General features: G+C 43.0%; 5 protein-coding genes across 27 annotated transcripts; 2 read left to right on the top strand and 3 right to left on the bottom strand.

Moving 5' to 3' along the window:
- Positions 1-42,445: 42,445 nt before the first annotated feature.
- UBTF (upstream binding transcription factor) lies at positions 42,446-67,102 on the top strand. 16 transcript variants are annotated; one of them, XM_056816921.1, is made up of 22 exons: positions 42,446-42,546; positions 43,259-43,544; positions 46,581-46,703; positions 49,053-49,228; positions 49,613-49,696; positions 49,801-49,956; positions 52,563-52,627; positions 52,833-52,953; positions 53,313-53,423; positions 53,901-54,034; positions 54,158-54,299; positions 55,545-55,586; positions 57,447-57,560; positions 57,678-57,833; positions 58,725-58,880; positions 59,070-59,180; positions 59,695-59,783; positions 59,881-60,070; positions 63,583-63,630; positions 63,715-63,783; positions 63,875-64,018; positions 64,491-67,102. In XM_056816921.1, exons 3-22 carry the CDS (start codon positions 46,646-46,648, stop codon positions 64,614-64,616), a joined length of 2,292 nt encoding a protein of 763 aa, XP_056672899.1. In that variant the 5' UTR covers positions 42,446-42,546; positions 43,259-43,544; positions 46,581-46,645; the 3' UTR covers positions 64,617-67,102. The 16 variants fall into 16 exon arrangements, with proteins under 16 accessions (XP_056672899.1, XP_056672908.1, XP_056672900.1 ...); XM_056816922.1 differs by lacking the exon at positions 42,446-42,546 and adding an exon at positions 42,596-42,728; XM_056816920.1 differs by lacking the exon at positions 42,446-42,546 and adding an exon at positions 42,599-42,725.
- A 16,863-nt stretch (positions 67,103-83,965) lies between these two features.
- ATXN7L3 (ataxin 7 like 3) lies at positions 83,966-92,023 on the top strand. Of its 3 annotated transcripts, none has more exons than XM_007482415.3 (13): positions 83,966-84,107; positions 85,600-85,710; positions 86,165-86,297; positions 86,868-87,039; positions 87,148-87,245; positions 87,366-87,388; positions 87,675-87,720; positions 87,884-87,915; positions 88,252-88,320; positions 88,519-88,562; positions 88,908-88,979; positions 89,084-89,217; positions 89,415-92,023. In XM_007482415.3, the coding sequence occupies exons 2-13, from the start codon at positions 85,660-85,662 to the stop codon at positions 89,561-89,563; spliced, it is 1,023 nt and encodes a 340-aa protein (XP_007482477.1). In that variant the 5' UTR covers positions 83,966-84,107; positions 85,600-85,659; the 3' UTR covers positions 89,564-92,023. The 3 variants fall into 3 exon arrangements, with proteins under 3 accessions (XP_007482477.1, XP_056672897.1, XP_007482478.1); XM_056816919.1 differs by having other exon boundaries at positions 89,350-92,023; XM_007482416.3 differs by lacking the exon at positions 83,966-84,107 and adding an exon at positions 84,188-85,160.
- Positions 92,024-92,114: 91 nt separating this feature from the next.
- On the bottom strand, positions 92,115-95,724 carry TMUB2 (transmembrane and ubiquitin like domain containing 2). 4 transcript variants are annotated; one of them, XM_007482419.3, is made up of 3 exons: positions 95,540-95,724; positions 93,646-94,206; positions 92,115-93,488 (listed from the first exon to the last, which is right to left on the bottom strand). In XM_007482419.3, the coding sequence occupies exons 2-3, from the start codon at positions 94,179-94,181 to the stop codon at positions 93,125-93,127; spliced, it is 900 nt and encodes a 299-aa protein (XP_007482481.1). In that variant the 5' UTR covers positions 94,182-94,206; positions 95,540-95,724; the 3' UTR covers positions 92,115-93,124. The 4 variants fall into 4 exon arrangements, with proteins under 4 accessions (XP_007482481.1, XP_007482482.1, XP_007482480.1 ...); XM_007482420.3 differs by having other exon boundaries at positions 95,496-95,628; XM_007482418.3 differs by lacking the exon at positions 95,540-95,724 and adding an exon at positions 95,198-95,483.
- Positions 95,495-101,447, bottom strand: ASB16 (ankyrin repeat and SOCS box containing 16). The gene is made up of 5 exons (XM_001367969.4): positions 101,059-101,447; positions 100,395-100,662; positions 99,447-99,933; positions 98,784-98,897; positions 95,495-97,667 (listed from the first exon to the last, which is right to left on the bottom strand). Exons 1-5 carry the CDS (start codon positions 101,357-101,359, stop codon positions 97,482-97,484), a joined length of 1,356 nt encoding a protein of 451 aa, XP_001368006.2. The 5' UTR covers positions 101,360-101,447; the 3' UTR covers positions 95,495-97,481.
- Positions 101,448-104,799: 3,352 nt separating this feature from the next.
- Positions 104,800-135,933, bottom strand: HROB (homologous recombination factor with OB-fold). 3 transcript variants are annotated; one of them, XR_008916387.1, is made up of 11 exons: positions 135,674-135,933; positions 134,619-134,669; positions 130,499-131,638; positions 129,545-129,628; positions 128,274-128,411; positions 127,647-127,755; positions 110,187-110,272; positions 109,298-109,423; positions 106,685-106,835; positions 105,349-105,469; positions 104,800-105,085 (listed from the first exon to the last, which is right to left on the bottom strand). XR_008916387.1 is itself a non-coding variant. In XM_056816918.1 (11 exons), the coding sequence occupies exons 1-10, from the start codon at positions 135,701-135,703 to the stop codon at positions 105,408-105,410; spliced, it is 1,977 nt and encodes a 658-aa protein (XP_056672896.1). In that variant the 5' UTR covers positions 135,704-135,933; the 3' UTR covers positions 104,800-105,085; positions 105,393-105,407. The 3 variants fall into 3 exon arrangements, 2 of the variants coding, with proteins under 2 accessions (XP_056672896.1, XP_056672895.1); XM_056816918.1 differs by having other exon boundaries at positions 105,393-105,469; XM_056816917.1 differs by having other exon boundaries at positions 104,800-105,469.
- Positions 135,934-141,821: the final 5,888 nt, after the last annotated feature.

The following is a 141,821-nucleotide window of genomic DNA, read 5'->3' as shown; positions in this document are numbered from 1 at the left end:
CATTCTTATAAATTTGACAATTCTCTATATTTTTGAGAAATAAAACCTTTGTCAGAGACACTTGCTACAAATGTGTCTTCCTGGTTGTCATTTCCCTTCTAATCTTGATTTCATTGGTTTTGTTTGTACAAAAAACACAAATGTTTGTGTGTTGGTTTGTTTTGAACTTAATGTAGTCCAAGTAATCTTTTTTATATCTCAAGATGTTCTTTATGTCTTGTTTGAACATAAATTCTTCCCTAATCCATAGATCTGATTTGAAAACTATTCCATGCTCCTCTAATTTCTTTGTGGCTTCATTATTTTTTCTAACTTATGTATTCATCTTGACTTTATTTTGGTATATGGCATACGGTGTTAGTTTGCGCCTAGTTTCTGCCATACTTTTTTTAAAAATTTTAAACATTATTTTATTTCTTCCATACATTATTCACTGGAAACAAAGATCATTTTCTTTTCCTCCCCTCCCCCCCTCCCACCACATTTCCCTCTCCCATAGCCGACGCACGATTCCACTGGTTATCACATGTGTTCTTGACTCAAACCCATTTCCCTGTTGTTGGAATTTGCATTAGAGTGTTCATTTAGAGTCTCTCCTCAGTCATATCCCCTCCAACCCTGTAGTCAAGTAGTTGCTTTTCATCAGTGTTTTTACTCCCACAGTTTATCTTCTGCTTGTGGATAGTGTTTCTTAGATCCCTGCAGATTGTTCAGGGACATTGCATTGCCACTAATGGAGAAGTCCATCACCTTCGATTGTACCACAGTGTATCGGTCTCTGTGTACAATGTTTTCTTGGTTCTGTTCCTTTCGCTCTGCATCATTTCCTGGAGGTTGTTCCAGTCCCCATGGAATTCCTCCACTTTATTATTCCTTTTAGCACAATAGTATTCCATCACCAACATATACCACAATTTGTTCAGCCATTCCCCAATTGAAGGGCATCCCCTCATTTTCCAATTTTTGGCCACCACAAAGAGTGCAGCTATGAATATTCTTGTACAAGTCTTTTTCCTTATTATCTCTTTGGGGTACAAACCCAGCAGTGCTATAGCTGGATCAAAGGGCAGACAGTCTTTTATCACCCTTTGGGCATAGTTCCAAATTGTCCTCCAGAATGGTTGGATCAATTCACAACTCCACCAGCAATGAATTAGTGTCCCCACTTTGCCACATCCCCTCCAGCATTCATTACTTTCCATAGCTGTCATGTTAGCCAATCTGCTAGGTGTGAGGTGATACCTCAGAGTTGTTTTTATTTGCATCTCTCTGATTATAAGAGATGTAGAGCACTTTTTCATGTGCTTATTAATAGTTTTGATTTCTTTGGCTGAGAACTGCCTGTTCATGTCCCTTGCCCATTTGTCAATTGGAGAATGGCTTGATTTTTTGTACAATTGATTTAGTTCTTTATAAATTTGAGTAATTAAACCTTTGTCAGAGGTTTTTATGAAGATTGTTTCCCAATTTGTTGCTACCCTTCTGATTTTGGTTACATTGGTTTTGTTTGTACAAAAACTTTTTAATTTGATGTAATCCAGATTATTTATTTTGCATTTTGTAACTCTTTCTAATTCTTGCTTGGTTTTGAAGTCTTTCCCTTCCCAAAGGTCTGACATGTATACTATTCTGTGTTCACCTAATTTTCTTATAGTTTCCTTCTTTATGTTCAAGTCATTCACCCATTTTGAATTTATCTTGGTGTAGGGTGTGAGGTATTGATCTAAACCTAATCTTTCCCACACTGTCCTCCAATTTTCCCAGCAGTTTTTATGAAATAGTGGATTTTTATCCCAAAAGCTGGGATCTTTGGGTTTATCATATACTGTCTTGCTGAGGTTGCTTGCCCCCAGTCTATTCCACTGATCCTCCTTTCTGTCTCTTAGCCAGTACCAAATTGTTTTGATGACCGCTGCTTTATAATATAGTCTGAGATCTGGGACTGCAAGACCCCCTTCCTTTGTATTTTTTTTTTCATTATTTTCCTGGACATCCTTGATCTTTTGTTCTTCCAAATTAACTTTGTTATGGTTTTTTCTAAATCAGTAAAAAAATTTTTTGGAAGTTCCATGGGTATGGCACTAAATAGATAGATGAATTTGGATAGGATGGTCATTTTTATTATATTGGCTCGTCCTACCCATGAGCAGTTAATGTTCTTCCAATTGTTCAAGTCTAGTTTTAGTTGTGTGGAAAGTGTTTTGTAGTTGTGTTCATATAGATCCTGTGTTTGTCTCGGGAGATAGATTCCTAAGTATTTTATTTTGTCTTGGGTAATTTTGAATGGGATTTCTCTTTCTAGTTCTTGCTGCTGAGCTGTGTTGGAATTATATAGAAATGCTGATGACTTATGTGGGTTTATTTTGTATCCTGCAACTTTGCTAAAGTTGTTGATTATTTCAATTAGCTTTTTGGTTGAATCTCTAGGATTCTTTAAGTAGACCATCATGTCATCTGCAAAGAGTGATAATTTGGTCTCCTCCTTGCCTATTTTAATGCCTTCAATTTCTTTTTTCTTCTCTAATTGCTACTGCTAGTGTTTCTAATACAATGTCAAATAATAGAGGTGATAATGGGCATCCTTGTTTCACTCCTGATCTTAATGGGAATGGATTTAGTTTATCCCCATTGCAGATGATATTAGTTGATGGTTTCAGATATATACTGTTTATTATTTTTAGGAATGACCTTTCTATTCCTATGCTTTCTAGTGTTTTTAGTAGGAATGGGTGTTGTATTTTATCAAAGGCTTTTTCTGCATCTATTGAGATAATCATGTGGTTCTTGTTGGTTTGCTTGTTGATGTGGTCAATTATGTGGATAGTTTTCCTAATGTTGAACCAGCCCTGCATCCCTGGTATAAATCCTACTTGATCATGGTGGATGACCCTTCTGATCACTTGCTGGAGTCTTTTTGCTAGTATCCTATTTAAGATTTTTGCATCTATATTCATTAGGGAGATTGGTCTATAATTTTCTTTCTCTGTTTTTGACCTGCCTGGCTTTGGGATAAGTACCATATTTGTGTCATAAAAGGAGTTTGGTAGAACTCCCTCTTTGCTTATTATGTCAAATAGTTTGTATAGTATTGGGATTAACTGTTCTCTGAATGTTTGATAGAATTCACTGGTGAATCCCTCAGGCCCTGGGGATTTTTTCTTAGGAAGTTCTTTGATGGCCTGTTGGATTTCTTTTTCTGATATGGGATTATTTAAGAAAACTATTTCTTATTCTGTTATTCTAGGCAATTTATATTTTTATAAATATTCATCCATATCACCTAGGTTGGTATATTTATTGCCATATAGTTGGGCAAAGTAGTTTTTAATCATACTTTTTTTTTTAAATCAGTTTTCCCAGTAGTTTTTGTGAGATAGTGAGTTCTTCCAAAAACTTGGTCTTTGGGTTTGTCAAACACTAGGTTACTACAGTCATTTATTGCTGCATATTGAGTGCCTAATCTATTCTATTGATCTATTATACTATTTCTTAACCAGTATTAGATTGCTTTGATGGTTGCCACTTTATAATTTGGCACAACTAAGTACCTTCTTTCATACTTTTTTCACCAGTTTCCTTGATATTCTTAATCTTTTGTTATTCCAGATATATTTTTTCCTAGTGCTTTAAAATAATTTTGGGATAGTTTGATATGGCACTGAATTGATATTTTAGGTAAAATTGTGAAGTGGTGCACTTCATAAAGGGAGGCCAGACACCCAGAAGTTCGAATTAATGGAACCAAAATTTATTTATTACTGGCCAGGGCAAACCCTTCATAATGAAAGCTGCCCCAGATTGAAGTTACAGTGAAGTTTTTATAGGGTGCAAGATAAAAGCAAACAATGTTCATTATGAGACATAACCTTGATGGAGCAAGCAACCCTTATCATCTAGAAGCTATATATAGGACAGTGGCGTGGGGTACAGGACATTCCATAAAGTATGAATATGAAGATTTGTAGAGAGAGAGGGAGTGGGAGTGGGGGGGGGGAGGGAGGTGAAATCGTGAAAGCCAACAGATAGATGTTCTGCTAACAGATAGATGTTCTGCTATTATAATTGGATCCCTGACCTAGGGATAATTTCTAAAATTAATGAATGTGGTGTTGGTAAGTCACAAATGATTCTGGAATTTCTCTGGAAAGTTATCCCGAAGAGATTCCTGTATGGCCTTTTCTTAGTCCTTCAGGTGGCCTAGGTCCAGTAGATGATCCAGCCCTGATTTATATTTACTGTGGTGCTATTCAATTCAGCACTCCTATTCCTTATTGCCAAAATCACTCAGAATAACTGAGTGATCAGCCTTTGTTTGAGAGTATGTACATTTGTTTCTGGAATGCTGATAAGCAGAATTTCTCTGAGCTATAATGGGTAAGACTTGTCTTTTAAGGAAAAAGAAGGCTTCTGGGATTCAATGGTGACCAAGTATGCAAAGGACAGAGAATGTCCTGGGATGGTTACAGAGGGCATATTCAGGGCTCACCTTGGAATGGACCTTTTCTGACCATCTAGGCTGTTAATCCTTCAGTGACACAATGATGGCATGAGCCCGAGTCTGCTTTGGCCTGTATGTGAAGCCCCTCACTATGTGTCCCTTGGGATGTGAGGAAATGTTTTCCCTGTCTGCCTTCTCTCTGGTGACAAGTTCCCATAATCAGCACATAATGCAAATTATAGAAATAAAAGTTTCCATTTCCCCAAACTACCTATTAGTTTAATAATTGAAAATTATCAAATTGTTAGGGAGCACACTTTGAGATAGGTAGAGTTATTAGTAAATGCTGGTATATATAGCCTTGATTTACCACGATTAAAGTTTGGATTTTGTGCTTGGAAAAGAAATAACCCAAAAGAGAGTAATTTTAGGATAAGAAACTTGCTATTTCCCTGAATCAAGAAAGTGAACTGTTTGGAGAAAACATCATGAAGATGCCTGCACATACCACATGCTGCACCAAAAGATCCAGAGTGAACTTTGGGATGTGGTGATTTGAACTGGAGGGGGGGGGGGTTGAACACATTTGTTTTGAATGTATACTCATGCCAAAGAGGACTGCCCCCAAATTGATTTTTGTCAATGCACCTAGCAATTATCGTTTTTCTTCTTTTTTCTCTTTTATTTCCCTCTTATCCCCAATTTATTGTAATTTCCCCATAGAAAGTGTAATATTGTATGTACTTCTAGTGGAAGATCTTTTAAGTTGGTTATGTGTACTGCTTCCATGGGGAAACTAAGCATGTAAATCTGGGAGATTTCTACCTGCTTGTTTCTGGTTGGGAAAAACTGCTCTTTACTCAGGCTTTACATTTCTTCTACTTCAAGTGATTATTAATAAATCTTATAAAATATAATACTTAGAGGTTTTGGATATTAATTTTAATCTTACACCATCATAGCATCTGTAGAGTGATAGCTTTATTTCTTCATTACCTATTCTAATTCCTTCAATTTCTTCTCTTCTATCTCTAGCTAGCATTTCTAGTACAAGATTGAATAGAAGTGGTGATAATGGACACTCTTGCTTCATCCCTAATCTTATTGGGAAGATATGAATTTTGTCATAAGCATTTTATGCATCTATTAAAATAATCATATGGTTTCTGTTGGTTTTGCTATTGATGTAGTCAATTATGCTAATGGTTTTCCTAATATTGAACCATCCCTGCATTCCTAGTATAAAACTCACCTGGTCACAGTGTATGATCTTGTTATTTCCTTGCTAGTGTTTTATTTAAAATTTTTATAGGGGCAGCTGGGTGGCTCAGTGGATTGAGAGTCAGGCCTAGAGATGGGAGGTCCTAGGTTAAAATCTGGCCTCAGACACTTCCCAGCTGTGTGACCCTGGGCAAGTCACTTGACCCCCATTGCCTAGCCCTTACCACTCTTCTGCCTTGGAGCCAATACACAGTATTGACTTCAAGATGGAAGGTAAGGGTTTAAAAAATTATATCAATATTCTTTTTTTATTAAAATTTTAATTGTAATAATAAATTTCCACATAAGCTTTCCAAAGTCATATGATCCATGTTGTCTCCTTCCTTTCTTCCCTCCCCCTCCCAGAGATGATAAGCAATTAAATCTGGGTTATATATGTGTTATCACACAAAACATATTTCCATATTATTCATTTTTGTCAGCAAATAATTTTATAGAACCAAAACCCCAAAACATATACCCAAATAAACAAGGAATAAGTCATATTATATCAATATTCTTAAGGGAGATTGATCTATAATTGGTTTTTTCTCTGTTTTTGCTCTTTCTGGTTTAGGTGTCAACATCATATTTGTGTCATAAAAATAATTTGGTAGAGTTCCTTGCTTAGTTCCTTTTCCAAATAGTTCATATGGTATTGGAATTAATTGATCTTTAAATGTTTGATAGAATTCACTTGTCTGGCCCTGGAGCTTTTTTCTTAGGGAGTTCATTGATGGCCTATTCAATTTCTTTTTCTGATTTAGTTTTATTTAAATATTTCATTGACTTTTCTGTTATTCTCAGAAATGTGCATATTTTTAAAATATTCATCTATTTTGCTTAGATTGTCAGATTTGTTAGCATATAATTGAGCAAAATAACTTCTAATAATTGCTTCACTTCCCTCTTAATTGGTTGTTTCCTTTTCCTTTTTAATATTGGTAATTTGGTTTTCTTTTTTCTTTCTTTTATTTTAATTAAATTAACCAATAATATATCTTGGGGGGGGTCATAAAACCGATAAAAACCAGCTCCTTGTTTTATTTATTAGTTCAATGGTTTTCTTACTTTCAAGTTTATTAATCACTCTTTTGATTTTTCAGGATTTCCAATTTGGTGTTTAATGGAGGATTTTTAACTTGTTCTTTTTTAGTTGTTTAAATTGCATGCCCAATCCATTCATCTGCTTTTTCCTCTCTTAAATTGACATAAGCATTTAGAAATATTCATTTTTCTCTAACTATTGCTTTGATTGCATCACAAGAATTTTGGTGTGTTGCCTCTATTGTCATTCTCTTTAATGAAACTGTTGATTTTTCAATGATTTGTTCTTTGACCCACTCATTCTTTAGGATAAGGTTATTTACTTTCCAATTAATTTTTAGTCTTTTCACTACAGCCCTTTGTTGAGTTTGATTTCTATAGCATTATGGTCTGAAGAGGATGCATTTAATATTTCTGCTTTTCTTCATTTGATTGTGTATTTTCTATGTCCTATTCTATGATCAATTTTTTTGAAGATACTATGTATTGCTGAGAAATATTCCTTTCTATTACCATTCAGTTTTCTCCAGAAGTCTATCAAATCTAACTTTTATAAAATTCTATTTACTGTCTAATTTCTTTCTTGTTTATTTTTTTGGCTGAATTGATCTAATTCTGAGAGAGGGAGGTTAATGTCCCCTATGAATATAGTTTTGTTGTCTATTCCCTCTTATACTTTATGTAATAGCTGATTTTGGAATGTATGCCATTTGATGCATACCTTTTCAATATTGATATTACTTCATTGTCTATCATAGCTTTTATCGATATGTAATTTCCTTTCTTATCTCTTTTAATTAGACCAATTTTCACTTTTGCTTTACCTGAGATCATAATTGCTACCCCTGTTTTGTTTTGTTTTTAACTTTGGCTGAATCATAATAGGTTTTCCTCCTGCCCTTTATCTTTAAAATTTTTTTAAATGTGTTTCTGCTTTAAATGTGTTTCTGATAGATAGAATATGGAATATTCTATAGATAGAATGTGGAATTCTGGTTTTGATCCATTCTGCTCTCTGCTTGTTTTATGGTTGAGTTCATCCCATTCATATTCCCAATTATGATTATTGTGTTTTCCTCCATTTTATTTTTCTTGTTTATCCACCTTTTCCTCTCCTTTTATCCTTTCCTTCTTCACAAATGTTTTTGTTTCTAAGACCTCCCAGAATTCACCCTCTCTTTTGTCCAGCTTACCTTTTCTTGTCCTCCCTCAACTTTTTTCTTCCTAAAGGGAAAGATGGATTTCTATAGCTAATTGAGTGTGGAAGATATTCCCACTTTGTGCCAAGTCTAATGAGAGTAAGGTTAAAATATTGTCTATTACCCTTGTTAGTAGAGTTTTATTAATTTCTCCTTTTTTATATTTTATATTTAAGAGGAAAAAGATCAATAATAGTTTTCAGTAAGAAAACTGCTGTGCAGTTTGGCAGTTAGAGACCCCTTGTTGTGCCCCTTGGCAGTTGGTGACAGTTTGAAGGGTGTGGCTGAGTGTGATTTGTAAGTTGCAGACCATTGAAAAGGGATTTTTGTTTCTGGGTCTATTGGGGAGAGGTTGTACTGCTAGCAATCTCTCTGGTTGGAGACAGAGAACTGAATTAGGACCTTAATAACCTTATTGCATTTAAATTAACTTGGGTAGATAAGGTAGAGAGATAGTGGTTATATTATCAGATAGAGAGAATAGTGAGAGTAGGCTGAGGGCTTCAGCCTAGCAGAAGATACTGCCCTCTGAGGAAGATAGATGTGGAGTTTTCTAGAGAAATATAGTTAGGATTGGGATCTGGGGTATAGTTATAATCTATTATAAGATTACTTTTACTTTCCTCCTTCCTATTTCCTATCCATATTTCCTAATAATAAACTGCTTTGCATTTGCTAAACTGTGAACTGGCTTTTGGTCAAACTCCTGTGCCCCCAAATTTAACCCTTCACACACACCCTTATCTTTCTATCCACTGTATTGATTCTTACATACCTCCTCATGTGAGATAATTTACTGTAGCATACCAGGCATGGAAGTATGGTTGATGTATTAAATACTTGATCAGAGCAGTTAATGATCAATGTATAGGCAGTTCTAAGGGCAAGAGAATTCCTGGACCTAAGCCACAAAGGCTTTGCCCTTACCTTGTCAAACCTCATTCCTCTGAAAAGTACATGTCAGTTGTATCCCCACCTACTCTGATCTTGTCATTATCTATGCTACCAATGAGAATCAACTATGCTTTGTTACGTATTCATTCATCTTCACTATCCACAATAAAGCCTGGGGTGAGTGAGTGGTTCTCCCTCTTGTTTCCTGCAACCTTGAAGTTCTCACTACTGTCTTTCTCTTTCTCTTTCCTAAGGCCACTCTTGGCCACCTGCTTTCTATCTCGGAATTTTTACTTCCACGTGTCAGTATATTTCTCACATTCTCCTTCAATTATCTTTCCAAGGAGAATGTCATCAGGGATTCACGCCTTCCCTTGCTAAAGGTTGACTTGTCTGTGTTTCTTATTTATCACCCATTTTCTCAGACTCCTTGCTCCTTCTCGAGCCCAAACCCACAAAGGAAAATTCTTTTTATAACAGCCACTAGACGTCTGTTATATTTACCTCAACTTTCTCTCTTTTTATTTTTTTCTAGTGTATTCCTCTTTCTTGTCTCTTGATTTTGTTTTGCTTTGTTTTTTTAAGTATCATCTCATCATATTCAACTTACTCCCTGTGTATGTATATTCCTATCACTGACTTAATAGTGATAAAATTCTTAAGTATCTTTCATACCTTAAGTATACTAAGCAATTTAGGTACTTTAGGTACTTCAAGTATCATAGATACCTTAAGTATCATCACCTTATATAATAATGCAGAAATTTAATCCCATTGTTTCCTTTGAGTAAGTATCTTAAGTACCATAAGTAGCTCATATCCTATATCAACTTATGTAGTAATACAAGCAATTTAACCCCATTGTTTCCCTTGATTACTTTAAGTATTTTAAGTATTTCTTTTTATCACAAAGTATCCTAGTTAATACCTTTCCATGTAATGTGATTAGTTTAACTCCACTGAGTCCCTTGAGGTTTTTTCTTTTTGCCTTTTTATGTTTGTCTTGTGTGTCAAATTTGATCATTGAATTTTTAGCTCTGGTCTTTTAAAAGGAATGCATGGAATTCCTTTATTTCTTTTCTTTTCTTTTTTGTAAGTGACCTATTTTTTATTTTTAATATATTTTAAAGTATTTTTCCATGATTACATGATTCATGTTTTTTCCCTCCTCTTTCCCTCCCCCCTCCCAGAGCCAACAAGCAATTCCATGGAGTTATATATACATTATCACTTAATACCTATTTCCATACTATTCATTTTTGTAATAGAATACTCTTTTAAAAAACAAAACCCTATGTCCTATATTCATATAAACAAGTGATAAATCATATGTTTTTCTTCTGTGTTTCCACTCCCATAGTTCTTTCTCTCATTGTGGATATCTTTCTCATAAGTCCCTCAGGGTTGTCCTGGATCATTGCATTGCTATTAGTAGCAAAGTTGATTACATTTGATCATTCTACAATGTTTCATTTTTTGTATACAATGTTCTCCTGGTTCTTCATTTCACTCTGCATCAGTTCATGAAGGTCTTTTCCGTTCATCATTCCTTACAGCACAATAGTATTCCATCACCATCATATACCACAATTTGTTCAGCCATTCCCCAATCAAGGAACATCTCCTCATTTGGAAGTTCTTTATTTCATTAAATCTGTATTTCTTCCCCTAGAACATTGTGCTCAGTTTTACCGGATAGATGATTCTTAGTTGTAGTCCTAGATCATTTCCACATATTCCACATATTCCACACCTTTTGGTTTTAATGTATAAGCTATAAGTCCTGTGTAATACTGACTGTCACTCCATGATATTTGAATTTTTTTCTGACTGTTTGTAGTATTTTCTCCTTGGCCTGGGAGTTCTGGAATTCAGCCATAATAGTCCTGAAATTATTAAATTTGGGGTCTCTTTCAGGAGATGATTGGTATATTCTTACAATTTCTATTTTCTTCTTTTGTTCAGAAGCATTAAGGCAATTCTCCCTGATAATTTCTTGAAATATGCTGTCCAGTATCTTTTTTCAGTTATGGCTTTCAGGCAGTCCAGTGACTCTTAGGTTATCTTTCCTGGTTATATTTTCCAGATTAGTGGTATTTCCAGTGAAATATTTCAGAATTTCTTCTTTTTTTTCATTCTTTTGAATTTATTTTATTGTTTCCTGCTCTCTTATGGAGTCATTAGCTTCCATTTTTCCAGTTTTAATTTTCAGGGAGCCATTTTATTTTTTAAGGGTTTGTAATTATTTTTTTAAAAGAATTATATTCCTGTTGGAGTTGTGTATTTCCTTTTTTAGGAAGTGGTTTTCTTTAGTGAGTTTTTGGTCTAAGCTATTGACTTTTCCTAGGATTTTCTTTTCCAAGTTTTCTTTTAAGTCTCTTATTATTTATTGTTTTTTTTAAATCCACTTTTGTAACTCTTTTAGGAGTATGTTTTGGCATTGCTGTTCTCTTCTGAATTTGTGCCTTAGTCTTCCTGCTGCTAAAATAGCTTTCTTCTGCGAGTTCAGGGCCAACCTTGCTCACGGCTTCAAGGGTCCTCAGTTAGGTATGGCAGCAAAGGCATAAATGAGAGATGGAAGACAGCTATGTGTGTCAGTCTGAGGCCAAGCTTTGCATGGAACTGCTTCACCAGGCCCAGGATTAGCTTTTATTTTTATACCCCAATGAATACATATTTTCTTGGCACACAGCTACATTATTCAACATACATGTTCAAGGCATATAATTGGATAAGTAATACATTAACTTTTAACAAATTGTTTGATTAACATTCTGTGATCATTCTATATACTTATATTGTTACTATTGATTCTGACAGCATACACAAAACTTTTACAAAAGGGAAATGATCTCATCACAGGTGGTATAGTTAGAGGTCAGTTTTTTCATTAACCTGTGAGATGCTTGGACTTGTGTACAATCAAAGAAAATCATGTTACTTTTAATAAAAATAGATAATCAGAAATTCTAGAAGATAATCAACAAACATTATGGCCAAGTTGAGGAACCAAAGGGGTAATAGAAACACAATTCAGTTTTAATATTAGGCTAATCTTGTCTTAGTGTTTCATGGGGAGTTTCCAAGATGAATTTTGGTTGGTAAATCAAGTCACTGAGGCATGGTATACTAAGGCATGGTGTACAAGCCTCTCCCTAGGATGATTGATGTACTGGCTTAGGAGAATTTGTTCGGTAGGGAATTTCTGAGCACAGCTTTGTTAGAAGTTATATACATAAATAGAAGTTAATCCATGATAGTCTTTTGGGTTTGGTTTTGTAAGTATGATATTTTTGGTAGTATTCTAGGGAATAATGTGCAAATATTTTGTTCTCATATTATTTTCCCTGAAGCTAGGGAGAGAACAATAATAATAGCAATTCCATTAGTAAGGGATGTTCATGAAAGTCACAGAGAGGGGCCTGAGTGGGTGTCACCATCCTGCCAAGGAGCCACTTTTTGATTTCCTGGCCTCCATGTATGACTGTGTCAAGACATTGTGGCTTGATGGCCCCCAGCAGCTTTTCCAAGATCAGGCCTTTTTTTTTGTATTTTGCTCATTAGGGGAGGTTTTTTTCATGGCCTTGACTATATGTTGATTCTAATATATGTCAGCTGCACTTCTGAATTGGAGGGAGTACTTTCCCTGGGTCCTCCCAGGGATCCATGTGCAGTGGATTTAGCTGGATTCTGCTCCTCATTTGGCAGCTCTCCCTGGTGTTGCAAATGCTGGGGTTCTTCCTTTTGCTGAGGGTTCCCCAAGGTGTGCTTGCAGTGGGCCACTCCTCATACAACCAATTCCATTGCTTTCTCCTTTTACTCTAGAGAGATGGGTCCTTCCTATTGTCCCTTTGCATTTTCTTTGGCTAAAACCCTGCTTCATTCTATCTTCTGTTGGTTCTGGCACTCTAAACATTGTTTAAAAAAATTTTTTTTCTTTTGAAGTTATTTGGAATTGGATTTGGGCAAACTCAGAATGTTCTTCACTCTGCCATCTTGGCTACCAAAAGCAGCAGTCTCAAAAAGGACTGAATCTGAAAGCAGAAGATGAGAGTTCAAAACCTGGTTCTGCTTCTTACTACCTGTGCAAACTTTAATCTTAAAGGACTTCATCTGTAAAAGAAGAGAGTTAAGATTTTGTTGTTCTTTAGTCACATTTTTAGTCATGTCTGACTTTTCCTAATGCCATTTAGGATTTTCTTGGCAAAAATACTCTAGTGGTTTGCCTTTTCCTTCTCCAGCTCATTTTCCAGATGAGGGAACTGAGGCAATTCATGCAAAAGTCAAGACATCACCCTACGACATCATTGGTCCTTTTCAAAAACAAAGGACAAACAACAACAACAATAATAGTTAACATCAATTAGCCTTTACAAAGGGTTATTTACTGAAAAAAAATAGAAATGGACAAACTGGGAAGTAAACCTTTTGGTCTACATATGTGAATTGATCATTCACATGACCAATATGGAAATATGTTTTGCATGACCACATATGTATAAGCTAGATCAACTTGCTTACCATCTCAGGGAGGGAGAAAGGGAGAGAGTCAGGGAGAAAATTTGAAACTCAAAATTTTATAAAACAACATTAAAAATTGTTACTTTATACTCATTCAGTCCCTGGGGGAGAGTAGCCAAACTCATACTTAAAGTAATTGCTACAAAACAATTTTCTATTGAATAAGTGGAATTTCGAACCATTGGACTTCATCCCCCAGAAGTCCTTCAATATTTCCCAGAATTCCTTTCCTCTTCCCACCACATTGCATGGTCACATTTGTATTTAAGTTTGCTGTGACTCCCCCCTTATTCTCTCTTTTCCACTTGGAAACCTGGTGAGCTCTCTCCATTTCTCTAGCCTTTTACTTTCCCTTTGCTTCAAGTTAAATATTGATAAATATTATTAAATATTTATATTTATATTGGAGTATTGAATGTTAATTTTTAAAATTGACATTATCCCCAACCTGGGGGTACATTTTGGCCCTGCAAGTCCTTATCTCCTTTCATAGAGTCCTTACCAAGTTTGTTTCTGAGTGTCCTGTAATCACTGGATAAGTCACCTCCTTGCTCACAGGACATGGGGGTCATGGCTGCCAGATTGATTCAGGAATGGCTTGTCACAAAACATGTCTTCTACCAATTCTAACTGCAGAACTTCTGATGGTTCTTCCAGCTTTTTGACACTCATATGGTCGGTTTTGACTCATTCACTTAAGGTAAGGAAAAGATAAAATAAAAGGAGAGAGGTGCCAGGCCTCTCTCTTAGGAATATCACTTTGATTTTACTCAATAACTGGAGAGGGGTGGAGGTGAGGAAGTAGCATAAGACCGATCCTACAAAGTACATAGAACAGGAATTGCATTGAAGTACCTGCACCAGAGCTCCAGGGGAAGTTTCTGAAGATGCCAGGGATGTGTACACCTCAGCACTGAAAAGATGCTTTGAGATGATTAAGCAATTCTCTTCTTGGATGCTGAACAAGAAGAGTCAATAATTCAACAGATTTTTTTAAAAAGGGATGATCTAATATTCTAAATCAATAAAAATGTTCAATTCTAAAAATATATATTAATAGCATATTGGGAAATAGGTCATGTGTAAAACCCAGAGGAATTATTCATTGGCTACAGGGTGGGAAGGGAGGAGGGGAGGGAAAGGACCTGAATCTTGTAACCATGGAAAAATATTCTAAATCAATTAATTAAATAAAAATTTCCAAGAAAAAGAAATGATTTGTCTTTCTTCCTATCCACAGTTCATGCCAGTACTATTCAAGGCTATACTGGGAGGAGTAGGGAGGAGAAGGCTGCCACCCTTATGCCCACCCCAGCAGCTTGGCATCCATAGAACAGAACTCTACTAGGCAAGCTTGAACCTAGGCCTCTGGATGCATGCTGTGCATTATCTTTGACTGATCATATATGATAGTCATTAGGCATATTGTTTTCTTGGTTCTATTTCATTCTGCATATTTCATATTTAAACGCTGACTCTCCAGTTGTTTAAGTCTTTCTTTAGTTTTGTAAAGAGTGTTTTGGAGTTGTATTTCTATAAGTCCTATATTTGTCTTGTTGGACTAGTTCCCAGATACTTTCTGCAATTTGCACTTATATTTAAAACAAAAATTTTTCCCCCAATCAATTCTACCTGGATTTTGTTAGTACCATATAGAAACATTCATGATTCTCATGGACTTATTTTGTATCCTGCTACTTTATTCAAGCTATTAATCCTCATGATGAATTTCTTCACTGATTCAAGAGATTTCTAAATAAACAAGCTTTATGTATGTCGATAGGGATCATTTTGCTTCCTCTTTACTGACGGTTATTCCTTTGAGCATTTCTGACACTGTCAAGTAATTGTACAGAACTGTAGTTCAGTTATTTCAGTCATATCTGGCCCTTTGTGACCTCATCTGGGGTTTTCTTGGCAAAGATGCTGAAGTGGTTTGCCATTTCCTCCTCTAGCCCATTTTACAGATGAGGAAACTAAGGCTAAGCATGTTAAAACTGAATTAAACTCCAATCCTGAATTTCCATAGAATTTATTAATATGTACTCAAATAAGAGAATATGCATAGATAGAGAGAGATTGAAGCCTATTCTTAAACTAGCCATGTGGGTGCTCTTCTCATGGCCCTCTCTCTCTCTCAGCCCACATCCTTTCATTGCCACGTGCAAGGGAATAGAGAGAGCCTTCTTTCTGGAACCCCCTCTTTTATATCTTCTCCTTTACCCCCAGATCCTAACCTGATCCTTTCTGGGTCACTGTCCCGGGACCCACACTAGAGCGCAGGGAAACAGCTCAGACCCAAATGCATGATCCTTCGAGGGGGTTCCCTTTATGCAGACAATAGTGTGGTTAAGTGACTAGTGTAGGATCACACGACTATAAGTGTCTGAGAATAGATTTAAACTCAGGGCTTCATGACTACAGGCCCAGTGCTTTATCCACTGTACCACCTAGTTTCCCTGTAGTGTAGTTTTTTGTAATTAAATTAAATTTTTTTTTTATTTTTTGTAGTGTAAGTTTGATCTACCCCTAAACTTACTGGGACACCTTTACATTGCTTCTTATTGTAAATAATGCTAGTTCTTATTTTAGATATGTACTTTGGATTAAATTAAAGAAGGATCCTTCCATGCTTGTTTTTGAGGATATTTTTCATAGAAGAGGGTTGTATTTTTGTCTAAGGCATTTTAATCATGAGTTTTCTTGAATTCATTATTCATATGATTAATTATGTCAATTGTTTTCTTAATATTGAATCTTGATTCCTGATTGATCCCCAACTTGTTCATAATGTAATCATTTAAAAAATATATTGCTATAATCTCTATCCTAAAATTTCATGTAAAATTGCTACTTCAAAATTAATTAGTGATATTGGTCTCATTATCTGCTTTGTTCTTCCATTGTTTGGAAATCAGGACCATATATATCTCATAAAAGGAATATGAAAGCTGGGTGAGCTTGAAGGTATCCTCTGATTATTTCCTGTAATCTCACTGCATGGTGCCGAAAAGGTTTTTATTTGGCTCCTGAACCAGAATCAAGAGTGTCTATAAAGGATCCAAACAGACTGTCTCTCTCCCTTCTTGTAGCAATAAACAAAACAAGAATTGTAGTGAGATTCCACATTAAGCGATTTCTGTTCCAATTGACCACCACATGGTCATGAACGCATGGTATCTGCTTCCTTTTTTGTGTGTGTTTATTTTTTCCTAAAATATAGGGTAGGTGAGGTCCACAGAGAACCAAGAGTTTTGTGAATTGGATTTTTAAAAATTTTATAACTATTTTAATATGATCAGTTTCCTTTATAATCCTATATATTTATTCTTATGCATTTAAAAACATTATTTTGAAAATGCATCCATAGGCTTTATCAGACTACCAAAGGGGACCATAATACAAAAAAGTTATATTCATTCACAATGTTTTAGGTAAATGAGTGTCTGAAGAGAAAACAAAGGTATGACCTTGTGAGCTTTGAAAGGTTGGAAGAACCATCAAAAGTCCAGTTAATAGAGTCTTGTGAGAAAATTAAGGAGAGGATTAGGACAGCAAGTAGTTAACTGGGAGAATTGAGTAAACCATATTTACCACTTTATGACTTAATTCTGGAACTAATTTAATTCCTTTTCTTTTCAATTATGGACCTATTCCAAATTCTGTCCTGTGAGGAAAGTTTATTCAGTTATGGGAATTAGGAGAAAACCGTATTGTTTTATTTGAACCTAGCCCTGCCTGGCTAGAAAACTGGACTCTCTGTACCTGCTGTTTGGAGACCCTTAACCAAGGACCCAGGTTATGGGGGTTTAGGGACAGATTTGTTTATTCTTTTAGTTGTACTAGATTTTTTTCTTTTTCTTTTTCTCTTTCTTCCTTTCTCTCTCTCTCTCTCTCTCTCTCTCTCTCTCTCTCTCTCTCTCTCTCTCTCTCTCTTTCTTTCTTTCTTTCTTTCTTTCTTTCTTTGTTTAAACCCCTCACCTTCCATCTTGGAATTAATACTATGTATTGGTTCCAAGTCAGAAGAGCAGTAAGGGCTAGGCAATGGGGGTTAAGTGACTTGCCCAGGGTCACACAGCTAGGAAGTATCTGAGGCCAGATTTAAACCTATCTTCTTCTTTTAAATAGTATTTTATTTTTCCCCCTATTGCATATAAAAACAAATTTTAACATTCTTTTTTTTTTAAGTTTTGACTTCCAGATTCTATCCCTTCTTCTGATCCTCCATTCCTCCCTGCTGCCCTCCCTGCTCCCTGAAATGGTAAGCAATCTGATATAGACTTTACATGTATAATTATGCAATACATTTTTCCACATTAGTCATTTTGTGGAAGAGATCTCAAATTTAAAAAAAAAAAAGAAAGAATATGAAATACATTATGTTTCAGACTGCATTCAGACTTCATCAGTTCTTTCTCTGAGGGAAGATGGCATTTTTCATCACGACTCCTTGAGATTATCTTGGATCACTGCATTGCCGAGAATAACTAGGTCATTCACAATTGTTTATCAAGAAATATTGCTGCCACTGTGTACAATTTTCTTCTGGTTCTGCTCACTTCACTTTGCATCAGTTCATGTAAGTCTTCCCAGATTTTTGTGAAATCATCCTGCTTGTCATTTCTTATATGACAATAGTATTCCCTCACTAACATATACCACAATTTGTTCAGTCATTCCCCAATTGATGGACAACTCTTTAGTTTCTAATTCTTTGCTATGACAAAAAGAACAGCTATAAATATTTTTGTACAAGTAGGTCCTTTTCCTTTTTTAAAAAATTTCTTTGGGATACAGACTTAGTAATGGTATTAATGCATCAAAGGGTACGTATAGTTTTAGACTCCTTTGAGTATAGTTCCAAATTGCTCTACAGAATGGTAGCCTTAGGTTATGTTCACCAGAAATGCAGTCAGATATTAAGATTGATATGAGATATTTTCTCATAATTATACATCTCAAGAAACCCACGTGTCTTATCTGAAAACTGGCCCCACACTGATCAGTCAGCTATTATTTCCATGTTCCTTTGATTGTTTACAGGTATTTGGGGAAGAGAGGGAAACCTCTTTTCCTGAATTCGGGGAATCTTGCCTATTCGTTCTCCCCCTCTCAGCTTGGAAAGTTCCTAATCTTTCTTCCAGTTAGAAATCAGATTACCTAATGTTGTATTGTTTCCTTTTAATTAATTGGTCTTGTTTGATGAATTATTGTTAATGTGTAAAAGTCTGTCTTTGTATTTGAGATCTAGCCCTAAATTGAGGAGGGGGTTTGGTCTTAATTTGTTAGGTAATTGGTCTGCATTGATTAATTAATAGACACCCAGAAAACCAAACCTTTCTTTCCTCAGTCATTTCTTCTTTTGCTGGTAATATAATCTGCTGATAGCCACAGCAGCTGAGTTTGGTGAGTAGACAGCCTAAAGAGCAACCTGATGGACCTAGCCCAGCAAGGAACCAGCTCAGCTAAGGAAGGAAGTGACTTATCTGACCATTAACTCTGCCACATCCAGAACTGAACTTGATGAGGACATAACTTATCGGAGTTTACATTTAGGGGTTTTGATTTACCAAACCGAGCAGCAATGTTAATGCCACACACTCGGGGAAAATCTCTTCTCAAAACCAACTACTCCATCTAAAGAGGCTCCTTTCACTGCAGTCAGTGATAAAGAAAGGGTTCTTTCTCTTAATGAGATTAATTTAATTTTGAAAGTATTTATATCTTTTTTCATATTTAATATGGTGCTTTCAACACTGCATTGCTTGTCTGTACCCTGAACTTTCTTCTCTCTTCTCTGTATGCTTAATGACTCATTCATTCTCTATAATCTGTTCAACCATTCTTCAATGGACAGGCACGCCCTTAGTTTCTGGTTTTTTGCCTGTATAAAAAAGCTGCTATAAATATTATTGTATTAGGGGGGTCATTTTCTTTGAATACTGGGTCAAATGAGATGCATAGTTTAGTATGACAATTTATTAATCTGTTTAAAGAAGTTATGCAATATAGAATTATGTGAATATTTAATACAAGTCACTTGTAATCTGGTCCTGAATTGTTTTTTTTTCTTTCTTTCTTTCTTTTTTGCAGGCAGAAGTTTCTTTATGGTCTGTTGAATTTATTTTTCTGTCATTGGGTTATTAAAAATCTCTATTTCTTGTTCCATTAATCTGAGTATTTTATAATTTTATAAATATTCATTCACATATACTTGAGCAGAATAGTTTCTAATCATTTCCATTCTTCATTTATTGTGAATTCTCTCTTTTCATTTTTGGTATGGTAATTTGGTTTTCTCCCTTTTTTAAAATAAAAATTAGATTAGTTAACAGTTTACTTTATTAGTTTATTTTTTAAAATAGCACCTAATTTCATTAATAAATTCTATTATTTTGTGTTTTCAATTGTGTATATCATTTCCTTGATTTTCAGAATTTCAATTTTTTGTTTGGATGAAATTTTTTTATTGATGGATTTTCTAATCTTTTTTTAGCTATATAACCAATTTGTTGTCTTTTTCTTTCTCTCTTTTCTGTAGAGGAAAGTGTTTAGAGAGATAACATTCCCCTAAGTACTGGTTTCTAAACCTCTATTCTAAAAACTTTGATATATTGTCTCATTGTTGTTATTTTCTTTATGAAATTATCTATTTTCTCCTATTATGTGTCCATTGACCCATTAATTCTTTAAAATTAAATTATTTAGTGCTCATCTAATTTTGAATCTTTTCTTCAAAGACCTTTATTGACTGTGGGTGTTATTTCATTGAGATTAATAAAGGGTGTATTTAATAGTTCTGTTTTTCTGCATTTGTTTATAAGGCTTTTTGCATTGACACATGGTCAATTTTTGTAAACATGTCATTACATCTGAGAATACATGTATTCCTTTCTATCCCCATTCATTAATTGCCAGTGTCATTTGCAACTTTTCTAAAATTATATCCATGTCCTTAACTTCTCTTGTATTTCTTTTTATTATTGTCTAGATCTAGATGGAACACACTGAGGTCCCCCAACTATGATAGTTTTGCTGTCAATTTCTGTCTATAAAATAATTTTTTTCTTTAAGTATTTAGATTAAATGCCATTTGATATAGGTAGATAGATATAATATATAATATTAATATTATTTCATTAGCTATGGTGCCTTTAATCAAAATGTAGTTTCCCTGTTTATCTCTTTAAACTATGTTTATTTTTATTGTTGCTTTGCCTGAGATCATTATTATAGCTGTTCTTTACTTTTAAAAAATCATCTGAAGCATAATAAATTTCATCATGGTTCTTCATTTTAATTCTCTATGAATCTTTATGCTTTGATTACCTTTCTTGTAAACAACATAGGATGAGGGGAAAGAAAAGGAATCTGACTAAAACAAGCTATCTATAATTGTGAAATAAGCTGGAGAAGGAATTGGCAAACTATTCCAGTATCTTTGCCAAGAAAATCTAAAATGAGGTCACAAAGAATCAGACAAGACTGAACAACAACAATAAGCACTGGGAATATAAACACAAGAAAAAAAAAGACAGTGTCTGCTCTCATGGAGCTTAATCTCTAATGAGGGAAGAGAATGCACAAATGAAAACTGAAAAACAGAAACAAATGACCTTTTAGATTGGGACAGGTGGAAAAGTAATCCAGAGAGTCATGAGCCAGGCAGGGTTTGAAATAAGCATGGCTGGCATGAATGACTCTTCAGATGGAGGATCCAGGGATAAATCATAGGAGGAGGCCTTATGGCAGAGGTTGAGAAGTCTTCCAGAGTGGGCTGGATATGAAGCCCAGAAAAAAGGCAGCTTCTGGGTACTGTCATTTCCCCCTAACCAGGCAAAGGTCTAATATAGTTTGAGGCAGTTCTGGTTACTTTCCATAGTAATTCTCCAGGGGTAAATGCAGACTTGGTCATACTCCACATCAACTTTCTCTGAGTCATTCCTTCCAATCACTTATCTAGCTACAACTGGGCTATCAGAGATTCCTCCATTTTCCCATACCTTTTCATGGGGGAAATTTAACTCTCTCCCTGGTGGATAATAAATGTAACCCCCATTATAAAGCCGCTACAGTATTGATTCTAAAACAAAAGAAGAAAGAAAGAAAGAAAGAAAGAAAGAAAGAAAGAAAGAAAGAAAGAAAGAAAGAAAGGAAAGAAAGAAAGAAAGAAGAAAGAAAGAAAGAAAGAAAGAAAGAAAGAAAGAAAGAAAGAAAGAAAGAAAGAAAGAAAGAAGAAAGAAAGAAAGAAAGAAAGAAAGAAAGAAGAAAGAAGGAAGGAAGGAAGGAAGGAAGGAAGGAAGGAAGGAAGGAAGGAAGGAAGGAAGGAAGAAAGAAAGAAAGAAAGAAAGAAAGAAAGAAAGAAAGAAAGAAAGAAAGAAGAAAGAAAGAAAGAAAGAAAGAAAGAAAGAAAGAAAGAAAGAAAGAAAGAAAGAAGAAAGAAAGAAAGAAAGAGAAAGAAAGAGAGAGAGAAAGAAAGAAAGAGAGAGAGAAAGAAAGAAAGAGAGAGAGAAAGAGAGAGAAAGAGAGAGAAAGAGAGAAAGAAAGAAAGCCATCACTCTCCAGACAAAGGGGCCCTTCACTGGGCTGTGGCAAACATCTCTTTCTCCCATGACTCAAATGGGCCTTTATTCTTCTTGCCTAGGTTGGCTCATGTTGATTCTGCACCTCTTTGCCTCTTTCCTCTTCGTGTTCTTAGGATGCCATTCACAGCACCAGCACCTCCCACCTATGGCAGATGAAGGATGAAATGACTGAGGAAACAGCTTCACATTTCACCCACTACACATTGGGGAGGCTTTGGGAGTTCAGAGAGGTGCTCCCTCAAGGGAGACTGGGAGGGAGTATTCAAATTACCCTGGGCTGATGCCCAGCAATTGGGGAATGGCTGAACAAATTGTGGTATATGATTGTGATGGAATACTATTGTGCTAGAAGAAATGACAAGCAGAATGCCTTCAGAAAAATCTGGGAAGATGTGGAATGGATGCCAAGTGAAGTGAGCAGAACCAGGGGAACCCAGTACACAGTATTAGCAATATGGTGATGATAATCAGCTATGAAAAGATTTCTTTACTCTAATGAAGACAAAGATCCAAGTCAATTCCAAAGGACTCATAGATAAAAACAACCAAAAAACCCATTCTATCCACCTTCAGAGAACTGATGAACTTTGAGTGTAGATTGAAGCCTACTTTTTATTAAATTTCATTTTTCTTAGAATTGGGTGGTATGTGAACTTCACATAAATCTGTACTCCTTTTTCCTTTTTATTTTTTTTTCCAGAACACAAAGAATAGTGATTTTTATTTTTTATTTTTATTTTTTTTACTTTTAAACATTAGTTTATTTGGTCATTTTAAAACATTATTCATTGGAAACAAAGATCATTTTCTTTCCCTCCCCCTCATCCCGCGCACGATTCCACTGGGTATCACATGTGTCCTTGATCCTTTTTCCTTTTTAAAAGGAGTTTTGAAAATCCATTTTGGTCTCACCCCCATCCTTTGAGTTAAGAACAAGGCCTGAAACTTTTCTGTATAAGAACAATACTTGCCTCTTGTGCCTCACTCCTCCTGACCTCTGGAAGACTGGCCTCTGACCTGGACAGAGGTCACGTTTGTTCAACCAGGGAGACCAAAAAAAAGTGGCATCACCAGAATTATAAGTTAGGGATCCAGGAAGCACCAAGGTCTCTCTTCGGCTTTCCAGGATGGGTATTGAGTGGTCTCTTTGCTAGTGAACAGAACTGGCAAACTCAGATTAGCTAGGCCACCGTTATGTTTTCTTTTGCAATAAGGCTAATATGGAAATATGTTTTGCATGACTTCACATATCTAATTGACATCCTATTGCCTGCCTTCTTAAGGGATGGGTAGGAGGGAAGGAGAGAATTTAGAAGTCAGAATTTTTTTATGAATGTTAAAATTTTTTACATAAAACTAGAAAATAATTAACAAAAAATGCATATTTTTTTATCTTTTTAAAAAATTAACCTGTGTTGTTTATTTGACAATTTCAGAAGGGATGGGAGAGAGTAAAAGGGGAAGAAAGAGCTAGAAGCTCCTGGCATCTGTTCCTAGCACAAATGTCTGTGGTTGAGAGGGGAAATGTGATATTTGGTATTTGAACCCATTATCTCCACATAATATTTCTAGGAGCATTGAGTCTAAGACTGCATAAGCTTTTTCTTTTCTTTAATTAGAAATATTTATTTGTTGCTGATTTTTTCAGATGTCTTTATCACCCATGTTATATACATTTAGGTGACACAGTGAATAGAGCACCAGACTTAGAGTAAGGAAGACCTGAGTTCAAATCTGACCTCCAATACTAGCTCTGTAACCGCTGGGCATATCACTTCACTTTGTTTTCCTTAGTTTCCTCATCTGGAAAATGAGCTGTGGAAGGAAGTGACAAAACAATTCAGAATCTTTGCTAATAAATTCCTAAAATAGGTCTCAAAGAGTTAGGAATGATGCAAAATGACTAAACTCCTTAAAACATGACTCACATAGAAATAATCCCTTCCTTTTTAGTTCTGCTCCTCCATATCCCTCAAAACACTTCCTGCCTCAGGTGGCCTAAGCACCACCTGGACAATCTTTTTAGTTTTATCTTTGTTTTATTTTAATAAAATATCGTCACACAAGTTTTCCAAAGTTATAGGATTCACGTTGTCTCCCTTTCTTCTTCCCTCCCTGCTCCCAGAGTTAACAAGCAATTCAATCTGGGTTATATATGTATTATCTGCCTAAACTTTCTATGGCATATAAAGGCTAAAACACTGGACCTGGAGTCAAGGAGACCTGAATTCAAATTCAACCTCGGCCACTCACTAAGGATAGAAATTTGGGCAAGTCAATTAACCTCTGCCAGCCTCACTCCTTGAATCAGCAAAATGAGGATAATTATCATATTATAGGGATAATATGAGATTTGTAAGTGCTTTGTAAACCTAATGATGCTATATAAATGCTAGCTAGTATTATTCTAAAAAATATATGAATTTTCCTAGTTAATTTTTGTAACTCATATATAGAACTTTACATTTCTTCTTTTTTAAACCCTCACCTTCCATCTTAAAATCAATACTGTGCATTGGTTCCAAGGCAGAAGAGTGGTAAGGACTAGGCAATGGGGCTTAAATGACTTGCCCAGGGTCATACAGCTAAGAAGTGTCTGAGGCTAGATTTGAACCCAGGACCTCCTATCTTTAGTCCTGACTCTCAATCCACTGAGCCACCCAGTTTGTCCCTACATTTATTTCTATTAAGGTTTTTTTAATTATTATTAGATTTTTCTCCATTGTGATATCTCTTTCTTCCTTACATGGCTAGATCTTTTGAGTTGTGACTCCATCTATCTAGCTACCCCTCCCATGCTTTGTGCCATCTGCATTTACACAAACCACTTCCCATACTCCCTCCTCATCTGCAGCTCTTAGAATACTTCAAGGGTCCCTCCCACATACACACTTTGCCAGCGTTCTCTCTTTCCCCGAATTATGTCATTTTATACCTGCCTATGCACAAGGTGCATCTTCCCAGCAGAATGTAAGATCCTGGAAGACAGGCATGGTTTCTTTTCTGGGTTCTGTGTTTAGTAGGTACTCAGGGAATGTGTAGGAAACTGAATTTGCAAATTTAATAAACATGACTCTTATGCTCCTATCTGGGAACTGGACTAGAAAACCTCCCCATTCCTTTACAGCTCCAGATCCCTGATGCAATGCTGCAAAGTAAATAATAGAAATGGCAGCTAGGTGGCTTAGTGGACAGAGTACTGGACCTGGAGTCAAGAAGACTCTTCTTCCTGAGCTCAAATCTAGCCTCAAGTAGTGGCTGTGGGACCCTGGGCAAGTCACGTCACCCTGTTGGCCTCAGTTTCCTCATCTGGAAAATGGACTGGAAAAGGAAATGGCAAATTCTTCCAGGATCTTTGCCAAGAAAACCCCAAATGGGACTGCAAAGAGCCAGACACAACTGAAAAACAACTAAACAACGAATGATAGAAGTATTCTGCAGCATAGAACTAGGCATTAATCTTTATGGCACCCCAAGAGAGACTCTTTCCCTTCCAAACTGACGTCCAGCAACAAAGGAGGAGGAAGCCGATCTCTACTCGAGGTTACTTATTGGCTCTGCTAAGAAGACCTAGAAAAAAAAGTTGTTTTGGTCATATGGTGGGAACAGAAATCAAATTCCAAGAAACCAAAGGAAGAAAGAATGAGTGGTGAGGAAATATTCCTAAACCTCTTCTTTACAGAGTTTATCAGTGGATAGAAGATGGGAGAATAACAGTAAGTGATACATGCAATGCCTTGGGTAGTTGGTGGCCAGACTAGTCCACTAGCTGATTCCCCAACTCATCATGCCTCTCTCTTTGACTCCCTACCATCTGCCCCCCACATGTGAAATGTATTCCCTCCTCATCGCTGCCTTTAGCCCCTTTCTGAAAGGTTCACCTAGGGGCTGCCTGCTTCATCCAGAAAATCTCTGAGGTGGAAGGGATATCACAGACCATTTGATCAATAAGTGAACAAAAATCCTTTTTTTTTTTTAATTAAAAAAAATTTTAAGCCCTGACCTTCCACCTTGAAATCAATGCTGTGTATCAGTTGCAAGACAGAAGAGCAGTAAGGAATAGACAATGGAGGTTAAGTGACTTGCCCAGGGTCATCCAGCTAGGAAATATCTGAGGTCAAATTAGAATCTAAGGGAGGTAGCTGGGTAGCAAAGTGGATTGAGAGCCAGGCCTAGAGATGGGAGATCCTAGGTCTGTGATGGTGAACCTATGACAAATGTGTCAGCACTGACACATGTAGTCATTTTTGATGACACACAGCTGCATGGGGGCTCAGCACCCCTTGGGCCTGGGAGCTGCCCAGGGAGCTGGGTGCCTACAGCCTTGGCCATGGCCATGCCCCAGCCCTGCTGGCAGTGGGGGTGGGGGGCAAGTGGGGGGCGGCACAGGCAGATGGGGTTTGTGGGACTCCCACAGGAGTTGGGAGGAGGAGTGCATGTGCCAGGCAGGCTGGCAGGCAGCAGCCACTGCTCTCACAACACCCCTAGGGGAGGGGGAGGGCCAGGCCTGTAGAAGACTGGGTGGGGTTCCATTCCACATACAGTGGAGTACCTAGAACCCTTTACCAGACACTTTTAGCACCCTGAAAAATATAGCAATGGCTTTACTCACAATTTTTCCCTCTATATACTTTTGTGAGATCTTATTCTCAGCATTAATCAAAACCAACAACAACAAAAAAAAACCAGATTGACAGATGAAGTTAGTAGCACTTGCTTGGGCTTGAAGTGTACAAAATATCAACCTATAATTGAAGATTTAGCCAATGAAATTCAGCAACAAAAAAGTCACTAATAGGAGGTTAAAGAATTCCCTCTCCCCCTCACTTATCTTAGTTCATGGCACCCCACACAAGTTAAATAATATCAAGACCAACAAAAGAAACCGACTGACAGATGAACAAAGAAGACACTAAGCAGATAAGATAAATAATTAGTTTTTAGCTTATAAAATACAGTTATATATTACTACTGTACATTTTTGTGATATAACTATTACAAAATTATGTTTTTTTCTTAAAGTGACACACCACCTGAGTTATGCTCAGTTTTTTTATGAATTTTGACACACCAAGTTCAAAAGGTTGCCCATCACTGTCCTAGGTTCAAATCTGGTCTCAGGCACCCCATTGCCTAGCCCTTATTGCTCTTCTGCCTTGGAACCAATATACTGTATTGATTCTAAGACGGAAGATAAGAGTTTAAAAAAGAAAAAAAAATTGAACCCAAGACCTCCGACCTCCCATCTCTATGCCTGGCTCTCAATCCACAAAGTCACTCAGCTGCCCCCAAAGGCCTTCATTTTTTAAAAATGACAGAACATTTGGTTATCAATTGCCATTATTACGGAAAGTGCTGGTTACCCCTATATATTTCAAACATTTATAATTTTTTCTGTTGATATCTTCTCTGTATCTTAGTGAGACAGTTAAGTGGGTCAGTGGATAGAGCACTGAGCCTAGAATTGGGAAGGCCTGAGTTCAAATCTGACCTTAGACACTTACTAACTATATAACTTTGGGCAAGTCACTTAATCCGGTGTACCTCCATTTCCTTGTCTGTAAAATGAGCTGGGGGAGAAAATGGCAAACTACCCTAGTAGTTTATGACACCTAAATGGTGTGCTAAAGAGGTGGACAGGACCAAAAACAACTAAATAACAAAAATGTGTGATGCCTTAAAGTTTGCAAAATGCTTCACATATTTCGTCATTTGAGTCATACCAATCCCATGAGGATCCATGAGGATTCTTATGTATGGTGTAGTGGCCTCTGTTTCTGTTTGAATTTGACACCCCTGGTCTAGAGAATGTTACTTTTACCCAGCAAATACAATGTGGCCTACTAGCCCAAAGGCTTAAATGATATGGCCTTTGGAGGGAAGGGGAAGAGACCCATTCCCCTAAATAGGGGAAAACGTTGTAAGGGAGACTAGTAGTACCAGATCTCGAAGTATACTTCTTCTTGTTCAGTCATACCCAATTCTTTCACAAACCATTTGGGGTTTTCTTGGCAGAGATACTGGAAGGGGGTTGCCATTTCCTTCTCCAGCTCATTTGACAGATAAGAAAACTGAGGCAAACAGGGTGAAGTGACTTGCCCAGGATCACACAGCTAAGAAGTGTCTGAGGCCAGATTTGAACTCAGGAAGATGAATCTGACTCTAGGCCCAGCACTTTGTCCACTGTGTCCTCTAGCTGCCCCAGGTGCTGGCATAAAGCCTCACTAATCACTAAGAACTTTTAGGAAAATCAGGAAGAAATCTGACAGAAATTAGGGTTAGATTTATATTTCATACCATATACCAAGATAAGGTCTAGATGGATACCTAAGAACTACAGTCAGAATCTCACAATATTTAGCAGCTGCTCTTGTAATGGAGTGGCGAGTGGGGAATACAATATTCTAAAAGACAAAAGGCATAGGCTTAGAACCAAGAATAATTTACCCAGCAAAACTAAGTATAATCTTACAGGAGGAGAAATAGGCCTTCAATGAAACAGAGGACTTCTAATCTGTTCTGATGAAAAGACCAGAGTAGCTAAAACCTTTGAAAAACAAGCATGGGACGCAAGAGAAAGGTAAACATGTAAATACAAGTAAGCAATTGGAAGGATTTTATAAGGATGAACTGTTTACATTTTCAGGGAGGAAGAATGATACAAATATTCCTTCAGAACTATCATTGAAAGCAAATCATTCCCCAAATGATAAATGGTCAAGGGATATGAATAGGTAGTTTGAAAATGAAGAAATCAAAACTATCAATAATCATATGAAAAAGTGTTCTTCAATCCCTCCTGATTAGAGAAATACAAATCAATACAACTCTGAGGTACCACCTCACACCTAGCAAATTGGCCAACATGGCAGTAAAGGAAAATGATAAATGTTGGAGAGGATGTGGCAAAATTGGGACACTAATGCATTGCTGGTGGAGTTGTGAATTGATCCAACCATTCTGGAGGGCAATTTGGAACTATGCCCAAAGGGTGATAAAAGACTGTCTGCCCCTTGATCTAGCCATAGCACTGCTGGGTTAAGAGATAAGAAAATGGGAAAAGTTCTCTTTGTACAAAAATATGTATAGTTGCTCTTTTTGTGGTGGCAAAAATTGAAAACTAAAGGGATGCCCTTCAATAAGGGAATGGCTGAACAAATTGTGGTATATGATGGTGATGGAACACTATTGTGCTATAAGGAACGATGAATTGATGTATTTCTATAAGAATTGGAAAGACCTCCATGAACTGATGTGGAGTGGAAGAAACAGAACCAGGAGAATATTATACATAGTAACTGAAATATTGTGAGATGGTCAAACGTAATGGCCTTCTCTACTAGCAGCAATGCAATGATCCTGGACAATTCTGAGGGACTTATGAGAAAGAACACTATCCGTATCCAAAGGAAGAAACACAGAAGAAAACCTATGATTTATCACTTGTTTCTGTGGATGTAGGATTTGGAATTGTGATTTTACGAGATTACTCTATTACAAAAAATGAATAATATAGAAATAAGTTTTGAGTGATAACACATGTATGATCCAGGGAAATTGCTCTGGGAGGGGGGAGAGAAGAGGGAAGGGAGACAACAAGAATCATGTAACCATGGAAAAAATTTTTTAAATTAAATTAAATTTTAAAAAAAGAACCATCCATCATTCAAGATCATAAAAGGACTCAAATAAAAGAGGCCCCAAGTGGTTTTTTTGTTTTGTTTTGATGGTCTTAAAAGAAGAAAGGAAAGGGAGGCAAAAAAAGAGGGACTTTGGGAAAATAGACTCATTATTGTGAATTGGTACAGCCATTCTGGAAATCACTTTGGAGCTATGTCCAAAAACTTTCTTAAGGGTAAAAACTCTTTGACTCAGCAACATCATTACTAGGGCTGTAGTCTAAAAAGATCTAAAAAAGATGTCAAGACCCCATAGATACACAAATAGTTTTAGTACTTTTTGTGGTGGCAAAGAACTGGAAACTAAGAGGATACCCATCAATCAGGGAAAATCTGAATAAAGTATTGGATTAAATTGTAATAATGGAATACTATGGTGCTATAGGGAAATAAGATGCGATAGTGCCAGACCTGGAATCAGGAAAACCTGAGTTTAAAGCTAGCCTCAGGTGTTTCCTACTTATGTTTTCTTCGGCAAGTCTCTTAATCCTGTTGGCTTCAGTTTCCTCATCTGTAAAAATGAACTAGAGAAGGAAATGGCAAATCACTCTAGTATCTACCTCAAGAAAACCCCAAATGAGGTCACAAGGAGTAGGACATGACTGAATGACAATTGTGCTTTGAGAGATGATGAACTGGATGGTCTCAAAGAAACCTAGAAAGACTTGGATCAACTGATATAGAATGAAGTGAGCAAATCCAGAATAATTTATATAACAAGATTTAAGAACTCTGATTTAATTCAATGACCCAACCATGATTCAGAGGATTGATGGTGAACTTTCTACCTCCTGAAAGAAAAGGAATGTTCTTAAAAAAAAAGTTCTTAAAAAAGTTCTTTAAAAAAAAGAAAGCAAAGGAAGGGGCCTAACATTGTTGTTTAACTCTTCATGGGTCTATCTGGGGTTTTCTTGGCAAATAGTACTGGAGTGATTTGCCATTTTCCATTTCTAGCTCTTTTGACAGATGAGGAAACTGAGGTAAACATGGTAAAGTGAATTGTCCAGCATGGCAAAGCTAGTAAGTTTCTGAGGCTGGATTTGAAATAGAAAGATGAGTCTTCCTGATTCCAGGTCCAGTACTTTATCTAGTACTATACCACCTAGCTACTTTAGCGTTATTAATTTACATTAATTACAATAATAAATTAATTTATTTATTAAATTACAAACTATGCTACAAAGTAATAATCATCAGAACTAATCGATATTGGTTAAAAAATAGACTATTTGATCAATGGATCAGATTAGACACATAACATCTAAAAGCAAAAGAACACAATAACTTGGTGTTCACAAAACCAGACCCCAATACAGAGGCAAAGACACAATCTTCTACAACGACTACTGAGAAAACTAGAAAGCCATATGGCAGAATTAAAGTAAAACCAATGCGTCATACCATATACTAGACTCTAAATGGACCCATAAAAGTTCACCTCATAAACAAATTGGAAGAACAAAGGAAAAAATACCTTTCAAGTCTATGGATGAAGAAGAGTTCAGGACCAAACAGGGGATAAAGAGGGTCACAGAGTATAAAATATGCAGTTTGTTTATATAAGACAAACTTCTGCACATATTACACACACACACACACACACACACACACACACTTAATACAGATAAATTTATAAGAGAAATAGTTAACTGGGGGACAAAACTTTTGCAGCAAATTTGTCTAATAAAGGTCTGATATTCAAGTTACAAAGGAACTAATTTAAATAAGAATGAAAATTATTCCCCAATAAATGAAAACTCAAAGATAAATGACATTGGCTCCCTGATTGGTAAATTCTCATCTGGATCATTATTCCTTCAGGAGACTCCACCCTGTTGCTCATTTCATTCCCTGGATTTTTCTACCTCTTCACCAGCTGCCTTTCATTTCTTCCACCCTCATCTTTCAAGCCCAGTTGGGTTGTTAGAATGGAAGGGGTAAGCTAGGTGGCACAGCACATTGGGTGCCCATCCTGGAGTCAGATAGACTCATCTTCCTGAGTTCAAATCTGGTCTCAGATACTTCCTAGCTATGTAACCCTGACTAAGTCACTTCACTCTGTTTGCCTCAGTTTCCTCATCTATAAAATGAACTGGACAGGGAAATGACAAGCCACCCCACTACCTCTGCCAAGGAAAACCCCAAATGGGGTCCAAGTCAGATTTGACTGAAAGAAAATGACTGAAAGAATACAAGATTCTTAAAAAAAAAGAATGACTTCTTTACTTATATTTCTTTTTTTTTAAGCCCTTACCTTCCATCTTGGAATCAATGCTGTGTATCGGTTCCAAGGCAGAAGAGTGGTAAGAGCTAGGCAGTGAGGTTAAGTGACTTGACCAGGGTCACACAGTTGGGATATGTCTGAGGCCAGATTTGAGCCTAGGATCTCCCCTCTGTAGAGCTGGCTCTCAATCCACTGAGCTACCCAGCTGCCCCCTTTTCTTATATTTCTATCCAAGCACTTGGCATAGTGCCTACCATATAATAACAAATGCTTAAGAAATTCTCTCTCTCTCTTCATCCATCTATCTATCTATCCATCCATCCATTTTTCTATCTATCTATATGTATCCATTCATCTTTCTTTCTGTCTATTCATCTATCTATCTATCAATCTATCTATCTGTCTGTCTGTCGACCTATCATCTATATCTATTTAAAGACATAACCAGGTAGTTTTCAAAGGAGAGATAAACTATCAATAGTCCTATTAAAAATGCTCCAAATCACTAATAATGAGAGAAATGCAAATCAAAACATCTCTGAAGTTCTGCCTCTTTCATACCTATTGGATTGGTAAAGATGACAAAAATGGAAAAATTACAAGTGTTGCATGAAAATCATACTAATGAAGTGGAGTTATAAACTGATTTGGATATGAATGTGGAACTATATCCCCAAAATCACTAAATTGTATATATATCCTTTGACTAGCAATCCTACTACTAGACAGATACCCTAAGAGACCACAGAAAGAGGAAAAAGACCCATATGTACAAAAATATTTATAGCAGCATTTCTTGTTGTAGCAAAGAATTGGAAACTGAAGTCCATCAATTGAAGAATAATTGCAAAAATTATGCTATATGAATGTAAAGGAATATTATTGTGTTGTTAAAAATAATGGAAGGATGTAGTGGATGTCTACTAGCAGCAATGCAATGATCCAGGACAATTCTGAGGGACTTATGAGAAAGAGCGCTATCCTCATCCAAAGAAAGAACTGTGGGAGTGGAAACACAGAAGAAAGACATTTCCTTGATCACATGGGTGTAAAAATTAGATTAGTCTCTAGTAATAAAAGTATCATATTTTATGAGGTGTATTAAAGATTATTATAAATCAAGGATACAAATAATAAACCACGTGCCTAGGGCTGATTAGTCCATTCACAGCTTACTCACTACATCTTGCAATATCCGAGTAGAAGAAGAGGCCAAGGTAGGAATTATAGCCAGTTTAAATACTAATTTTGATCTCACCTAGGTAGAGACTTAGGTGAGATTATAGGGAATTTTGGGAAATACCAAGGACTTCTGGGGATTGAAGTCTGGGGTTCAAATCTCCATTTTTACATACCCTAGTGATTGTGTTGGGAAACCAGTTTCCCCAAAAGGATCATGGAAACATAATCAACTTAAAGATTGCAATAATTTGTGGGTAAAAGGAAAAGAGAACAAAACCAATAATTGCTAGGCGTATTGACAAAAAACCAGTAAGGAGGCAGTCCCCTTTGGCATAAGAGTATAAATACAAATAAATGTTCAACCACACCCAAAGTTCATTCTTGATCTTCTCCTGCAGCTTGTAGTCTGTGGAGGCATCTTCATGGTGTCTTCTCCAAACAGTTCAGTCTCTGGATTCGGAGACATAGCATTTTTCTTAACCTAAATTACTCTCAAAAGGAATTTAAACTTTGCAACTTAAAATAATAATAATTTTTACATGGGTCAATAGGGATATGGTTGGGGATGTAGACTCTAAACGATCACCGTAGTGCAAACATCAACAACATGGAAACAGCTTCTGATCAAGAACACAAGTAAAACCCAGTGGAATTGTGTGTTGGCTACAGGAAGGGGTGGGGGAGGGGAGGGAAAGAATGTGATCCTTGTAACTAAGGAATAATGTGCTAATTTGACTAATTAAATAAAATTTTCAAAAAAAAATAATGGAAGGGATGAATTTGGAGAAACCCGGGAAGACATAAAAAAAGTTTTCAGAGTTAAGTCAGCAATAAAAGAAATACAATAACAACTTTGTAAAGAAAAACAGCTTTAAAAGATTTAAGGCAATGACCAGCTAATTTCAGAGGACTGAAGATGAGGGCTAGAGAGGTGGAGACCTGGGGGTTCGGATTGAGATATACATTCTCAGATATGACTAATATATGGATTTGTTCTCTTTGCTCATGTTTATTTGTAACAAGATTTTTTTTTTCAATGAGACTTTAGGAAAGAGTAAGACTAGCAATAATAATGCCAAAACGAAGAAAAGAAAGAAAAGATAGTCATTGTAGCACTTTTTAAAATACACAAAAGAGAGGGCAGCTGGATAGCTCAGCCAGGCCTAAAGAGGGAAGCCCTAGGTTCCAATGTAGCCTCAGACACTTTAAGCTGGGTGACCCTGGATAAGTCATTTAACCCTAATTGCCTAGCCCTCCCCACTTTTCTTAGAATTTATTCTAAGATAGAAGGTAAGGGTTTAAAAAAATAGTCACTTAGGACATTGAAAGGCCAAAGGACTTGCCAATGGTCACATGAGTAGTAGGTTTTATAAACAGGATATGAACCCAGGTCCACCTGATTCTATTTGCTTTTCTGAGTGAACACTATTTTTAAATGCTGTTTTTCTTTTTGTATTAAAGATTCCCCTTTCAATCTGGTAAAGGGTAAACTCTTCTACTTGAATTTAATAAGAAATCAATCTCTCCTTAGTAAACAAGACTGTCTTTTAGGCTCAGGGAATCCAGATTCCCTCTCTGAACTTGAATCTTCCCTTAGAAACCAATTAGACCTTTGATTAAGTGAAACCTGATGACCTTCGAACCAGATATTGTCTCCTGGACACTGATTGGGTCTCGAAAAGTTTTTCATTCATTTAGAACCAGTGATTTCAGCCCAGAACAGTGAAATATCACTTCTTTTTAACCCTTACCTTCCATCTGAGAATCAATATTATAAATTGTTTTTAAGGCAGAAGCAATGGGGGTTTAAGTGACTTGCCCAGGGTCACACAGCTAGGAAATGTCTGAGATTAAATTTGAACCCAAGACCTCTTGTCTCTAGGTCTGACTCTCAATCCACTGAGCAACCCAGCTGCTCCCCCCTCCCCCATATCACTTCTTAATAATTCCTCAAAGACAGAGACCTTAGTGGGAATACTTCCAGAATAAATTCTTTGCAAACATGGCCCTTGGCATCATAGTCAGACCTGCATTTTTTGTTTTATTTCTTTCATATTACTCCTTCAGGAAGTCTATGTTTAAGCCAAACTGGACTGCTAGTCATTTCCCAAACTCATTGTACCTCTCCCTGACTCCCTACAATCCGTCCTCCACACCTAAAATGTATCCCTCTTCATAGCTGCCTTTAGCCCCTTTCTGCAAGGCTCATTTAAAGGCCATCTCTTTCATCCAGAGAACCAGAGAGCCTCTAAGCTGGAAGGGACATCACCAGCCATTTAACCAACCCATATCTAACCAAAAATCCTTTCGTTAAACTGCAGAGCATTGGGTAATCAATTGCCACCAAAAAGGAGAGTCCTTGTCACCCTTAAATATTTCCAGGATTTGTAATTTCCCTTCTGAATCTTACTAAGGCAGCCAGATGGCTCAGTGCAAAGAGTGCTCCACCAAGAGTCAGGAGAACCTGAGTCCAAATCTGACCTCAGACATTTACTAGCTGTGTGACCCTGGGGAAGTCATTTAATCTTGTTGTGTTGACCTCAGTTTCTTCATCTGTAAAATTATCGGGAGAAGGAAATAGCAAACCACTCCAGTGTCACTGCCAAGAAAATCCCAAATGGTGTCATGAAAGGTAGGACACATTTCCACAACCACCGTATCTCAGTCAAGGGTCTTCTTTCTTTATTTTTTTAAATTTTTAATTATTTTTTCATGGTTACATGATTCATGATCTCTCCCTCCCTTCTTCCCTCCCCACTCCCAGAGCTGACAAGCCATTCCGCTGGGTTATACATGTGTTATCGCTTGATACCCCTTTCCGTATTGTTCATTTTTATAATAGAGTGATCCTTTAAAAACAAAACCCCAAATCCTGAACCCATATAAACATGTGATCAATCGTATGTTTTTCTTCTGTGTTTCTGCTCCCACAGTTCTTCCTCTGGATGTGGATAGCTTCTTTCTCATAAGACCCTCAGAATTGTCCTGGATCATTGCATTGCTGCTAGTGATGGAAGCTAGGCTCATCCTCTGATCAGGTCTATCCCTCCTAGTGGGGTTTCGTGGCTTCTTCTTAGCACCTTGTAACTCGTCTCCTGGTGTCCCAGACCACCTCTCCAACTTGAACCCCAATTTGTCCAATGCCCTCCCACACTTTTCAGCTCCTATTTCTACATTGTCTCCCTCCCTAGAATGTAAGCTTCTTGAGGACAGGCGCCATCTTTCTTTTGATTTGTTTTTGTATTCCTGGCACTTAACACAGAATAAGTTTTAAGAATGCTTTATCCCAGGCTCTCATTAATTCCAAGAAGGAAAGCAGAGTTTTACAAGTTGGAGTTCTCTTAATTCTCCATCAAGGATAATGTGCCCTTCCCTGCCCCAGGACTCATACTCACCACTATCATCAGCATTTTTAATTGGCAGGGAGGAGGAAAAGATTGATCAATAAGTATTTTCTAAGTATCCAGGATGTACCAGGGGCAGAGAGGCAGCAGTGGCTCAGTGGTTAAGAGCATTGAGTCTGATGTCTAGAAGATCAAATCCAACCCCTTCCTAGCTATCTTCGATTGTCTAGAAGACAGCCAAATGGCTCGATGACTCTAGACCCCAAGTCAGGAAGACCCGAGTGCAAATCCATCCTCAGATATTTCCTGTGATCCTGGGTAAATCACTTAACCTCTGATTGCCTAACAAAAAGATCCACTAGAAAAGGAAATAGCAAACTACTCCATTATTCTTGCCAAGAAAACCCCATGAAGAGCTACAGTCCATGGGACCATGAAGAGTCAAACATGACTGAACAACAACAAAATGTGCCAGGCATCAAGCTTACATTTTATTGGGAAAAGGGGAACAAGTATATATAAAAATATATATTCAGTTCAATCATTTTTCAGTTGTATCTGACTCTTCATTACCTTGTTTTGGGTTTTCTTGGTAGGGCTATGGACTGATCTGCCATTTCCTTTTCCTGCTCATTTGACAGATGAAGAACTGAGGAGAACAAGGTTAAGTGAGTTGCACAGGGTCACTCAACTATTAAGTATCTGAGGCCAGATTTGAATTTGGGAAGTCTTCCTGACTCCAGGCCCACCCTAAAAAAAAAAAATTTTTTTTTAATATATATATATAAATGTGAAGGTAACAATTATATTTATATATTTGAAATATAAATATGATAAATTAGGTTATTGACATTTTATGTTTATAAAACTTTATGTATAATATTACATATATAAATATGTCATATATATTTATAAAACTTTGGGGACAAAACAGTAGTTCATCTAGATCCTTTTTTAAAAAGCCCACCAGCTCATTAAGTGTCTCCTATGTCTAGAATCAAACTAGTCTCCATCTTTACTATCTGTTGTTAGGGTTTCTAGGAAGCTTTAACAGCTCTTCAATTCTCTTTGCATCTCTGATGGATTTTTCCCTAAGTTACTTTTAAAGTCTTCAGTGACAGCATCAGTAACATGTAGCCTGTCCTTTTGCCTCCTAGAGCTCTTTCCATGCCTTCTGTTTTCTGTCCCAATCTCCCCTTAATTATAAGAAATATGAAAGGTTTCACACAGGAGATGGTGCTTCAGCTGCATCTTAAAGGAATAAAGGAACTCTATGAGGAACAGGTAAGACAGGGGTGCATCCCAGGCTTGGAGCTACTGCCAGAGCTAAAATTGGAGGTGGGAGATGGACACTCATGTGTAGGAATGAAGAGAAAGCCAGTTTGGTTGGTGCAGTTTGAGGACTAATGTCCAGTGAAACTGGAAAGGTGAGTTGGGAGAGGCTGTATAGGTCTTTAAATCAGAGGTAATCTCTTTTATTATAGCAGTTACTGAAAGCCACTCAGCTTGATTAAATAAAGGAGTCACATGGTCAGATCTGCATTTGGCAGTACTGTGTAGAATGGACTGGAGTTGTAAGAGACTTAAGTTAATTATCTTTTGCAATAATTTGGGCAAGATATGATGAAGTTCTGAACGAGAGAGGTAGCAATATGAGTGGAGAGGAGTAATAGGATGGGAGAAATTGGCAACTGAGGAAAGCAGGAGGGGAAGGGTTATAAACCTGGGATACAGGAAAGATGTTGATGCCTTCAAGAAAAATAGGGAAGATTAGAAAAGTGGGCTTGGGGGTCAGGGGAAAATGAGTTCAGTTTTGGATTGGATATACAGGATGTAGAAATGGCTACAATTTTAGCCTAGGAGAACAAATTTCATAACAACAGCAAGCTGAAACTCAAAGGAAAAAAGTGGAATAAAACAAGAAATAAAAAATATAATGACAGTTCCATAGAAAAGAATTGGGAAGAGAATTAATAGATTTTAAAAGAGAAAGAAATAATTTATTCCCTGAAGTTAATTTTTCCAAAAGACAAGAAGAAATATTAGAACAAAATCAAAAGGTTGAAAAAAATTGAAAAAAATGTAAGCTAATATAAAAAACACTTGGAAAACAAATCAAGGAAAAATCATTTTTATGTCACTGGACTCCCTGAAAACTATGCTTATTTTTAAAGCTTATGTGATATGTGTGTGTGTGTATGTGTATTTTTAAACCCTTACCTTTTATCTTAGTAACAATTCTAAGACAGAACAGCAGAAATCAGGGTTAAGTGATTTGCCCAGGGTCACACAGTTAAGAAGTGGCCAGATTAAACCCAAATCCTCCTGACTTGAGGCCTAGAGTTCCATGCATTGTGCTACCTAGCTACCACTATATACTATATTTCAAGAAACCATAAATTAAAACTTCCCAGATCTATTTTAGGAGTAAAATAAAAAATAATAATCAACCAATCATCTACTGAAAATAAAATCAGCCTCAGGAATGCCATAGCCAGCATCCAGAGATCCTATATTAAAATATATGTGAATATATTAAAAAAAAAAAACAAGCATCCAAAAAGAAACAGTTCGAATATCAAAGAACCACAAACAGGACCACACAAGACCTAGTTGCCTCTGTAATTAATGGAAGGAGAACTTGGAACACAATATTCCAAAGGGAAGGGGAAATGGGCCTATAACCAAAAGTAATTTACCCTGCAAAACTGAATATAATCCTTTAGGGGAGGAGCAGACTTTTCCATCCATTTTTCAAGCATTTTTTATGAAAAGATCAGAAAAGTAGGAATTTTGAAGTATTAGAACCAGTCCCAAGAAACCTAAAAAAAGTAAATTTATTTCAGCAACTGGAAGGAGTTGTATAATGATATACTACTAATGCTCCAATAAGAGGAGAAAAAACTAGTATCCTTTCAGAATCTTAAGAAATCAAAGGACATAGTGACATAAATCAGAAAAAAAAGACTTGATGTGGAGTTTGGTTCTGTTCTAAAGATTTTAAGAAGGAAAAGTGATGGTAAAATAAAAGGAATATGTTAGTGTAGAAAGTTGGAAGGGGTGGAATTTTATATTTTTTATTTTAATCTCTGTGCATTAAAGAGTATGTAAACAAGGAAAAACAAGGAGTAAGGGGTAAGAGGAGTGAGCTTCAACTAAACTTCACTTTTATTTGAAACAGAGAGTTGAATTAATGTACTATACAGGTTGGTGAAGAAATACATTACACTAAATAGAGAAACAAGGGGAGGGGAGGGTGGTGTATAATTTGAAGTTAGAGGAAGGATACCAGAGAGGGGAAAACAAAACAAATTTCCTGATCCTGAGAGCATTAAAAAGGGGGGAAAGCAAAGAACTAGGATCTAAGGATGTGCCCTGCAAATTGGAGAATGCCTGCACTACTGTTACTATGTAAAAAAAATGACAAAAAAAGATGATCTCAGAAAAATTCTGTATAGCATGAACTGATACAGAAATAAGAAAACGATTGTATACAAGGTTGACAGTATAAAAGAAAATAACTTTGAAAGATAGGGACTATGTTCAAACCAAAGACTAACCAGGTCTCTTAGAACCTTTGACAATGTACATAATTAACCCATCTCCTGACAGACAATGAACCAAAAGTGCAGAAAGAAACATTTATTTTTGGATATGGCCACTATATGGATCTATTTAGCTTGACTATGCTTATTCATTAAAGAGTTGTTTTTCTCTCAGGTTTTAATTGGAGTTGGAGAAGGAACTGTAGAGGGGCAAGAAAATTATCAAAAGTGATTTAAATTTAAAAAAGAGCCATTGAAACTTTTTTTTATTGCAGAAAAGAAAAAAATTCATAAGAAAGTACAGGTAAGCTGGTTTTGAAAATAACATGTGAAATTTATTATAGTTTTAAATACTTTGAAATGGAGATTCATGATTTCAAATACGATTCTCTTTTCTGTTCTGCTCTGTATGTGGAAATTCTCACTTTTTTAACATTTAAGTTTAGGATGAATTTTTAAAATTAAATTTTCAAAAATCCACAAATTTTATTAGAATATTTTGTGAAGTTCATTTTCCTTGGATCTCTCCTTTGTCTTGACAAGCAAGTTCATCCTTGTGATTGTGGGGATTGTCTGGCCAGACCATGATGCCCATGACAACAAAATTGGAAATGTCAGAAATTAGAGGAAGAAAAAAAAAAGCATTATGCCCTAACTTCTACTTTGTATTAAGCTCACTTAATATGTTGTTCGTGTTGTATCTCCACTAGCAGAATATAGGTTCCATGAAGGTAAAGGGTGTATCATTTAAATAAAATTCCCAGAGGTCACAGAGTCTACTATGCCTATACTTTAATGCAACTAGGTGAAGTAGTAAGTGGATAGAATGTGCTTGGATTAAAAGTCTGGAAAGCTTGAGTTCAAATTCTCCCTCAGGCATGTGATTACTCTTTGGCCCTGGGCAAGTTCCTAAATCTCTGTCTCATTTGTAATTTGAGGGAGTTGGCCTTGAGAATCTAGGAGTTTCTGAATAAAATTAATCTGTTGGGTTTTACATATATATATATACACATACACACACACACACATGTGTATATATATTTATTTATTTATTTATTTATATATCACCACAGGGGAATTCTTGTACTGTTTTGTGAACTAGATTTGAAAAAATGAGGAGCCTTGGAATATTTTTAGCCAGGTTTATGTTGAGTCACAAGTCCAAGCTAGGAAAGCAGAAGGATGTAGTGCTATAATTTTGCTCCATGCCTTTCAAGCCAGTCTGGGCGTTGGGGTGGGAAGAAGGCTGGGATTGCCAGGGTTTTGAGTAAAGGCCTGTCCTGCTGAAGACAAGAGGCTGGGTGCATCTGTGTTCATACCCGCAGATTCTCATTTATTTATTTCCTAACCTCATGAGGAAGTCACTGGACAAAAACAAAACACACTGCTTACAAATCCGAAGGGAGCCAGTTGCGACTTTTGTCCATCAAGGAATAAAAATGTAAAAAATCAATTAACCGCCATTCCTGTAATTCGGGATTGCCGGTGCATCGTTCCGAAGTGCTTTACACAAGAGCTTCTTGGCCCAACAGCATCTCATTGGGAGCTAGGAGCCAGGACTAGCTTCCAGGTCTAGCCCCAGAGAGGAAGGAAAAAAAAAATCTTCCTGAGCCTCAGTTTACCTCCTGTAGCTTGGGGAAGGAGGGAGACCTACGGCGTTCTCGTCTCTAAAGGCCCCTTCAGGTGAAAATAATACGCCCGTAATATACTGTGAACAGAACAAACGCCAGTCACACAATCCACCACCTAGAAGAATTAATTGCCTATTGTGTTGCAGGCACCGGGAATAACACAAATGAATGCGTTCTCGAATAGGGAAGGTAGCACCCAGAGCACACATTTTGGCCTGAGCTTCCCAGCCACCCCCTCCCCTTTCCTAATTATATTAGTAGGCAGGCGTGTGGTGAGGTTATCCTCGATAAGCCTCCCTGGAAACTGGAGAAATACACAAGCGTCTCACCATCCCTCTAAACATATGCCTTGTGGGTGAGAGAAGCAACTGTATCGGCACCAGAGTGTGCATGAGGGTGCTGGGTGAGCCTGGCAGCCCTTTGCCCGGAAAGATGGCGCTGCTGTAGGAGGAAGGGAATCTCCCCCTTTCCATGCAGACATTAGTGCAAACCGGGTTGGGTAGCTCAGCCTTCTCTCCTAGACTGCCCCTCGTATTTCCAGGGTTCCTCGGCGGAGGGGACAGAAACCACTAGCTAGCACAAATCTCCTGGGGGAGAAGAGAGGCTTCCCCAACCCCCTACGACTCTCTCCTCTCTCCAGTGATAAACCCCAAGCCCCGGAGGGACAGTGGAAAACTGAAAAATGCATCTTCCTTTTCTCTCCCCAGTCCCCCACCCCACCCCCACCCCCACCCCCTGGACGCCGGACTAACTGGAAGGAGGCTGCTTAGGAATAGAGGGAGGGGATCCCAACCAGCTAGGGCTGGCACGGGGCTGGGGTGGCCTAGGTCCCTCCCCAAGCCTCTCGCCGCTCGGTGGTGGGGATTGGGGGGGGGGGGGCGGGAACTGACTGCTCCAGCCGCCCGTTTTCTCTGGGATGACCCAGGCCTTTTTGACAAGCAAGCTGATCCTGTGGTGGGGATTGGCTAGCCGGACCGTGACGCCCGTAACAACAAAGGTGGAGTTGGAAGAAATTAGATTAAAGGGGAGAAAAAAAAAATTAAAGGGGGATCTCGCTGGGGCGAAAGAGGAGACAGACCGAGGAGAGGAAAAGAGGAGAGAAGGCAGATCGAAGTCCGCGCCCCCACCCTCTCACGAGCCCTTTGGCTGGAGCCCCGCCTCGCTCTCGAGTTTGGGGTGGTTGTTTGTTTTTTTTTTCGCCTAGGGGTGGGAGGTAGGGGGAGTCTTTTCTCCGGTTCGTGCCAAGCTTCCCTCCTCAGCATCATCACCCATCCTGGGGGGGGGGGGGTAACTTTTGGAGAAAATCACGCGTTTTACGAATTCCACGGAGGGGCATAAAAAACGAGAAGGCCCAAAGGGAAAAGAGATGGAAATGGGGACCCTTTTTTGTTTTGTTGGAAATAGAAAATAATTTTGACATTTCGTGCCCCCCCCTTCTCCTCCTCTTCTTTTGGCTTCAGTGTTGCAAAAGCAAAGAGCAATAAAAAAAATGCGCAGACACACACAGAGAGACACACACACACACACACACACGCACACACACACACACCACCCCAGTCGCGAGAAGGGAGAGTTGAAAAGAAGCAAGAGGGAGTAGAAGCCATGGAGAGAAGGGAGGGAGGGGTGGTGTGAGGGGAAAAGAGAAGCAGGTTCCCTAATAAATCCACCTCCGTCTCTCTCCCCCCCACACCCCCTCCCCTCTTCTCCAGCCCAGGGTAGGGAAGAGAGGAGCCGGAGAGAGCAGATGGAGGAGTGGAGTCCGCTGTAGGGCTGTGGAGCTTGGCTGGAGGATGGAGGAGCCGCCAAGCGCCCGGCTGATTGGAAGAAAAAAGCAGAGCGATGGAGGCGGGGGTAGGAGGACGATTTCTCTGCGGGGACTGGCGGCGGAGTCCACGCCCGGGTCGGGCGCTGCAGAGCTTGGCTAGCTTTCAACCAGCGCTCCCCGGCACCAGCCCCACTCGCCCCCCACCCCCGGCCCTCCCGGCGGCTCCGCAGGTGAGTGCAACAAGGAAGGGAAAAAGCTTAAAAAGGGGGAGAAAGTGTTTTTCCCCCCTTTTTCCTTCTTCCAGCCCCCCAGCGGGAGGGGAGGGGTCGGAGGGGGGAGATTGAGGGAGCTCGGCCGAAGAGGAGGGGGAAAGGAGAGGCCGGGAAAGGCCTGGGAGGCGGCGGCGACGGGGCTGGGGCACTGACAGGGCGAGCGCTCGGAGCGCTGCTGCGCTGCGCCGGGGCGGGCGGACGGAGCGGGGCGGGCGGAGCGCCGCGCGTGTGGCTCGCCATTAGCCGTCCCTCCGCTTCGCCATCGCGGGCTTTGTCTGGCGACTCGCTCCCCTGGCGTCGGCTGCAGCGGGAGCTGCGGATCGGCTCCACGTCCCACTCCCTCGCCCAGTTACCGCTCTCCGGATCCCCCCTGCCCGCGCACCCACACTTAGACACACGGAGCCGGGTAAGGAAGCCCCTGCGTCGCCGTATTTGAGGGTAATGGGGGAGCCGAGAGAGGAGCTGCGGGAGGCAGATCTCCATGCGCTCGGGAAGGCCCGAATGAGCCAAGCCGAGCTGGATTGAGCCTGCTCCTCGGAGGAGCCACTTCAGACCCGATTCCCGCGGCATTTCCGGGGTGTAGAGAAGCAGGGGGAATTTTTTTTGTGGGGGGGAACCGAGGTTTGCGGCGGTTTTTTTTTTTAAGTAAAAATTTGGGACCGAGGTTTTTTGAGGGTTTTTTTGTGGTCCCCCCCCATCCCGGGAAGGTAAACGAAGCCCGACGAAAAAGGGGACAAGCGGTAGCCGCTGCTCTGTAGCCTGCCGATTCCCCGGCCCCGAGGCGCCGATTTGGGGGTGAAGATAATGGTAGTGAAAAGCTAAAAGGAGGATAAGAGCACGAATTAAGACCCAGGAGGTAGAGAGATAACCAAAATTTCAATGCCGAGCCCTACAGAGAGAGGATATAAGATCATGGAGGAGACTTTTTTATCTATTTCCCAGGGTCTGGGGGACCTATGAAGTCCCCTCTCCTGGGCCCGGGCCTTGCGCCCTACTGCTTTGGCCGAGGCTGCTAGTTCTCCTACGGGTCTGGGGAGGTCGCTCTCGCCGCCAGTTCACTCCTTCTCTCCGGCCCCGATCTCCGCCGCCATCCGGGCGGCTGCGTGTCTCTTTCCCTCGGCCCCCCCGCCCCAGCCGCCACCAGCCACCGCCGCTGCCGCCATCTCCCCCCCCTTCCTTCCCTCCGCCTCGGCCGCCCGGGTCCCCCCCAGCTCCCTGCCCCTCCTCCCAGCTGCCCCCCGTGGAGCCCGCCCGGGCTGGGCTGTGGGAGGGAGAGGAGCCTTCGGGGCGGGCGGGCGCTCGCTCCCCGGGGGTCGGTGTGCGCTCTACGGGGAAGGACGCGCTCGCTGCCCCGCTTCTCCCGCCCCCCCTCCCCGCTCCTCCTCCTCCCTTCTCCCTCCTCCTTCCCGCTTCGGCGGCGGAGGCTGCAGCGGCGACGGGGGGTGTGCTAGCAGAGCCCGGGGCCGGCCGGCGGGCGGGCGGGCTGCCTGCAGGCGGAGGGCGCTGTGCTTTGTGCTTTTCGCCGCGAGGAGCAGCAGCAGCAGCAGCAGCCGCCGCCGCAGCCACAGCCGCCGCCGCCGCCCCAGCAGCAGCAGCAGCAGCAGCAGCCTCAGCAGCCGCCGCCCCAGCCGCGCTCGGAGGAGGAGGAGGAGCTGCCGCGGGAGGGAGCTGCGGCTGTGCCCGGCCGAGCGGGGGAGGAGGGAGCCGCGGGAGCGGGGCGCCGGACGCGGAGCTGCGCCCGGTAATCGGGACCGGGGAGGAAGAGCGAGAGCTTGCGCCGGGGGGAAGGCGATCGAGCAACGTGGAGGGAGGGAACCGAGGGCCGAGTTCGGGGAGACGTCCAGGGAGCACGGAAAGGAAGAAAGGGCCGGAGAACGTGGGCCGGGGCCGAGGGAGCTGGAGCAGGACGAGGTCGGAGCGGGAGGCCACGCGAGGGGGCCCGAGCCCCCGGGAGAAATCCTGTCCCGGGGGAAGCAGGAGGAGGAGGAAGCTAGGGGGGAAGAGAACGCGGGGCAGACGGAGGAGGACGCGCGGGGCAGCCGGGCGCGGGGAGGCCCAGGCCGAGCCTGGCCGCGGGGCGGGGGAGCCCGCGTTCCTCCCGGGGCGGGAGCCGCAGTTCTCCCGGATCGCCGGAGGGGGCGGCGGGGACGGCGAGTCCTGTACGCCCCCGCCCGCCCGCCTCCCCGCCTGGCTGCCTCCCTCCCTCTCGGCCTTGGCTCGGCTCCCCGGGGGCCGGGGCCGGGGCGGGGGCGCCGCCCGGACTGGGCCGCGGGGCCCAGGGGACGAGGAGGTGCTGACTCCGGCCGATGGGGCCGCGGCTGCTGCTGAGCCCGGCCCCGGATTAGGGGGCGGCGGGGTCCCCCGGGGCTGGGGGCAGGGGGAGCTCCAGCTGCTCGGCCCAAGGCCGAGCTGGCCCGGGTTGGAGGCTAGGGGAAGGGGGGGAGGGTGGTAGGAATCCGGATCCGGGTCCCCGGGGGCGGTGCGGCCGCGGCGCTCCGGGGCTGGCGGTGCCTGCGCAGCGTCCGGGTCCCCGCCGGGCTGCGGAGGCGGGGGGAGCAGGGAATGGAGGGGGGGGCGGAGGAGGAGGAGACTGGCGCGCGCGCGCCCCTGTTCCCGCGGCGGCGCGCGCCCTTTACCCGCCCTTCTCCTCCCCCCCTCCCCTCCGGCCACCCCCCTCCTCCGCGCGTGGAGAGAGTTTTGTTTTTTTCCTTGGGGTGGAGCTCGCTGCACCCTGGAGCCCTGAGCAACCACACACGTGGGGGCCTGGGAGTCCTCCTGCAAGCCTGCCCACCTCTCCTAGGCAGAGCCCTGCTGCAGGGGGAGGGGAGGAGAGGGACAGGGGGGAGGGAGAGGGGCAGAGAAGAGGTGGGGGAGACCCTTGCCAGGCCAGAGGGTGGGTGGGAAGTGTAGAGACTGCCCCCTTTCTTTTAGGGGGAGAAGTTGAAGGGGAACCCCCAGCCAGGCTGAATTAGGGAATGGGTGTGCTCTCTCCAGGGTGAAACGCCTTTCACTCCCGGGCTGGCTCAACCGGACTGAGGCGGAAGCTGGACAGGTGGACAATGAACGGAGAAGCTGACTGCCCCACCGACCTGGAGATGGCCGTACCCAAAGGCCAAGGTGGGAGAACCCTCACCCTCACACCCCCCCCCCCCATCCTCACCCAGTGCTTATAAGTCCATTCCTCTGTGGGGCTATAGAGCTGTTCCTTTTCCCTAGCCTCAGTTTCTCCCCCTGATCCCTTTATTTAAGATGAGGAGCCTTATAGGCCAGGGGCACAATTTTCCCCTCACACCACCAAATTCTGTGCACTGCCTACTGCTTATATTTTGAGCAAAATTATCTTTTGGAGAGAGATGGGCCTTGAAGGATGAGCTCCCATGAAGCAAGAATAAGATTTTGGAAGCTCCTTGTGAGGTCAAGGAACCTGTTTTATTTATCTTTGTGTCCCTCAGAATGCTCTGCACACAATAAATGCCCAATGAACATTTGTTGAATGAAGACATAAATCTCCAGACACCCTTAAAGCAACTGCACCCCTCTGGTCCTGGAAGATTGGACCGATATGTTATTTGTCCTCTATTCCAGAGAATAACCCCAGCACCCCCATCCCCATACATAAAATACATCCCCTTTTCCATCCTGATGATAAGTTGTCTAAGTATTAAACCTTCAGAGAACAAAATGCCCCATTTCTCTTGGGCTCTAGCCAGCTATGGGGATGGTGGGGATATCCATTTGACGTAAGGTCATAAAGAATTTACTCCTCTTTGGGTATGAAGGGATAGGATGTTTGGGAATGAAGAGGAAGATTGGCATGGAGGGGGTGAAATGACAAGACTTCCGTTTTAAGAAATTGATATGATTTCCTCTGGCTTGGGGGGGTGGGGGGCTTCATCATAGTTATAGCCTATATTCAGCAACAGTTCAAACCCCTTTTTACTCTTGGGAATCCAGCCTGGTCAGAAAGAGGGGAAGGCAGAAGAGGGGATAGGGATTGAAGCATCTGACATTGCCCTTAGAGGATTATGGGTCCATGTGATCTGTGGTAGGAAGGTCCTATGTCCCTTGCAGGTTACCTACTAGATGAAAATGAGAATGAATAAACCACTTTGATTTTGGCCCCTGGGATAGCTGCTTAACCACTCCCTTCTTTCTCCCTCATCATCCCTAAACCACTACAGATACAGTGCAAAAAGAACCCTTTGCTTTGCCTCTGGACTTGGATTTGTTTGAAACAGCTGTTTCAAATCCCCATCTTTGGTTTCTTAGAGAGCTAAGCCAAGAAGGCTAGGCATTCTTTCCCAGGGTACCAAGGGTTAGGAGACTTTTCCCCTCAGGGGATACTGCCTCTCTGCCTGGGATTGAGCTTTTTCAGATTCCTGTCCTCCCTGTTCAGCCAAGGTGCTATGGCCCCCTTCCCCCTGTCCGATTTCAATTCCTGTTTTTCCTATCTCAGTAAAAATTCCCCTATATTTCCCTTTTTTGTGGGATTAATAGCATTGAAGACAACCCTCCTTTACCCTCTAGTTTCTAAATGTGATAGAGTAGAGAAACATCTGTGTGAGTTTCTCAGGGTCTCTCCCACATCCAAAGCCAGGGTGTTAAACCTCAGCTACAACTTGGCAGCTGTTACCATACGTTGCCTCTCCCACTTCCTCCCCCCTCAGAGGAGCCAGCTGAACTCCATAGGCAGTGCAGCAGTCCCTACATCCGGTCCCATTGGGATGGGCATCCTCTATGTCTTTTGTTCCTTTTTCCATTTGAATAACATGATAGAAAAGAAATGTTTTCTCCATTCCCCCTTCATTCCCCACCCCCAGAAAAGGACCCCAAATTGGTTGCTTCCTTCTGTTGATTCTACTTAGCCTGAGCTAAAGTTCTGTTCCTTAGTCTGATTAGATCTCCTCTTTTCCATCTGATTTCACGTTTTATTTTGCTATTCAGAGGACCTGAGTTCAAATTCCTAACTGTACTACTTGCATGGCCATGGGCAATTCATTTTCTCTCTGGGTTTCTGTTTGTTCATCCTTAAAATGAGAGTTGGAAAAGATGATCTGTTCAATCTATAATTCTATGAAAACACTGTTAATGCCAAAGGGAAATATAGTTGTGTCACATGGGTTCTTGGTCACTTGGATGCTACTTCAGGTGGTAGGAGACAGGAAGCAAAGGATTCCTAAAGATAGAAAATTGGAGCAGACCTCAGTTTACCTCTTAATATGTGAGATGATAAGCCATGTGTTCCCTCAGTGAGAGAAGTTGAATCCTGAAAAAAGCTGAGTTTTGAAGGTCAGTGTAATTCAGCAAAGAAATATTTGTTTTTAAAAACTCAAAAATATATGCCAAGTATACTAAAAAAAAGTCAAAAAAATGAAGTGGTCTCTATCCTCAGGGTACTTATGTTCTCCTGATCAGAATCCAGTCTTAGCCTTTCATAGTAGTGACATCTACTTCCCTCCCCGACAGACCGCTGGTCCCAGGAAGATATGCTGACCTTGTTGGAATGCATGAAGAACAACCTACCTTCTAATGACAGCTCCAAGTTCAAAACCACAGAGTCCCACATGGACTGGGAGAAAGTTGCCTTTAAGGACTTCTCTGGGGATATGTGCAAACTCAAATGGGTGGAGATCTCCAATGAGGTAAAATATCTTTCATGAACTCACACTTGCCCTCCTCTCCCAAGACAGACCCAACATATTTGTTCCATGGGGGTGGGTGTCCTTCTCTCCCTAGCAATGTGTGTTTGCGGTTGGCTTTGCAGAGTGTGACTTGCAACAAAGTGGAGAAGGTGGTCCTGCTTTGTGTCTGTAAATAGGGCCATCTTTCACGAGTTGTCTCCCCTTCCTTCTTCCACTCAGTCTCTCTGGCTCTCTTTAGCTGATGTATGAGTGTCTGTGACTCTTTGCTTGTTACTCTTACAACATGGTCATTACTACTAAGAAAGGGAAGTATGGGTGAGCAGTTATCCCAGCACCTAATATCCCCAATGTGTTTTTGAATTTTTTTTTTTGGTCCTTCCCAAGGTAAGGAAGTTCCGTACATTGACAGAACTAATTCTAGATGCTCAGGAGCACGTCAAGAATCCCTACAAAGGCAAAAAACTCAAGGTGGGTCTCCTAGAGATTCGAGGAGGGCAGAGGGAGAATGGATTTGGGGGATAAAGGAGTGGAGAGGGCTGACCTGGTAATCACTTTGGCCTCTCTCCTTCCAGAAACATCCAGACTTCCCCAAGAAGCCCCTGACCCCTTATTTCCGCTTCTTTATGGAGAAGCGGGCTAAGTATGCAAAACTTCACCCAGAGATGAGCAACCTGGACCTGACAAAAATCTTGTCTAAGAAGTACAAGGAGCTTCCTGAGAAGAAGAAGGTGGGGGGAGGGGAACAAACAGGCGGGGGGGGGGGGGGTAGTAATAGTTCCACTTTGCACACACACTCACACACATGCACACACACTTACCATGGATGGTTGGAGTTGGGCCTGGACATACCCATTCACCCATAGGCTCTGTCAGCCATAAGGGAACTCGGGGGTGATGTGCTCTCACTGCTCCCCAAGGCCAAGCGTTCTCTCAAGAAGGCATGGCTCAGCTATACAGGTATGTGCGTACTTAGAGATACCCCTTCTGCCCTGTAAACATTTTTGTGTACATGTTCACCCACATGCATGCAGCCAGGCATAGACTTTGTCTGAAACTAGTCATATATACATTCCTATGAACACAGACATGCACAGAGGCACACTCTCTTGCAGACCCTCTGATGGCACACTGTCGGGAGGCACCCACTCATGGATTAAGACTTAAGTTTCAGGAAGACTAGTGGGCAGGAAACTGGATGTGAGCTGGGACTGACCTGAGCACACAGGAGACAGAAATGGGGGCAGTGACTGACACCTTAGATTATATTATTACGTAGAGACTTCCCCCAAAGGGGTAGGAAAATCGCAATATAACCATAGAGTTATGGGTGGGAAGAGGTGAAGTGTGGGGATGAGTGGCTAGGATTTAGGATGAATGGGATATGGATAAAAAGAAAACAAGCAGGAATCAGAGAGGGAAAGGAAGGAGAAGAGATTGAACAAAGAAAAATGGAGGTGGGAAGAGAATAATAAGAGAAAAGGACAAATACGGAGGGAAGAGTGTCAGACTTGAGTCACAGAGAATGAAGAAGGGAAATTTGTAATTTAAAAATAGGTGTAATTGTGTTTCAAAGTCAAGTGGGAACCTCATCTCTTTGGAAAAGTCAAGTCATTGCTTCTTGCCCTGGTTTGACCAGAAGAGCAAGAGGTGTCTGCATATGTGTATGCTTCTATGTACAAATATATGTGTGTGCATATACATTAATGTATGCATATACACAAAGAGAAGGAATGGAAAGACACAGAGAAGCAGTGTGCTCTCATAGAAAGAACCTTAGAACTGGGAGTCGGGTCACTTGGGTTCTTGTACCTGCTCAGTGTGTGACTCTTGAGTATATATCACCCACCTTCCCAAGGGAGCCTCACTTTTCCTTGCCTGTGAAGGTGAGGGCTTTACCCTAAGTGAGCTTCATGGCCTTCCAGCAGGGTGATTCCAAATTCTCCAGGAGGTATTAGTTGTTCCAGTAGGCCTGAAGACTCAGAGGATAGAGGTACAGAAAGGGAGGGAAGATAAGATACGAGAGCCCAGACTACGGGAAGAAAAGATAATATGGAGGGTTTGATGCAAGTGAAGAAAAGGGATAGAAATGGTAAAGAGAATTTAACAAGGGAAGAAAAAGAGGAAGAAGAGATAATCTGGGAAACAGGAATACAAAGATACCATTCAGAAACAGAAAGGGAAGAGGATAGAGGCAGAGGAAGGGTGGAGGATAAGCAAATCCTGCCTCTGCTTCTTGCTATCTGTGTGGCCTTGGAAACATTACTTAAATCTTGTGCCTCAGTTCCTGCCTCTGAAAGACAGGATTGGAGGAGATGATCTCATAGCTCTAACTCTTAGGATCTGAAATAGGAAGGAGAAATCCAATAGGAAGAAATATGAGTACGAATAAGGGTTAGACAGGAAATGTCTATACAGAATGGGGAAAGATTAGAGAGAATATAAGATGGAATTGGGGAAACAATATAGACTAAGAATCTAAGAAAATGGAATGAAGAAAAGCAGTGAGAGAAGGGATAGGACCTCACAAGAAACCTGATAGCCAGAAATTTATAAAGAAGGCAGCTAAATTAGAGCATAGTGGCATTTAGCAATTCAGAGTTTAATAAATAGCAAGGGACCTTTATAGACTTAAAATACTCCCATTTTCAGAAACGGGCCCATCCCGTAAAGTGCAGTGTGACTAACTCCTGTTTATGTAATACTTTAGGGTTTTCAGAATCCCTTACACGGTCTCATTTGTAGCTCTCAGCAGCCCTGTAGAAGTTGGTAGTTTGGGCTGCAAAAGAATGAATCACTTGGCCATGGTCACAGGGCTAGGAAGTACTGGAGGTAGGGCCTTCTGATCCAGGTTCGAATTCAGTATCCTTTTTCCTCCACCCCAGGGCCCGGAACTTTTCCCTTCAGGCCCCAGGGAAAGCAGGCAGTGAGAAAGGGAAATCTGAAGCCCAGAAAAAGACAGAATCTCAATCATCTGAAGCCAGAGAGGGACCTTGAGAGGCTGTCTCATCTGTACTTCCCAGAAGGGGAAACGGGTTCAATGACTTCCAGAGGGTCACATGGGCGAGATTTGAATCCAGGTTCTTGGAACTAGGAGTCAGTGCTGGGCTGGAAAGGAGGAAAGAAGAGTTGATTAGGGAGACAGCTATGGTGCTTTAGTGCCCCTTGAGGCTTCTGTTTCTGTCCTTGCCTTTAGAGGCAGACGGATCATCCCTCTAGCTAGCCTGACCAGTCTCCTCTAGGCCTGCTGTCCATGGGGCTGAGTTCCTGGGACCTTCACTGGTGTGGGCAAAGGCAGGCCCTGATTGCTGCGTAACCCCTCCTCCCCTCCCCCTAGATGAAGTACATTCAGGATTTCCAGAGAGAGAAACAGGAGTTTGAACGGAACCTGGCTCGGTTCAGGTAAGGGAGTGGGATTGGAGCAGGGTCTAGGGCACGGTGTGGGCTCTGCTTTTGTGGAAAGGCCCCGAGTCTGGGGAGCCCGCGGGCACGGGCACCACGGACACATTGGCCCTCGGAACCTTGGTGGTGGCGGCAGAGAGAGACTCTCCGGGGGAGGGCCCCGGGTCTTTACCTGAGCACCCACTTACTGGTACCCTCTGGCTAGGGAGGATCACCCTGACCTAATCCAGAATGCCAAGAAGTCGGACGTGCCTGAGAAACCCAAAACCCCTCAGCAGCTGTGGTACACCCATGAGAAGAAGGTTTATCTGAAAGTTCGCCCTGATGTGAGTGGGCTGGGGTTCGGGAGGGTTGGGGGAGGGAGGTGTGGGGCACTGCGCCAGGAGGGGACCGTGCAAGGCGGTGGGGAGCAGGAAAGGAGAGCCCGTGGGCAGGGGCGTATTGCATGGACGAGGCCCGGGGCTGGACAGTATGTGTGTGTGAGAGAGTGTCTGCGCACGCTTGTTACCCTGCGAGAGAGGGGGGGACCCTCCTCTCCACCCTCCCCTTGCAGCCCGTCGAGGACGCTAATGTGTCCTCACGTGGCTTCCTGCCCCCCCCCTCCTTGGGGGAGGGGGTCTCTCTGCCCCCCTCCCCCGCCCCCGCCCGGGCTGCCTGTGTGTGTCTGACGGCTTTTGGTTTCCAGGCCACTACGAAGGAGGTGAAGGACTCCCTGGGGAAGCAGTGGTCTCAGCTCTCGGACAAAAAGAGGCTGAAATGGATTCATAAGGCCCTGGAGCAGCGGAAGGAGTATGAGGTCAGGCTTCCGCTGCATTCCACCACTGGGCCCCCCAGCCCCTCTCCCCAGCTCTTCATGACTTGGGGCGGGGCAGGGGACCCCCAGAGGGCCCCCTCACCCCTCCACCCTCACCCACTCTACTCCATTGCCACCTCGCTCTGGTTTTGGGAAGTTCCTTCCAGGCTGAGCGAAGGGAGGTGTTTAATCCCTCACCCCCGAAAAGAGGGAGGGGCCATCGTGGCCCCCTTTCCTCTCCCCCCACCCTCTACCCCCCTTAAAGGCTCAGGCTAGAGCAGGGCAGGGCGCTTTTAAACCAACCCCCAACCCCCCCTCTGCCAGGGGGTGAGGGCATGGCCAGAGAGCTGGCTGCTCCCGTCCCCCGAGCTTCTTTCTTCCTCCCCTTTCTGCCCAGAAGCGGCTGGCCTCTCGCAAGCTATCCCTGCTAACCCCTCACCCCCGTTCGCCCCTCCCTCCACCCTCTCCCTGACTCTGCAGGAGATCATGAGGGACTACATCCAGAAACACCCGGAGCTCAACATCAGCGAGGAAGGCATCACCAAGTCCACCCTGACAAAGGCCGAGCGGCAACTCAAGGACAAGTTTGATGGACGACCCACCAAGCCCCCTCCGTAAGAGGGGCAAGGGAGGGGAAGAATGGGGGCCGGGGGACCGCGCGTACCTCCTGCCCCTGGACCCTGAGCATCGGGCGCTTCTTCCTTAATGACCCCCACCGTGCCTGTGCTCTCCCCCAGGAATAGTTACTCGCTCTACTGTGCGGAGCTCATGGCCAACATGAAGGACGTCCCAAGCACGGAAAGAATGGTGCTTTGTAGTCAGCAGTGGAAGCTTCTTTCCCAGAAAGAAAAAGATGCCTACCACAAGAAGTGTGACCAGGTGAGTGCAGGCTTAAGGAGTGAAGAAGAGGGTCTGGATGGTGGGAGAGAAGGGCCAGCACCACATCCCCATCACTTCCCACACCCACACCTGTCTCTTCAAGGGATGGCTTCATCCAGGGGCTCTTAACCTAGGTCCTAGACTCCACAAGATGGGACCCATTGAGGGGGGATCTTTTTTTTCTTCATTAAACTCTAACTTTAAATTTCTAATTCCCTTTAGTTATTTAAAAACATTCTTCTGAATCTTCGAAATTTGGTAGATCACTTCTTAAACCTTTTGGTTTCAGGACACCTGTTTTATACTTGTAAAAATTATTGAGGAACCTCTTTAGAACTTCTGTTAACAATATTGTGGGGGCAGCTGGGTGGCTTAGTGGATAGAGGGATAGGTTTGCAGGAAGGACCTAGGTTTAAATCTGGCCTCAGTCCCTTCCTAGCTGTGTGACTTTGCACAAGTCACTTAACTCCAGTGGCCTGGCCCTTACTGCTCTTCTGCCACGGATGAATGGTTCTAGCTTTTGCTGCCACTAAGCTGTCATCTTGACTCCACCCCCTGCTCTTCTGCCTTGGAACTGACATTTGTATCAATTCTAAGATAGAAGATAAGGGAGTGGGGGAGAGGGAGAAGGAGAGAAAGGGGAGAAGAGAGACAGACTGGGAGGTGGGGGGAAACAGAGAGAAGGGGGAAGAGAGAGACAGAGGAGGGGAGAGAGAGGAAGAAAGACAGATGGGGGGTGGGAGTGGGAAGAGACAGGGAGGAAAGGAAGAGAGATTTTGAAAATAGTTTTGACCTGGTAGATACCCCAAAGCTTTCCTGTGGGGCCTCAGGAGTGCTAGCATGATTAGGGAGTTCTCCATTCCCTCCTCATCCTTCTTCCTCCTCCCACACACCCACCTTGTCCTCCCTGAAATAGCAGCAGCACCCAGAGGTCTTATCTCTTACCTCTGTAAAGACCCTTGTGCTTCAGAACACGGGGTTTCAAGATTTTTTTCTGGTCAGAAACTTAGTCCTTTACAGTTTGCTCTTTGAACCTGTGCCCTGGATGCCCCTTTCTGTTGCACACCTCCTACACCATCTGAATGGTTTTTGTAGACCTTAGAGGGAAGTTTTAGAGATTTAGGAAGGGTAATCATTTCTTTAGTGGACCTAATGCTAAACTCATCCAGTCATCTCCCTGCCTCCCTGCCGAAAAGAGTGAAAAAAAGAGACTACCATGACTAACTCTCCTCCCTGCTTCCCCAGAAAAAGAAAGATTATGAGATTGAACTCCTGCGCTTTCTGGAGGTGAGTGCTGGACTTGGGCAGCCCCTGGGAGAAGAGGGATGAAGGCAGAGTCACAGTGGAGAATCCGGAGGATCCTGGGGCTGGATCTAGCTAGGGGGAGGGTAACCAGCAAGACACACTCTAGTTTTGAACCTAGATGTCATGGGCTGACAAGTCAAGTAGAGTTGTCATCACATTCATCCAAACCTATATGAACCACCCTGGCAAGCCAGGAGCTCCACAAGGTGGCAGAGTAGATAGAGCACTAGACTTGGAGTCAGGAAGACTTGAATTCAAATCCAGCCTCTCTGGCACTTAAATGGTTGTGTAACCCTGAGTAACCGACTTCACTTTGTCTCAGTTTCCTCATCTCTAAAATAGGGATAACCATAGCACCCACCTCCCAGGGTTATTGTGAGGCTCAAATGATAAAATAATTGTAAAGCGCTTCGTACACCTGGCATGTAGTAATGTGCTAAATGAGTGTGAACTAATATCATTATTAGCACTCTGCCTAGCACTTAAGCACTATATGAAAAGAGTATATAATAAATTATTAAAATATTTAGCACTGTGCCTGGTATATAAGTGCTATATATAAAATGTTACAAAGTATTACACAATTATCGTTATTAAAGCACTTAGCACTGTGTTTGGCACATGTGTGCTATATAAAAATTATATATAATAATAATAAAGCCCTTAGCACTATGTCTAGTACATAAGCACTAGATACATATTTTATATAATTAATAAATCATTTGTTATGTTAATACTAATAATAAACTACACATAATAATTAGTATGATTATTATTGTTAAAGCACTTAGTTTCATGCCTGGCACATAAGTGCTATGTATACATTTTATATCTATATCTACATATATGTATATATATAGTTTTTTTTTTTAATCCTTTACCTTCTGTCTTAGAATCAATACTGTGTATTAATTCCAAGGCAAAAGAGTGGTAAGGGCTAGGCAATGGGAGTGAGTGACTCCTCCGGGTCATACAGCTGGGAAGTGTCTGAGAACACGTTTGAACCCAAGACGGCCTGTCTCCAGGCCTGGCTCACACTGAGCCACTAGCCATCCCCCTCCATAACCATTATTATCAAATGTACTGTGCCTGGCACATAGCACTCCCTATATAGTTAAACTATATTCATGTTATGTAACATAACATATATGAATAACTATTAGTCCTAAAGCAAAATTGTGCCTGGCACATAGTGAACGCTATGTGTAAATTACATTATATAATAGTAGTTATTATTAAAGCACTTAGCACTGTACCTGGCACATACCAGTCACTATATATGTATATATTATATAAAAATAACTATTATTATTAAAGCAGCATTGAACTTGGCACATAGCAAGCAGTATATGTAAATAATATATATTCTATAATATCACATTATATAATAATAACTTATTATTAAAGCACTTGGCCCTGTGCCTGCACATAGTAAAGTATTTTATATGAACTACTCTTATGATTATAGCACTTAGAACCATGCTTGACATGTAGTAAATGCTATATAAATGTTAATTATAGTCATTTTATTCTCCCTTCCTAGAGCCCTGGCGTTCAAGACAGAGGACCTGGGTTCAAACCCCACCTCTGGCACTTAGCAGCCTGTGTGGCCTTAGAGGAGCCACTTATGATTCCCCAAACTCAGTTTCCTCATTTGTTTAAAAAAACAAAATGTGGAGTTTAGCTTCTGAGGCACAGCCATGCCTAGGTGGTCACTGTGACCCCAGGGCAGAACTTAGGTAACAGCTTAGAGTTTCCTGGCTCCCCCTCCAGAGGCTCAGACACAGGCAGGCAGGAAAGAAAAAGCAGCCCCCCAATCTGCGTCCCTTCCCCCCTCCTCAGAGCCTCCCTGAGGAAGAACAGCAGCGTGTCCTGGGAGAGGAGAAGATGTTGGGCATCAATAGGAAACGAGCCACCAGCCCTGCCTCAAAGAAGCCTTCTCCAGACGGTAGCAAGGTAAGCGATGGCCCGAGGGGAGTGGCGCCCTGTACGAGTCCCCCAGTGTGTACCCTGGGCTATTCGATGGGCTCCAAGACCCCTACCAGATCTGCACTCAGCTTCCTTCTTTGCTAGGGTGGATCTGAGAAGCCCAAGCGGCCTGTCTCCGCCATGTTCATCTTCTCGGAGGAAAAGCGACGCCAGCTGCAGGAGGAACGGCCTGAGCTGTCCGAGAGCGAGCTGACCCGGCTCTTGGCACGCATGTGGAACGACCTGTCCGAGAAGAAGAAGGTTGGGGGGGGCGGTCAGAGAGCGCCACCTTTTCTAGCTCCTACTAGGAAAGAGAGCGCAACCCCCTCATCTCACAGATGGGGAGGCTGGGGGGGGGGGGGGGGGGGAGGTCCTCGAGGCGGCCAGTGTAAGAGCGGCCGGCTTCTCAAGGATGCTCCGAGGGAGACAGCGTCGCCCCATGCGTGTGCCTGTTACCCAGCAGCCCTCCCTCCTAAGACAGGCCGCTCAAGGCAGGTTGGGGGCCCAGCGGAGAGGCGCAAAGGTCAGATCCCGTCTCAGACACTAGCAGTGGGACCTGGGCAAGTCGCTTCGCCTTTGTGGGCCTCCATTTTCCTCCTCTAAAATGGGATTAACAATAGCACCTTCCTCATGCGGTGGTAGTATCAGATGAAACTACATTTTGTAAAGCGCTTCTCCTTAGTAGCTTGTGCTTCGCACAGGGCCTATAGAAGTGCCATAGAGAAGTTGTTATTACTATTATCATTACAGCCAGGTTAGGTGTGCCTCTTGGGCGGCTCTAGAGGACTGGATCAAAGGATCATAGATTAGAGTTAGAGAAAGGACCTTACAGGCCACTGAGACCAACTCCCTCACTTTACCACTGCAAAGAGCGTAGAGAGGGCCAGTGACTTGCCCAGTCACAGAGCTAGTAAGTGTCTGGAGGCAAGATTGGAACTCTGGCACACTTCAAAGCCCCAGTGAGAGGCCTTGTGGGGTGGGTGCAGGCAGAGCAGTAGCTTGGGGAGCCCCTCTGTCAGGGCTGCCCCAGGAGAGGCATCTTGAACCATCTCTCTCCCCTGCAGACGGATCCTAGTTCTTAGGAGAGTGGGGGGGGGGTGCCCCGGAGGCAGCTGAGGCACTGACTGCTCTTTCCCACCCTCCCGCCGCCAGGCCAAGTATAAGGCAAGGGAGGCGGCCCTGAAGGCACAGTCCGAGAGGAAGCCGGGCATGGAGAGGGAAGAGCGGGGAAAGCTGCCTGAGTCGCCCAAGACCGCAGAGGAGATCTGGCAGCAGAGTGTCATCGGAGACTACCTGGCACGTTTCAAGGTTGGAAGGCGGGCTGAGGGGAGTGGGGCTGATGGAGTTGCCAAGGGGAGGGAGAAGACGCCTCCTCATCCTCGAGCCCAAGTGAGCAGGCCTGCTTGGAGTGCATGTGGGCCGGGGTGGATTACCCTCCTCCCCCTCTGCCGACCTGGGAACCTCTCCACGGCTGACTCTTGTCCTCTCCTTGGCCAGAATGACCGGGTGAAAGCTCTGAAGGCTATGGAGGTAACCTGGAACAACATGGAAAAGAAGGAGAAGCTCATGTGGATTAAGAAGGCAGCTGAGGACCAGAAGAGATATGAGGTATGAGGGGATGCAGGGAGAGTGGCCCCAGAAGATAGGGAGCGTGGAGCACCCCCAGCTCCTTCACTGGTACCCCACCCGGGGCTTTTGTGGTGTCGCTCAATCCAAGTCTTCAAGCTTTTAAAGAGAAGCCCCCTCCTTTGTTGGGGGAGCAATTGTTCTGTTCTTTACATGATGCCATAATTTGTTTAGTCGTTCCCCAAAAGGTGGATGCCCCCTTAGTTTCCAGTCCTTCGCCACTACCAAAGTGGCTGCAGGTCCTTTTCCTCCTTGACTCCTTTGGGGTACAGTGCCTAGCTGCAGGCCCTTGCTTCATTTCTTCCTGGCCTTGAAGAGGGGAAGGGATTAGCACTGTTCCTGGAAGCCCCTAGTAGATACTCAATAAAGGCTTGTAAACTCGGGTTGCATTGTATCCTGGCATGCTCCGAATGGGCTGGGTTAAGGATCGGTGGCATGTCTTTGAGGGCTGGGGTGGGTGGATGGGCACTGATGCAAACTTTTCCCCATCCTGTAGAGAGAACTGAGTGAGATGCGGGCTCCCCCAGCAGCTGCCAATTCCTCCAAGAAGATGAAGTTCCAGGGGGAGCCCAAAAAGCCCCCCATGTGAGTCACAGCCTGGGGAGAGGGGTGGGCTGTGGTGCAGAGGCTCCTCCTGGGGCTGGAGTTGTGATGGGGATCTCTCTGGCCACCTTCCCCTTAGGAATGGTTACCAGAAGTTCTCCCAGGAGCTGCTGTCCAACGGGGAGCTGAACCACCTGCCCCTGAAAGAGAGAATGGTGGAGATTGGCAGCCGGTGGCAGCGGATTTCCCAGGGCCAGAAGGAACATTACAAGAAACTGGCAGAGGAGCAACAAAAGCAATACAAGGTGCACTTGGACCTCTGGGTCAAGGTAAGAGTTGGGTACAGAGGAAGGAGAAGCTTGTGGGGAGGAGGGAGATCCCCAAATGAGTCACCCATCTCATAGCACTTTGGAGGTTTGAGTGTTCCCCTCACAGAGTAGATAAGCATAATAGTTATTCATTCTCTCTCTCTCTCTCTCAGACAAGGAAACTCAAGCTAGAAGAATTCATAGAATCATAGGTTAAGAGCCAACTCCTCAGTTTTACAGATGAGGAAACTGAGGCCCAGAGAAATTAGTAGGATCCTAGACTTGGAGCTGGTAGGCCCTATCCCCCTCGTTTTACAGATGAGCAAACTGAGGCTCAGAAAAGTTAGAAGGGTAGAGACCTAGAACCCAGCGAGTTCCACCTCTTCATTGGACAGATGAGGAAACTGAGACCCAGATGTTGAGTGATTTGCCCAGGATCACATGGCTAGGATTTGCACTGGAGTCTTTGACTCTAAATCCATTCCTCCACTCCTTGGTAGAGTCTCACAGCTAGTAATGGTTAAAACAGATTGGCGCCCGAGGTCCCCTGTCACAGAGTTCTTGGCACCGTGTCAGTGACATCCAAGGACTTCTCTCAGGGGAAGCTCTGGTTTGGCCCATGCTAACTGCAATGGTGCCTGGCGTGGGCATGGATTTACACCAGGTGACCTTGGACCTCAGGCCCATCCGTTTAGAGAGATGGGTAGAGTCCTGCCCTCCATGTCTGGCCTTCCCTGTTAGAAGCCAGTTCTGTAAGTCAGCAATCTTGACTCTGTCATGACCAAAAAAGTTACGTGAAAGACTTGGTGCAGAGGCACCACATTGGCTAGAGCACCAAGACCCAGAGTCAGGAAGATCTGAGTTCAAATCCAGACTCAGATGCTTCCTGGCTGGGTGACCCTGGGCAAGTCACTCCACCTTGTTTTCAGTTTCCTCATCTGTAAAATGAGTTGGAGAAGGAAATAACAAATCCCTCCAGTATCTTTGCCAAGAGGACGCCAAAAAGAGAAACATAACAAATGACCAAACAGCCCAGGTTGTTAGGAAATGAGATATTTGTGAAGGACTTTGTAAATCTTAAAAGTACTGTATAAATGCTAGATGCTATCATCATCATTATTATTACCTTTATTATTATGATAATGGTAAAATGGGGGGGCATAGCAAAAAGCAAAGATGGAAGACATCTAGTATTCCGAAAATCCATGTTGGGTGGGCTGGTGGCAGCGAGCAGCTACTCAGAACCAGCTGTGTAATTGATCACATTCCACTTCATTTTAAAAATTATTCACTAATAGAACCAGCTCAGTACCAAAGTGGATAGAGACTGAGGCCTAGTGTTGGGAGGACCTGGGTTCAAATTTGACCTCAGACATTTCTGGCTATGGGCAAGTCACTTAACCCCCATTGCCTAGCCCCAGACACTTTTCTGTCTTAGAATTAATACTAAGATAGAAGGCAAGGATTTTTTTAAAAATTATTCACTGGTAACAACCCAACCATGGAGTAGAGTTTTTGGGTTTGCAAAGGGCTACCCTTAAAACAACTCGGTGGGACAGAGGGTAGTACAGTTATTGACTTGCTTGTTTTAGAAATGAGGAGAAATTCTTTATTTTTTTAATTGAAATTTTTTATTTAATTAATTTAGAGTATTTTTCCATGGTTTTACATGTTTCATTGATCAAGACCTATTGAGGAGAAACTTTTTGAGAGGTCTCAGGAAAACTTGGCCATGTTTGTGGCACAGTGTCCGGGGCAGAATGGCCACTTGGGTCTCCTGACTCCCAGGTCCAACAAGCCTGTTTCCCTGTCCCCTGTTACCTTGTCCCCCAAAGGAGAGAGACAGCCTGATAGAGAGAGAAAGAAGAGGGGGCAAAGATGTGTCCAGAGAAAAGCTAAGATTCCCATGGATCCAGTGAAAGGCCTGCATCCCTTAAAACTTAAGGGCTCACACGTTACTATAGAACCCATATTAGTAGGTAGTTGGACCCTTTTGGCCCTAGGACAGGTCTATACGTTCTATGTAAGTAGGTTAAAGAAAAGACCACTTCCAAGTGTCAGGTCCACCACCGGCCTCCCAGTGGAAGTAAAAGAAGTGAAATGTTTATTAATAGCTGACCAGGGGCAACTAGGTGGCTTCATGGATTGAGAGAGCCAGGCCTAGAGATTTATTTAATTAGTCAATTTAGGACATTTCCCCCTGGTTACAAGAATCATGTTCCTTCCTTCCCCTCCCCCCCACCGCCTCCCATAGCCCACACTCAATTCCACTGGGTATTACATGTGTCCTTGATCAAAACCTATTTCCATGTTGTTGGTGTTGCACTAAGATATTCATTTAATCTACATTCCCATCCATATCCCCATCAACCCATGTGATCAAGCAGTTGTTTTTCTTCTGTGTTTTTACTCCCACAGTTTTTCCTCTGAATGTGGATAGTGTTTTTTCTTATAGATCCCTCCAAGTTGTTCGGGATCACTGCATTGCCACTAATGGAGAAGTCCATTACATTCAATTGTACCACAGTGTATCAGTCTCTGTGTACAATGTTCTCCTGGTTCTGCTCCTTTCACTCTGCATCAATTCCTGGAGTTCGTTCCAGTGCACATGGAATTCCTCCAATTTATTATTCCTTTGAGCACAAAAGTATTCCATCACCAACATATACCACAATCTGTTCAGCCATTCCCCAATGGAAGGGCATCCCCTCATTTTCCAATTTTTTGCCACCACAAGGAGGGCAGCTATGAATATTCTTGTACAAGTCTTTTTCCTTATTATCTCTCTGGGGTACAAACCCAGTAGTGCTATGGCTGGATCAAAGGGTAGACATTCTTTTATCACCCTTTGGGCATAGTTCCAAATTGCCCTCCAGAATGGTTGGATCAGTTCACAACTCCACCAGCAATGCATTAATGTCCCCACTTTGCCACATCCCCTCCAGCATTCACTACTTTCCTTTGCTGTCATGTTAGCCAATCTGCTAGGTGTGAGGTGATACCTCAGAGTTGTTTTGATTTGCATTTCTCTGATTATAAGAGATTTAGAACATTTTTTCATGTGCTTATTAATAGTTTTGATTTCTTTATCTGAAAATTGCCTATTCATGTCCCTTGCCCATTTATCAATTGGGGAATGGCTTGGTTTTTTGTACAATTGACTTAGCTCTTTATAAATTTGAATAATTAGATGTTTGTTAAAGATTTTTGTTATGAAGATTTTTTTTCCCAATTTGTTGCTTCCCTTCTAATTTTGGTTGCATTGGTTTTGTTTGTACCTTAAATTAAAAAGGTTTGGTACAAACAAAACCAATGTAATATTGATTTTGAGACCAAAAGTAAAGGTTTAAAAAAAATGCTATTAACTGATCCTTCCGCCAGCCCTAATTTTGCCCCGTTCTCTCTCTAAATCCTTTGTGGTGATCTTGCATTTGGGGGGTTGTGGGATGGGGGGGTCACCCAGATTTCCACAAAAGGAGAATGCTGCCACCCTCCCTGCCGCCTTTCACACCTGTCCTCCTTCTTGCCCTCAGAGTCTGTCCCCCCAGGATCGAGCTGCTTACAAAGAATACATTTCTAACGTGAGTCTGGGGCCGGGGCTGGAGAGGAGGGAGGGTCTGAAGAGCGCACTGATCCCTCTGCTCACCTTCTCATCCCTCCCACAGAAACGCAAGAGCATGACCAAGCTTCGAGGCCCAAACCCCAAGTCTAAGCCCACCATGCAGTCCAAGTCGGTGAGTGGGGGGATGGGAGAGAGGGGGCAGCATCTCCCTGGGCAGGGAGAGCTCCCAATGGACCTTGAGGGTCTTCCTCTCCTGCCCACAGGAGTCCGAGGATGATGACGACGATGAGGAGGAAGAGGAAGAAGATGAAGAGGATGATGATGATGATGAAAATGGGGACTCCTCAGATGAGGGTGGCGACTCTTCTGAGTCTAGCAGCGAGGATGAGAGCGAGGATGGGGATGAGGTGAGAGCTCAAGAGAATGGTAGGATGGGCTCGAGAGGGCTTTCGGCTGGGAAAGTGAAGGCAAGACCAGCGACAAAGGAGGCCAGGACCTCCCTACCTTTTTTTTAAACTCTGACTTTCCCTCTTAGAATCAATAGTATCAGTTCTAAGGCGGAAGAGGGATAAGGGCCAGGTAGTGGGGATGAAGTAACTTTTCCAGGGTTACCCAGAGAGGAAATGTCTGAGGGCTGATTTAACCCAGGACCTCCTGACTCTCTTAATCATCTGAGCCACCAGCTGCCCCTGACCAGACCTCTTTTAAGGTATGTTCCCAGGGCTGCTGGATTTAAGGTTCTGTTCTCCCCTTGGAGGCAATGGCCAAGGACTCGAAGGTTGCCGCCGTCCCTAGAGGAAGGAAGGAGAGGCAGAGCCCCATTTTGACTTGCTGCTCCCCCACCACCACCACCTCAGTGCTGTTCCTTAACCCTTTCAGAATGATGACGACGAAGAGGATGATGACGAAGATGAGGACGAGGATGAAGATGAAGACAATGAGTCAGAGGGGAGCAGCTCCAGCTCATCCTCCTCCGGGGACTCTTCTGACTCCGACTCCAACTGAGCCCTGGGGGGAGGCCAGGCCTGCCTCTGCACCCCCAGGGGCCTAGGAAAGCCTTGGGGGGTGCTGGGAGGGAGGTCCTGTGGGGTAGGGAGGGGTGGAAGGGAGAGTCCCCTCTGTGACTCCTATTTTTTTTCACCCCCTCTAGTTCTGCCCCCACCCACCCCCATTTTTTTTTTAAAGCAAAATGCATGGGGGGGTGAGGGTGGGGGGAGCCCAGGCTAGGACTCTGCAACCTTAGAGAGATATTAGCCCTGGGGGAGCCTCTGGGGGAATGACCATCAGACTGAGCCAGTGTCTACCCTTCCTTCCTCCTCCACCCCACTCCCAGGATCTCTTCACAGTACCCCCCTTTTTTTCTCCCCTGCCCCCCCCCCCCCAGCTGCCCACCCTGGACCATGGATCTCACTGCACTTACAGCTCCTAGCATGGACATTGGAATGGGGCTGGGGGGAAGGAGGGGTACACAGGGGTTGGAATGGGTTTTTAGGGGGGTGGGGAGGCTTTGAAGGGTAGAGTGTGGCCCTTCTCCCCCACTTTCTCCATTCGGGGGAGGGAGTTCTGAAGCCGTGCCCTACCGCTCTCTCTCCCGCCCCCCTGTGTGACTGGTTGCCTTGACCACTGTGTTGGAACTGGGGGTATGGGGACATTTGCAGGGGGTCCTTTAAGAAGATGGGGGTGGTCCTGAGTCCTCCTGCCCTGGCTAACCCCCTTGCAGGAAGGAGCTCCCCCTGCCCCTCAGGGCAGCAGTCTTTTTTATATATGTGTATATAATTTTTTTTAAGCTCTGAGCTGTCAACGAGATGTTTCCTACCGATCTCCGCTACTGTCTCTGTCTGTTCTGTCGTTTGGGGTTGGGGGGGTCAGGGGGGGTGTCATTTTTAAAAACTTGTCTTGAGTGTGGAAGCGTGTGGCCTGTACATAGCGTGTGAGTGTGCGCATGTGTGTGTGTGTTTGTGTGTGTGTGAGAGAGAGAAATGAGGCCTGACCCCTCTGGCCTTGAGTAAGTGGAAGGGAAGGGAAGTGGGGAGCAGCCCACAGGCTCACCTGTCTTGTGTCTTATCCTGCCCCAAGGGAAAGAGGCTGGTCCCCAATCTCACAGATTCCAAATCCTTGCCTGGTAGACCCTTTCTTGGGGTGGGGGGGAGACGGGAAAGCTGCACGGGGCTCCTCCCTTGTTCCTTTGGGGGGGTGCGTGTGTTGGGGTGTGTGTGTGGATCTGTGTATGTGTGTATGTGTGGGATTTTGGCTTCTTTTTGGGGGGGTGGTCATGATTCTCTGACCTAAATGGCATGAGGTTGGGGGGTATCTTAGGCCCTAAGAGTTTTGTTTCTGCAGAGGGGCTAGCTAGGCCGAGGAGTCGAGGCTGACCATATTCAACCCACCTTGATCTGAGAATCCTGGGGTAGGTGGGGAATGTGTCATCTGTCTATCTAGGCCGCCCTCCCCTCCCCCCAGCTACCTTTTGGTTTCTCAGGTTGGGCCCCTACATCCACCCAGGCCTACTTTTTATTGAAGTGTTTCATTTTGCTAAGGGCTGCTGGATGCAGCCGGCCTTCCTCACCCACCAACCCCTCTTAGCCAACCTGACACCCCTCCCCCCCCAAACCACTTTGGATTTATTTCTGTGAATTTCATTTTTTAGATGTTTGACTAAATTTGGATTTAAAAAAAACCAACAATCATGTCAGTGAGTTATTTAGGCTTTCTCTGATGATGGGAAAACTAAGGGGCAGAGGGGAACTGGAAATGGATGCCGGGTGGGAAGAGGAGAAACCTTGACAGGCCCAGACTTGAGTGATCGGTAGACTCTCCCAAAGGTAGCCAGACAATCTAAGCCCTGACCTCAGGAAAGGCAGACGCTCAGGGGCAAAGCAGGGGAAGGGCCCCCCCATCCCTTTGTCCTGTCCCTGGACACGCTAGAGGGGTTCTTCTGTTTGCCGCTTGACTGTGTTTGCCTGTCACTCTCCATCCCCTAACACCCAGCAGGAAATCAATCCCCCTTCCTGCCCTTAGTTGACTGGCCCTACCACTATTGTGTTTCAAGTGAACTATGTTTTAGTATAAAATGAAAAAAAAAAACCAAACCTGGGACTTTTTCCCCCGTATCGAAAAATTCTTACAGTGCGGACAAGATGGCAGACGGGTGGGTGGGGGGTGTTGGTACTGTAAGAGGTCACACTAAGTGCATTTTGGCACTGGGACGAGTTGGTAGGGTGGGTTTGGGTTGTTTTTTTTGTTTTTTTTTTCTTTTTGAGGGGAGAGCCTAAGGGAGGGTTACAGAGGCCCCCCGCCCCAATTTTTTTTCTAATATTTAAAAGAGTGTTTTGTAGGTTTCAACAACTATGGCCACAACTTGGGTTTCTATCACTGGGAAAGGAGGGGGGGTGAGGGGGGGATGGCTAGACATGTCTGGCTGAGGCCAACTTTGGAAGTTTTGTTTCCCCCCTCCTCTTTTTTTTTTGTATAATAAAGTGAAAAAAGGTTTGGCTGATGTCTCATCACTGGGAGTGGCTTAGGGACAAGAGTGGTGTTGGTGACAGTAAATCCAGCATTTGAGGTCCTCCTGCCCCAGCAGATCAAAGAATAGTGTAGTGGTGATGAGAGTCCCCCGAGTTCAGATCCCACCCTCCTAAGCAAAGTGCTCCTGGTATCCAGGTAACTGTCCCAACTGAAGTCTCTGGATTGTCCCCTTCCGTAAAGGCCTTCGTCATCCATTATGAGATAGGCACTCGCCTCAAGTTCCTCAGAAATAACCTTATGGGGAAAGAAAGGGAAAATGGTACCAGGATGAGGGGGAGTGGTAACTGGGAGAGGGTGCTTGCCTTCTGGATGTAGCCGGTACTGGGGAGTACCTCTAAGCCTCCTTATTGGATGGACGCATCCTCCTAGGATCAGTGGTTTCTCCCCACTTTTGTACTAGCTCAACTTGAGAGAGCCGGTGACTCCTCAGCAGCTTTCTATGCAGAGTGTTGTGCCAAATGCTGAATATACAAAACATTTCTCTAGTCCAAGGATTCTTACATTTTTTGTATCACGGGCCCTTCCCCTGGGCAGTCTAGTGAAACCCTTCTTGGAGTAATGATTTTAAACTCATAAAATATAAGGTTACAAAGGAAACCAGTTACCCTGAAACGCAGACATCCAAATATTAAGGATGTGCGGATTCTAGGTGGCTTGATAAGAGTGCCAGGCCAGGAGTCAGGAAGACCTGGGTTTGAATATGACACTTCCTAGCGGGATAACCCTGGGCAAGTCACAACCCCAATTGCATCTTAGAATTGTTACTGAGGTAGAAAGTAAGGGTTGGGGGGGGGAGGGGAGCAGATCTCAGGTTATCCCAGAACAATTCTGGGAGGTAGGTGTTACTGTCCTCATTTTATTGCTCAGGAAGCCAAGGTAGACCAATTACCAAGATAATCTGAACACAGGTCTGATTTCTCCATTAAAAAATGACTAATGGCCTCAGATACTTGCTAGCTGTGCGACCCTGAGCAAGTCACTTAATCTCCATTGCCTAGCCCTTACCTCTCTTCTGCCTTGGGACCATCACTTGGTATTGATTCTAGAACAGAAAGTAAGGGGTTTTTTATAAAGGGGATGCACTTGAGAGAAGCAGCTGAGTAGCACAGTGGATAAAATATCAGGCCTGGGTTCAAGTGTGGCCTCAGACACTTCCTTGTTGTATGACTCTGGACAAGTCAATTCTTAGCCTTTGTTCTTAGAAATGATATTAAGCCAGAAGATAAGAGTATAAGGAGAACAAGAAAAAAATATGCTTATGGAGGCTCTCCCATGATCCTATGTTTGAAACTGAATCCAAGTTCAAATAGAGTTCCAGGATCTCTACTCTCATCTCAATTTCTTAACCTGGACTTTCCAGAAGAACTCTCGGGGCACTGGAGTCTCAGTACTGAATAGAAAAGGCCAGTGGCTGGGTCCCAAGAGTCTCCACTTCCAGCTGGCCATTCCTTAGTCCAGACGGGCCAGTTTCCAAGGTTGAGCAAAATGGAGCCGCTAGACAGGAGAGATGGAAACAGCTTTCCCTCCACTAAATAATAATGGCTCACTCACATGGGGTGGGGGGCATTTATTTATATGATCTTTGTCCTTACCTGGGCAAGTCATCTCGTTTGCCTCAGTTTCCCCATCTGTCAAATGAGCCAGAGAAGGAAATGGCAGACCATTCCAGTATCTCTGCCAAGAAAACCCCAAATGGGGTCATTGACTGAAAAACAACTACCTTGTGAGGTAAGTAAGTATATAACGGGTTGTGGTCCCCATTTTGTGAATAGGCTCCTGATGGTTAAACCCATGATCTCATAGTCAATTCAATAAGCATCCAAAATGAGCCTTGAAGCAAAGTCTCTCCACTGCCAAAACTTTTTTTTCCCCCATAGGTAGGACTGCACCCACAAGCTAATGAAGTAGATGGGGAATAGGCTCAAGGATCCTGTTCACTTTTGGCACAAGGGGAAAAGGATCAGATTTGGAGTTGGAAGAGATGACTTTGGGGCGACTAGATAGTTCAGTGCAACTACAAAAGAGGCCCTGGGTTCAAATGTGGCTTCAAGACACTTCTTAGCTATGTGACCCTGGCCAAGTCATTTAAACCCCGTTGCCTAGCCTTTGCTGCTCTTTTGTCTTGGAACCAATATTCTAAGACAGAAGGTAAGGGTTTTAGAAAAGAAAAACAAAGCAGAGAGAGAAACTAGTCTCACCCAACAGTGGGAAATTTGTCTTGTTTCTTTACATATAGATGACCAGACTTTAGTATATATTTCCTTTCCTATTGAACAGAGGGCCTTGGAAGATTTTCTTCTGATGCTCAGAAAAAGCTAGAATTTATTTCTTCTCATCTTAATTAGGGGTTCCAGGAAGGTGCCCTTAAAACTGAGGGATCCCAGGCCTTAGAAAGGTTGGGTCCTCTGGCATGACGTCATCCCTGTCTCATTTCTTTGCCAGCCCTCAAAAACTCCACCTAGTGGCTGGCACCATGGGCGTGGGCCCCCTCGACTTGTCCCACACCGAAAAGGAAACCAGTGTCAGCCAAGGCTGCCAGCAGAGCAAGAGGGAGAAATCTGGTGGAGGTTCCAGATGAAAGTATTTAAATAAAACCTGGTAATAATAACAAATATTAGCTTGCATTGATAGAGTGCTTTAAGGCTTTCAATTTTGTCGTTTCAATCATGCCAACTTTCTGTGACCCCTTTTGGGGTTTTCTGGACAAAAATACCAGAGTAGTTTGCCACTTCCTTCTCCGCTCATTTTAGAGATGAGGAAACTGAGGCCAACTGGGTGAAGTAACTTGCCCAAGATCACACGGCCAGCACTCCTGTCTGAGATTGGATTTGAATTCATATTTTCCTGATTCCAGATCACTGTCCCCTGCACCCCCTAGGTTTGCAGTGTTTTACAATGATTGTCTTATCTGATCCTTACCACAAACCTGGGAGGTAGGGGCTATTGTTAACCCCACTTTTCAGTTGAAGAAACTGAGATTTCATGACCTGCCTAGAGACACACAGCAACTCTCCAGGGTTTCCTGGCTCCTATCAGTCTGAATCACTGAAAAACCTTTATTAAGCACTTTCTCTGTGCTAGGCACTGTGCAACAAGGAGGAAGATAAAATAATCCTTACATTCTAAGCTTCTGTTCTATAACATATGTTACAAAAAAAAACAAATAGCAATACAAAGTAATCATAGAAGGAAGAAAGTACATTTAACTGGGGAATCAATAAAGATTCACTTTGGCATTTTTTCTTATTTTGGAAACTCCTTCTCTCTTAGAATTGACACTAAGTATCGATTCTAGGCTAGAAGAGGTAAGGGCTAGGCAATTAGAGTTAAGTGACTTGCCCAGGGTCACACAGCTAGGAGCTATCTGAGGGGAGATTTGAATCCAGGATCTCCCATCTCCAGGTCTGGTTCTCCATCCACTGAGCCACCTAGTTGCCCCATAGGAAGTCCTTTTTTTTTTTTAATCCTTACCTTCTGACTTAGAATCAATATTCTGTATTGACTTCCCCAGTATCACACAACTGGGAAGTGTCTGAGGCCTGTGAAGATTGAATTTGGCTATCTCCTTATTGTAACAATGAAGGTACTTAGCTCTTCCTTTAATGGGAAGATTTAATTGTAATCCTCTGTCTATTTTTAGATTTTAATCCCCAAAGTAAACTCAGTATTTAAAGTAGGTCTACCCATTTTTACTACAAAAGATGTTAACTAACCAAAAAAGATGTTAACTAATCACAAAAGGTATAACTAACTACAAAAGGTATGAACACCCATTTCATACATTGAGTGGGCAGTCCTGGAGAGGAGCGGCTGCTGTGATTGGTAGATGTAAAATTTAAATAGAGGAAACAGACATACAAGAGCAATCAAGAATGAAGAGTCACTCCGAGGAGAGACTGGAAAACGGATACTCAGACTTGGAGTGAAGACTGTGGAACTGAACCCCAGGAGGAGCTCCTACAGAAGACTTCAGACTGCTTTCCTTTTAGGGGTCACTGGGGTGAGTGTAAAGGCTGACTTAGTTCCTTGACCTTTCTGGAGGTGTGAACCTCCAAGAAAGGCCCATCACCTTGAGACTCCTTTTCCCTTATTAGGGCCTTAGAATTTCTACCTGGCTCAGAGGAAGCTGGAGTTTTCTCTCTCTCTCCTCTTTTATCTCTTTCTTAATATCTTCCCTCTATTGTAAAATAAACTACCATTAATTCAATTTACTTGCGTAATTCATTTTAGGATTAAGAAATTAAATCCCTGGCAACCACCAATTAAAAATTCAGGCCAACCATAAATCTAACAGGTCATATTTGAACCCAGAACCTCTCATCTCTGGGCCTGACTCTCCATCCACTGAATCACCCGGCTGCCCCCACAGGAGGTCATTCCTGAGCTATGTTTGAAAGATCCCTTGAGGAAGAGGAAGGGAGAGAAGTGTAATCCCAAAATAAGGCACCATTTCCACAAAGATATGGTGACTGGAGGTGGAATATTGCTTACTGGAAGCAGCTTAGGTTTCTTTGACTATCACAAAAAGTATGAAATTTAGATAGTGTAAAATAAGACCTAAAAATCTGGTGGGCAAGGTTAGGGAGGTTTTTCAGTGTCAGGATGAAGGGTAACTAGGTGGCTCAGTGGCTAGAGACAGGTCTGGAGACTGGAGGTCTTGGGTTCCAATATGACCTCAGACACTTCCTAGCTGTGTGACTCTGGGGAAGTCACTTAACCCTAATTGCCTAGCCCTTGCCTGTTTTCCATCTTAGAATTGATACTAAGAAAGAAGATAAGTGTTTAATAAATAAGTAAATAAATGTCAGGCTAAGGTTTTATATTTGAAGGTACTGGGAGCAAGATTTCCAGTAGGAGAATATTATTAGATCCCCAGAGTAACCTGTGTGGCCATGGTCACACTGCAGTAGTGTAAGCAGTCCAAATCAACTCATTTGCTGCCTTCCTTAATAATAATAGTGTTTTGTGCAGAAGGAAAACATGATTTATTACTTGTTTCTATGGGCATAGGATTTGGTGTTTTGGTTTTAAAAGATTTCTCTTATTACAGAAATGAATAATATGGAAATGGGTTCACATAATAACACATGTATAATCTAGTGAGATTGCTTGTCAGCTCTGGGAACAGGGAGGGAGGAGAAGTGGGAGACAAGATGAATCTTGTAACCTTGGAAAAATATTTTAAAATGAATTAAAAAAAAAGAACATGTGGCAAAGTAAATAAAAATAAAATAATCTAACAATAATAATAATAATAATGTTTTGGGAATAGGTAGCTCAGTGGATTGAGAGTCAGGCCCAGAGATGGGAGGTCCTGGGTTCAAATCTGACCTCAGACACTTCCCAGCTGTGTGACCCTGGGCAAGTCACTTGACCCCCATTGCCTAGCCCTTACCACTCTTCTACCTTGGAACCAATACACAGTATTAATTCCAAGATGGAAGGTAAGGGTTTAAAAAAAAGAAAAAAACAACACAATAGGGCAGTAGCCATGTAAGTGGTGAAAAAAAAAAAAGACATGTGCAAGAGATGTGCTGGAAGGACAGCTAGCTGGTGGATAGAGAGCAGAGAGGTCCTGGCTGGGCTCCAATCTGCCCTCAGACACTTCCTAAGCCATGTGACCCTGGGCAAGTCACTTAATTCCAATTGCCACACTTCGGTCTTAGAATTCATACTAAACCAGAAGAAGGTAAAAGGTTGGTTGGTTTGTTTTTGGCAAGAGAGAGAGATTGTGGAAGTAAAATCAATGAGATTTGGCAACTGATTACATATTGGAGGCTGAGGGAGGGTGAAGGAATGGAAGATGCTACCAAGATCATAAACCTGAATGACTTGGAGTGGTGATGGTGATGGTTCCCCTTACAGACAGGGTGAAATTTGAAGAAAGGAGTTCCATTTTTTAAAGTACGTTTGAGATGCTTACAAGGACATCTAGGTGGCGGTGTCTACCAGGCAGTTGGTAATACTGTATTGAAATTGGAAAGAAATTGAGAGATGGAGGCTGGATATAGGGATCTGTAAGAGGGTGTGTGTGTGTGTGTGTGTGTGTGTGTGTGTGTGTGTGTGTGTGTGTGTGAGACAGACAGACAGACAGAGACAGAGACAAAGATATGGAGAGAGAGAGATAGAGGGAGACAGAGAGAGGAAGAGACACAGACAAAGAAACAAAGAGATGGAGGGAGGGTCCAGAGAGAGAGAGAGAAGGAGGGAGGAAAGGAGACAAGGGAAGAAAGAGTATCTAAGAGGAAATGGATAGTTGATTGTGTCAAAAGCTACAGAGAGGAGCAGCTAGGAAGCACAGGGGATAGAACACGGGGCCTTGGAGTCAGGAGGTCCTAGGTTCAAATTTGATCTCAGATACTTCCTAAAACTGTGTGACCCTGGGCAAGTCATTTAATGCCAATTCCCTATCCCTCACCCTTCTGTTTTAAGAGTTATTACTCCGACAGAAAGTAAGGGTTTTTCTTTTGTTTGCTTTTTAACTGCAGAGAGAATGCGGAACAGGAAAAGGTCTTTGGATTCAACAGTTAAGAGATCACTGTCCACCTTGGAGAGAGCAGTTTCAGTCAAGTGATTGGCTTAGAACCCTATAGATCTCCAGCTGGTAAGGATCTTGGGCTCTGTGGAGTCCAACCTGCTTATTTTACAGATGAGAAAACTGAGGCCCAAAGAGGATAACCAGCAAACCCAAGGTCACACAGGGGATAAGTAGCAGAATCAGGATTTGAACCTGACTTCTGGGCCGGTGCTAATTCCACAGTGCCCCATTGTCCATTTTAGCATGAGGGAGTGAAAGGATGGAATGTTTACAAGGGTTGGGGAAGGAGCTAGTACTAAAAGTACTAAAAATAAAGAGAGATTGGAGAAAAAAGGGAGGAAAAAGAGAATGAGTGAGGGGGCAGGCTGTGGGAGGAAAATAGTATCTATCAATAGAGGAGGGGAAGAGAATAAGCATTTATCAAGCCCCTGTATGTGCTAAGCACTTTTTACAAATATAGTTATTACTTCCACATCAAGTGGGCTGGCGAATTTTCACCCCTTCCCTCCATGATCTGGAAAATCCAAATAAAAATATTTGGCTTTCTCTTCATACCAGCAAAGACTGAATCTTTTCTTTTTCTTTATGGAGTGTGTACTACCACCTCTCTTCAGAAACAAGGGAATCAAGGTGTTAGAAATCATAATTTGTTGTTCAGTTGTGTCTGATACTGACAAAGATACTGGAGTGGTTTTTCATTTCCTTCTCCAACTCATTTTAGAATTAGGAAAACTGAGACAAGTGGGTTTAAGTGACTTGCCCAAGGTCATACAGTGTCAACATGGAATCTAGGAATCCCAAACTTGTGGCCTTGTGGGATCTGATGAACCCCAAGTTTCAGGACTAGCTTATAGATTGGAGACCCCAAAGTTTGTCCTTGTTCCCTTTTCCCATGGGAACACCCTGAAGGGAATCTCAGGCTAGCAGTTTCAGACTGAGTGGGAGACCCTCAGAGGGATGACAATCCTAGTTGGGTGAGACGGACCCTCTTTGTCTTAGGTAGTCTCCCCTAGTGTATCAGACCCTTTCCCAAGAATCATGCCAGGGCAGGAACCATCCTTTAGTACCCATTGAAAGTAGCCCCTTCTCTTACACCCTGGTGACTGTATCAGTAACCAATTTCCTCCATAGCATTTCTTTTCCCAATTATCTTCCCATACAAGTCACCCTTAGATGGTAATTCTCTCTAACCATGCTCAGGATTTAAGATTACCTTCTGTTATTAACAGTTATTTTTTTAGGCTCCATCATTCTTCTCTAACTTCTTCAGATACTACTTTGAGACAGACTAGCATTGCTGCAAATTCTCACATGAACAGATGTTACTTTCAAACCTCTTTAACCAGGTAAAATGCTCCTGTTTAAACTTTCCTACTTCAGTTAACTTTGGGGAATAGCTCTGTCTTTTCTAGGTTCTCTTCTTAAAGGGACTTTGCTCAGGGTAAATGTAATTCTCAGGGGAAATAAAATGGCCAGTTTATGTCCACTACAGAAATATTTCTAAAGTCAATGAAAATGAAGAGAAACAATATTTATCCAGATTCAGTATCTTGGGGGCTCCTTCGGATTTCTTGTAAATGTCTTCTTCTGGAATTCTTCGGATTCTAGGCTGCAGGAAAATCTGGTCCAGGCTTTTGGCTCCTAAGAACCGTCTTGAGGTAAAACTTAACTTTAATGGGTTTTAATCACTTCACCCATACTCCAGAACTGGGGTGGTAAAATCCAGGGCACTCCTAGAAATTTCTTAGGAGTTTCCTTCCTCAATTAGCAGTCATGTGCCAATGATCATCAGAAATGATGCTCACAAAACCATTAGTTCTCTCCACTTAAAAAGGGAAACTAGTTATCGGTATTCACTGGTCTTTTATAACAACAACCTATCTGTGGTAATGGTTGCACTCTGGAAATTTACCTTAAAAATTCCCCAAACCAGGTTATAGTCTGTGACCCTTTGACTTTTTCAAAAACTAAAACCCATAACATTTCCTCCAAACACAAACTTGGGGTTACTAAGGAAAAGTTTAAAAATTACCTTTAACTCTGAATACTCTACAATTCCCTTCTCTTTTTATCTTTTTTTTTTTACTCCAGTTTAATTTTGTCTCCAAATTTACCTTTCTGTTAGCCTTACCTCTAACCACCTTGGCCTAAACCTAAAGCCGCTCCTAGAGAGGTCAGTTTAAAAATGTTCTGGGTTTCCTTATCATTTAAAGCAATGACTTTTCCCCCATATTTCTCGTCATTTACAACAATTCAATGACCAGTCGGTCTGAAGTTGACCATCCTAAAATGAACTTTCTTTACTCCAGAACTCACACACATGGTTTCAGAAAAGCCTTGCTATTTGAAAACAATTAACAGCTGGAAAAAAACCGTGAAATTATAGCCCTCAAATAACCAAGTTAATACCTAGAATAAAATGCATCTTATTGCCAATACTAACTGCACTTGGTACAAAATATTTCACACATTAATCATACCAAAACTTGTGGGAAGGAAAAAATTAGACCTTTTTCTGGACCTCCTTTTGCCTCCCGCTGGATATTTCCGTCTCCAGATCACCAGCTCCAGCCTCGCCTCTTCAGACTTTAGGATGGAATTCATTGTTAACACCACTTTCAGACATTTTAAAGGCTAACCTTTAAATCACCAGCATTTGAAATTATTGGTGAAGTCTCCGCCTAAGAAATCCATTAGACATAATCTAAGCAAAAGCCCACAGAAAATGGAGAAGAAATCCAGAAGTGAAGTTCTTAAGCTCCTATGAGAAGCTCTTTCACAAACTTTATGACCATTTAAACCTTAAGCCACATTTCAATTCATGAAGAAACTTTCTCTATTACTCAGACCCTCCACTGAGCACTCAGGCTCTCTCACTCCAACTCAGCTTCCCATTCAAAGCTTTCAGCCAACCGTTCATGCCTCTGAACTGCTCTCCTGCCCCCTCCTCCATTTTTGGGGTCACAGACATGCTGTTACCCATATCCAGGGGCACCCGGGTAGCTCTGGACCATGTGGCTCTCTGTGTACCCCACAGACTCCCGCTTAGCAATCCCTTAAATAAAGTGAGTGACGCCCAAATACACGAGCCACTTACCTGGCCCCTCTGCTAACTGGACTCCAAACGGGTTGTGGGGGTACCTCAAGTCTCGGGGTCCTCGTGAGCAGGGAGGCTCAGGCAGCCGGGACTTCGGATCTCGGTGGGACCTCCAAAATGTTAACTGGGAAAAAACACAGAACTCTTCTAGTCAAAATCACTCTTTAATCAAGGGCAAAAAGGGGTTCAGTGCTAGTAGAGCTGGACACAGAACTGCGTGCCACACACCCCTGGGAGTGCCACTGCTCAGGATGGACTCCCAGGAACAAAAGAATTTGGGGAACTTATATACATTTGGGGAATCCAGGGGCAGGGAAAGATGATTGACATCACTATAGCTACAAAGAAAATGGGAGTGTTCAAACTACACTGACAGGATACCATCAAGCTTGGGAAAGGAATCATAGCTAGAGGCTAGGGTGTAAGAGAAGGGGCTACTTTCAATGGATACTAAAGGATGGTTCCTGCCCTGGCATGATTCTTGGGAAAGGGTCTGATAAATTGTTCTGATTCTGATTATTTCATTTTGGATCAGTTCACACAAGTCTTCCCAAATTTCTCTTAATTCTTCATATTCAGAAGTGTTTTGGGTTTTGTTTTGTTTTTTTAAGCCTTACCTTTTGTTTTAGATTCAATACTAAGTATTGGTTCCAAGGCAAAAGAGTGGTAAAGGTTAGGGAACCAGGATTAAGTGACTTGCCCAGGGTCATACAACTAGGAAGTATCTGAGGCCAAATTTGAACCCAGGTCCTCCCAAGCCCAGATTTGACTTTCTATAGATTGAGCCACTTAGTTCCCCCTGAGGTGATCTCTTAAAGCACAATTTCATTTCATTCATATGCCAACGTTGCTGTCATACTCCCAGCCAAAGGACCTTCTCTCTCTCTTTTTTTAATTCTTACCTTCTGTCTTTGAATTAATACTAAATTTTAGTTCCAAGGCAGAAGAGACATAAGGGCTAGGTAACAGAAGTAAGAGACTTACCCAGGGTCACACAACTAAGAAGTATCTGAGGTCAGATTTTAACCCAGGATCCCCCATCTCCAGGCCTGGCTCTCTTTCCACTGCATCACCTAGCTGCCCCAACATTCTCTTTCCGTCTATTTGTTTGCTACCGTGAGAAGTACTGCTTTAAGTATTTTTGCATGTATAGAGCATAGATGTGGAGATAAAAGACTCTTTAGTCCACCTCTCCCTGTTTTTCACTTTACTGAGGTCTATGGGGGTCAGATAACATGTTCAAGATCATAGAAATTATGTTAGAAGAGGGATTGCAACTCAGGTCCCTAGACTCCAGAGGTAAGATTCTTTCCAGCCTACCTTGTTCATCTTTCTCTCTTTAACCTCCTTGGGCTCTATGTATAGCAATGGGGTCTCCGGGTCAAAGAATATTAAACACTCAGGAAAGTTTTCTACACCAAATACAGTCCAGATTTATCCATCTTTCCATAGCCCCTCAAAAATTTACCATTTTTGTTTTTTGTCATCTCTGCCCAACTTGATGGGTATAAGGTTCAACTCCAGAGTCTCTTTAATGTGCATTTCTTTTTCTATTATTTTTTGGAACATTCTTTCAGCCAGTTTTTTGATAGTTTACATTTCCTTTTTTTAAAAACTTCTTATTTTAAGAAAAAGGAAAGGAAAGAGACCTCTAGGTACAAAATGTGCCAAAAATTCTTTTTGTGGTAGCAACAAAATGGACATTGAGGGTATGCCCATCAATTGGGAATGGCTGAACAAATTGTATTATGATTTATGATGGAATACTATGGTGCTAGAAGAAATAATGAACAAGATGCTTTCATAAAAATTTGGGAAGACTTATATGAACTGATACAAAGTGAAGTGAACAGAACAGGTAGTCAGCTGTAAAAGACTTGGCTACTCTGCTCAAGACAAGTCCAAAGGACTCATGGTGAAAACTGATGAGAGAACTGATAAACTCTGAATGCAAGGTGAAGTATAAATTTCTCACTTTATTTTTCTTGCATTTTTGCAATATGGCTGATATGCATGATTTCACATGTATAATTGATACCATATTGCTTGCCTTCTTAGTGGATAGGAGAGAATTTAGAATTCAAACTTTTCCTAAAATATTAAAAATAAATAATAAATATATGAAAGAAGAAAAAACTGTGTGACCCTGAGCAAGTCACTTGACCCCCATTGCCTAGCCCTTACCACTCTTCTGCCTTGGAGCCAATACACAGTATTGACTCCAAGATGGAAGGTAAGGGTTTAAAAAAAAAAGAAAGAAGAAAAAACTTTTAAAAGTATATCTAAGTTGGTGGGGGGGAGAAGCTGTCTATTTAGTACACAAATTAGTACAATGGATTTGGACAATTCTGGAAAGCAGTTGGGAATTATGCCTTTAAAAAATGTCTATATTCTGACTCAGAGATCTCACTACTAGGTGCCTGGAGTCAAGAAGACTCGTCTTTGTGAGCTCAGATGTGGCCTCGGACACTTATTAGCTGTGTGACCCTGGGCAAGTCACTTAGCCTCAGTTTCCTCATCTCTAAAGTGAGCTGGAGAAAAAAATGGCAAGCCATTCCAGTATCTTTGCCAAGAAAATCCCAAATGGGATCATGAAGAGCCAGTCTAAAATGACTGAACACAAACAACATGCCAGATACTTTATAAATATTATCTCATTTTATCTTCACAATAACCTGGGAGGTAGGTGTTATTATTTCTATTTTGTGGATCATGAAATAGAGGTTAGGTAACTTGCCCAGGATCAAACAGCTACTAATCTTTCTGACTCCAAGTCCAGGGTTCTAGCCACTGTGCCCTCTAGATGCCTCATCTTCAGTAGTGGTCCTCATTGTAAAGAAATAGAACCAAAGATTCCCATGGGGCAGCTAATGCTTTCCCTTTGTTGATTATTTCCCATTTATTCTGTATATAACTGATTTATACCCGGTTGTTTGCTTGTTGTCTCCTCCATTAGATTATAAGCTCTTCCCTGGGCAGGGACTGTCTTTTGCTTTCCTTTCTACCCTGAACATTTTTACCCAGTGACCGATTCTATCTAGCCTGGGAAAGAGAGGTTAACCTGGCTGCTTAGTGCTTTTTGCCTAGTGTATTTTGTTCTGACTCAGCAGTCAATCAAAAAGCCTTTTCTTTAGCAGACAGTAATTAGACAAGAATAACACGGGCATAGTATGAAATGGGAAATAGAGCATTCTATCATGCACACGGATCGTACCAAGCAAAGAAGACAGCTCATACTCCTGAGCTGGGCTCTCCCTGGCCAGTCATATAGAGGAGAAAGAAGGAACACACAGTGATATAAAAACAAAAGAAACTTTTTTTTTTTTATCAAAAGAAAGCAACCTGCCTGTTCTGATTCTTCAACCATGTATCTATTAGGAAATTACTCTTGTTCTTATATAGTTAAATATTGGATATCAGATCCAATCATACATTGAAAAACTAAATATCTTTATTTTTCACTCCTTCAGTAATATTTTATTCTTTCCTCACTTACATGTAACAATTTTTGGCATTAATTTTCTAACATTTTGAATTCCACATCCTCTCCCTCCCTTTCCTTCTCTCTCCTTGAGACAGTAAACAATTTGATATTGGTTACACCTATCCTACAAAATGTATTCCCGTATTTGACATGTTGGTTAGTTGTCTTTGTTCTAGATATTTGTTACAAAGATATTTTCCCCAATAAACTGCTTCTCTTCTTATTCCAACAACATTGATTTTACTCACGTTGTCTGATCTCTCTAAAGGACTTCTTTGATACCATGAGTAGAAAGAGAGAAAGCAGATGGTGGCAGTAACCCAAGAGTTTGTCAAGAAATATCTGGTAAAAGGACAAAAAGGATAAAGGGTCCAAGTGGAACTGGTCAAGGCTGGGAAGGTACAAAAAAAGAGAACAACAGAGAATGAAACAGATCGGTATGGAAGGACTAGAGGGCCGCCATAAAGATAAAGAACAGATTTAGGAAGGGCTAGGTAGTGAAGATAGATATTCAGAGAACTGGATGAAGAACCTGGAATAATTATGGTTTATGATTTGATTATCTAAGGACTCCAGAGCAGCCAAGGAGAAGAAAAGATGGAGGTCATGGGAGTTGAAGCAGTTGAATCGTGAGCTCTAAGTGTTCCAGGAGACATTGCCATGTATATTGAAGAACCCAAGTATGGGGTTGGAGAAGAAGACCCTGTCTTGAATTCATTGAGAAAAGACTAAGATTGGCAAAGTTGACATAAAAAGAAAATACAAAGGCTGTGAGAAAACACACACACACACACACACACACACACACACACACACACATTAATGCACTTTTAGTGGAACTGTGAATTGGTTTAATCATTCTGGAAAGCAATTTTGTAACTTTGCCCCCAAAGTTACTAAACTATGTATTGACACAGAGATACCAGTACTAGCCATCCATTACTAGAACTTTTGACCTAGAAATGCCTAGCCTTTATCACCAAAAGATCAAAGAAAACATAAAAGGACATATGTGCAAAAATATAGCAGCTTTTTTTTTCTTTTTGTGACATCAAAGAACTGGAAACTAAGGGAGTGATCATTAGTTGGAGAATGCCTGAACAAATTATGGCATAAAAATGTAATGGATTATTAGTTCTGAATGAAATGATTAAAGGAAAACTTGTGGGGAAACTTCCATAAACTGAAGGGAGACTGAAATGTGTAGAATCCGGAGAATAATTTATACAATTAATATTAAGATAAAAATCTTTAAGAGACTTAACTCTGATCAATGAAATGAGTAGCCACATTTCCAAAGGACCCAATGTGAAACATGTTACCGATCTCCTAAAAGAGTGGTGATGGATTCTGGATGCAGATTGATTTTTTTTTTTAACATGGTCAGTATGAGAATGTTTTGCTTAACTCTACATATTTGTTACAAGAGCTTTGTTGTATTTTTTTTAAGTAGGAAGGGAAAAAATAGGTCTTTGATTTAAAAAAAAAAGCATACAAGGGGGCAGCTGGGTAGCTCAGTGGATTGAGAGCCAGGCCTAGAGACAGGAGGTCCTAGGTTCAAATCTGACCTCAGACACTTCCCAGCTGTGTGACCCTGGGCAAGTCACTTGACCCCTATTGCCTAGCCCTAAAAAAAAAAAAAGCATACAAATGTAAAGATAAAGAACTTTGAAAGAGTTAAGAACCTCTAACAACAAAATGACTAATTAGGATTCCAGAGCCCCGTGATTAAACATGCTACCCATCACATGCTACCCACCTCCTGAGAAAGTGGCGATGGATTCAGGAGGCAGATTAAAACATACAGTTTTTGGAAATGGTCAATAAGATTTGTTTTGCTTGACTAAGTATATTTGTTACAAGGGTTTTGTTTTTCTTTTTCCAGTAGGGGAAGGTGGGAGGTGGAAAAAAGAGAGATACATTTGAAAATTTAATTTTTATTTTTTAAAAATTTATTTAGTCAATTTAGAACATTATTCCTTGGTTACAAGAATCATATTCTATCCCTCCTTCCCTCTCCCCACCCTTCCCCTAGCTGACCTGCAATTCCACTGGGTTTTACATGTGTCCTTGATCAGAACCTATTTCCATGTTGTTATTTGCACTAGAATGTTCATTTAGTCTACATCCTCAATCATATTCCCTCGACGCATGTAATCAAACATTTGTTTTTCTTCAGTGTTTCTACTCCCACAGTTTTTCCTCTGAATATGGATAGTTTTCTATCTCATGGATCCCTCCAAGTTGTTCAGGATCACTGCATTGCCACTAATGGAGAAATCCATTACATTCGATTGTACCACAGTGTATCAGTCTCTGTACAATGTTTTCCTGGTTCTGCTTCTCTCACTCTGCATCACTTCCTGGAGGTCGGTCCAGTCTCCATGGAATTCCTCCACTTTATTATTCCTTTTAGCACAATAGTATTCCATCACCAACATTTACCACAATGTGTTCAGTCACTCCCCAATTGAAGGGCATCCCCTCATTTTCCAATTTTTTGCCACCACAAAGAGCGCAGCTATGAATATTCTTATACAAGTCTTTCCCCTTATTATCTCTTTGGGGTACAAATCCAGCAGTGCTTAATTTTAATTATTATTAAATTTTATTATTAACTTTTTTAAAATAAAAGAACTGGGACAAAGAGTTAGATTAGGTGACAAACAGATGGCGTGAAGCTGAAGAAGTGTCACCTTTGGCAAAGTGGGCGGGGCTGACTGGCAGGCATGCTGGGGGTGTAAGCAAAGCAGCCATCCCGGGAGAGAGCGGTGTGGGGTTGGGGGGGGGGCCGTAACAAGGGACAGCGCCCGGATTTACGGCAGGAAGTTTTGGGACCCTCCCAACAGCAAAGGGAAAGCTGCAAACTGCCAGCACAAATCGCATTAATAGGGCCTCATTCCCCAGAACACTCCGCCTGCAAAGCTAAAGGCGGGGCTTCCCCGGGGAGCAGGCGGAGACTGCGGTTCTCGTCCCCAGGGCGGGGGAACCGGGCGCCCGAGTTCAACGCCACCGGTTCCACGCCCAGTTAGCCGGCAGGGATTGCAACAAAGTATCCTCCTCCCCGCGCGCCGCACACCGCAGCTTTAAATGTTACCTCCGCCCCCTGCGGCCCTATTGGCCAAACGGCAGGGACGTGTGCTTCCCATTGGCGGAGAGAAGACAATCGAGGCCCCGCCCCCTCCCCACGCTCTCTGGGGAGGTGCGGCCGTCGGGACGTTCGCCGCGGCGTGGCGCCCCTCCTCTCCGCTTCCACGGCTTCTCCCGCCCCATCCCCGCCCCCAATAGCCAATGCTGCTGAGCGGCGGCCCGCGGAGCAGATGCACGCGCCGGGACCCCGCTAGCTCGAGCAGCTGCTGCGCGCGCGGAAGGGAGAACAGGCGGGCAGGAAGTGAGGGAGGGGACAGCGGGAGAGGGGAGGGGCCCGAGGGTCGAGGCCGCAGTGGGGAGGCCGAGCGTGGGGCGGGGTGGCGCGCGCGCCCGGCTTGCCTCGCGCGCGCGCGCTCTGGGCTCCTCGCGCCTTGCCCCCCGCCCGGGAGAGGCGGGCTGGATCGTCCCGGAGCGGGGGGGTAGTTGGAGGGGGAGGGGCGGGGTGAGGTGAGCAGGAGGCGGTGACGAGGCAGCGAGGCCAGGAGGGAGGGGAAGGAAGGGGCCATGGCCGCCCGCTGAGGCGGCGGCGGGGGGGAGGGGGTGGCTCGACCCCCGGCTCTGGGAGGTGAGGCGCGGGCGGACGGACGGACGGACATGGGTTCCCGGAGGAGTAGCAGCAGCAGCAGCAGCCGCCGCCGTCGCCGCCGCCGGAGGACGCGGCCCTGAGAGGCCCCGGGGCCCCGGCGCAGCCCCCCGGGCGGGGTGAGTGAGGGGGAGGGGAGGGGCCTGGGGTCCCGTGCCTCCGCCCCCTGACCCTTGACCCTCGCGCCCTCTGACCAGCCGCTGCCGGGCCCGCGTTCTCTTCCTCGCCCCTCCCCCATGTCCCGGAAGCAGTGGGTGTTTCTCGGTCCTGGGGTGTGGCGTGCCCCCCCCTCCCCGATTTGCCCTGGGTGGGGAAGCCCCCGGGACCGAGGAAGAGGCCGCCTTTTGTTAGAGAGTGAAGTACAGGTTGCCCTGAGGGGCTGGGACCATAACCTCGAAGAGTACCCTTTGCTACTGGGGCCGGGCTGTAAGGCTGCCCTGGCCTGGGAAGTTGGGGGGAGGGGGCAGGGGCCGTTTCTCTCCTGGACTGGGTAGTGATGGTGACTGGTGTGGCCTGGGCTCCTCCCGCCCCCAAGTCAGTGTGATGCAGCATCAATGCAGCAGCGGGGAAGGTGGAAGAGAGAAACTAAAGTCCCCCAAGCTTAGTGCTCTGTTTTCATATCTCCTTTTAAAAAGGCAACCAAACCCACCACCATACCCAATTGTAGTCAGCCCTGAAGGGGAAAAGATTTTCCTCCGCATCTCTAGAGATTCCAGAGTTGGTCTAGTTTAGGGAAGAGAGGGGAACCAGTGAAATGGGCTATTCCTTTCTGACATGCTGCCCTCCTCAAGCATGGGATTGGTGGGGGATGGAGTTCCTTTCTGGATTCCTAACTCCTAATCTCTAATCAATGCAGAATTGTAGAGTTAGAGCCAGAAAGAATATAATAGCTCCTCTAGTCCACCCTGTGCACTTTAAAGATAAAAAAGGTGAGGCCTAAAGGTTAGTAGGTTAAGTAATTTGTCCAAGGTCACAGGTATTAAATGGTGGATTCCAGATTAGAACCCAAATTATGTGATTCCAAACCCAGTACTCTGGAGTATAATACAATAATCTAGCACTGTCCTGTGCTCCTTTAACTTAGCCTTCTCATAAGGTTAGCTTTTGGGTTGGTTTTGGTTCTTTTTCAAGAGGAGAGACTTAAGGGTTGTTGCCAGTTACTCTGATTTGGGGTAAGTCATTTAACTGCTCTGGGCCTCCATCTTAATTTGTAAAGTGAAATATTTGGATTGTATAGTGCCTAAAATACCTTCTTCCTTCAAATTTCTGTGCGGGTTCAGTGAAAGTCTAGGACAGGGAGTTAAGTGGAATTGCTCCAAGTTTTCTGTGGCCACTTTGGAAAGCAGAGGTCACACTGGAGATGAGGTATATGTTGGCAGAAAGGGTTACATTCAGAAATCTGTATGATTTTCTGACATGTCTCCCTCTCCCTCCTTTGGGAGAGTTGAAATGGCATAAGGTTTCTAGCCTCTGGAGGAATATTCTTAAAGTAGAAGACTCAGGGATTGGTAAATTGTATTATTTGTGGGGGGAGGATTAGGGGAAAGAGACCTAGTGGAGGTGCTTTGGACTTAAGCTACCCTCCCTCCCCTCAACCCTCAATGTGTACAGCTGTGTTGTCGCCTGCTGTGCTATGAGCAGTCAGAACGTCTTCTCCACGAGAGTTTGCAAATGAAAATGGAGGAAATGTCTTTGTCTGGCCTGGATAACAGCAAGCTGGAGGTGAGGACTCTCCCACCTGTTTCTGTGTCATCTTTGCTCTCTGAGCATTTCTATATTTGATGTGAGCTACAAAGAGAAACAGGCATGATGGTATAGTGGAAAGGGTACTGAAGAGTTAGAGAAGGCTTGAGTTCAAATTCTGCATTTGCCATTTTCTGCCAGCGTGACCTTGGGCTGGTCACATCAACTTTCTGTAACTTCCATAACTAAGTGGTTTGGGTCCCCCCCCCTCCCGAAGTCCCTTTTGGCCCTCAATTTTAGGTTCCAGGATTTTGGGATAACTGACTCATCTTTGGAAAAAGAATAACTGAAAGCCTTGGGAACTAGGTGAAAAAAATTCAAGATAGGGGATGGGTCTATGTTCTTGGCTATGAGGCAGGTATAAATGACATTCAGGAACAAGATTCAAATAACAAAGCCCTTGTAATCACTGTTGTTCTCTCATGGGGCTCAGGCCATCGCTCATGAGATTTATACAGACCTGGTGGAAGATGCTTGTCTGGGACTTTGCTTTGAGGTACACCGGGCTGTCAAGTGTGGTTACTTCTTCCTGGATGACACAGACCCTGACAGCATGAAGGATTTTGGTGAGACTCTGACAGTAGAACAATACAATTCTGTCCTAGAAGCTTCCGGTCTCCATAAGCTGTGGACTTTGGCCTTGGGGACAGTCATTTTCCTTGCTTTGTAGCTCTGGGTTCTTATGGTTAATTCTGGTATGGGGCTTGATCTTCTGGACTAATTCTACCTGGGTTAGGAACTGAGTGAGTGGGAATTGAAAAGACCTAGTACTTAAGAAATTATAGCCTTGGCTTTCTTGTGGAGGATAGAGGGGGATGGGGTTGGGGAGAGGGGTAAGCAGCATGGTAATGTGCAAGAGGGAACATATTCTATGTCATGGTCTTGGTCTAAGATAAGTTTCTTTTTCCTACCTGGACATATCCACTGAATGCTAAGCCCTGGGATGGATGTGACCTTCAAAGCCTTCTTTAGTAAAAACTACACACCTCTCCCCCAGTCTCTTGTGTCCATACTTACTTATAAGTACCAAATGTCATAGCTCAAGGGAGAGAGGTGTGTATAAACTAAAGGTTGATTATTGAAGATGTCCAAAGGATCCTCCTCCTTACCCTAATCTCTGATCCTCTCGTTCCCAGAGATTGTAGACCAGCCTGGAGTGGATATTTTTGGGCAAGTATACAATCAGTGGAAGAACAAGGAATGTGTTTGCCCTAACTGCAGCCGAAGCATTGCTGCTTCCCGCTTTGCTCCCCACCTGGAGAAGTGTTTGGGCATGGGCCGGAATAGCAGTCGAATTGCCAACCGCCGGTGAGTGGGTGGGCAGCATCTCTGCTGTGAGAGGTAGAGGAACAGGCCAGAAGGAAGGGGTGGGCCATGAAGATGTCTCTGTAACCATCCCTCACCTCCTCTGGGCAGGATTGCCAGTAGCAACAACATGAACAAATCTGAGAGTGATCAGGAAGACAATGATGATATCAATGACAACGACTGGTTCTATGGCTCGGAGAAGAAAGGTAATGTAGGTCTGTCTGGGGGGTAATATGTAGTTCATCTTTCATGTCATGGGGATGTTGTGCTTTTCCTTGTGGTTTGGAAACTTGATGTAATTGCAGTCGTCTTCTTTTTCTCCTCAGCAAAGAAGAGAAAATCAGATAAGGTGAGAGATGGGTAGACAGAGAAATAATGGAGTGGAGGGCACACAGAAAATATATGCTCCCTTCTGGGCCCTCAAGGAATCTTTGTGGGCTTTAGACTAAGAGTACCTTTGGTTGACTAGGCAGGCAGCAGGGTAGTTGAATACTAGAGCAGAAAAGGAAAGGGAATTGGGGAGGGGCAGACTGGGGTCTTGGGATGGCCTTGCACCAACCCCCATTGCTTTTCCTGCTTCTTTGCTCTACTACAACTTAACCCTTTTCCCAAAGGTGCTATCTTTCTTTTTCCAGAACCCCAACTCCCCTCGAAGGTCCAAGTCATTGAAACACAAAAATGGTAAGTGGGTCTAGGGATCAAGGGAGGCCTTTAGTCTGTGTCTCTGGAGAGAAGAGACTGGGGAAGCCATACTGGGAGAGTTAGTGACCCCTCTGTCACTATAAATCTCTCTACCTATACCTCTGCATCCAACCCCACCCCTTCTCTTCTTTTTCTTTTTCAGGAGAACTTAGCAGCAATTCAGATCCTTTTAAGGTGAGTAGAACCAGTCCCATCTCTAATAGTGCCTCTGCATTTTTTCATCTCTGGAGGGAATGAGTTTTTCTCCCTGTGGATTCAGTTGGCCCAAGTTAGGAATGTGTTGTTCATCAGCATGCTTGATGTTCTAACAGCCAGAAGTAGTGAGTGGTTTTGGAACTTTGTTCTACCTGGTTTTCTCTCTTATGCAGCTGAAAAGATTCACTTGAAAAACTGCTATTGTAAAACATTTTGACTTAGAGGGATGTTGTGTGCTCATTAGTACCTCATCAGCTCTTCCCATCTTCTTTTCCCCAGATTCCCTACCACTGACCTTCTCTCATCTTTTCACAGTATAGCAACTCTTCTGGGATCAACTATGAAACCCTAGGTCCTGAGGAGCTTCGAACCCTGCTTACCACAGTGAGACCCTAGGAAGGGGAGGTATCTGGGTCTGGGAACATGTGAAGTGAGAAAATTTGTGGAGGAGGTCAAGGTAGTAGAAGAATAACTCTTTCCCTGGGATCTGGCTGTCAACCTCGCTTCTTCTAACTTGGGGATTTGGGGATTGCTGTATAGTTTATATATTTAGTGTATCTCAGCTTTGTGTTCCTCTTATAGCAATGTGGGGTGATCTCTGAACATACCAAGAAGATGTGCACAAGGTAAACAAGAATCCTAGGTAGAAGGGGCTACAGGAATTGTGGAAGTCCCCAAGGAGTGCCACACTATGTAGCTCTGTGTTCCCACCTAACCCTCGAGATAGGCTGTGAGTTTCAGATGTCCTTGGGAATAACAACCCCATTCCTTTGATATGGATATACTAGATACATTCTCCTATTGGAGGTAAAACCTCTCTATTCTTGCATTGCTGTATAATATGGGGACCAGAGGTTTCTATCCAAACCTCTTTTTCTGAGGGAGGAGGACATGTCCAGAAGGCCCAAAAGAATGTAGACATCTTGAGTTCTCAGTCCTTGATTGGGTAGTCATAAACATTTACCTTACAGGTCCCTTCGCTGCCCCCAGCACACAGATGAGCAGAGACGGGCTGTGCGTGTCTACTTCCTGGGTCCCTCAGCGTAAGCAGCAATTGTAGAGGGACATTGGGATTAAGGTGTGTGTGTGTGTGTGGGGTCTGACTTCAGGCAATGACCAGTGTCCCTCATATTCCTTTCATCCCCAGCCCTTTGCCTGAGGCAGAAGGCTCTGTAGAGAATGACAGCTTTGATGTGGCTGAGAGCCAGGCCTTGATGAGCCGGTTACAATGGGATGGCTCCTCAGACCTCTCACCTTCCGACTCTGCTTCTTCCAAGACGAGTAAGAATCAGGCTAGGGGTGGGAGAGGTTGGTTGGGGGATGGGGGACAGTAAAGAATTCTTCATTTTCCTGTGCCCAGCACAGTGTCAAAAAATAAAATTTGAAATAACTGAGTCTTGCTTTTCCAACCAGGGCAGTAGAAATGTCTGCACTACAGATCAGATAGCAGATTTCATTCCCTGTGCCTTCCTCCCCAGGCACTAATAACTCTGAATCAAGGAAGACCAAGAAGAAGAAACCCCACCTGAGTCTGGTTGGGGCAGCTCCAGGCCTCAGCTCCAACAAGAAGAAGAAGCCAAAGCCCCCAGCACCCCCTACACCGAGCATCTACGATGACATCAACTGACCAGAGGCTTGGGAGTGTTCCCTTGTCAGGGCCAACCCTCCTTCCCTCCATTCTGGTTGACAGGTGGCAGCCTTCAGCAAAGGCTGGGGATTTGAGGTTGTGAAGTCTGGGAGGGTCATGCCAGCTTTGACCGTTTTGAACCACAGCATGATGGCAGGACCCTATTGACTGTGCACGACCCTCGGGCGTGCAGGACTCAGGCCTGGACATACTCTACCTTGAACAAGTTTTTCGGGGGAGAGTGTTTTTCTATTTATTCTGTGATTTCCTGGATGTCCAGCTGGGATTGGGCTGAGAGGGGGCCAGACTTAGAGACCGTGCTAGGGTACATACACTGCCTGCCTTTCCCCCCCAGGGATTGAATGAAATCCCATGGAAGGCACATTGTGGCTATCCAGGGGGCTATGCATTGGGAACTGAGCCCCAAAAAGCTCCCCCTGCCCCCCTACCCCCCTATCCCACCCCACCCCACCCCCTGTCTGCCTTCCGCAATGTGAATGGGTCTGGTGCTTGTGGCTGAGGGATACTCTGCTGCCCCATTTCCACTCCTGTCCAGTGATCCCTCTAACTGGAGCAGGAAGGTAGACACAGAGTATTCCCTCCTTGGGGCAGTTCAGACTGGTCCTCCTCTCACCTTTCTCCTCAGTATCTTAGGGCCACCTGGGCTGTGGGAGTTGCCTCTCTATTGGAGAACCAAGAGGAGTTGCCAGAATCCTCTGGCTTCAGGAAATGGAAAGGGAGAGGGAAGGAAGGGGAACTGCTTATCAGAACTTTCCTTTTTCCCCCCATCCATAACCCTTAGAGGACAGGGCCCCAAAGTGAGTGGGAACGGTGCTGCTTTATTTGAAATGTTTTCTTACCTCATCCCCTGCCCTGGGAAAGGGCCCAGCCTCACCCTCAGGGTGGCCCCAAATTTCCCCTGCTTCCCCTATTGTCCTGATGGGACTCCCCAGGTCCTTATTTGCTGCTTGCTGCCCTCTTTTACTCCTGTGTGCTTTAGTTCATCTCTAGCCCTTCCTCCTTAGCTGCTTCCCCCCTCCCCCAAGTTATTTATTCTGGACTTGTAGTCTGACACTCTGAGTAGAGTCCTGATCTTATGTAGTGGGTGGGAAGAGTGTAGAGAGGGTGCCCCTAGGTTTGTACCAGAGGAGAATGATGTAGTGTATATTGCCTATTACATCCTGCAAAGCTGGGATGAAAGTATTCCCTTCCCTCTGCAACCTTCCACCCAGACCGACCATCAAGGCTGGGGGTTGTGATGCTTATCAGTTTTGAAAGTTGGTGGGAATACTAGACTTGAAAGGGATAAGATCCTGAGTAACCTCACTGGGGACGGGTGTATATCTTTCCTCCCAGAATGGAGGATCCACTGATCTGGCCTACTAGATAATAGCACTAGTATTCAGGACTGGATTAACAAATTTGGGTAGGTCCTGGATAGCTAGCAGAAGTAGCAGATTGGGACATTTACCCTTTTCCTCATTTCTACCTAACATCTCCAACTCCCTGGCTGGGCCTGGTTACAAATTGGTTTTAACCCAAGAACTTTTTTTAAAGAAAAAAAGCCAAACCTGAGTATGAGCTAGAGTAAGAGCCTGGGCCCAGGGCAATCCCTGCCCCTTATTTTCTATATCCCTTCTTCATAGGAGGGAACCCAGTGCCCCTCAGTCCTTCCAAATCATGTCTTGGAAGCAGGTTGGTATTGGAGGGGAAGGGACAAACTTGTGCTTGCTGTGGGTACAGCTGAACTCTCAACATTCAGAGAGGTTTATAGCTCCCAAGCCCAAAGCCCAGTGATGCTCCCTTTATTATCCTGAGGCCCAGGTGGTGCCTACCAAAACCCTTTCTGTCTGAAGAGGGAGAGCTAGGAAGCAGTTTGGGAGTAGAATTCCCGGTGTTGACTTGTCCAACTTTCTTCAGTTCTCCTCTCAGGACACAGCCCCACTCCCTGCTGGGCTATATGAGATGAGCCTGGCCCAGCTGGGACCTTTAGGGGAGCAATTGCTTTCCCTTTGGGGAAAGGGGGCTTATTGCCCAATAATTGCTGGGTTAGGAGCTCCCCAGACCTCTCTCCCTTTCCTTTCTCTAGTAACAGGTTATGTGGATTTTGCTTCCCACCCTTCCCCATTCTCAGCTAGATGTATTGTCCACTCTGTAGCCTATCATGTGTCTTAAGTATGTGTGTGGGGGTTCTGTATTGATTTTTTTTTCTTTTGTGGCCGGTGGCTTTTCTCCTTCCATGCATCACTCCCCCCCCTGCATGCCCAGGGGCCACCTGCCTGGCATTACTGCATGCTGGGGCCATTGGGAGGGAGGGGGTGTTGCTGTCCTGTGGTTTTGAAATTTTATTTTTGCATATGTAATCCATCTTGTACAGGTAGCTAACTTTGTAAACGCTGTGTACTCCCTGTTCCCCCATGGCTGCTGGTGTAAATAAATTGCATCTTCCTGTTGTTACTATGTTTGTTCATCCTCCACAGTCACTGGGAGGAATGGGCTTGGGGAAATGACCCTCTTGTCAACAGAAAGAAAGCTCACAGGCTCACAGATGTCTTTGAGTGACCAAGGCTGGCCACAAAAGTAAAACTTTATTTAATCACAGGCAGTGGCCATCTAGATGGGAGCCTCGGGGGCAGACATCTCTGAGCCACAAGGGCAAGGTTATTTCAGAGTAGAGGGCATGACAGTGCAGATGTTTCTTCTTGGTGTCCTGGCCTTGGATCAGAAGCAATAGCAGTCCTAGCCCTAATTCCTGCACTTGATTCTAGGGTCTCACCTCTGACTCCCAGAGTTCTGACTCAACTGTAAAGGGCTTTGTAAAAAACAGGTATGCAAGCAAAGTGCTCTAGAAAAGGGGAGAACCTTGGAAATTCCAGAACATAAGAACCATCCTACTTTCACTACTCAGGGGCCAAAGGGCTGAAAAGAGCAGGTCCATGGAGGTACCTTGGCCTTGTCACCCCCTTCCTGAAACAAACTAGATTTGGTCATCTTATAAACCACAGAAACAGGAGAAGGTGGTTTGGCCAATGACTAGGCACAGGGGCCCTGTTGTCCCTGGCAGATGCATGCTTTGGATACTGCTGTGCTCCCCTAGCTGCTGCCCAATATAGAGCAGCCACGTGGGAAGCTAGAGAGGCCAGGGACTCTAGTGCGTGCAAAGCTGGTGGCACACAAAAGAGATGGGGGCTGCTGGCAGGGGGTCCCTTGATATTCTGGGGTCACCTAAGCCTGTACCTCTTTCAAGTGGGATCGTCAGCACAGAGCCCACTCTGGGGGAGGACAGTCACTTGTACTGGCATCAGGGATGTATATGTCTTTTTTGGGGGTGGGTGGTCCTCATTTCTACCTGAGAGTTGTTAATGGGCAGGGGAAGGGACATGGTCACCCTGTTTGGGGGCAGAGTTGAGGGCATGGAAGAGGTCATATGCCCACTTCCCACAGAGGGTCCACATCCCTTTTACTGACCATCACTGGACCTGGGGCCCTTGGCACCCAACTCTGGGCAGGAAATGGGGTAGGGAAGGAAGACTGACTCTTCTTCCCACCCTCATTGTGTCTTTATCGTCCATACATCCCAAAAACCAGGAAGCTGAAGAAGACAGTGACCCCTACCAAAGAAACAGTGGCAGGTGCTGTGAAGAATTGTCGATAGTTGATACGGAAGTACCAGACTACACCCAGCAGCACCACAAATACAGGCACCATAAGGCTGCCCACATTGACGCTGAGACCTGAAGGCTCTGTGGTGGGAGAAGTGGGCAATGCAGAGGAGCCAGAGGCTGTTGGCCCTGGGGGTGATCGGTGACAGTGGATCACACAGTTGTCAGTGATGTTTAGGGAGCGAAGGGTTCGAGCTGGATCCTGCAGCAGGCGGCCTTGGTAAATCAGTTTCATCTGACTCTCCTGCCCAGGAAAGTATTTGCTATGAAAACAGAAAAGAAAAAAGTCAGAATGATGAACAGTTGGGGGAACAAAAATAAAGAGAAAAATTTAGGAAGGGACAGTAGTTTCAATGCACATTCCCAGAGACCTCTCAGGGGTGATAGTCTTGAGTCAGGAACCCACCTTCCCTTGCTTACCTCTTGAGGGTGCCCACGGTGTCCTCAGGCCTGGCCACAGCCAGCTCCTCTGTGTCATTGAGGAATTTGAGTCGAATGTTGATGAGGCCAGAGTTAGGCAGAAGGAGGGTGCTACCCTCAGACCTCAGGGAAGCTTCTGGACTGCTGCCCTCACCACTAGCTGCCCGATTAGGCAGTCCCTGTATGTCAAGCAGGTGGTCGAGGCCTGGCTCAACCGTGCCCCCAGCACCAGGCTCACCTGCTGAGTCCCCCCCACCTTCCTCCTCAGCTTTCTCCTCAGTACCCTCTTCAAGATGGGTGGGCTCAGCTGGCTCCGAGGTGCCTGGCCCCCCGACCAGGTGTTCCACATGACCAAGACGGAGCACAGAGGTGTCACCAGCTGCCACAATGGTGCCCAGGAGCTGGCTACTACCAGCATCTGCCACGTAGGTGGAGAGCCAGGCCAGTATGAGGGCCAACGCCAGCACCACCACACCCACCACCACTGTCACCTCATTGCCCACGCCTTCAATGAGGGTGGTATCAGGTGGTTCCATGGCTGGAATTCTCACTGGGTCTGAGCTGCAGGGGCACAAGGAGGAGAGTATTAGCTGGGGCCTAGAGAGGGCAACTGTGATCTCCTGCTTTGGTCATAACTGTCCCAACTTGAGGGAAAATGAGGAGGGGAGAATCCTCTGCAACGAAGAATAAAACTTCTGTCCTGTAATGTGTACCTCAAATTCCCAAATGTCAGGAAATGCAATCCCTTCTTGGATCTGTTTTCTAATCCCAAGCCTTTGGGTCGCTAAGTAGGCAATATTAGTAGGATGAAGGTAGGAAAAACATTCTGAGTCCTGGATCATGCCAGGTTCTTCAAGGATCAGTGTTTTGGAATTTGTTTTTGAGGGTGTTGGAAAACACATCATTTCAAGTAGGAGATCTACTGTAAAATAGGTATGACCTCTGATGAACAAGACACTCATTTTAAGACAAAATGTTGCCACCTGAAGATTCCCAAACCTGCCCTTTCATTTCCCTTTTGCCCTCAAAGCTGTGGGGACAATTTTAAGGTCTCATAAGATATTGTAGGGTTAGGAAAGTTTTCAGTGTCTTCAAGAGAATTGTGAGGGCAGAAAGGCCCTGAGGGGAGGGGAGTGAAGGGACCCCACCCCAGTGGATATTCTCTGGATATCAGAGATCCCTCACTGGACCCCATCTACCTGCCTGCCCTTGGGGTGATTCTCCCTCTTTGGGATTAGAAAGCTGGACCAGACTGGAACCTCAGGTTCTTCCTTCTAGGGGAATCACCATAGGCAATTTACACCATCCTCACGGCCCAAGGACACACACGAAACTACCCCCCCACACACACACACATCCGGCTGGATTCCGGCAAGCTCCTCGAGGGCAACCTTCCCCAGTAGGGGCACCTTATGGCGCTTGGCCCGAAGGAGGAGCTTAATGAACTGTTTGGCTGGATGAGGAGGGCTCGGAGGAAGCAGCTCCCTCGCCCATTCCTCCCGTCTCTGGACATGGCACCTGCCCCACTCAAAGGCCAGTTCGAGGTCAGTACCCTCATGGCTCCCCCGGGAACGAAGCTGGACAGGGACAGGGGCCCGCGTTCAAGGCCCGGGCCTGACCTGGCGTTTCCCTCCGGGCCCCGGGGACGACCCGGGTAGGGGTCAGAGGTCACGCCCCACCCCCCTCTCGCAGGCAGGGGCGGGGCGAGGACCCGGAGGGAGGGGCCGAGGGCAGCCGCGGGGGGTCCTGGGAAACGGAGGGTACCGGCTGGAGAAGAAGGGGAGCGTAGCGCCCGGCACCGGGACAAGGGAGCCGGCCCGACCGTGGCTCTCCGAGGGCCCTCTCCTAACCTGTCCAGGCGTCTTGGATGCGCCGGGACAGTCCCGGATCTCACCTGCCCGTCCAGGGGAGGCGGGGCGGGGGGGGGCCACCGGCAGCCCCAGATTCCTCCTAGTACCGGGTCTTCCGGCTCGCGCCGGAAGCTACTGGGGCACGAGACAGGAAGTCCCACCTTCACTTCGTCTTCGTCGCCGTTGCTGCGGACCCGAAGCCGCTGTAACAGGGTCCATTTGAAAAGTCGACTTCCGGCGAAACTGCTTGCTGAGGCCCCTAGGGAAGGGGGCGGGACACGGCGAGGGGCTTGGTCAGCAGCAATGGGCGCGGCATGTGGGGGCGGGACACGGTCGGAATGGCCCTGATTTGGCCGTGCTAGTCGGGTTCTGTCACCCTTCCAGACCTGCTGCTCTTTTTACCGCTTTCTAGTGTACGTTAAGTACTACTCTTGGCCAACCCCTATTTTATAGATGAGGAAACACCCGGAGAGGGGAAGTGATTTATCCAAAGTCATACAGCTGGAAGGGACCTGACTAAACATTCAGTGGAGCTTCACCACTCTCTCATTTGACGGATGGGGAAACTGAGGTCCACTTTAACTTTAACAAGCGTTCATCCCAAGACTTGAAGTTACTTTTCTGAGTGCCCAGAGTTAATGCAGCTTTGTTTTCTGCTGTAGTCTCTGGATCTGTGTACCTCCCTGTTCACTCCCTCTCCTCTGTTTCACCCTCTCCATTAACATCTCTGGGAAGAATTGGATGATGATCCTTAGCTGTTTCCAGACAAGCCATTTAGAAACCTATTAAGGCTACTTCGAACTTACTAAATAGCCCCTACATCTTGGAGTGTCCTGAAGCCTAAGAAAGCTAGCAGGCAATTTGGAGGCTTGACCAGGAGGGAGGAGGGACAAATGGACAATCACTCTATCTCTCTTCATTCCCCTCTCTGAGAGGTCTCTGAAACCTCAAAAGTAGAATTCCAGATCAAGAAACTCAGGTCCCAAGCCAAACCATCTTTTGTACTTGTCCAGAATGGGAATGGGATGGCAACAGAGACATCTGCTAGAAAGCCAAGTGCCTTGACTGGGATTCAGACAAGAAGGGGAGATGGGGGAGCTTTAAGAGGCTTTGGAGCAGGGACAACTAAGTGGCACAGTGGATAGAACAACAGTCCTGGAGTCAGGAGGACCTGGATTCAAATGTGGCCTCAGACACTTCCTAGCTGTGTGACCCTGGGCAAATTGCTCTTCTGTCATCTGTAAGGGTCCCTGGGACCTGGAGGGAAATGCCAGGTCAGTAAGTTCAAGACTTAAGAGCAAATGACATTGGTTATTCACTAACCTTTTCTATTCATGAGATAAAAGGAGGCAAAGCAGGGCAGCTGGGTGGCTCAGTGGATTGAGAGCCAGGCCTAGAGATGGGAGCTCTTGGGTTCAAATTTAGCCTCAGACACTTCCTAGCTATGTGACTCTTCTGGGTAAGTCACTAACCTCCATTGCCTAGCCCTTATCACTGCTGCTTTGGAACCAGTATACAGTATTGATTCTAAGATGGGAAGTAAGGGTTTCCATAATGGCACTCAAGGTAATGCCCTTTTGTTAGAGAGCCAGAAGAACTGAGTCCTGAGATGCCTTCTTCTCACTTCTCCCCTGGGCCTAACAGTTGTCTTGACAACAGTCATCTTTCAGGATCCTCCAGGCAATGTTGGGGAGGGGGAGAGGTATTTTGTGATGTTTCTATTATGACAGTATCTATACTTAGGTTTGTCATGTGTTATTTGCTCATGTTTAATAACTGTTGAGCATCTTTCCCATTAAGAAATGGCTTTTTTTAAAAGAAGTTGCATGTGGGGGTGTTTTCCATGTTGTCCTTTGCTCTATTTGAATAGTCCCATGGGCTAAAAGGCTGAGAACCATAACTCTTTAAGAGGTCATTCCTCTAAGTGAGAAGGGTAGTACAGCCATAAACAGGCCCAAGCATCCTGCAACCTCCCTCAACTCTAGCTCACTGAATGCTTCCCTCAGTCCGAAGGAGCATATAGTCCTTCAGGGCAGGGGGCAGTGGAAGCTGAGATACAGCAAGACGACATCGATTCCTGAGGAAGCTGCGAAGGGCATGCCTTGCCAGGTGCTGCAGTCTCCGGGGCTGGTTTGCCATCCGCAAGGCTGAGCTATAGAAGACTTCATGCTCCTAAAGCAAGAGAGAAACCATTAATTCATTTAGTATGCTTGCTACACTGCTCTCCTATTAGGGGACAGTCTAGATTAGAAGGAAAGATACTCAACCCCATTCCTGGGACCCCTAATGAGTTATGAAAATGTACCTGGGTAACAGGTGTAGCACTGGGGCAGCTGTGTGGCTCAATGGTTTAAGAGCCAGGCCTTGAGATGGGAGATCTGGGTTCAAATCTAGCCTCAGATATTTCCTAGCTATGTGACTCTTTGCAAGTCACTTAACTCATTAACCCATTGCCTAGCCCCATGATGGCAAACCTATGGCACATGTGCCAAAGATGGCATGCAGAGACCTCAGGGGGCATGCACATTGTTGCCCACTAGAGTTAGTTACTAGAAAGGCAGAGGAACTCAGGTAGAGTTGGTCCCTTACCTCTCTCTACCTCACCTTCCCAACCCTCTTCCTAGCAGCCCAATGGAAGTGCTTACTCCCTCCCCCTAACAGAATGTGTAGGCCACTCCCCTCTCCCTCCATCACTGCTCTGCCCAGCAGTCCAGTGGCTTTCTCCCTTCCTTGAACTGAGCACCTGAGCCACTCCCTCCTTTTCTCCCACCCCTGTCTGGGGTAAAGTGTGGGGGGTGGTATACAGTCTCTGGCAGGGCTGGGCATGTCACCCAGGGTCTAAAAGGTTTGTTATTAGTGGCCTAGCCCTTACCACTCTTCTGCCTTGGAACCAATACACAATATTGATTCTAAGCCAGAAGGTTAAAAAAAAAAAAGCACTGATTTGGGGATTGGGAGGAGGGTAGAAAAGACAGGAAAGGTCAATATGGGCTCTAGGGAAGAGAATCTAGGTTTCTAGACATGGTCTAGGCCTCTCATATAGACATTTCTTCATACCTTATACTTTCCCTCCAGCTATTCCTCTTTTCCAGCACACTTCCACAATTCCCTCTAAGTAACCCTAGTAGGACTAACACCATTTCCCAGCTCTTTTCCCAATCTCTACTCTCTGATGGGCAGAGTTCTGTCCAGACACCTTGGTGTTTCATCTCCTTGGCTTGGGAGTTCTCTGGTGTCCATCTCTCACCTTGTGCTTAGCCTAGGGTTGAGCCCACAGGAGAGACATACCTGCCACAACTCTGGGGGCACAGCCTCAGCCCATGTTTCACTAGGTGGGACACAAGAATAGGCATTGAGCAGTACTTCCAGGGCTTGTGGAGACGAAGCACACAGCTTCAACATCTGTGGAAGAACAAGAGAGAAGTCAGAAAACTAGAAGGAAGCACTACTCATCTTCCCCTTATCCCAACCACAGGAGTGAGATCACCACTCATGAAACCTAGTCCCATCTTGATTTGAGGGGCTAGGTGAGGAGGAGGGAGGATATGATTAAGGTTTCTCCCTTCTTTTTTCCATGAGTTTTCTTTTCACTAAGGGATGTTCCCCAACCTTCTAGCTGCCAGCTGCTTTCTTTGTCCCTCATCCCCTGGATTCTAAACAATCCAGTTTCTGCTCCCTCATTTCCACTCCAAGTTAGGAACATAGCAAGTGTTATGGAGCCAGAAAAGCCCAAAAGGAGTAGGACAAACCATCACCAGGGCCAAGGCAATTAGAATGGCCAGCACTTTTCACTTCTTTTGTCCTCCCCTTGATTAGCTTTCTTCTCAGTAGTATCATCTGACCCCAAAGGTCAGCCAGACTCCTACATCCCTGTACCCCTCTCCCCAGCCTTGGCCTCCCCTTCTTTACCCCCTGCCCACCAGACAGTCCCTTCCCTTTGTCTCCCATCACCTCTGGGCGGATGGGCTGAGCCCCATAGTCTAACAGGGCAGCAATGAGGACCTCAGGCTTCCCGTCAGGGAGGTCCTCAGCTGCCTGGAGAGCACAGTCCATGGGTGTGTGTCCTGCCCCATTAGGAGCATCTGCCTTTGCCCCATGACACAGCAGCAATTCCACCAGGCGCTCACAACCATTGACACAGGCATTGTGGAGTGGTGTGTGGCGCTTTCGGCCTGCTGCCTGAGGATCCGCCCCAGCTTCCAGGAGCTGTTGGACTACCAGCTCATGCTGTCGGTCTGGCCCTTCAGCCCCAGCACAGGCTGAGTTGAGGGCAGTCTCGCCTTGACCTGTACGCAAGGCCACATCAGCCCCATACTGCAAGTACAAGGCAACATGTTCTTCCAAGCCCCGACCGGCGGCCACGTGCAAGGGGGTAACTTTACATTCCCTTGAGGACAGGTTCACGGATGCTCCCATTTCCAGCAGTAATTTGGCACATCTGTAGGGGGGGGTGAGGAAGGCCAAAGTCAACTCACTCCCCAAGTCCTCTAGATCTATCCCTCCTATCTCTCAGGATAAAGTGAGGATCTAACTAGTTTGAAAATCTTTAGAGCTCTAAAGTACGGTGGATACAGAAGCTTATCGGCATCTTTTAATACAGAGACTGTAAGCCAGTTTCTTTCTCCAGATCTGCCCTAGACTTCCTTTTTTCTGAAAGCTTCCCTAATTGCCCTTTGCCAGCATTCCCATCCCATCTGGAGGTTATCTGGAGTTCTGTTGAGCAAAAGAACCTGCTTTCCTTTCTGCAAGCCAAGGGGTTTTGTGTACAGAGATAAAGAGATGGTCTTTGCCCACAGGGAGTCTTTCAGTGTAGTGGAGGAATAGAATGAAAAAAAACAGCCATGAGTGACTATACAGCTATACTAAGCCAAGTGACATCTCAGCCCCAAAGGAACCTACCTTAAGGACTTGGGGGTAGTACAGAGGTGGAGGGGGGCCATGCCTTCCTCTGACAAGACATTAGCATTAGCTCCAAAGTCAAGCAGCAACCTGACACAGTCTAGCTGGGCCTGGGCACAGGCCTCATGCAAGGCAGCCTGCCCCCCAATTCGGGCATCTGGATCAGCACCCTGGAGAAGCAGGTGACGGACACAGTTGGTATAGCCTCGGGCTGCCAGAATTTGTAATGGGCTCGTCTGTTTAGTCCTTGGGGTCAGCACCCAGAGGCCTAGGGGAGAGAGACACACTAGTAAACAGGGTCATGAGCAGCAGAATAGCACAGAACTGGGAGGGGCAAGAAGGGGATAAATGTGACTATTTCCCCCAATGGGCATAAGAACAAAAGATCTATGGAGTGGACAGAATGGAGCATTTTCTACCAAGGTGACTAGGAAAATCCTCAGGATACCCGAGCATCACAGGTCACTCTTGCTCTGGGGAAGGGGAAACTGGACAGTATTTCCCAAGAACTTGGGGAACATTCACCATTAGCAGAAAGGAGGAGGTCCCATCTTGGTGTCAATACCACCAGTACATAGGGAATGGTGTCTAAACTTTTTACCCAATGCCATTCCTTCCATTCTCCTCTCTCTACTCACTTTAGTGCCTTTTTGGTGCCCCTTACCTAGTTCAGCCGACCATGCCAGCTGGTCACTGATAGTCTCCACAATCATATTGGCTGTTGTCTCATCCTGGAACAGGGCCTGGATCCGTTGTAGATCACCCACAAACAGGGCATTATGGACAGCTGGATCCCGGCAATAGCAGGGGGTCCGGCTAAGTTGGGTCCGAGTGCTTGGGGGACATCTCCGGCTATAGCGCTGCCAGGCAGCTGCCCGGCGCCGATCTTCCCATTCTAGCCATTCTTGCTGCAGGCGAAGTGAGCGCAAGGTAGAAGAAGTAAAAGGGAAAGTCTCCCTTGCCATGTTATCTAGCAGGCCTGATTTATGTGAGTGGGTGCCTAGGCAATACCAGGCTCACACTACCATCTCTGTTCTAAGGAGCCCCCTTTTGCCAAAGCTGTTTGTTCAGGCGCAGCTGAGACTATAAATAGGCCTCCCTGGCAATCTGATCAACAGGTTTTATGCAGCGTCATGGTCCCAGCAGAGAAAAAACCCTGGGCCTGAGCCCCCTCCAGAGGCCACACTGCCCTATTAACATGTTTGCTTCCATGCTGGGATGTATAGAAGGTCCCAGCTGAGGTACCCTCTAGATCCCAGTGGCAAAAAGGGCCAAGGTGAGTAAAGCAATTTTGGGGAGAAGGAAAAGAAATCAAGTGGCCTGGTTCTTCCTTGGCAGAGGAGGCTCCTTTCATCAGCTTTTTAGATGATTGATCCAGGAAGTAAAGGAAGACAGAATCAGTAACCCAGAAAGTTAGCAAGGAGTCATGCCTCCTCCCACAACAGAGGTGTCCTTCCTCACAGGGACTTAAAGGAAAGGACTAGTAGTTAGCCACTGCCCATACTCTTATCTCTTTCCCTTCCATCCTCCCTCTAGCCCAGGCAACGAGCCAGGGGACAGAAAAATAATCCTAAAAAGTGCCAAAGAGCAGTCTATGCTCCACTCCCTCAACCAAGCTCCTAGCCCCCAGAAATTGGCAAGTTTGGTCTTCTCCCTTGGGAGCTCCCAGGTGCCTAGGAAATTATAGGAAGAGGGGGAAATGAAGGAAAACTCCCTATCCTTGATAGCCATCCAAAAGTAGAACAGAAAATATTCTGGCAGACCATTTATTGGAGGAACAGTTGAGTACGTTCCTGCTCGAGTTGGATTTGGTATCTTTCCAACTCCAAGATTCAAAGAAGTGGTACAGCAAACTCATCTCTCCCCATAGGGAAAGCAGCTTTACTTAAGACACCTCTAGAGGGGGGAATGACGCCAAGAAACAGCATCTGTGCCAGTACAGGGATCAGCAGTTCAGCTTTATTAGCTCTCCTAAGGTGAGGGAGATGTCTTTCACAGTTATCCTAAGACATAGCAGGAGCCTACTATAACCCAGGGGCATCAAATTTGTAGGATGCCCTCAGTTATTTGAGGGTCTCCTTTCTTTTGATTCATCATTCTGGGTCTTGCCCAAAAAATTAGAGGCCTCTATTTGTTTCAAGCCTATTTAGAGTCCTCTGCCTTCAGTGTTTCTTCCTGCTAAAGAAAGCAGTGTTTGATATTAAAGTTGTAGATCCTTGAGGCTGGATTTGGCTCTATCATCTTACTGTTTTCCTAGATCAGCCCACTCACCTCATTCTACCCTGGTTCCACCTGTGCCACATGAGTAGGGACAGATAGTTAAGGAAGTAGGTGGGTAAGGAAGGGATCCTTCCCCTTTTGCTCATCTGAGAATGCTTTGGGCAGGAATGAAATCATCACCAGAAAATGCTTGGAGATCATCAGAGACAGGCATCTCTATAGACCCAGCTATGATTAACCCTACTGGAACTCATTATTGTATAATTAAACTACCAACTGCCTAGTTGCAGCAGTTAGCAACCCACAGCTGAATTCCCATGGCTATATATCAGTAAAGCAAGGGAGGGCTCAGGGAGCCAAGGTAGGTCGTGTGTATTCCTTTCCTTTCTTGAAGGGGCACAAAAGTCGAAATATATCATGGATGGGGGTTGAGGACAGGAATCTCATCAGAGAAGCAAGTGGGAAAAGTGCCCTGGCATTTCAGATCGCCATACCTGACAAGTAGAAAGCACTAAACTGAAGGGGTACCCTCATTGTGGCACCCATGGAGTATGAGTATCCCTAAAATTTCCTCATTCATGATGTGTCTGTCTCTTATGCTTCTCAAGAAGCAAAGCTTGGGGACATCAAGGTGGCTCAGTGGATAGAACCAGACCTGGAGACGGGAGGTCCAGGGTTCAAATCTTCCCACCTGTGTGATCCTGGGCAAGAAACTCAGCTCCCGTTGCCTAGCTCTTACTACTCTTCTGCCTTGGAACCAATACTCAGTATTGATTCCAAGACAGAAGATAAGAGTTAAAAAAAAAAAGCCATTTATGATGTGGAAATAGGCATTGAGTGGTAATACACGTATAACACTGGAATTTCTTATCAACTGGGGTGGGGGAAAAGAGTGAAACAACATAAATCATGTAACTTTGGAAAACTTATGTGTAAATTTGTTATTGGAATAAAATAAATATAAAATCAAGAAGCAAAGTTCCTTGGGTGGAAGAGAGTTTTCTTTTATTATATCCCTCATATTACGATGAATATACAGGATCTGCTTCATTCAACATTTATTGAGCAGATTCTCTGCAGGTGTCAGGCAAGACACAAAGGACACAATCACTGTTCTCCACCTTCTAACTGAAAGGCCGAGACACACAACACTAGTAACTACAGTGTAAGGTATAATATGGTATGTGCCTTATGATAAATATTATGGAATAGAATAATAGCAATGGGTTTGAATCTTGGATTTGTTTGTATGACCTGGACAGGTCCCTTCAATAATCACAGGCCCAATTTTTTTCCCCAGCACTAAATGTTACTAATATTTTGTCATTTTTAAGGCCAGAGATGTGATGGGGATAGAAGGCAGGAGAGGGACATCCTACACAGGAGAAATGGTATAGATAAAAATGGTTAGGTGTATATGCACCTGTGGGATGGAAAGGAGGTCCAGCTTATAGTAAAATACTCATGTTCCTCCCTCCCAAACTACCTTATGCTTAGTTCTATGTATTTATTAACTTTTTATTTATTCTGCATATACATTCACATGTATACGTTGTTGAATCCCACCTTAGAAAGCAAGATTCTTGCAAGTAGGGGTTATTTTGTATCCCCAGTGCATAGTAGATTGTACAAGAGCTGGAACTTCAGAAAGGCTTTATTGAATGATGGCCTCCTCTATCCCTATACACCTACACACCTAGCCTTTTCTTTTCTCTTTTAGTCTCATGATGGAGATACATTTTCGAGAAGAGGAAGTTCCATTTTTGAGAGAAGCCCCAAGGCCTGAATAAGGTGGGTCTCAGAGAGCCAGCTGGCCAGTCAAACCTAACCCCTGAAGGCCCTACCTAACTCTTTGGGTCTAGTCCTTTTCTGGCAATGAGCAGCAGATGCTAGGCCAGCTCTACTTTCCTCAACTGCATTAATTCACTCTGAAGCATTTTAGGGCTGGGATAAATGCAAAGAACTGTGCCCCATCCTCCTTCTTGAGCAGTTTCTGATTTTGGAAGAAATCACTGAAATTGCTGCAGTAGGAGACTATCCGGTACTTATATGAGGTCCTCTCTGGGCTCATCATGCTCAGCCCTCCTTCATGATAGGATCAAGACAAATAGGACAAATGTGGACATACACAAGAATCCAAGGAGGCTGAAGTCACAAGAGAATTTGGCAGTAGAACAACACAGCCTTAAGAAGGGAAGTGTCACCATACTTTATTTCAGAATATGGCACAATACTGTTTTCCTTGACCCTAAAGCTGGATGCCTCCTGTACAAGATAAACTGTGCAATTTCTGCACAGTTTTAGGGGAAAATAAATAAATTCAGGCTTCAGTAGTTTTTCAGGGACCAGATAAGAGTAGCAGAAGTCATGGTTGTGAGGTGAAAATGAACTGGCAGTTCAACTTAGATGGGAGATTATGGAGGCAAACAGATCCAGGAGAATCATATCCCTATTTGCTCCTATGTCTCCAACTGTCAAAAGAATGGAAGGTTAAGAGGACCAGAAAATAAGTCTGTAATTGAAAGTAATGCTTGCAAGAGTCAGGCTGGATTTGAGGTTAGGCACACACCCACACCCACCCACCTCGTCTCCAAGGGTGGTAACCATTAAGGAGATGCTCTGACCTAGAAGATGAGGGAAGACCTCTTGGAAACATGCAGTGGAAGAGCAACTGACATGCTCACAAGATTGTCTGCTAAAGCCCTCATCCACTCTTCCACAAAGATGGACATGCCTGTGTCTGATTTGCCACAAATGAAGAAGACAATGCCAGCTCACTGTGGTCCTTTCTCATCAGCCACTGTCCTCAGTGAAGAAGTCCTCAGGCAGCTCACCTAGAAGTCCATCCAGATCATCTGCACAGCACAAAACAAGGTTGAGGGCAGTTAGCTCCATTCTAGAGGCAAACAACCTTTAGGGACCCAAATAGTGTGGGATTACTTTTCCCCACTCTTTGACACCCTGGGCAGATTAGGGGTTCCCCAAATGGCAGCAGTGTCTGCACTTTTTTTTTTGTTTTGTTTTGAGAAATAGAAGCAAATAACTCTACTGTTGCACCTAGGTCAGTTTTGCTTGCAGTTTATTTTAAAGAATATCACTGAGGGGTGGGGGTGGCTACGTGGCTCAGTGGATTGAGAGGCAGGTCTAGAGATGAAAGGTCCTGGGTTCAAATCTGACCTCAGGCACACTTCCTAGGTGTCTGACCCTGGGCAAGTCACTTAACCCCAACTCCCATTGTCTAGCCCTTACCACTCTTCTTTCTTGGAACCAAAACACAGTACTGATTCTAAGGCAGAAGGTAAGGGTTTAGGAAAACAAAACAAGAACACTGAGGGGAAAAAAAAGAGTTCTTAAAGAAATTCTTAGAGCATCATAAGGCATTATCACTTCTTGAGGGGCTCTTGACAAGTAGAGTCCTTTCATGAGATGGGAAGGTGTCCTCAGCCATTCCAGCTGACTGGCCTGCAGATGTACCCAACTTCTTCTATAGAAGGTATCCCACCACCAATCCTGGGGCACTCCTCTCCCTCCATTTAGGTTACCCTTTTTGGGGGGCCCCAAAGAAATAATGCATGCCAAACATCCTGCAAAATTTAAAGCAGCACACACACACAGACAGACACACCAAACACCATCATACATTCTTACAGTCCTTCAAGGTTTACCAAGAACTCTCTCAACAACCACATGGCATAGGTAATGCAGACATTATTATCCCCACTATACAGCTATAGATTTGAAAGACTAAATAACATGTCTGTGGTTACACTGATGAGAGTTCCATTTACTACATCCTATAATCAAAGCTGGAGGTGAGTTCACTGCTTTAAATATCCCAATAATCCCTTATAATGCCTCCCCTCTTCCCCACCCCCCATCATGGGGGACTCTCTTCCCAGCCAGGTGGCCTACAAGACAAAACTAAACAAGGTAGGATCTGGGAAGATCTGAAGTCACAAAGGCAGAAAGATAAAACTGGCAATATATTGTTAAGAACCTGGTGGGATCATTCTTTATAAAAGAGCAGCCAAAAAGCACCTCTCCTTTGGGACACAGGCTAACTTTCTTACCTACTTCAGGAAGCTCTTCTGGGGGGTGCACCTCCACTCTAGTTGATTGGTGCTTCTCTTCTGCTTTCCCATCACACTGAAGAGCCTTAGAGGAGGAGCTCTCAGGAGCGAGAGGCTGAGAGGGAGGCTCTGAATGGAAAGGTCTGGGAATCTGAAAACATCCCAAGGAACCAAACCGAGTCTTTTTGCCTTCATCAGGGTGTGGGGGGGGGAACATTGGGGGGGGGGAGTCAGGAGGCCCAGAATCAGAAGGCACATTTGCCCAAATGGATTTCTAAATTCAAGCAGATACAATCAGGGTTAGTCATATTGCTAATGAAGGCAAGCTGTAGCAGGAACTATCCAAAAGTCAATAACCAAAAAAGCCATTTGTTTCATGTCGAAATGTGTATGAGATTTGGGTATCAAACTCCCCTTCCTAATTCTATCTGAATGGATTGGTGATGGCACACCTCAGGAGAAACTGGCCTGGGAATAATAAATAACAGTGGAAATCACATCATCAGGCAGGTTGACTTGCCTTTTCAGGGAATATATTTTGTAAGGTGGAGTGGGGGGGATTGTGGAAAGAGTTTACAAATAAAACCTATCAACTAAGAAAAAATATTTAAAACATTACTAGTAGATGATCTAAGAAGTGGTTTCTCTATACATGGTGAATCAAGCAGATGGTCTGGTTCTTTGAGAAGGGAAGAAAGGTCAGAAAAATTGAGATATAACCAAAGATAGAGAATGTCAGGGCTGTCAGAAACCTGAGAGAGGTAGAGTAGTGGATAAGACACTGCTGGGCCTGGAGCCAGGGAAGAATAAGAGTTCAAATCCTGCCTTGGATATTTACCAGTTGTGTGACCCTAAGCAAAGTCACCTCTGTCTGTCTCATTTTCCTGATCTACAAAATGGACATAATAGCACTTACCTCCCAGGGTTGTTATAAGGATCAAACAGGATAATAATTGTAAATCACTTAGCATGGTGCCTGGTACATAGTAAGTACTATGTAAATCTGAGCTATACTCATCTAGGGTCCTTCAAGAACCTTGCTATTTAGAAATTTCAGCTAGCTAAACCTGTTTGAGCTGATCAGTGATAAGGTCAGAACTAGAATTGTGATCTTCTGGCCTTTAGGATTTTTTTACCTCTTCCCAGTTGACAAATTTTGCTTTTAAAGCTGTAATTTTCTTTTTTGCATTATTTTCATTTTTTCCCCATTTTTGTTTCACCTGCCTTATTTGATTTTTGAATTCCTTTTTGAGTTCTTCTAGTGCCTGAGATCAAGTTTCATTTTTCTCTGGTTTTCCATGGGATCTCACCATCCCTCTATTGGTTCTGTGCCTTGCTCTTTGTCGCCATAGAAATTTTCTATGGTTAGGTGCTTCTTTTGCTGTTTGCTCATATTCCCAGCCTTTTTTGCCTCTGGACTGGGAGTTCTAAAAGCTGCTGATTCTGTCTCCTTGGACTGGGCACTCCTAAGCTATTATGTCCTTGGGGCCAAGTGCTTCACTACAGTAGAGTCTTTAAAGTGTCAAATGTTACTGACTTCCAGGGCCCAATGGGGGCTGGTGCCAGGGCCTGAGATTTCAAAGGGGTGGTTCTGGGATGTGTGGTGTTCTGTTGTTGGTGTAGGCAGGGTCCCAGGATCCTGAAGATGGCTTATGTCCAGGTTCAGAACCTGGCACAGGAGGTAAGGGGCCATCAGCCAGCACTCCTCTGTGTGCAGTTTTGCTTTTGGTTCCCCCTTAAACCATGAAAATTGATTCTCTGCCCCCCTTTCAAGTTGTGTTCAGCAGGAAAGCCCCCTCCATCTTGCTGCTGATTTTTGACTACTGTCATTTTGAGGCGCTTTTTTAAAGATTGGTTTAGAAGTACTGTCAGAGTGGTTTCAGCTTTTATTACTAAGTCACTATCTTGGCTCTTCTGACCCTTAGGCAACCAAACTAAGTCCAAAGACAATGGGGTACTGCCAAAACAATATACTGTTGAGCCCAACATAAACCTTGGGGGAGAAGCAGGGAGGGTTTGTGTACAGTGTATGGGGGTAGGGACAGAAAGGGTCATGCCTCATGACCCAGAGCACGCAAAGCACCAAGCTCTCAGCACAGCTGCCATACCACAATGCCCAGGGCCTAAAGTGTCTCCATTTGCAGCTCCAAAGCCCTTTAGCCCCATATCCTTCCCCTTCCCAATTCTGCATGGAAAAAGGAGTGAGTTCATTATAACTCATTAGGTTAGCTGGCCTATTGCCTGGCTGTGAAATCTCCATGGCTTACCACAACCTTTTCCACCCCAGGGACCCCAATCCTTAGTTAAATTTATAGTGCTTCTCAGCACCTCAAACTCTGGGGCCTGCAACAAGACACCTGAAGATCACTCGGAACCTGGCCTGTTTACCAGGCACTCACTGTACTCACCTTACCTTATCAGCGGGGTGAACTGGGGAAAAAGAGAGTTCCTACTCTGTCAGCACTGTTCCCCAGCATTAGCCCTCTGGGAAGCAGATGCTAAGGGAAAAAAACATACTAGTGGCTGAAATAGAAGGATGTGGAAAAACAGGGGGGGAAAAAGGAGCATTCCTTGTCTTCTCTCAATCCCCACAGCCCTTGAAAGCCTTCTTACCTTGGCAAAGGGCTGAGAACTCCTGGGGACTCTCCCATCCCCTGAATCTGGGCTGTAAATCTGGACCAGGTTGTTGGGTGTCACATTGAGGTAGTGATTTCGGAGTGAGGGGGAGAATACTCCAATCTGAGGAATAAGAGAAGGAGATGGCCATGGTGCCATAGATATTCAAAGCTAAACTCCCTGAGGGACACACATCTGGACAGAAGATTCTGATTTCCCTACACCAAAGTCACACAAATCTCTACACTCTGACTCAAGTTCTCTCACCTTAGCACTAGGGAGAAAGAACCAACACCAAAGGAAGAGGAGCTGGCTCAAAATAGGCCAGCCAGCATACAAGATAATAGATGGACAGCACTTTATTAACCTTAAAGCATTCTATCAAAGTCAGTTTCTACAATCTACTTCACAAGAGGCCCAAAGCTGCACTGCTCCACACAAGTGCTCCATGCCAGGCCATAGGCCTATCATCTCCCTGATTGGGTTCTGGGAGAAAAAGCAGCCAGATAAGCTATCATTGGGGAGTCACAACCTTGGGACAGAATAATACAAGTAAAATTCTTTTCTGTTTTTTACACCTTTACCTTCTGTTTTAGAATCAATCCTGTATATTGGCTCCAAGGCAGAAGAGTGATAAGGGCTAGGCAATGGGGGTCAAGTGACTTGCCCAGGGTCACAGAGCTAGGAAGTGTCTGAGGTCACATTTGAACCCAAGGCCTGCCATTTCTAGGTCTGGCTTTCTGACTAATTAGCCACCTAGCTGCTCCAGAAAAAGCACTTTTCAAGCACTATTGTATTGTGTTGATATCAGTTGTTCTGTCCCAGGAGGATTTCCAAAGCCATCTTGGTTTGAAATAAATGGTCCTCACTGCTCTGCCTCCTTTACCTGTTTCAGCACCAGGACAGAACCAGTTTTCAGTTCATTCTGTCTCTCCTCCAACAGCAGCCGGTGCACTGTGCCTTGCATCTCTCCTGAAACAGACCAGAGAAGCAAACTAATCAGGTTATCCTACCCTGGTGTATTCTCCTCCTCTTTTTGCTAATCTCCTAGGATCTGTATGACACTGAATGGAATAGCACCATATTTTAGAGGTTTTAGTCATTTTAATAGAGGTATGAAGAAACTAGAGCTTATCTAGATGAGGCTGACCAAGGCAATGAGGAATCTTTTTTTTTTTTAAACATTATTTTATTTGGTCATTTCCAAACATTATTCATTGGAAACAAAGATCATTTTCTTTTCCTACACCACCTCTCCCATAGTTGACACACAATTCCACTGGGTATCACATGTGTCCTTGATTCGAACCCATTTCCATGTTGTTGGTATTTGCATTAGAGTGTTCATTTAGAGTCTCTCCTCAGTCATATCCCCTCAACCCCTGTAGTCAAGCACTTGCTTTTCCTCGGTGTTTTTACTCCCACAGTTTGTCCTCTGCTTGTGGATAGTGTTTTTTAGATCCCTGAAGATTGTTCAGGGACACTGCATTGACACTAATGGAGAAGTCCATTACATTCAATTGTACCACAATGTATCAGTCTCTGTGTACAATGTTTTCCTGGTTCTGCTCCTTTCGCTCTGCATCACTTCCTGGAGGTTGTTCCAGTCTCCATGGAATTCCTCCACTTTATTATTCCTTTTAGCACAATAGTATTCCATCACCAACATAGGCAATGAGGAATCTTAAAATGCCATAAAAGATCATTTGATTAAACTGGGGTTAATTTTAATAGGCTTCTTGTGATAAGAAAAATAAAGTAGGCTTCCGGTCAAGATGGTGGCTTAGAAGCAGCAAAAGTTAAGACCTCTGAAAACTCATCCTTACCAATCACAAACTGAATGCTCCTAGGGGACGGAAATTCAAACTCAACAACAAGACAGAGCCGGGGAACCCTCCTTCTGCACTCAAATCAAAAGGTGCTCCCCCCAAAAGCCAGAATCCTAGAACACTCGGGTCTAAGGGGAAGGCAGAAGGAAGGTCCCAGGACCTCTCCCCCCTAACCCAGAGCTCTGAGCCCACAGCAGTAGCAGCAGCAGCGGTGGCGGGAACCTCAGGGCCTGCAAAGGTGCTGGTTTGAAGGGCGTACCTTGAAAGCAACCTGGGCTAGTCTCGGGGCATCCAACACAGACAGCAGGGAAATAGCCTGGGGGGGGGGGGTAGCCTGTAGCACCCTGGCTGGGTTCTTCCATCTGAGTCTCACCAGAGGTTTTTGCCTTGGGGCACATCCAGACCAACCCACCTAAACCTAATCCCATCAGGAGCCCTTAGAGCTCAAGGAGGCCAGGACCCCTCCCCCCTTAGAGTGCAGGGCCCTCTAAAAAGACAGGAATCTCAGGGCCGGCAAAGGCACTGAAGTACCTTGCGGACAGTGCTGTGCCAGGCTCGGAGCATGGAAGTAAGGCAGCAGAGAAACAACTGGAGGGAACTGAGAGCAGTAACACCTGAAATGCCGGCAGGTAGGGGAGGGCAGACCCTGGGCTTCCCTGGAAAAGACAGCACATCTAAGGAGAATGGACAATTTGCCTGGGGCTAAAGCCTTGGATCATCAGACAGATACACTAAGAGCCAGTCCTCCTCACTCAGATTTCTGACTGGAAAGGGGAGGAAAAACCATAGAGATGGCAAACAGTACAGAAGTGCAAAAGGCTCCAAACACCAAGAAAAGCAAGAAGAAGGGCGGGTCTTTGGACACATTTTATGGAGCGAAAATACAAAATACAGAGGAGATAGAAGAGGAAACACAAACAAATGCTCCAAAACCTTCCAAAAGAAATGGAAATTCTCCACAAGCTCTTGAAGAATTTAAATTGGAAATTATCAAAAAGATGGAAGCTTTCTGGCAGGAAAAATGGGAAACAATGCAAAAGGAACTCAGCAATCTGAGAGACCAAAATACATAGATGCAGAAACAGCTCAAAGCCTCAAAAAACAGGTCAGACCAAACTGAAAAGGAAAACCAATCTTTAAAGGTCAAAATCAGGCAACTGGAAGACAATGATCTTGCAAAAGAGCAAGAATTAATAAAGCAAAGTCAAAAGACTAAGGAATTAGAAGATAACATAAAATATCTCACTGACAAGGTGACAGACCTGGAAAACAGAGAAAGGAGAGATAATCTGAGAATCATTGGCCTACCAGAAAAGCCAGAAATAAACAGTAATCTTGACATTATAATACAAGATATCATCAAATAAAACTTCCCGGAGATTCTAGAACAAGGGGACAAAATATGCATTGAAAGAGTCCACAGAACACCCTCTACACTAAATCCCCAAAAGACAACTCCCAGGAATGTAATTGCCAAATTCCAAAGCTGGATTCCAAGCAAAAGAAAAAATCTTACAAGAAGCCAGAAAAAGACAATTTAGATATAAAGGAACACCAATCAGGGTCACACAGGACCTAGCAATTTCTACTCTGAACAACCGTAAGGCATGGAACATGATATTCAGAAAAGCAAGAGAGCTAGGTCTTCAACCAAGAATCAGCTATCTCTCAAAACTGACTATATACTTCCAGGGGAAAGGATGGGCATTCAACAAAATACGAGGGACTATAGATAATGAGGAAATATCACTAATCAACATGTATGCATCAAATAGTATAGCACCCAAATTTCTAATGGAGAAACTAGGAGAATTGAAGGAGGAAATAAGACAGTAAAACCATATTAGTGGGAGATTTGAACCAACCACTATCAAATTTAGATACATCAAATAAAAAAATAAATAAGAAGGAGGTAAAAGAAGTGAATGAAATCTTAAGAAAAATTAGAGTTAATAGACATATGGAGAAAAATAAATAGGGACAAAAAGGAATACACCTTCTTCTCAGCACCACATGGCACATTCACAAAGACTGACCATACACTAGGTCACAGAAACATGGCATACAAATGCAGAAAAGCAGAAATAATAAATGCAGTCTTTTCAGATCATAAGGCAATAAAAATAATGATCAGTAAGGGTACATGGAGAAGCAAATCAAAAATTAATTGGAAATTAAATAATATGATACTCAAAGATCAGTTAGAGAACAAACCATAGAAACAATTAAAATTTCATCGAGGAAAAAGACAATGGTGAAACATCCTTTCAAACCTTATGGGATGCAGCCAAAGCAGTAATCAGAGGAAAATTCATATCCCTGAGTGCATATATTAACAAATAAGAGAGAGCAGAGATCAATGAATTGGAAATGCAAATAAAAAAACTTGAAAGCGAACAAATTAAAACCCCCCAGAAGAAAACCAAACTAGAGATCCTAAAAATTAAGGGAGAAATTAATAAAATCAAAAGTGCTATATAGAACTATTGAACTAATAAATAAGACTAGAAGCTGGTACTTTGAAAAAACAAAAAAAAATGGACCAAGTACTGCTCAATCTAATTAAAAAAGGAAAGAAGAAAAGGAAATTAACAGCATCAAAGATGAAAAGGGGGACATCACCTCCAATGAAGAGGAAATTAAGGCAATCATTAAAAACTACTTTGCCCAATTATATGGCAATAAATATACCAATCTAGGCTATATGGATGAATATTTACAAAAATATAAACTGCCTAGACTAACAGAAGAAGAAATAGAATTCTTAAATACTCCCATATCAGAAAATGAAATCCAACAGGCCATCAAAGAACTCCCTAAGAAAAACTCCCCCGGGCCTGATGGATTCAAAAGTGAATTCTATCAAACATCTAAAGAACAGCTAATCCCAATACTATACAAACTATTTGACATAATAAGCAAAGAGGGAGTTCTACCATATTCCTTTTACAACACAAACACGGTACTGATTCCAAAGCCAGGCAGGTCAAAAACAGAGAAAGAAAATTATAGACCAATCTCTCTAATGAATATAGATGCAAAAATCTTAAATAGGATACTAGCAAAAAGACTCCAGCAAGTGATCAGAAGGGTCATTCACCATGATCAAGTAGGATTTATACCAGGGATGCAGGGCTGGTTCAATATTAGGAAAACCATGCACATAATTGACCATATCAACAAGCAAACCAACAAAAATCACATGATTATTTCAATAGACGCAGAAAAAGTCTTTGATAAAATACAACATCCATTCCTATTAAAAACACTAGAAAGCATAGGAATAGGAGGGTTGTTCCTAAAAATAATAAACAGTACATATCTAAAATCATCTGCTATGGGGATAAACTAGATGCATTCCCAATAAGATCAGGAGTGAAACAAGGATGCCCAATATCACCTCTACTATTCGACATTGTACTAGAAACACTAGTAGTAGCAATTAGAGAAGAAAAAGAAATTGAAGGCATCAAAATAGGCAAAGAGGAGACCAAATTATCGCTCTTTGCAGATGACATGATGGTTTACTTAAAGAATCCTAGAGATTTAACCAAAAAGCTAATTGAAATAATCAACAACTTTAGCAAAGTTGCAGGATACAAAATAAACCCGCATAAGTCATCAGCATTTCTATATATCTCCAACACAGCTCAGCAGCAAAAACTAGAAAAAGAAATCCCATTCAAAATCACCTTAGACAAAATAAAATACTTAGGAATCTATCTCCCTAGACAAACACAGGAACTATATGAACACAACTACAAAACACTCTCCACACAACTAAAACTAGACTTGAGCAATTGGAAAAACATTAACTGCTCATGGGTAGGACAAGCCAATATAGTAAAAATGACTATCCTACCCAAACTTATCTATTTATTTAGTGCCATTCCCATGGAACTTCCAAAAAATTTATTTACTGATTTAGAAAAAACCATAACAAAGCTCATTTGGAATAACAAAGGATCAAAGATATCCAGGGAAATAATGAAAAAAAAATACAAAGGAAGAGGGCCTTGCAGTCCCAGATCTCAAACTATATTACAAAGCAGCAGTCATCAAAACAATTTGGTACTGGCTAAGAGACAGAAAGGAGGATCAGTGGAATAGACTTGGGGCAAGTGACCTCAGCAAGACAATATATGATAAACCCAAAGATCCCAGCTTTTGGGTCAAAAATCCACTATTCGTTAAAACTGCTGGGAAAATTGGAAGACAGTGTGGGAGAGATTAGGTTTGGATCAACACCTCACACTCTACACCAAGATAAATTCAAAATGGGTGAATGACTTGAACATAAAGAAGGAAACTATAAGTAAATTAGGCAAACACAGAATAGTATACATGTCAGACCTTTGGGAAGGAAAAGACTTTAAAACCAAGCAAGACATAGAAAGAGTCACAAAATGTAAAATAAATAATTGCTACTACATCAAATTAAAAAGCTTTTGTACAAACAAAACCAATGTAACTAAAATAGAAGGGTAGCAACAAATTGGGAAGCAATCTTCATAAAAACCTCTGACAAAGGTTTAATTACTCAAATTTACAAAGAACTAAATCAAATGTACAAAAAATCAAGCCATTCTCCAATTGATAAATGGGCGAAGGACATGAACAGGCAGTTCTCAGCCAAAGAAATCAAAACTATTAATAAGCACATGAAGAAGTGTTCTAAATCTCTTATAATCAGAGAGATGCAAATCAAAACAACTCTGAGGTATCACCTCACACCTAGCAGATTGGCTAACATGACAGCTATGGAAAGTAATGAATGCTGGAGGGGATGTGGCAAAGTTGGGACACTAATTCATTGCTGGTGGAGTTGTGAATTGATCCAACCATTCTGGAGGGCAATTTGGAACTATGCCCAAAGGGCGATAAAAGACTGTCTGCCCTTTGATCCAGCCATAGCACTGCTGAGTTTGTACCCCAAAGAGATAATAAGGAAAAAGACTTGTACAAGAATATTCATAGCTGCACTCTTTGTGGTGGCCAAAAATTGGAAAACAAGGGGATGCCCTTCAATTGGAGAATGGCTGAACAAATTGTGATATATGTTGGTGATGGAATATTATTGTGCTAAAAGGAATAATAAAGTGGAAGAATTCCATAGAGACTGGAACAACCTCCAGGAAGTGATGCAGAGTGAAAGGAGCAGAACCAGGAAAACATTGTACACAGAGACTGATACATTGTGGTACAATCGAATGTAATGGACTTCTCCATTAGTGTCAATGCAATGTCCCTGAACAATCTTCAGGGATCTAAAGAACACTATCCACAAGCAGAGGATAAACTGTGGGAGTAGAAACACCGAGGAAAAGCAAGTGCTTGACTACAGGGGTTGAGGGGATATGACTGAGGAGAGACTCTAAATGAACACTCTAATGCAAATACCAACAACATGGAAATGGGTTTGAATCAAGAACACATGTGATACCCAATGGAATCGCACGTGGGCTATGGGAGAGGTTGGGGGGGGGGAAGAAAAGAAAATGATCTTGGTTTCCAATGAATAGTGTTTGGAAATGACCAAATAAAAATTAAAAAATAAATTAAAAAAATACATCAGTAATACAATTTCCATTTGATGATTAAAAAAAACCAATACAAACAAAACCAATATAACTAAAATCAGAAGGAAAGCAACAAATTGGGAAGCAATCTTCATAAAAACCTCTGACAAAGGTTTAATTACTCAAATTTACAAAGAACTAAATCAATTGTACAAAAAATCAAGCCATTCTCCAATTGATAAATGGGCAAGGGACATGAACAGGCAGTTCTCAGCCAAAGAAATCAAAACTATTAATAAGCACATGAAGAAGTGTTCTAAATCTCTTATAATCAGAGAGATGCAAATCAAAACAACTCTGAGGTATCACCTCACACCTAGCAGATTGGCTAACATGACAGCTATGGAAAGTAATGAATGCTGGAGGGGATGCGGAAAAGTAGGGACACTAATTCATTGCTGGTGGAGTTGTGAATTGATCCAACCATTCTGGAGGGCAATTTGGAACTATACCCAAAGGGCGATAAAAGACTCTGCCCTTTGATCCAGCCATAGCACTGCTGGGTTTGTACCCAAAGAGATAATAAGGAAAAAGACTTGTACAAGAATATTCATAGCTGCACTCTTTGTGGTGGCCAAAAATTGGAAAACAAGGGGATGCCCTTCAATTGGCGAATGGCTGAACAAATTGTGGTATGTGTTGGTGATGGAATATTATTGTGCTAAAAGGAATAATAAAGTGGAGGATTTCCATGGAGACTGGAACAACCTCTAGGAAGTGATGCAGAGCAAAAGGAGCAAAACCAGGAAAACATTGTACACAGAGACTGATACACTGTGGTACAATCGAATGTAAAGGACTTCTCCATTAGTGTCAATGCAATGTCCCTGAACAATCTTCAGGGATCTAAAAAACACTATCCACAAGCAGAGGATAAACTGTGGGAGTAAAAACACCGAGGAAAAGCAAGTGCTTGACTACAGGGGCTGAGGGGAAATGACTGAGGAGAGACTCTAAATGAACACTCTAGTGCAAATACCAATGACATGGAAATGCTTTTGAATCAAGAACACATGTGAAACCCAGTGGAATCTGGCATCTGCTATGGGGGAGGAGGAAAAGAAAATGATCCTTGTCTCTAATGAATAATGCTTGGAAATGATCAAATAAAAGATTATTTTAAAAAAAAGAAAAGAAAAGAAAAATAAAGTACTATGCACCTCCTTAATGGGCACCATCTAGAGGGCAAGGCCATAGAAGTAAGCCCAGACAGAATCTCCTACTGCTGCCACGTTCTTTCCATTCACTGAGATGCTCTACCTAGATTCATGCTCCCAATGATGAGCAAACCAGCACCCATATTATTCTCCCATTCAAACTCCAATCTACTTCACTAGGCCCAAACTCCTCCAAGCCATTTACAGTTTCCTTCTCATTATTTGGTTAAATGTCTTTTTCTTCTTCCACTCTTTCTCCCACAACCACCTCTCATGATAATTTTTTTGGGGGGTGAAGGGGGGTGCAGAAAGTATGCCATGAACTAAAATGCTTCAGGGAAGTTACCATAGGAGGGAAGTGAGATGCTTAAGAATAAAATTCTGAACCACAAAGTAATCCCAGAGGGGGAAAAAAAGAGATTTGTCTGAAAAGACTGATATGGGTGTAACAGGGAACTTAGTCCAACCAACTTAAATTTAAGAAAAATGTATAAAATATGGAAGCAAGGCCAGGTAAAAGACAAATATAGGAGCATAGCACAGTGCTGTAAAAATAATACCAGGAATGTTACATCACAGAATAATTTGAGACTGGGAAGAAAAAAGCTAGGTTGCTTAGTGGATAGAGAACCAGGCCCACAGAAGGGAGGTCCTGATTTTAAATCTGGCCCAAGACACTTCCTACCTATGTGATCCTGGGCGAGTCACTTAACCCCAAATTACCTAGCCCTTACTGCTCTTCCACCTTAGAAACAATACTTAGTATGTATTCTAAGACAGAAGATAATGATTTTTTTTTAAAGTCAAATTAGGAGGAAGCTAGATGGATAGAGAGCCAGGTCTTGAGTTGGGAGGGCCTGGGTTCAAATTTGACCTCAGATATTTCCTAGCTGTGTGACCCTGGGCAAGTCACTTAACCCCATTTGCTTAGCTTTTGCCCTTCTATCTGAAAGTTGATATCAAGGCTGAAAGTAAGGGTTTTAAAAAGTCATTAAGAGGAAAAAGGAAAATCATGGAAGGGACAGAAGCTTTGTTTGGAGTAGATGGGGTAACACATGACAATGGAGAGAAGACAAAGCTGCTTCTTTCTTACTTTATTTCTATCTTCTCTACCAATGAGAAAGAACTTCACACTGGAAATGACAGAACAAGAAAGATGACATGGAGATGATACCCAAGTAAGGAGGTAGGAAGAGGCATTAAGCTGCTCTTGATGAATTCAAGTCTCCCGACCCAAATGAATAATATTCTCAGGGCCTGAAAGGACTGATGGGATTTGTTGAGCCAGGAGCAGTGATACCTAAAAGATCACAGAAAAGAGGAGCAATACTACAAGGCAGGAGAAAGGCAAATGGGGTTGTTCCAATAAGATGGGAAGAGAACAAACAGAGCCTAAAAAAAATAGGCCAGTGAGTTTGACTGGAACAATAGGCCCGAGAGCTTGACTATAACTTCAGGAAAATTCTAGTACAGATCATAAGAAAGATGACCAGTAAAAATCTAGAAAGGGAAATGCTGATTATAAAGAGTTAGCTTGAGAGCAGGTTGGGCTGGGATAACATTTTCATTTTTGACAGGATTACTAAATTAGTAGAGGAGGGGAACTGATACAGCTATAGTTTACCTAGGTTTTGACAAAGCATTTGACATGGTATGGTATTATATACTAATGTTGTGGAGAAGAAATATGATTAGATGATGACATACTCAGACAAGTTCAGACCTGGTTGGCATTCAAAGAGTAGTTGCTAATTGTTCGATGCTGGTGTGGCAAAAGGTCTCCAGTGGAGTACCCCAGGGATCTGTGTTTGACCTTATAATATTAACGTTTGTTTTTTTTTTATCAGTGACTTGGATAAAGGCAGATATGGTATGCTCCTTGAATTTGAGATAACCTGAAGGTAAGAGAGATTTCTAATACACTGAATGATAGAGGCAGGATTTGGCAGGATCTCCCCAAGCTCTGGAGCATTAGGGCATGATGAAATTTAACAGAAATTAATGTAAAGTCTTGCACTTGGGTACAAAATAATCAACTTCACATATAAGATGGAGGAAGTGTGATTAAACAGCAGTTGTTCTGAAAGGATCTAGGGTATTTTTGGTGGACTGAAAACTTTGAGTCAGCAGTGTGATATAGCAGCCAAAAAACTGAATGTAATCTTGGGCTGCATTAAGAAGGGCATAGTGGGGGTAGTTGGGTAGCTCAGTGGATTGAGAGCCAGGCCTAGAGACGGGAGGTCCTAGGTTCAAATCTGGCCTCAGACACTTCCCAGTTGTGTGACCCTGGGCAAGTCACTTGACCCCCATTGCCTAGCCCTTACCACTCTTTCTGTCTTGGAGCCAATACACAGTATTGACTCCAAGACAGAAGGTAAGGGTTTAAAAAAAAAAAAGAAGGGCATAGTGTTTACTGATTTATTTTTAAATATATATTTTTTTTAATCAGCAAAACCCAGCCTTCTCTACCTCCCTCCTGTTCCCCCTAGTCTCACAATAAGAACAAAAGAAAATAAAAAACACTTATAATAATCATGTACAGTTAAGTGAAACAAATTTGTTCACTGGCTATGTTGAAAAAATATTTATATTTCATTCTGCACTGTGAATCCTCCATGAGGAGAGAGGTTGCATGTTTCATCATGAGTCCACTGTAACTGTGGTTGGTCATTACACTGATAAGAGTTCCTAATTCTTTCAAATGAGTTCTCCTGGTTCTGTTCATTTCACTCTGTATTAGTTCACAGAAGTCTTCCCAGATTTCTCTAAAACCATCCTCTTCATTTCTTACAGTGTGACTTATACATCATAATATGTAACATAATTACATCACATTTATGCAGCATAACTTGTTCAGCTATTCCCCAATTGAAGGGCACCCCTCAGACTTGCATTCTTTGCAACCTCTAAAACAGCTATAAATATTTTCAGATATATTTAGTTTGTTTTGCTTAAGACTAATGCCTCCCTTAATATACCCTTCAATTATAACCCTTTTCTTCTTTTCCTATTTTCCTGTTGAAACATTTTTGTACACAACTATGTGTAATACTTCCCTACTTAGATGAGTTTAAATGAGTTTCATTAACTCCACCCCAACTCCTCCTCGTTTGTCTCTGATTAAGTGAGATGATTTTCTCTATCCTTCCATTACCTCTTCCCCATTTTCCCCCATTGTATTTCTCTTCCTTTTTTTTTTCATTCTGCTCTTAAGATAATCAAGACATAATAGCACCATTCTGAGGCCATATTATCATAATTAAGACTCTGACTATATTGACCAGAGGGTTCAGAAAGGGCATTGCCATTTATTCTTTACTAGTCCTTTATCATTGTTCACTGGAGTTTACCTTTTTATGTTTCTCTTAATTTCTGTGTTTGAATTTTAAAGTCTCTATAAGCTCTGGTCTTTTGATCAAGAATAAAAAGATATCCTCTATTTCCTGAAAAATCCATTCCCCCCCTGTAGGGGGAAACCCAGTCATAATCATGTACAGTTAAGTATAGTTTTTCTGGGTAATTCTTGATTATTGGCTTATATTCTTTGTGTTCTGGAATAACATATATAATCCAGACAGTGTAGCTCCTTAATACTTGAATTTTTTTTTCTGGCTATTTGTGGCAATATTTCTTTCTTGACTTGGAAGTTTTGGATTTTAACTGTGATATTTTTAGGAGTTTTTTTTTTAAGTTTGGGATTTCTTTGAGGAGATAACTGGTGGCTTCTTTCTATTCCCACTATGCCTCCCAGTTCTAAGAGATCAAGCAGTTTCCTTTTTTTGTCATGGCATTCTGGTAGTCCAATAATTCATACATTTTTTTCCCCTCTCAACCCATGTATAAGATACCTCACATTTTCCTAACAATCAAAGCTTCTCCAAAGTGGTATGGACTACTTTGAGAGATGGCAGGTTCCTTTCCTTGGGCATCTTCAAGCAGAGATTGGAGGACTGCTGATCAGATATTATAGTGCAGATTCTTTATATGCACAGGTTGGAATAACTAGCCAATGAAGTCCCTTCCACCAAACCTCAGGACATTCTCCCTCCTTTTTAATGAGTTCAATACCTCACAATTTTCCTCACTCTCATATTAGGGACTTTAGTATGTATCGTGAAATTCCTTCAAATACTCCAACCTCCAGCTCCTCAATTTGCTTTGCTCCCATAATTTCCACTCTACATCAGCTAAACATAGTGCTGGTCATGCCCTTGATCTTGTTGTCATACCTAAATCTACCACATCCATGATTAAAAAATTCTGGCCTTCTTTTACTTTATTACAATTTCTTATTATTCTATTCCTCTCCTTTCCTTTCCAAACCTATATTGTGATCTGAAATCTCTCCACCCCTCAGTATTTTGCTAGGCAATTAAAAAAAAAAACCTTACCTTCTGCCTTAAAATCAAGACTGGGTATTGGATCTAAGGCAGAAGAGTGGTAAGGACTAGGCAATGGGGGTTAATTGATTTGCCCAGGGTCACACAGCTGGGAAGTGTCTGAGGCCAGATTTGAACCCAGGACATCCCATCTCTGGGTCTGGCTTTCAAGATCTGACATAGATCTTAGCCTCTTAGAGAAATGATTCAATTCTACAAAGTCTTCTATCCTCAAATTCTTTGGTAATTTGTTTTTTTGCCAAATTCCCACCCTGGATTATTCCCACCATCTACCTCTTACATTCTTATTCACATACTGAGTTAAAGGAAGTTTCAAAATCTTGCTGAGTTGGTCTAGTACAAATTTAACTGCTCTGATCTCAGCTGAGCTTTCAATGCAGCAAGGCAATCCTTTTACTCATTCTGAACTGATTCTCTATCCTGCTTTCCAAAATAGTCATTTCAAACCTCTTCTTTCCTTGAGCCTTCAATAGTATTCCCTCCCTCTAGTAATCTGATAACCTAGACATACTTTACCTAAAATAAACTGAAGCTAATTGCCAAAATGGCAGACTCCCTTCCCTGGAAGTCTTCAAGTAGAAGTTGGAGGACTGATAAATCAGATGTTATAGTGTTGATTCTCCTTTCTTTATCTAATCTGAGAGGGAAGGAAAAGGAAGTCTTTCTCATCCCTTCCCAAATTTTTTTTAGCAAACTACCCTAATTATCAACTCTCTAACCTTTAATCTCTATCTAATGGTTCCTTCTCTATTGCCTACAAATAAGCCCAAGTCTCTTCAATTCTTAAGAACCAAACTGAAACAACAAAAGAAATCTCACTATCATCTATGTATTTCCTCCCTTTCTCAGCCAAAGTCCTTAAAAAAGATATCTATAATTGCTGTCCCCACTTCTTTTCCTCAACTCCCTTCTTAACCTCCCACTATCTTGCTTCTGACCTCATTCAACAGGAACTGCTTTCTGTAAAATAACAATAATCTCTTAATCACCAAATTTTAAGTGTCTTCTTAATTATCATTTTTCTTAAAAAGGCTTCCTCCTAAAGTATTAAACACTTTAAAAATAACCCTTGATCCAACCATTCTGGAGGGCAATTTGGAACTATGCCCAAAGGGTGATAAAAGACTGTCTGCCCTTTGACCCAGCCATAGCACTGCTGAGTTTGTACCCCAAAGAGATAATAAGGAAAAAGACTTGTACAAGAATATTCATAGCTGCACTCTTTGTGGTGGCCAAAAATTGGATAATGAGGGGATGCCCTTCAATTGGGGAATGGCTGAACAAATTGTGGTATATGTTGGTGATGGAATACTATGGTGCTAAAAGGAATAATAAAGGAAGAACTGGAAAGACCTCCAGGAAGTGATGCAGAGCGAGAGGAGCAGAACCAGGAGAACACTGTACACAGAGAGTGATACACTGTGGTACAATCGAATGTAATGGACTTCTCCATTAGTGTCAATGCAATGTCCCTGAACAATCTTCAGGGATCTAAAAAACACTATCCACAAGCTGAGGATAAACTGTGGGAGTAAAAACACCGATGAAAAGCAACTGCTTGACTGCAGGGGTGAAGGGGACATGACAGAGGAGAGACTCTAAATGAACACTCTCATGCAAATACCAACAACATGGAAATGGGTTCAAATCAAGAATACATGTGATACCCAGTGGAATCACTATGGGAGAGGTGTGGGGGGGGGGTGTAGGAAAAGAAAATGATCTTTGTCTCCAATGAATAATGTTTGGAAATGACCAAATAAAATAATGTTTAAAAAAATAAAAAATAAAAATAAAAATAACCCTTACCTTCTGTCTTAGAATTGATATGAAGTATTGTTTCTAAGGCAGAAGAGTGATAAGGACTAGGCAATTTGGGTTGAACTGCCCAGGGTCACATGGCACTTGACACTGTTAACTAACTTCTCTTCCTAGATACTCTCTCCTCTTCTCTGGGTTTTTGGGAATAAAGACAGATTACAGACTATCCCAAAACCTCACGTGGGTAGAGCATGAACATTTTGAGAAAATAATTAGAAGACATATGACAGTGTCTTGTCTTACAGAGCACCAAATAACATCACAGAAATTAAACTAGTTACAAAAATGTAAAGCAATAGAACAAACAAAACAATAGAAAGCAGCTTATCACTTATCCCTGATATAGATGTCACTCTTGAATCAAGTTTTCTGTGTACAGTTAGATCAATGATTTGGTAGAATAGAGATCAAAATTAATATAATGGGGGGGGGGGAGCTGGGTGGCTCAATGGATTGAGAGTCAGGCCCAGAGATGAGAGGTCCTGGGTTCAAATCTGGCCTCAGACACTTCCCAGTTGTGTGACCCTGAGCAAGTCATTTAATCCCTATTACCTAGCCCTTACTGCTCTTCTGCCTTAGAACCAATACCCAGTATTGATTCTAAGAGAGCTAGAAAAATAAAAATGGTACACAATGATAGGGCATTCAATTAAAAGATCTGTAACTCAGCCTATTAAATGCTATTGATAATGACAATTGGATTCCAGTTATGTCATGATTAGTTTTGCTGAATTGCCTTTTCTCCCCTCTTTCTTTTTTAATCTTTATTTTAAGGAATGGTCATCTGGATAGGGAGAGGAGGCTGGATGTATTCTAAAATAAAGGTGACATAAAATCCATAGATAGCAATAATTTTTTTGAAAAAGTAAACCAACTGCTGCAACAAGGAAACCAACAGAAACCTAAATCAGAAAGATCTCACTAGTCTGCCAAGCAGAAAGACTCCAACACTGGTATAAATTATATCAGGGATGGGGAGGGGAAGAAGGGAGGAAGGGAATTTGGATGCAAAATGTCAGAAAACAATTGTGGAAAATTCTTTCTATGTGTAATTGAAAAAGAAAAAAGGAATGAATTTGTAAAAGAAGAAAAATAATGAAACTAAAGGAAATACCAGCTTAGAATAGAAATTTGTGAACTTTTTTTTAACCTTTAACTTCCCCCTTAGAATTGATACTTTGTATCAGTTCCAAGTTCCAAGGCAGAAGAAGCAATAATAAGGGCTAGGGGATGGGAGTTAAGTGACTTGCCCAAGGTCAAACATCAAAGAAGTGTCAGAAGCCACATTTGAATTTGGATCTCCTGCCTCTAGGTCTGGCCCTCAATCCACTGAATATGCTACATCAAACAGAAAAGGCATATTCTAAGTACTTAGCACAGTGGCTGACACTAAGCATCTAAATGCTTTTTCATTCATTCATATCTAACCAAATGTCTACATTTTCATCTCATAAGATCTTTATGGAGAATAATATATAAATGTGTCAAGGATATCCCTGATGGAACTGACAAGCTTTTACAAACAGCATTCTATAACAGGTCATATATTTAGCATCACAAAACTGACCAAAAGAAACAAAGAATTTAAAATATATATGTTTGACTACAAAAGAAATTTGATTTGGTAGAGCAAAATACTATCTTTAAAGGGCTTTCCTCCAATAAGGTGTGTCTCATGCTAACTGCTTCAATTCAAACACCACTGAAGAACCTTCTAAATGAAATGGAAAAAAATGCCAAGAGTTCAGCATAACTATCCACAGAGGAAAAATTAAATGGATGAAGAATGCCTGTTGTCCGGCTCATCATTTATAGTTGGATGGATAGGAGCTGGTCCAGCAGTACACATATATCAATAGACACTACAGATGAATCATGAACTGGGCCTAAAATTGAATAGGATGTAGAGAGAGGACCAAATTAATGTTTTCAATAAGCCTAAGTTCATTTTAAAAATAAACTATTCTGCAATGATCAAGAACAATCCCAAGGGATTTATGAGAAAGAATGCTATCCATATCCAGAGGAAGAACTATAGGAATAGAAACACAGAAGAAAAAACATAAGACAGATCATGCTGTTTGATGGGTATATGATTTGGGGGTTTTGGTTTTAAAAGATCACTCTATTACAACTACGAATAATATGAAAATAAATTTTGAGCAATAATATATGTATAACCCAGTGGAATTGCTTTTCATCTCCAGGCATGGGGAGGGAAGAGGAGAGAGAGAGAACATGAAACATATAACCATGGAAAAGCATTCTAAATAAATAAATTAATTTAAATAAAATAACCTATTTTAAAAAAAAACTCATTCTTAACACAAATATTTTTCTGGTGATGCTATATGGCTATGAATTGGGGAACATCATAATCTCCAAGAAATAAATTGCAACAAAAAGATATAAAACAAAGAACATAAACAGGTTACATCAAATCACCAAAGTTGAAATGATTTGGGGAAAAAAAGGCAAATTAAAAGCTATCATCATGAACATACAAGATTGAACAAAGAATTAGACTAGTCAAATAGTAAAAGCAAAGGCTAACAGATAGTCCTGATGCCACACTGGCAGCTATGTAATGTTAAAATATCTAGAAAAAGATCCTTGGCATATTGTATAGACTGCCTAAGGAAGATTTCCAAGAAACCATGGTCAAGAATTGCACAGGATGAGAAAGCTCAATGGATTGTAATTTACACCTTTAGAAGGCCTATCCACAATGATGAAACCACAGTTTCATTCAAGCAGAATCTAGAGCCAATAGAGGCCTTAAGAATCTCTCTCAATCCACCCCTCATTTTCATAGAGGATGAAACTGAGGTACAGGAGGCTATGTGATTTATTTTTTTTAAACTCTCTGAAATAACTCTAAGGCAGAAAGACAACACCTAGGCAAATGGGCTTAAGTGCATTATTGCCCAAAGTCACATAGCCAGGCAGTGTCTGAGGCCAAATTTGAATCCAGAACCTCCTCTCTCTAGGCCTGGCATCATATCTGCTGTGCCATCTAGCTATCCCAAGTAATTTGCTGGTAACAAAGGTAGTGTTGAATGGACAGTAACACCAGGGCCTGTCTCTAGAGTCAGGGCTCATTCTGCTGTATCTCAGAACATAAGTTGGAGAAAAGGAGCATTTGGTGCAGGAAGTAAAAGGGAGAACATATAGCAACCTTCAATTACAGGAAGAGTTGTCAACTAGAAGAGAGATTGGACTGTGTGTTGCAAAGAAGAGAATAGGAACCAGTGAGTGAAAGCTATAGACAAGCAAAAAAGTAGATTGGGTCAACAGGAGGCATAACATTCTAAAAATTAGGAGCTGTTAAGCAATGTAACAGATTCCTTTGTGATGCCGTTAAGTTCCTTATTGTGACAAGTGTTCAAGCAGAAGATAAACTGGCCAGATATGCTAGTAAGATCACTGGCCTCCATAGTCTCTTCCAACTCCTAGATTTCAAGATTCTAAAAGAATAAGGTTCACTTATTTCTATGAGCCCTGAGGTCATGAAAGCCACTCCCCAGGGACCAGGTGGGCCCCAAGGCCCTGCTCCTTACCTGTGGGATCTTTGAAGACCACACTGGCATCTACTGTACTTCGGCTCAGGGATTTGATCATCACAGCCATGTTGGGCACTTTATTCCTGGGAAGTTGCTTCAGTGCAGCCTATTTAAAAGGACCAGGACAGATCAAGGGAAGTTACTGCTGGGGGTGGGAAAGACCTATAGGTTGTAGGTGCCATTATACTATCACAAGGGAAATTGATTCCTAGAAGATAATCTAAATAGAGTGCTCAACTCTGTCTCTCCACACTACCTAGAGGCTGATTAATCTTCTCTCCTACCTTCTTTTCCTTTAATATTTGTATATTTATTCTATTAGAAGGTGCCCTAACATGCATGAAGACACACATAAGTGGATTGCCAAATGTACCTGATCCAAAGCAGGTTATTTAATCCAGCTCCACTCCTGAAAGACTTAACCTGTTCCTACTGTCCTACTAAACCCACTCTGGAGCCTAGAGATACCCTAGAAATGGGTAATGAATAGGCTCTTCTTGGTCAAGGATGCATATGGATGGTTGCCACTGATGGTTCAGGGATGGACCTAAGGAAAGCAAAGAGAATTTCCTGCCATAGATAAATGGGGAAAGAAGAGGTGAGGTGAAATAGCTACCTTCTTACCTTCCTTAACACCATGACAATGCTGTAGGTATGGAGGAAGCAGGAAGGGTCTTGGTCATCTAGTCCCAGTTCAGCTTTCATAGTCAGCCAGGGGCCATGCTCAAAATCCTCCTCTGAGGGTTGGGAACTAGATACTTCCTGAAGCAAGAGTGGGAAGTGGTATCTGGGTGAATGAGTTTCCATCCCACTAAAGTTCCTTTGGCTTAGAAGTGGGTGGCAGACAAGGAAGATCTCTTTCCTAGACAAAAGACAATTTCCCTCTCTTTCTATCCATGCCAGTTTGGAGATGATGTACTTTCACTAACAGCTCAGGAAAATGCTGTCATATCTTCTTCGAAGGTCCTGATTTTAAAGAAGTAAAATTTTAAAATATTTTGTGTAGATATGCTTATATGCTCAGAAGAAACTTTGTGGGGAAATGGGAATTCAATCTCCCAAAGACATCTTTCAGTGGAAAAATTAAATGACACAGACTCCTTTTATTTACTTAGCTTTTTATTCTCGGTGGCCCTCCAACTATAGATCTATAAGACTGATTAAGGTTCAAATACCCTCATGAATATTTTGAGCTCAGATTATTTGTTATTGTGACAGTGGAAAATAGAGATTAAGGAGGTGGCACTAAATAAAAATATTTTAAAACATTAAAACCAAAGCCTTCAAATGAAAGAATGGCTAACTACAGTCAGTTTTGAGGTGGATGCCCAAGTCATAATCTCAAGGATCTGGCTAGTGGGAACTTATAGGAGTTATAACTAGAAGATACCTTAAGTGTCCATTTAGTCTAAATCTATCCCTGCTTCTTCTATACCTCATTTTACAGATAAGAAAAGAGGTGCAGAAAGGTTAAATAATTTGCCCACAATTTACTGACAGAAATGCTCTTTTCACCTAATCTGTCATTATCTGTGATTTAATAAAATCCACTACCCCTTTCCCCTAACTTTATAGGAAGGGGTTATTCAGGCTCTTGTATTTCTAGATATTGAAATTCCAGCCTGGTGAAAGAGAAAAAGGGGTATATCAATAAGGAGTTTGGCTGACCTAAGAATAGGTCCATATCCAATGAGACATTTTGTGCTGTCTCCACCAAGACTCCAATCTGAAATGCCCCTTTGGTCGTACAGTATCACTGAAGACATCCAAAATGTTAAAACTCTTGGGAACCCACTCCCAGATTTGTGACAGGGGTGCTTCTTCTGACCATCCCACAAAATGGTGAAATCCAGTTCTGATTTAGGCAAAGGGACAATGGTTACTGAGTGAGTTACCTCTGTCCGGAACTTGGCTATCGCACCATGAGAAGGAGTCTGAGGTGTTGAAATCATGATTTCCTCCAGATTTTTTCCACTGTGCTAAAAGAACGAATGCAGTTTGAATGAGAACAAACTCAGCAGATGTTATTTACTAGTACAGCTTCTCATCTGAGCTACATAATGTGTTCAGAAAACTATAAGGGATAATTAACACATTACATTTTTCCATCTCAGGAGTCTCACTAGGAGCCTTTAAAAATATGTCTTTGGGGTTCTTTGGGGGAACATAAGTTAGAAATAGCCTAGGAGATTGAAGAGGCTACTTGTTGGGGCCAGCTAACCTATGGTCCTCCAGTAATTCTAGATGAACAAAATAAGAGTAGGAAAGCTATTGTTTCTCATTCTTTAGGTCAGCTGGTTTATATATGCAAGATTAAATATTTTCCCCATGTGTGATCCAGAACAAATGAATAGTGTCTAGCTCCCATTTAAACTTTTCAATGGACTCTAGCCTTAAATTCTTTTTTGGAATTCTTCCTATTAGCAAGTGGAGTCTACTCATTCTTCAAAATGCAAGCCAATTGAAGGATTGGTCAATGTTGTTTGTGAATTGAATTTTACTAGCAGGGACCTTTATTGTTCCTAGGCCAGCTCATAGCATCTCCAATGATCTGGGATTTCAAACCTGGCATGACATCAGGACCTTACAGATATAACCCTTTTCTTCCTTTCTGATACCTCAAGTCTCTCTTCTGCTAGGAGTATTGAGAGGAATGGCAGAATTTTCCTACTTCCTTTTGCCCCTTTGCAATGGAAGCAACATTTCTGTTCCCTTCTTTTTTCTCCAGTGGTAGGAATACTACTTCTTGACCAATCAGTTCCAATGTTGCTAAGAAACACAGGTGCTGAGCCTCTCAATCCCCCTCAAACTTCCTGGAAACCCCAGCCTGCTTCCTGAATGTCATTTACCTGGTGAGGCAAGATCCCAGCTGGTCCAGGAAAGCGGCGTGTTTTGGCCCGAGTGGGAATATGAGTAGGCATCCCAGGTGTTCGATTGGTAGCAGTGACTAGCTGTACAAGGTGGTTTGTGACTATTGGGGTTTGAAGTATCCCTGGGGCTGCCAGGGAAGAACAGAGGGTAGATGGGGTAGAGACAAGAGACTCAACAGAAGAGGCCCGAGCTTGGGACTCTGAGGGTCTCTGGCCAGAGTTAGCTCCTAGGGAAATGGAAGAATTTGGATTGGGAACAGCTAGCCCTGGAATTCTAGGTTTTTCATTTTCCCAGGAACCTGGAGATTGGAATGTTTGGGGGCTTAGGGAATTATTTTGAGAAATGTTCTGAGCATAACATTTAGCAATCTGGAGAGGCTGAGGCACATGAAGATGACTGCTCCTAGGACCAGCTTGCCAGGGGGTGGGTTGAGTGGAAGTTCGTAATGGGAAAGTCAGGCTGTTAGAAGCACCAGGTCTCCTAAGGAGCTGTGGGGTCCTATGGTGTGTGGGGGCATCTGAGGATAGGGGCTCAGTTGGTCTGGTGACTACTGACCCATGATAACAAGATTCTCCTAGTTCAGACACTCGGGGTCTTTTGACTAGCATGAGGTCTTCCTTCTGCTTGGAAAAAAGGCTTTTCATAGCCTCCCCTGAGTTTCCCTGCTTCTGGTCCATGCATGATAGCATATCAAACCTATCTTGTTTACTTATCACAGTAGTACCAGCTACTGGGTGTTGGTTCACAAGAGAGAATGGTTTGTGAGGAGTAAATGATTGGTGACTATCCAGTTCTGTGGTTACTCCTTCTGGGGTCACTCTGCCTAGATCTCTAGCTCCCCCAGCCAAGCTGGAAGAGGGACACAGTCTTAAGAAGTCTGGTGTCTTAGAAGGAGAATCCCTTCCTGCTCTGGACACACTAGGGTTAGGGAGTCTGAGACCCTGGGCTGACATGCTCAATGTCCTTGGAGGAACAATAGGGCAGGAAGTGAGTTGCCCAGATGTTGATGTCTGCTTGGCAGTTTTGGGCTTGGAACACACAGGTTTCAGGCATCCTGGATTTACAGAGAGGGAACTGGAGAATTTGTTTTCAGTGTCCACTACAGCTGATAAGAAATCCTGCCAATAGAACCAAAAGAATCAGGTTTTAGCATCTGGGACAGCTGGCAGAATTAAAAAGATAGTCATCTTGCACAATTCTTCCAGATACATGTACTAATAAAGACAGGAAAGAAGGCAAGAGAAAGCAATAGTGTTCTATCTCCTCTCATTTTGACCTTGAGGCCTAAACCTAAATCATCCTGGACTGAGTTTGATGCCTTTTTCAATGTATGTTAAAACAAGGAGAATAACCACCTATTTGGATGGAAATCTCAATGCAATTTAACAATCACTGAGCTGAATCAATGTAGTCTGAAACAAGGGGCCATATAGTTTCAATATCAATCTAGTCCCTATCCAAAATCTCAAAGTACCTTAAAAATGTTACCTCAGTATACTTAGGTTGGTAGGAGTCAACCAGGGGGACTAAATGAACAAAGGCCTAGAATCAAACTGTCCAAGGTCATAGAGCATTTCTGCCAACAGAGTTGGGAATAGATCTCTGCTTCCTAGCACTTGCACACACACCTATTTCCCCCTTATCCTCCTACTGACAATGTGGATCCTACCAGCTTTACACAAGTGTATCCAGTCCTGGGCAACTTTGGAAAGGTCCTATATCCACCAAAATGTAGGGAGGTTAGTGACATTTTTGAATAGGTTAAAACAAATGGAGTTTTCAGTTGGCAAACAAAGCAAAGCTGGCCCTTTCAGGCTCAAAAGATATGTTCTCCAGAATCAATCAGAGATGCTGTCTTTAATAAGCAGGAAGCTTGCTGTGAGGTCCAGAAGGGGATGTCCTCCTGCTGTGGGTGTTATCACAATAGTCAGTGAAGTCTGGAAGGGATTAGATTAGAAGTTAGAAGTAACAAGTATAAAAGAATGACTACTATGATAAAACCTAAATGATGCCAAATATGTATGGATCCCCTATCTTCCTGAGAACAACTTTCTAGGCATGAGGTCATTCATGAAAAGAGGCCAGGAAAAGTAGGGAGAAGACCATTTTCCAGTTTTCATGGATGGAGAAACATGAATGCTCAAGCATAGATTTCACCTCCCCCATCCAACCTTGAAGCCACAGAACGTCCCCAATTTGCAACTGGAAGGTTCTGCTGTCACCTGGCAAGACTAAAAAAGGTTATTTCAACAGTCTTTTTTTTAGCCTGTGATCACACCTCTTCAAAGCTGAGAGACAAGGCAAGAGCAAACCTTCTGTTCAAGAAAATCTGACAGTTCTGAATTACATAGTTGAGAAAACAAGAAATTTGGAATTCCCATACCATGAAGCAATCAAAAAACATCAATTTTGAAGGAGATGACCTAGGAGCTTAATAAATGCTTACTTACTGACTAAGCCCTTATTCTCTCTGTGACTCCATTTCCTTCTCTCTCAAAGGAGAGAAACATGTAAACTCTGAGTTTAGTCTAATGAGCAAGGGGCCTTCTTTCTACAAAATCACAATGATATATAAAATTATGCATGTAAAAAGCATTAAAATGATGAATTCAGGAGAAAAAAATATATTGCATTAAGTGTTATGAAGACCACAGTTCATACACGAGACCACTGACCATTCTTGAGGGAAAGAAAATAAGCTATATTTCTATTGACAGAGTATGGGTTCAATTGAACCAGTCCAGGATAGCAGAAAGAAGCTAGGCTAGGCAATCAGGGTTAAGTGGTTGCCTAGAGTCACAAAGCTAGGATGAGTCTGTGGTCATATTTGAACCCAAGTCCTCCAAACACCAGGCCTGTCTACTGAACTACCTAGCTATCCTTGGATATAAGTTTTCAAACAAATTCTCACAGTTCAAGAAAACAAAGATTTAAAAGAAAGTGTACATCCTGGCCTTAGAATCAAAATCCAGGATGTGGATCTTATTCCTGGGGCTCTACTTGAATCATTATATGACCTTGCCTAAGTAAGTCAGCATCTCAGGGTTTCCCAAGCTAAAAAAAACCCTACATCCAGATTTTGAAAACAAAGTCAGAAATCACACAGTCCACTTACAACCAAGAAAATTGAGGTCCTGAGAGGTTTAAGTAGTTTGCCCATGATAAGACAGTTAATTAGGGACAGCTGGATAGCACAGTAACTAGAGCACCAGGCTTGGACTCTAGAAGACTTGGATTCAAACTGGCCTCAGATACTTCCTAGACCAGTGCCCTGGGCAAGTCACTTAACTTCAACTGCTTAGCCCTTACCACTCTTCTGCCTTGGAATTGATACTTACTCTGAATTCTAAGACGAAGGTGTGAGTTTAAAAAACCAACCAACCAACCCCCCCCCCCAAAAAAGTTATTTAATAACAGAGCCAGGACTAGAAACCAGATCTCTTGACTCTTTTCCAACACTCCCTACTCTGCTTTCTCCCTTTCCCTTTCTTCCATCATCCCAGCACCCACATGTCAAAAATGACTGTCTCCCCATCTCTCCCAGGCTGGAAACACAAAGGCTAGTTTTGGGCCAGATTCCACCAATGATCAACAAAAGAACTCTGACCAATTCTATTTCCAACCTGAGCCAGTTTGCCCCTTTATTGGCAGCATGATGTCCCCATATCCCACTCCAAAACCTCCTAGAGGTGCCTAATATTGACACTGAACTTAGTACATACATTGTCTTGACCCATTGGACTGCTGAACTCCAGAGATCAAGAGTTCTATGGAAAAAAATCATACCACATTCCTCTCAAAATGCTTATAAAATATTCCTTCTCTTTCTCAAGTATATCACAAGGATAAACTTAAATGGAATGTCATTCTGAGATTTCAATAGGAGCATCTGGTAATCCACCTTTTGAAGAATTTCTTTTCAAGATCCATAACTAGACATTTGTATTTTTGTCTCCATTTTCAGTCTCTCAAAGATTAAGAAAACCTATCATAAAAGTCAACTGAAGAGATTGAATTCAGGCAGATATATTCTAGGCCAAGATGTTTACAACCTAAATGAGAACATTTCTCTCCCATCTCAGATCACTGCTTTCTCACCTCATCTTCAAACTCATCTTCCACAGCAAATAGGTTCTGCAAACTACAAGCCTGAAAAGAAAAAAAAGAGCAATTTGGAAGGAGAGAGAAATATGTGAGAAAGTTACTATTTACAAGTACATTCTGTCCTCATCATTTATCTTCCCACTTCTAATGACCCAAGGTCTGTTTTTTATTTTTGTTGTTGTTTTTTGCTGGTGCTTTAGCTGGAAGGGGAACATCAGAGAAGGGAAGGTGACAGCATTTTTTCAAAGACCCAAAAGTCTTTACCAAAACATAGCCTCTCCTGAATCATTTTGCTAATTTGCAAAGAGATGGTTCTTGAATTGGGTTCAGGTCACTCCAAAGTAAAAGTTGGAAACAACGGGCTATGGGTGGGGGGAAGGAGATGGGGCACGGAAATAGGAGAGGACTAGCTCAGGAAATACTCCCTTTCAAAGTCCCTCTATCTGGGCGGGGAAATTAGAAGACTTCCGAGAACAGGTGGCTCAGTGGCCCTAGAAACTGGGAGTTCCTGGGTTCTATGGCCTCAGACACTTCTTAGCAATGTGACCCTGGGCAAGTCATATAACCTCCATTGCCTAGCCCTTAAAAGCTTTTATCTTGGAACCAATATACCATATTGATTCTAAGATGGATGGTTGTGGTTTTTTAATTGCACCGCTTACACCCTTCCTAGCGTACAGGCCTTTAATTAACGCTCATCGCAGGGAATCGAAATTGATGGATAATCTGAGGTGCAGGGGCTCTTTCTCTCTAGGAAAGGTGCCAGTGACCAGGGGGGTTGAGGGGAGAGGGATCCTAGACCGGATGAGAGTGGGTGGGTGGGGACGCGGGAGCTTCCCGCAGGAAACATCAAAAGGCGTGGCTCTGCTATTCGGGCGGGGGCGGGGGCGGGTCCCCACAAACCCACCCGGCTGGGGGCGGAGCCACGGGGAGGCTTAGAGCGTGCCGGGAGGGTTGGGGGAGGGGCGGGAAGGCCGCGCGTAGCTAAGGTACCACGTGGCGTGGAGGAGAAAGGAGAGGGGAAAGATCCGGCGGCCATTCGAAATTACCATGGCGAGAGTGGGTGGGCTCCCTTTCATCCTCCGCCATGGAGTCAGGCTCGGGCCAGAGCCCGACGCGGCGGATGACAGCAACAAGTAGGCCCCGGCTCCTAGCGAGACAGTCTCGTCCGCTTGACGCCGGAGCTTCCGCAGCTGGAGTGAGGGGCACCAGGTCTGCGAGTCTGAAGCCAGGAAGCAGCTGGAGAAGGGAAATTCTTGGGGCCTGGATTCGAAACGGCCGCCACTCGCTACGTCACCGACGTCTTAAAGGCGTGGCTGGGGCGGGGAGAAGGGGAAGGGGCAGGTCTGATTTTTCACCGGAGGATCCAAAATACCTCCCATCCTCCCCTAACTTAAAGGCAAGGTCTAGAGCTCTCTGCTGCCCCCTAGCGGCTCCTCCTAGAGAGACGTGACCACAGGTCCTAGATTTAGAAGGGAAGGGAATTTAGAGATAACCTAGCCCATTGCCCCCATTTACGAAAGAGGAAACTGAGGTCGAGAGAAGGGGAAAGGATTTATTCAAGGTCACACGTGAAATTTAGAAGAATCGGGTTCCAGGGCACCAGAGAAGTGAACTTAAGTCCACGCCCTCCCGCCCAACCCAATTCCAACCCGGACTTTTGTTTCTGCGTCTTTCTTCCGCACGTGGGCTCTATCGCCAATCTCTTCGGCTTTGCCAGGGTCTCTTAATTTGCTGCGGAGTCCAAACTGGCTCCTTGGGGTGGGGAGCTGGAGTACCGGAACATCCTAGCAGGGTCCAACCCCACAAAATGGGTAGCCGAAGAATGGGCACTAGAGGGCGACCATAACCCAGCCCTGGAGAGAGAGAAGGGCAATAGAAAAAGATGTACAGGGATAGGGAAGGCTCCCAAGGATCTGCAGTAGTCCCCTCATCAAAAGCACAGTGGAGAATTCAGGACTCAAACCTCCTTTGCAAATAGGCTTCAATAACGAATGGAAAATTTCTATCCTCCCCCGCCCTCGTATTAACATCAGAAACCAAACCAAAGAGGCAGCAAAATCTGCATACCTTGAACGCTCTTTAGAGAAAAATAGCTGAAAATTGCTTAGAAATCTGTGCAGTACTCAGGCTTTAATAATGGGGATGAGCACTATACAAGAATCCTATGGGTTACAGTGGTATCATTTCTGTGGACTTCTTTCTCTTTCTAACCATTTTTGATCCCTCCTGATAGACTATTCTCTCCTTTATCAATCGGGTGGAATAATAATAATAGCATTTATGTAGTTCTATTATATAGTTATATTATGTAGTGTTTTTGACAAACATCTTTGATCCTCACAACCTATATACTACTATCATTCCCATTTTACAGATAAAGAAACTGAGGTGAACTCACTTCCCCAGGGTCACACAGCTAGGCTATGTCTGAAGTTGTTTTTGAACTCATTTCTTCCTAATTCTATCCACTGGATGGAAGCAGAATGCAGTGGGGATGAGTACCAGAACTAGAATACAATAATCTTGTTACTCTTTCCTCTGCCCCTCCCTCTTTAGTATCTTTAAGGTGAATGAATAAATGAATAGCATTTACTAAGTGCTAAGTGCCAAGAGCTAAGAGCTTATTTCCCAACCTGGGGGAACAAAAATATTTCTAGGTTTTAGTTCTCTTCTCTCCTCTAGATCTGACTTGGGGAGTCTAAGGCACTGGTCTAACCAAAAAGAGACCTTAATTGCCAGGAATGCCCTCCACAGTGTATTCCTCCAAAGTACTCACTGTTTAAATGTCCTTTAACAACCTGATCAGGGTTCCCTTTAAGAACCTGGCAGTAACACCTCATCCATCCTCCATTCCCTCCACTCAGAGCTAAAACTAGAAGAGAATAACCGACTTTGACTAGGATGCTCCCTTCCAATTCTGGTCAACACACATTTATTAAGCACCTACTATGTGCCAGGCATTATGTTAGGTCGTGGGGAGCAAAGAAACTGAAATACTATTTACTCCAGGAACTAACCTACAGGGGAAAATAAGTCCATAGAAATTAAAAATATATAGAAAGTAATTTTTAGGAAGCAGAGGGTACTAGCAACTAGGGAGGAATAGGAAAGGCTTCCTGTAGGAAATGACAATTGAACTAAGCTTTGAAGGATTCTAAGAGATGGAGGTGAGATGAGAGTGTATTCTTAGAAAGGGGACAGCTTATGCAAAGACACAATGGGATTTAGAACATAGGTATAGGAAACAACAAGCAGCAAGCTCAACTTGGATGGAATATAGAGTTCATAAAGAAGAAGAATATACAATAAGCCTGGAAAGTGCCAAATTGTTAAAAGCTATAAAAGTCAAACAAGAGTATATTTTATCCTATGGAGAGAGGGAGTCACTGGATTTTCTTGAGCAGGGGAGACATGACCAAAATTGTTGCTTTTAAAAATGAGACCTGGAAGACTCATGGTGAATATATTGTAGAGGGGAGAGACATGGACACCCATTAGGTTATTACAGCCTCCTTTCTAAATACAGAGCCAGACACCAGGAACTTCTGCCCTGCCTCCCCCTCCCCCAGCTATCTTGTGGAATCCTCTTTTGCTCTCTGTCCCTTCCAGTTCTGGAATAATGAACCATAATCAAATCAACTCTGCCTTTGTTCCTGGATGGGGTATGTTAACCTACTCATCTATGGTCCTATTTACCATTCTTTTAAATTTCAGATCAATGGACCAAAGGGTCTCTTTCCCCTATCTCCCCTATTAAAATGTAATTTCCTTGAGGGCAAGGACAGTTTTGGGTTTGTTTTTTGTTTTGTTTGATATTTATATCAGCAATGCTTAGCAAAGTGCTTGGCCACTAGAAGTGCTTTAGTAAGTGTCTAATAAATGTTTTTTCATGTATTCATAATCCAGTTGAATTTGATGAAGGACTAACTTACCTTTATACTATTTTTTTTCAGACCTTTATCTTCCATCTTAGACTTAATACTGTGCCTTGATTCCAAGACAGAAGAGTGGTAAGGGCTAGGCAATGAGGTTAAATGACTTGTCCAGGGTCAGGAGGTCTGGTTCTCAATCTACTGAGCCACCTAGCTGCCCCCTCTATACTACTGTGTTACATTACTATACTACTTTGTTTAACCATACCCTAGCTAATGAGAACTCAGTTTCCTCTAAAGTTTGTTATTTGCTACCACAAAAAGTACAGCTACAAATATTTTTGTGTATATGGGGACTTTTCCCCTCCTTTTGACTTCAACTATATGCCTTGTATCAGTATTGCTGGATCAAAGGATATTAGTGACATTTCTAGTATAATTCTAAATTATTTTCTTCAATGTTTGAATCTATTCAAAGCTAGACCTACATTAGTGTTTTAGACTGATTTTCAAGATGCTTCAATCCAAACCTCTGAGTCTACCTGATCTCCTAAAGGCCCATCAGTCAATCATTCAGCAAACATTAAGAACCTACTATGGGCGCATCTAGATGGTATAATGGATAGAACACCAGGCCTGGAATTAAGAGGACCTGAGTTCAAATATTAACTCAGACACTTCCTAGCTATGTGACCCTGGACAAGTCACTTAACTCCCATTTGCCCATTGTGTTCAAAAGTTGATAGCAAGGCCAAAAGTTAGAGTTAAAAGGGAAAAAAAAAGCTGATAAATATTGAAAGTTAGATGGCACAGATAGAGCTCTGGGCCTGGAGTCAGGAAGACCAATTCAAATTTGATCTTAGATACTACCTCTGTGACCCTAGCAACTCATTTAACCCTGTTTGCCTCAGTTTTCTTACCTGTAAAATGAGCTGGAGAAGGGGGCAGCTCAGTGTATTGAGAGCCAGACCTAGAGACAGGAGGTCCTGGGTTCAAATTTGGCCTCCTGTGAAGAGTCAATCAAACTTTGTCTATCAATCAGCAACTTTTAAATTAATCAAGAACCTACTTAATACTAAATAAGAGAATTCAAGAGTCACTTACCAGAGTGGGTGACAACTCCAGAGGCCACTGCCAACCCCCTTCAGTAGTGCCAGGCAAATTGAAAGACTGTGTTTGGTTCCCTGTAAAGTGGGGAAGGGACAGGAAATGATATGGGAAAAGGACTATAAAAAGTCCGGAACACATGTAAAACCCAGTGGAATTGTGAGTCGGCTATGGGAAGGGGGGAAGGGAAAGAACATGACTTTTGTAAACAAGGAAAAAATTCTAAATTGACTAATTAAATACATTTGTAAAAAGAAAAAAGAAAAAAAGGCCTGAACTTCGGTCCAAAAGAGTTCTTTGAGGCTTCTCCTTTGGACTGCTTCTTTGGAGGACTTTGCCTTTTGGACTTCACCTTGTGACTTCTCCTTTGGAGAAGTTCATCTTGGGATCCTGCTTCTACTTGCTGGGTGAGTGGCTGGTCTTCCTTTCCTGACTTCTGAAGAGATTGGTTCCAGAGAGGCCTTCCTTTCCTAGAAGAGACTTCATTGGTGGAATCTTTGCTGAAGACACCACTGAGTCCTCTGGTTGAAGGTTACCAAGCCCTGCTGAGGCTGAGCTGGACACCAGAACAACATTTAGACATTTCTCTACCCTCTTCTTACATTTTGTCCACTTTCACTCTTTCTACCTCTTTGTAAATAAAGGTACTAAAAGTCATTTTGACTTAAGACAAAAAGTCATTTGACTTATTTTTAAATCAGTGACCACAATATTGCTTTAGAATTTTCATATTAGTATAAAAAACTAAATTTTTAATATCCTTACACTCTGACACTTCCTAGCTTTGTAATCCATGGCAACTCATTTAACTCCCATTTGCCTAGCCCTTAATTTTCTTCTGCCTCAGAACCAATACCTAGTATTCTTTTTTTTTTTTTAAACCCTTACCTTCCGTCTTGGAGTCAATACTGTGTATTGGCTCCAAGGCAGAAGAGTGGTAAGGGCTAGGCAATGGGGGTCAAGTGACTTGCCCAGGGTCACACAGCTAGGAAGTGGCTGAGGCCGGATTTGAACCTACGACCTCCCGTCTCTAGGCCTGGTTCTCAATCCACTGAGCTACCCAGCTGCCCCCCAATACCTAGTATTCTAAGACAAAAAGTAAGGGTTTTTTATAAATAAGATGAGCTGGAGATGGAAATGGCAAACCATTCCAGGATTATTAATTACCATGAAAATCCCAAATGGACATGACTGAAACAACCAAACAATAACTATGAGGCACTATGGTAGGTGCTGGGGATACAGATATGCAAAGAATTAAACATTGCCTACTTTCAAGGAACTTATATTCTATCTGGGAAAACAAGTATATATGTAAGTATATATAGAAGAAATACAAATAAACACAAAGTAGTTAGATACAGTGGAGTTAGTGAGGAAAGGCTTTAGAAGTTAGGAGAATGAGGAAAAACTTCATTTAGAAGAGGGTCTATCAGCCATATCTTGAAAGAAGAGGGATTCTAAGATATAGAATTGAGGAAGAAGTACATTCCAGCCAGTGCAAATGGACAAAGGAGATAAGTGCTTTGTATATGAGGAATTTGTATATGAGGAACAAAGAGAAGGCAGTTTAATTGAATCAGAGAGTGTAGGATGGAGATTAATATACAATAAATTTAAGAAAATGGGTGGGATACCAGATTATAAATAATTTTAAAAGCTAAACAGAAGGGATAGCTGGGTATCTCAGTGGATTGAGAACCAGGCCTAGAGATGGGAGGTCCTGGGTTCAAATCTGGCCTCAGAAACTTCCCAACTGTGTGACCCTGGGCAAGTCACTTGACCCCCATTGCCTAGCCCTTACCACTCTTCTACCTTGGAACCAATACACAGTATTGATTCTAAGGCAGAAGGTAAGGGTTAAAAAAAAAAAAGCTAAACAGAGAAGTTTGTTTGAACCTGAATATAACAGGCAACCACTGATGTTTACTGATAAGGTCAAATGTGCTTATGGAAAATCACCTATGCAGATTTAAATAAAAGAAAAAGATAACATTTTTCTCCTTTTCCCTTCATATTTACCTTTTCATGTTTCTCTGGCTCTTTGTGTTTGGATGTCAAACTTTCCACAGAGCTCTAGTCTTTTCTTTACAAACACTTGGACATCTTGTATTTTGTTGAATGCCCATACTTTCCCCTGGAAGTATATACTCAGTTTTGAGGGATAGCTGATTCTTGGTTGAAGACCCAGCTCTCTTACCTTTCTGAATATCAT

The sequence above is a fragment of the Monodelphis domestica genome, chromosome 2, assembly GCF_027887165.1.
Source record: "Monodelphis domestica isolate mMonDom1 chromosome 2, mMonDom1.pri, whole genome shotgun sequence".
In the NCBI taxonomy this organism is placed as follows: domain Eukaryota; kingdom Metazoa; phylum Chordata; class Mammalia; order Didelphimorphia; family Didelphidae; genus Monodelphis; species Monodelphis domestica.
The sequence above is the reverse complement of the archived record's forward strand: the minus strand, read 5'-3'. Positions and strand labels throughout refer to the sequence as shown.

Coding starts and splice junctions, on each gene's coding strand:
- UBTF (XM_056816921.1), top strand. CDS start 46,646: ATGAACGGAGAAGCTGACTGCCCCACCGACCTGGAGATGGCCGTACCC. Junction 52,954..53,312: donor ATCTGAAAGTTCGCCCTGAT/GTGAGTGGGCTG, acceptor TTTGGTTTCCAG/GCCACTACGAAGGAGGTGAA. Junction 63,631..63,714: donor ACAAAGAATACATTTCTAAC/GTGAGTCTGGGG, acceptor TCCCTCCCACAG/AAACGCAAGAGCATGACCAA.
- ATXN7L3 (XM_007482415.3), top strand. CDS start 85,660: ATGAAAATGGAGGAAATGTCTTTGTCTGGCCTGGATAACAGCAAGCTG. Junction 87,721..87,883: donor GTCATTGAAACACAAAAATG/GTAAGTGGGTCT, acceptor TTTCTTTTTCAG/GAGAACTTAGCAGCAATTCA. Junction 87,916..88,251: donor GCAATTCAGATCCTTTTAAG/GTGAGTAGAACC, acceptor ATCTTTTCACAG/TATAGCAACTCTTCTGGGAT.
- HROB (XM_056816917.1), bottom strand. CDS start 135,703: ATGAAAGGGAGCCCACCCACTCTCGCCATG. Junction 131,639..134,618: donor AAGATGAGTTTGAAGATGAG/GTGAGAAAGCAG, acceptor TTCTATTGGCAG/GATTTCTTATCAGCTGTAGT. Junction 105,470..106,684: donor AGAAGAGCTTCCTGAAGTAG/GTAAGAAAGTTA, acceptor TGTGCTGTGCAG/ATGATCTGGATGGACTTCTA.
- TMUB2 (XM_007482419.3), bottom strand. CDS start 94,181: ATGGAACCACCTGATACCACCCTCATTGAAGGCGTGGGCAATGAGGTG. Junction 93,489..93,645: donor ACCGTGGGCACCCTCAAGAG/GTAAGCAAGGGA, acceptor CTGTTTTCATAG/CAAATACTTTCCTGGGCAGG.
- ASB16 (XM_001367969.4), bottom strand. CDS start 101,359: ATGGCAAGGGAGACTTTCCCTTTTACTTCTTCTACCTTGCGCTCACTT. Junction 99,934..100,394: donor ACTACCCCCAAGTCCTTAAG/GTAGGTTCCTTT, acceptor CCCCCCCTACAG/ATGTGCCAAATTACTGCTGG. Junction 98,898..99,446: donor CTCAGCCCATCCGCCCAGAG/GTGATGGGAGAC, acceptor GTTCTTCCACAG/ATGTTGAAGCTGTGTGCTTC.